The sequence below is a fragment of the Quercus lobata genome, chromosome 9, assembly GCF_001633185.2.
Source record: "Quercus lobata isolate SW786 chromosome 9, ValleyOak3.0 Primary Assembly, whole genome shotgun sequence".
In the NCBI taxonomy this organism is placed as follows: Eukaryota; Viridiplantae; Streptophyta; class Magnoliopsida; order Fagales; family Fagaceae; genus Quercus; species Quercus lobata.
In genome coordinates this window covers 33,651,124-33,781,675 of record NC_044912.1, presented here as the reverse complement: position 1 = coordinate 33,781,675, position 130,552 = coordinate 33,651,124, and the positions used below count along the sequence as shown (strand labels likewise).

General features: G+C 36.6%; 4 protein-coding genes and 2 pseudogenes across 4 annotated transcripts; 3 read left to right on the top strand and 3 right to left on the bottom strand.

Moving 5' to 3' along the window:
• Positions 1 to 9,983: 9,983 nt before the first annotated feature.
• On the top strand, positions 9,984 to 24,475 carry LOC115961629 (beta-galactosidase 16-like). Its single transcript, XM_031080573.1, has 19 exons — positions 9,984 to 10,127; positions 12,928 to 13,023; positions 13,109 to 13,221; positions 13,428 to 13,494; positions 13,767 to 13,859; positions 13,939 to 14,082; positions 14,287 to 14,381; positions 15,027 to 15,132; positions 15,364 to 15,448; positions 15,532 to 15,650; positions 15,750 to 15,914; positions 16,128 to 16,309; positions 16,502 to 16,593; positions 17,494 to 17,603; positions 21,577 to 21,681; positions 21,874 to 21,981; positions 22,084 to 22,229; positions 23,009 to 23,363; positions 24,260 to 24,475. The coding sequence occupies exons 1-19, from the start codon at positions 9,984 to 9,986 to the stop codon at positions 24,368 to 24,370; spliced, it is 2,436 nt and encodes an 811-aa protein (XP_030936433.1). The 3' UTR covers positions 24,371 to 24,475.
• Positions 24,476 to 27,765: 3,290 nt separating this feature from the next.
• LOC115962144 lies at positions 27,766 to 37,985 on the top strand (annotated as a pseudogene).
• Positions 37,986 to 39,168: 1,183 nt separating this feature from the next.
• LOC115962292 (N-glycosylase/DNA lyase OGG1) lies at positions 39,169 to 42,248 on the bottom strand. Its single transcript, XM_031081198.1, has 4 exons — positions 41,433 to 42,248; positions 40,593 to 40,803; positions 39,748 to 39,976; positions 39,169 to 39,622 (listed from the first exon to the last, which is right to left on the bottom strand). Exons 1-3 carry the CDS (start codon positions 42,122 to 42,124, stop codon positions 39,758 to 39,760), a joined length of 1,122 nt encoding a protein of 373 aa, XP_030937058.1. The 5' UTR covers positions 42,125 to 42,248; the 3' UTR covers positions 39,169 to 39,622; positions 39,748 to 39,757.
• Positions 42,249 to 45,953: 3,705 nt separating this feature from the next.
• LOC115959609 (SWI/SNF complex subunit SWI3C) lies at positions 45,954 to 61,706 on the top strand. Its single transcript, XM_031078054.1, has 9 exons — positions 45,954 to 46,323; positions 46,425 to 46,958; positions 47,619 to 48,154; positions 53,367 to 53,724; positions 53,815 to 53,888; positions 55,901 to 56,040; positions 56,448 to 56,521; positions 56,632 to 56,813; positions 60,796 to 61,706. The coding sequence occupies exons 1-9, from the start codon at positions 46,296 to 46,298 to the stop codon at positions 61,255 to 61,257; spliced, it is 2,388 nt and encodes a 795-aa protein (XP_030933914.1). The 5' UTR covers positions 45,954 to 46,295; the 3' UTR covers positions 61,258 to 61,706.
• Positions 61,707 to 62,883: 1,177 nt separating this feature from the next.
• Positions 62,884 to 78,109, bottom strand: LOC115962281 (metal transporter Nramp5-like). Its single transcript, XM_031081188.1, has 13 exons — positions 77,969 to 78,109; positions 77,752 to 77,830; positions 77,625 to 77,665; positions 76,285 to 76,363; positions 76,051 to 76,155; positions 75,724 to 75,833; positions 66,365 to 66,546; positions 66,178 to 66,247; positions 64,267 to 64,440; positions 63,989 to 64,093; positions 63,737 to 63,868; positions 63,562 to 63,657; positions 62,884 to 63,225 (listed from the first exon to the last, which is right to left on the bottom strand). Exons 1-13 carry the CDS (start codon positions 78,107 to 78,109, stop codon positions 62,884 to 62,886), a joined length of 1,656 nt encoding a protein of 551 aa, XP_030937048.1.
• Positions 78,110 to 86,170: 8,061 nt separating this feature from the next.
• Positions 86,171 to 89,839, bottom strand: LOC115961628 (annotated as a pseudogene).
• Positions 89,840 to 130,552: the final 40,713 nt, after the last annotated feature.

The window sequence follows — 130,552 nt, the reverse complement described above, 5'->3', positions numbered from 1 at the left end:
TGTTAATTTGATAAGCAGATGGAAAAGAATTGTGACTAAAGTGTTACATTCAATAGAGTACTTTCTATAAACCTCTCCAACAAGACGAAAACTAAGTCACGTGTGAAATGCACCTTAAAAATTGATTAAATTTCCATAAACTTGATTCAATTTTTGAATTTTCTCATGGCAAATTCTTTCATTCCTACTTGATTTCCTATAACCCAAAGTTCTTTGACTTACACTTACTCCATATTGAAAAAAATAAAAAAGAAGTCAAATGCTAAGAAACATTCAACATGTAAACCTTGCCTACCCTCTTTTCAGCCATTGAAATTTGTGAAATCAGCAGAATGGGATATCATGTGTGGCTGTGATAAAAATATACTTCGCTACTTAAATATTTATCTAAATAAATTACAACTAAAAGTACTAGAATTGGAAGTCAGTAAGAGTTGGAGGTATTAGAGGTGGAAGTCACCCGACTCATCCTCATCCTCACAACAGCGTATGGGTGCAGGCACAGGCCCACAACCACCTCTACGACCTCCAGCACCTCCACGCCCTACCGACCCACCACCTCGGCCACCACGGCCTATGGCCTGTGTGCCCGCCTCACTCTGTTCACGCGCGTTCTCCAATGCCAATCGGCTCAACTCTCCGACAACATCCAACGTATGTAGCAAGTGGTTGTAAATTTGGGAACCTAGTTCGCATTGCAATATTACTGTAACATTGGACTCAACCTATGAAATAAAGGAGTCACGTTAAAACTTTTTTGGTTACTTTAGTGTTGTGCAAAACTATGCCTAAAGATTTAAGTCTAAATTGGTCATGATTGGTAATTCATGACCGATTTGGAAACAGATTATACATGATGAACTTATTCATATACACCGATGCTATTGAAATGGCAATTGAAATGGCACACTAGCACATATTGGTTGTGAAAAATGCATATCTAGTGGCAATAAATGAAATGTTCTCTAGAATGAATGTCAAAATATTGATTCAATGGCTCCACAAGACTTAATTTTCAGAATGCATGTAGCAACACACATATATTGTCAATCCAAAAAAGAAGCATCGAATTGTTGCCTTACCAGGATGTCCCAATACGCCTACTCTCACGTAATGTACCGCCTGGTCATCCTTCAGTACGACTCCATGTAAGCAACAAGGTACGTCATCTCCCCATCCAATGTTGGTGTGCCGGCAAGATGTTCCCCTCTATGGGCCCATCGGTCAATGTAGACAGCATATTCTTGCACCCAATCCCTTTCTAGTTTACCCTGGAGGGAGATTCTATAAAGATCAACCAACTTATCCACAAGATCTGGTGGCATTTGCTTCATCCCTAACTGATGAAAGACACGTTCGGGATGATGATCCTCTACTATCCAAAAATAGATCAACGGCACAATGTCCCCCCATATATGTCGGCCAGCAGTGCAATATGGGGGCAGTGAGTCTAGGACATCCCTATACGGCTCCCAAACAACCTGGATAAATGGTCAACAAACAAACAAATCAAATATGTTATTAACTATACACATGCAGTAGTTGACAACCCTACCAAGTGAAAAACAAAACTAGAGAGAATTATATCTTCATGACATGAAGAGGTAGATGACCTGGTGTGCCCGTATACTTGACAGTGACGCACGATACACAGCTAGCACATGTGTGGCATGCTATGTCGTGCTCTTCGGCCCCTTCCATCTAGTAAACATACAATTTCGAACAATGGTATCGAGTTAATATCAAACAACAATGCTGCCATAAGAGTAAAATGCTTAGCAAAATACATTTCACTTATATATATGTTATTTTGCTCAATAGGGGCAAAACCTTAGAATCAACTACAGCCAATGCTATCCATGTTCCTTCACCAGTTAGAAGGAAAGGAAGGTACCAAGCTAGTAAACCACCATTGACATGGCAAGACAAGATCTTCAATGCAAGTGAACATGAAGATCCAAGTGGTCCAAATCCCATTTCCAATAGGTAAGTAATTGAGCAAAACAAAGAAAAAGAAGAAGAGGTAAAAAAAAAAAAGTCGCTTCATCCATCTTTGTGGTTTGTAATTTTTCTTTTCCATTTTATATACAATTAACTAGGGCTACTACAATAGTGAATGGCTTTGGTGTCTCTAGTTGCTAAAGAGCTATTTAGATTTTTAAAAATGAGGCCATTTATTATATGAGAGTAATCGGACTTCCTAAATATGTTCCACATTTATTATTGACCTTTGTACTTCTGGATGTTCTATAAAATGTGAGTATTCAATGGTTAACCAAAATGTGCCCCTAGATTTATTTGTGATTTAATTACTATAGAAAATATGAGTTTGGATCTTTGTGTTAAGTGGCCATTCAACAATTGACTTTGTTGATTTGTGGTGCCCCTTAAGCACATGTCCTGCTTCCGAGGTAGTGGTCTTTGTAGTTTTTTAATCAAATATTTACTTATCAAAAAAAGAAAAGAAAGAATCTGGTTGTATGATATAGATTGCTTATTGTGTCTGTTGACATTATAACATTTTCTTTTGGCAGTGATGGAAATCTGTAGAATGACCAGTACCTAACGTAAAGTTAGTTTGTGAGATTTACTAAAAATAGGTTCCCTTGTTATTTTGCTTGAATTGATGGCAAATCTCACTTTTGTTTAATATATTAAGCAAGTTAGGAAGATGAGCACAGATATACCATTTATCCTTGATGCACTACAGACTACTAGTACTGTTCAAGTGCAGGTAGATTTTCTTCACTATTTGGTATTGTTGCTCTTAATCATTCTGTTTCTTACTGCATTTATGCTGGAAGTTTTGGAGCCATAAAATTTTCTAAATTGGGGTAGAGTTTAAATTTAAGAATGAGGTTTCTAATTCACATTTTAATGGACTCTTTTTTACTCTTTTTAAATTTAAGTGAGTTTTTTGTTGGTCATAGAGTATGATCTCCTTGACTGTCACGAGATCTTCTTGATTTGTCTGAAGCTGACTCAAAAGAATATTTTTGTAAAGGCCAAATATTCCTAAAATTTGTTTGCTAAATTTGCAATTGAAGTTTAATCTCCTAGATGGTAGATCTATGCTAACCTTCCTATGATTGGAAACTTGGACTATCTTGTTCAAATTTATGATTTAGGCTAATTTTATTTGTCTAATGATGTTTGAGGATTGCATGGGAAAGGACTCTAAAGAAAATGCTGAATTTCCATCACATGCTGGAAGTTTGATGGAGCACTTACCACCAAATAGAGAAACTCCAGTCATACCACTTATTAGTGACACAAAACGTGACGACATGAGTGCTATTGTTAATGGTGGAGCACAAGCATTAGGCTGTGGAAGGGTTAAGTTCTCAGATCGTGGCACCAGTTATAGTCCACTAAGCGGAGACCACTCACAAAGAGAGAAGCATACAGAATTTTTTGTCGATGGGACTGAAGGCAAGGAAATGTCATCAGATATGGCTGGTGACTTGTCAAATGATTTTGCAAACACATTTATGATTGATGAAGAGATAGAGCTCGAACAGAAGACAATAAAGAATAATGATTTTTTTTTTCCTGCTAGAAGGTACTATATGCATTTGCTTTTGTATATGCATGATCTTTATTTTGCATTTCATAGTATACAATGATCTTTTTTCAAAGTTAGAATTATCTGCAGTGTGACTTTGTTCTGTCCATAAATTTTCTTTGGGTAGTTTGGGGTTTGTAATTTTACGCCTTCATGTGAGTTCTTTTGATACTTGTTAAATTTATTTGAAAGGAAAAAAAAAAAAAAAAACACTTCTGATAGAATTTATGTTGAGGTTACTTTATTGAATATTTGATGCAGCAAATCTTTGCTGGGTGCTGTAAAACTGCAAATGGGGAAGCACTTGTATCAATTACTAGACAAGAGTTCATTCTTATTCCTATTCCTCATTCATTTTTGTTACAGCACCAAAAGAAGAAAAGACAAAAATCTTTTTTTATTAGTATAATGGGAAAAGATAAGAAGAAAATAAATAAATGGCTGTTATTTTCAAGCAAAAGCCCAAAGAAAACGTCAAAAATCAAAAAGTCAGGAACATAGCTTGAATTTTATGCGTGTGTTTTGATACACAATTCTCTTGAGTGTCCCTTTTGTTTGACTCAAGGTTTAGGTAAATATTGCCCCATGATGCGCCAATTATGTTACTAGGCTACAAGCTAGGACTCTACTCAGCGTGATATCTTGACAAAATGAGCCAAAATAACAGATTTACTAATGTAAGCAATATTTTTCCAGAATTATAATATATTTTTCACAAAATAAAGAAAATTATATGTCAATCAAAACCTATCATGTGCTAAACAAGATTAGTGCCAACATGGATTTATTATTAAAGTCAACTATAGACACATGCACAATGAATGACAAATGGCATGATAATTGTATCAAAGTAATCAAATAACATACCTCTTGGCGAGGGGACCTGCCTCCACCGGCGGTTGTGGCGACCTCGTAACAGGACATATAAGTGGGAACTTCGAATATGCCCATAGCTGCACCAACATCAGTGCTCCTCCACTCTGCTTTGCCTTTATCTCTAATGCCTTGCATAGGTGCCTGTACAGCCAGGCTAATGCTCCACTGCCCCAACTATACCTCTTCGCATTGCTAATTGGGTTCAGGAACTATAGAGGCATCACCGACACTCGGCCTGCCGACTTGTCCATAAACAGAATTGACCCCAACCACACCAATATGTGATAGCGCGCACGTTGCTACACTACCTTGTTAGTAGCATTCGCAGGTAGGGGACCTCTAAACTATTCCTTCAGCCAGTTGACTCTTATCCTCGCCCCAACAAGGATAGACATGTTCTCATAGGGATGCGGTACCGGGTCTGGAGGACGATGACCCAGTAACTCACTGCACAACGCAAGCCAATCCAGCTTGACACCCCCAGTCATCGGCAACCCATCAACAGGAACCCCTAGCATCACCTCAATGTCTTGTAAGATGATACCCATCTCTCCGTGTGGTAAGTGGAACGTGTGTGGCTCCGGATGTTAACGCTCAACCAGTGCTGTGATCAATGCGTGATCAAGTTCCATGTTTAGAGCCTTAAATAACCCTTCCAAACCGCCTCAGCTATGTAATAGGCAATCCGTGGGTCTAGCCCATGTCGGAGTAACTCGCAAGATCGGCATTTGCAGTTTAGCATGCCTGGCACTACCTGCACACGAAAGAGCGTTGTCTTAGGATAGTGCACACGAAATATCTATAAGAATGCTACATAATAATAATATGCAAGAAATAGTAGGCTAATAGTTAGTTATGAACATTTTGCAATATGTTAGTTACGATGTTAACTGGTTATTCACTCAGCTCAATAGCAGATAAGATCAACTCAAGATCAATGACATTGTTTAAAATTAGCATTATGTTTCGGAAAATAATGGCAGCGGGTTCATTTTAATTGATTACTATAACTTTTAAATGAGATCTACTAATAGTGAATATACCTTTTCATTAGCCACTACTGATGTTTAATATATTTTTTAGCATTAGTAGTTTCGCGATCGTTTTCTCTTTGGATTAAATAAAATTCTGCCTAAACCAAATAATCAAAGAACCCTACAGAAAGAAAAAGAAATGACTTCGACACGTTCGAAGTTCAGTACAACTACGTACCTGACCAGCGGCAGGCGTCTCTCACAGCGCTGTGGATCGATGAGCCAACTATTGCGTCGACTGTGTACCAACCACGGGTCCAGGATCCATATTTGGCAGTTGCTGCATATCTGACACTCATGCAATCTAGTTAATAAACCATTGATCGCAGGCAAACATTAACAATACATCCAGGACTTGCAATTATAAACATTCATAATTTCCAATACACCCAGGACTTACAAAAAACATAGAACTTGCATATTAATTATGAAAGTATCATAACAACTAACATGCAACTTTAGATAGAAAACATGCATGAGGTTCAAATCTGGCAGAACAGAATTACCATCAGAACCAATCACCATGAAATTTGGAGGGGAAACTTACTATAGAAATTATGTTTTTAAACTATCAAAACCATTACATATATGAAGAAGATAGACATACTTAAGATTCAGGTAAAAGATAACAACAATTCAGGTTGAATTCCCGCAGATCAACACCAGGACTAAACTAAAACCAATAAAGTCCACTACAGTGAATGTTTAACTCAGGACTTTATCAGAGCCAGATTATAATCATACAACCCAAACCCATATGCTTTATAAACATATAAAAAGGTCATAAAATAGGTTGTACACTTGTACAGAGTCAAGGAAAGGTGATTGGTAGGCAATGCAATGAAAGTTTAGCTCATACTTACACCCCCCCCCCCCTCTTTTGAGTCTCAACTAACTCAAAAGTGAGTACATATGTAGCTATAGCTTTTAAACTCAAAGTTTGAATCCCATATGGTTGTGTGCATTGTACTTACCTTTACAAAATAGGTTTACATTTAAAAAAAGAAAAAGCACTAGAGTTTAAACCTAAAAATATTCTATCTTGTCATTTGTATACATCTATATCCTATCTTGTTAGCTCTCAAGCTTGAGTATCATTTTAAGAGTATAAACACGTATACTTTTTTAATGCAGGTATTCATTATCATTTGAACAAATTTATTTTGATGAGTTGGTTAGGCAACAAAAAATTAATGTTGTTTAAGGCTTATAGTCATCTCTTGACCAAAGAGGGGTGAAATAGATGGTCCTATGCTAAGAAAAAGATGAGTATAGAATATATGGCATAGAAACTGCACTGTATATGTACTCTCCATACAACTATCATTTAAGACGTTTTCTTCCTCTTTTTAAACTTGTGATGATTGAAGCATTCTCATTGATGCAATGAAAAGAAACTTATATATAATTGATGTAGCAAAAAAGTATTAACTATCTATCTGATAAATGCAACAATAGGCATTAAGAGGAAAGATGCAACAACAAAATAATGGAGAATAGAAAAAGAAAGGTTGAAACTTCAAAGGATGAGTTTAAGGGTTCAAGACTAAAGAAGTCTGAATTTCTTTGATATTATGTGGCAAAAACTTTATACTAAGGCTCTTAAGAGACTAGTTTGCAATAGCCCATTAGGAAACTTACACTGTCAACCCTTCATCACACAAAGCCTTCTAATCTTTGCCATTGATGCACATTCAAGGTCATATTTAAATTACAAACATAAGAAATACATCAAGAATATATAGCCATATTAGAAGTTTTCACTATGTTTAAAATAAAATTCTAGCTTGCATGCATGAAAACGTGCAAGAACTTTCACACAAAGCAACGGGTCATTACTTTTTTGAAGCAATTTAAAGAGATTTTGCAGAAACAATTCAGTGTTGTTCCCAGTACCTTGTTCTAATAATCATCCTTTCCTTTTATTTTTAGTTTAGAATATTTACTAAAGCTTCATCTAACCACTCACTTGTCAAATTGATGTATCCACAAGATCATTCTCAACTATTGGATTGCCCCACTAGTCAAAGAAGATTACTTTTTGTGATGTTCGTGCTACTGAAAGGTTCTATAGCTTTCTCTTTGCAAGCCATTTTTTCTTAGTACCAATGGCTTGATTGATTAAGATGAGAAACTCACTGCTGTACTTAGAAATACTAAAAAGGTTGTATCTAGTGCATAAAACTTCCTACTTCTGTAAGGTCTATGACAGGTGGTTGGTAGATAGTCTTACCCTTAATTTTGAAGAGGCAACCACAAAAATCCAAAAGCCTACAGCAACTCAATATTTTACATAGTATACAAGATCATCAAACCAAACTAAACTTTTTTGCATTAAAATTCAGTCTTTCCAGATTCATAATAAGAAACTTGGATGGAGTGTGGAGTACATACTATCTAAAATGTAATCCCATTATCAATAGCATCCACAAAGTCGGGTCATGAAAGTGAAGTCTCTAGCTACCTTTCAAGATGAATATTATTTTTTAAATTATAAAATTCAGGCTAGCTATACCTTTTGTTAGAGAAATCAAGAAATCTAATTGAGACACAGTTCACTCCTGCCATAAGATGTGTCTATAGCTTTATTGAGTCTCTAGTTAGTTTATTATAAGTATGTGGAAAAATTATATTTTAAAGCTCCTACTTTAAGAGAACAAATTAGACCCACAATCCATATTAAAGCCCAAATACAATATAGTTCCAAGGTAAAGATTAGATTTTTTTTTTGTTTTTTTTTTTAACTTTCTGTTGAAATAAACTATATGAATTAAAAAGCAATTTTCCCTAATACATGCCAATTGTATTTTACATGAATTTGTGCCCTAGTTATGCATCAAAACCCAGTTCAAAACCAAACCCAACAAAGCTCAAATAGCAACAATAATAATGAATAGAGAAAAATCTAACAGAGAAAAACTAAAGAAGCCACACTCAAATCAGAGTACATGCACAAGCCACACTTAACTCAGATTAAATGCAAAGGGAAAAAAAATTGAATTCAGCATTTACAAATTACCTTAATACGTTTCTAATCCTTTAACTCTGAAGATGGATTGGGTTGACCTTCGGCTATGGTGAGGGTTATGGTGAGAGTTTTGGGTGTGGGTTTACATTGCGCTTTGGCCTACAGGTAGAAATAAGAGAACTTCAAGATGCGAACTTGGCTTTGTCTACTCTAAACGGATTGAGGGTGGCTACTGATCAGACTAAGGGAAGGAGACAAACTGTTTTGGAGACGTTACATTCAAAATTGCAATTTACTCTGCATATAACTCGGTTTCTACATTGCCGAGTTCCAAACACTTAGAGTACGTTTGATACACTGAATGTAGATTACATTAGGAATAGTAATCTTTATTACTGGGAATAGAAAACATTGTAATGAAATAACTATTACTATTCATAAGTTTGGTTGTTACATATGGAAAGCTTGTAAAATATGATGTATAAGGAAACTTTATATTTTTGGAAATATATTAATTTTAAAACCTATTATATACACTAAGGAATAGCTATTACATCCATTTTAAAGAGGAATAGCTATTCTTCAATTTAAATAATAGTCATTCCAATGTAATAACTAATCCATGTAATAAAGATGCAACCAAATGACCGACTTGCTATTACACTTGAATAACTATTTCATTACAAGAGCTATTACAACATACCAAACGTACCCTTACGCGGGAATATTTTATTGCCCAAAAGCCACGTTGGATTACTAGTGTGGCAAGAATCTGCTCAGAATTCGGCTTCATAATAATGGAGTTATTTAAGTAACTCAATTATTGAGTGGCCGAGTATCAAAACAGAGGCACGCCCCTATATAGTTTGCAAACAGGGGCATAATGCCAAATATTTTGCCCAGTAGGGGCAAAAGGCTAGAATCTCCGTAATATTGTTAGATAAGTATTACAAGATGATAAGATTGCGTTGAGAGTCTTGTGGTCCAACTATTACACCGTCTACACTTACTGAGATTTCTAATAAAGACCCAAAACCAATGGTGACTTAGTCTGATGATAAAAAATAATTTAAAAAAAAAAAACTGATATTATAGGTTGAAATTATCTTTAAAAAAAATAATAATAAAGAGAGATATTTATTGAATTTATTACCATAAAAAAATTGGAGGATACTCGTTGAGAAAGAGGGATTCATTGCTGAAATCTGTGCCTGACTCCATATATATGCGGTGAAATCTCTACTTCCCATATATATATATTTACACCTTATGGCATATATAGAGAAACAAATATGGAGAGTTATTAGACACGTAAATTTTGTCTTTGTTAAGTAAGTTTAAGTTTCTTTCCATGTTTGCTCACGGAGTCTCTACATACAAATTTGGATATGGGAGAGAGAGAGAGAGTCATTGGTGTAGGAGATACTATGTTGAGTCTATGAATGAGAGCATAACAAGATTGTTATTATTAAGAGCTGCATTGCATAGATAGTATTGTTGTTGGTGAAGAAAGAAAAGAGTTTGGTGGGAAGGGATGGACATGGCGTGGTTGTGCTGTTTATTTGCTTTGCTATCAATGGCACATGGAGGCAACGTAACCTATGATGGAAGATCTTTGATCATCAATGGCGAACACAAGATCCTTTTCTCTGGAGAAATCCACTATCCTCGTAGCACTCCTCAGGTATTTTATTGTTTCTTTCATTATTATTCTCATCAAATTAAAGCACAACAAATATTTGAAATCTAGATATTATTAACACATGGAAGAGATATTTTTAACTCTGAAAACTTGAAAAATGTTTCTCATGTTTTCAATTTACTCTCCCTTTTTTTTGGCTATATATTCTCAACAGATATGATAGCAATAATGGCATAGATGACGGACTTGAGAAACCCTATTGAAGTATTCTTTTTTTTTTTTTTTTTTGGGTGTGTGTGTGTGAGAAAATATACTTACGTAGAAATTGTTCCTTTGAGAAACATTTCTTCTACTCCTGTTTGTTTTGTTTCAGTAAACATTGCCAATTTTCCTCTTACTCCACATGTAAAGAAAATATGCCTAATGGGTTAACTTTTGCTTTAATTTCTTTAGCAGTCACATCTGGTTTGCTAAAAAAATTATCATTTAGCACACCAAAAAGCAACTTTATTTATTTTAGCATACTGCTTAACATTACACCATATATCTCATAGTTTATTATTTTATCACTTTATTTAAATATTCTTTTTTTTATTATTATTATAGAGAAACAATTGAATAAAAAAAAAAAGGTATTTAGCTTGTTGCTAAGTTAAAAAATTTGAAGTATAACCAATCTATGACTTTTATTTAGTCAATCTTCAGTGAGTGTTTGTGTCATGGAACTAAGTAACTAATCAACACCAGAATTACATTTAAAAAAAAAAAAAAAAAACCACCATAGGTTAAGTTGTGAAGGTGACATGAGACTTAGGGTTATTTATTATTATTATTTTTTGTATTTTTTTTTTTTTTTATCAATTTGAGTTGAGGCCACTAGGCTGATCTGTATATTACATTTCTTTTTCTTTTTCTTTTTTTTTTAATTTTAGTTTGGGGCCTTTGCTCTCCATTTGGAGAGCCCAAAATTAACAACAAATTTTTTTGAATTTTCCTTCATAGAACAGGATATAAGATTTGAATTGGGATCCCACATAGATCTCACTTCAGTAAAGATCCTAGTGGGATCCATGATGTTTTAGGAATATAAAATCTTAGAATGGGATACTAATAACCATGAATACAACCATACAAGCTAGAATTAAGGGGTAAAATTTTTTCATTTTCATTGGCAAAATTTGCAAAATATTATTTTTTTTAATAATAATTATTTAAATTGGTTCATTTTTTAAAATATTCGAAAATCTTGTTTCTTTTTTAAAATTTGATTTTAAATGTTCAAAATTGTGTTTTCAAAACGTAATCTATACTATTATTTAAGGGGTTTCCCCAGTTTGGATTTCTCATTTTTTAGTTCAAAAATGCCCCAACATCCCTATGTTTAAGTAGAGACAAAACTAAAAGATAATTCAGTAAAAATGCAACTCTAACTCCCACTAAAATATTGCCTAAAAAATAGGACTACTCTCCTATTAATTTTCAAATTGTTTTATTCACTTATAAATTAGATTTTCAAAATAAAAATTATATGTATATAAAATAAAAAAACACAGTTTTTTTTTTCTACAAAATAGGATCACTAAAAAAAAAGCCTCATCGCAGGCATGAAGCTTGTGTGATGAGGCTAGTTTCTTTTAAAATTTAGCCAAGTTAATAGTGAGTGTATAAAGAAATTTAGCCATGTTAACGAGAAATTATACTGTGCTCATAGTAGACTATGTTACTTGTCCACTATTCCACTAAAAGACTCTTATTTGTTTAAAATTGTTGAATTAATGATTAGTTTTTATTTATAATATTTTTCTAACTCAGCAATTTTAAACAATTGTGAGTCTTTTAGTGGAATAGTGAACAAATGACGTGGTCTACCATGAGGATATTATAACTTCTCCATGTTAACAGTGATTGTATTTTGAAATAAGATTTTAGGTGCTAGAAAAATTATAAGATCCACATGGTAGACAAGTGATGTGATCCACCATTTCACTAAAAAACTTACACCTGTTTAAAATTGTTAGTTAGATATATTTTTTTTAAATAGAAATTAATTACTGACTCAACAATTTTAAACAGTGGAAGTTTTTTAGTGGAATGGTGGACAAGTGACGTGGTCCACCAGAGGACTCTATAATTTCTCCTCAAATGGGTGGCCTTATTTCTTTGGATAAACACTGTGATTTGATGATTATCACAAATGCACATATGAAAGTTGGGCCTCAACTAACTCTTTTCTTTTTATTCTCTCTTTTAATTATATAAATATTTTTTATTGGGTAAGGGAATTTGAACATGTTTCTATTTCAAAATTTATATGGTATTGACTAATTTTTATTTAGAATACTAAGTAATTTTAACATACACACACGGAAAGATGGGAGAAAGTTTTTAAAGAAATTTACAGTGATGTATATCCAAAAAATGGTATTAACTATTAATTAAACTATAAGGCTTTTGAGGCTAGTATCACTTTTCATTTTAAAAAAACCTTTTGCTAATGTATTTTAAAAAATAAAATTAAAAGAGAAAGCACTTTAGAGCTTAAATGAGTGATTGAAAACCATCAAGTTGCTTGTTTAATCAACATTCTAAAATAAATAAATAAAGGATTTTACTAATGTGTGCCCTAAGGACACACAATAGTAAACCAATTTTAGAAAAAGTTTATCGGAAATTGAAAATTTTTTGACAATTTTTTCAATTTTCAATAAAACTTTTTTAAAAATAGATTTGTTAATGTGTGCCCCATAAATAAAATTATTTTCATATTTCTTAATTTTAATATATTCATCTTGATATGAGCATGGTGAAATGATTGGTCATGTTATTTACTTTACTTTTGTAGACGTGGCCATCTTTAATAGCTAAGGCCAAAGCAGGAGGACTAGACGTCATCCAGACCCTTGTGTTTTGGAACCTTCACGAGCCCCAGTTTGATCAGGTCTCTCTCTCTCATTCTCTCTCTCTTCCACATACATATCTCTAATCTCTCTCATGGTAATGCTGATATGTTTTTTTTTTTTCAGTTTGATTTCAGTGGAAGACGTGACATAGTAAGGTTCATTAAGGAAGTCCAAGCACAAGGCTTATATGTGTCCCTTAGGATTGGACCTTTCATTCAGGGTGAATGGGCTTATGGGTAAAAAAATCTCTCATTAATGCTTTTGCCAAAAATATGTTAGGAAAATAACTATTAATTACTTTCACATATATTCATCAATGATTTTTTTTATTTTTTATTATGTACCAATTACAACAGATCACATTAACTGTTATAAAATTGTTTGTATCTCTATACTTATTGTTGTTGCGCTTAGGGCATATTGTTTTACTTTGGTGATGCAGGGGTCTACCAATTTGGCTGCGTGATGTACCTGATATTGTTTTTCGATCTGACAATAAACCATTCAAGGTATGAATTGCTCTAATTGTACCATACATTGCCTACTTTTTCGTGATTAACAATTTGAAATACAAGCCCCATAGACCTTAGTCTACTGACAGCATAAAAAACTTCAAGGAAAAACATATCTTGGGTCTACATGATTTAGACTAAACAATAAGCGTTCATTCCATTAATGGCAAAATAACGTGAACATGTTACATGCTTGATGTTATTAGACAAAAGCTAATTAAGCACTGCTAGTGCTATTAGTAACACCATTCTCATTTTGTTAATGGCAGTATCACATGTGGAGGTTTACAACCAAGATAGTAAGGATGATGAAATCAGAAAAGTTATTTGCTTCACAAGGAGGGCCAATTATTCTATCACAGGTTTACTTAAAAACCAAAGTTGCATACCATACCTGCTATCTTTAAAAATTTTATGACTAAAAAGTTGTTTGTGGTGTAGATTGAAAACGAGTATCAATTAGTAGAAGCAGGTTTTGGTGAGAAAGGTCCACCTTATGTTAAGTGGGCTGCAGCTATGGCTGTGGGGCTTCAAACTGGTGTGCCTTGGGTGATGTGTAAGCAAAGTGATGCTCCTGATCCTGTGGTGAGTCACATTCTCCTAGAATTAAGGACATGACCTTGTGTTTGACTGTATTTTGAGACAACTAAGAAGGAAATCCTAAAATCTGGTTTATGTTAAATTTTTATAGAACTCATTTGGCAACATTTTCTTTGTTCTTTTATCCAAATTATTATAATATGAAGAGCTTTTAGCTTCAGTTTTATTATAAGATCATGCAACTTGCAGATCAATGCGTGCAATGGGAGAAGATGTGGACAAACATTTGTAGGGCCCAACTCGCCAAATAAGCCAGCAATATGGACAGAGAATTGGACAAGTTTGTATGTTTATATCCAATGCTTAATATGTTCTTTCTAAAATATTAAGTAAACCCTCCACATGTTGCAGCTGAATTAATGGCTTGCCCAAAAACAATGCTCCTCATCTCTTTTGCCATCCACAGTAACCTTCTTCCTTAGTTATTCATGAGCAAAATTTTCAAATTAATTCTTTTTATGTGGACAGTACTTTTATTTTTCTATGTGGCAGTTTGCTAGTAAAGTTGATTTCTATATTGTCATAGGGTGATGTTCAAACATTGCGAGTCCATTCAAGCCTCTCAGCACACACACACCAACATACATAATTGCATGCATAAAGAAACATAGGAATCAACAAAGAAAGGGAAAAATAAAAAGAAACAGAAACCATAGAGTCTGCAATCATATTTAGAGTTGTACTATGCAAAATATAGTCATTGGCATTTCTGACATTTGCTCTAAATGGCCTCTTGACATATGGTAGCCTAGTAGCTATATAAAGTTCAATACGAAAATATAGCACCAAGATCATTTACTATTTAGAAAATTTTCTGAACATATACATCTATATATTTTGGCACACAATTATATGTTTTATTATGTCATTTTGCAAAATAAATTATTAATAAAGAGCAACGTATCTAATGCCTTTGGTTTGTTTTGAAGTTATCAAGTGTACGGTGGAGAGCCAGACATGAGATCAGCAGAAGACATAACGTATCAGGCTGCATTGTTCGTTGCAAAGAAAGGAAGTTATGTCAATTACTATATGGTATGAAAATCTCTCTTGATTATCTTATCTACATCATATAATAAGAGCTCTTAATATGTGAGTGTGGAATTATATACAATTTAAAAGCATAAAAGCTCAAGTTATTTGCCATCAATAGCTCATTGTATTTAAACTTGTAACGTTTATGTTATTTAGTACGGTCATCATAGACTGAAATGTATTTTAATCCAATATCATAATGTCTCTTCTAACATTATGGTTCTATTCTAGTATCATGGAGGAACCAATTTTGGAAGAACAGCCTCTAAATATGTATTGACAAGTTATTATGATCAAGCCCCTCTCGATGAGTATGGTATATTTATACATACTTTTATTATGTCACATAATTGCATATTTTCAAAGTGAAATTTTAACATGTTTAGTTGACAATTTCAGGTTTGATTAGGCAACCAAAATGGGGTCATCTTAAGGAATTACATGCTGCTATAAAGCTGTGCTTAAAGCCTCTACTTACTGGAGTACATAGTACTTTCCATTTGGGTCAACTACAAGAAGTGAGAACATTATCAATGAATTCCTAAGTATTTCATTCTTATTTTATGAATTTCTTTTGAGTAACATAAATGGGAATCTGTAATGTATGTTTGCTGCAGGCCTATGTCTTTAAAGGAAATTCAGAAGAATGTGCTGCCTTTCTTGTAAACAATGACAATGAAAGAAATGCTACTGTGCACTATGAGAATTCAACATATGAATTGCCTCCAGAGTCAGTTAGCATCCTACCGGACTGCAAGATTGTAGCCTTCAACACTGCAAAGGTTCATTTAAAATCAAGATTACTTGTTGTCTATGTAGATCAAAATATACAGTTTTATAATACCATTTCTATGTGAGATTATAGCATTTCAATTTATTGAATCTTTTTTTAGTGAAGCATTTTCTTTACCCCTCTGCATTTGCATTCTGCAAATGGTATGGTCAATATAGACTATAGATATTCTTCATTACTTGTGTACTTGCTACTTGGACAGGTAGGGACAGAATATACGACAAGATCAATGAAAGCAGACCAAAATCTTGACTCACCTGATAAATGGGAAGAATATAAGGAATCCATCCCCAACTTTGACAAGACTTCATGGAGAGCAAACACGTTACTAGAGCAGATGAGTGCAACAAAAGATAAATCTGATTATCTTTGGTACACTTTCAGGTAACTAATAGCTGAAGTAGTTGGTTCTACTTCAACTACATTTGCATCCACTGTTTCTTTTTGTTTTGTTTTGGTTTTTTGTTTTTTTTTTTTTTTTTTTTTTTTTTTTGTCTTTTGTTCTTTTTTTGTTTTTTTTTTTTTTTTTTACGTGATAAGTTCATCTACTAAATTTTTTGCTCTGTGAATATGTAGGTTTCAGCATGAATCCCTTGACACTGGATTTGTACTTAAAGTGAATTCCCTTGCACATGTTTTGCATGCATTTGTGAATGGAAAATTTATAGGTGAGCTTTTAAATTTCCTTCAAGTCTTTTCTAATGGGAAAATCATATCCTAAATATGTGATGTTTACTACCGATGATGACATTAACTATACATGCATCTGCCAAAATATTTGGCTGAAAGGCATTTGAGTCTTGGCACACAAATAAGTAAATTTTATATTCATTTTGAGATTTGGAAGAGAAACATTTAGGAAAAATTCTCTGCGGGTCAATATTTCAAACACACATAGAAAGTAATACATGCTTCTCATCACTTCAGTTCTTGCTACATGGTTCTTTTTCCTCCCTTGTGCATTTTAACTTGTATGAACACAAATACACGCAGAAAAATTCTTTTGTAATTGACTTTAACCACGTTCAAGGTTGCATAGTATGCAGAATAGTTTCAAAAGCTTAAATAATAAGGACCATGTCCCTGCTATGTTTTGTACACATGCCAAACATTCAATCTGTTTGTCTGAATACAAATACAAGTTAGGTATACAATGGTAGATTGGTGAACTGGTATTAACAAGACCATGTCAATGCTTAATTCTGAAATTAACAGAGAATGAGAAAAAAAATTATTGCATCATACCATTTTTTTTTTCTTGATTGGTTTATCAGGTTCAAAATATATCCCTACATAACAATCCTATAATTGACTTGTAAGAAGCTTGGACTTGTTTTATAACTCAATTTTCCATTATTATTATCAAGAAGCTTGGACTTGTTTGACATTCAGAAGCTTGGACCTGTCTGAATGTCAAACTTTGATACCAAAACTCATTATTAGTGCAGTTGTGAACGTGGCCATTTTTCCAGCAATAATAATGAGACTCTAATTTTCATTCCAATCTCTCCTCTTTCTGTATTTGGTTTACTCTTCAACTATGCTGACTTCACTCTGTTGTTCTTTAGGATCTGCACACGGAAGTCATTCCAGTTTATTTTTTGCCCTGGAGAAAAATGTTTCTTTGATTAATGGGACAAACCATGTCTCTTTACTTAGTGTCATGGCTGGATTACCGGTATGTTTCAACCTTAATTCTCTCATTTTTCCTAAGATTTTTTGATGCATTAATGCAAAGGAAGCAAGTTATTTATCAAAAAATAAAAAAAGGAAGCACGTTCATGCCATAATGATTTGTGTCACCTACACTGCTTTCCAATTCCCATAAAGTGGCCTTCAGAATAGATATATATTGAAGAGCACCATGCTTTGGCTCATTAGAGTATTTGCATCGGTCCATGCAAAATGGCCTTAAAAATTCATAAGTCCAAGTAAAGTTATGCATTTTAGCTATTATAATTGTGTAAATTTACATGGCTATTGTAGCATTGTATATGCATTTTTTATTCATTTTTTGAGTTTCTTGAGAATGAAGGAATTTACATGGCTACTGTAGTTGTGTATATGCTTTTTTTATTATTATTATTATTATTATTATTATTATTATTATTATTTTGTGTTTCTAAAGAATGAAGGAAGATGGTGGTTGTAATGTGCGAAGAGAGAAACAATTAAAAAAATTAATAAAATTAATTTTTTAATAAAGTAGATAATCTCATTTTTGAAAAATAGAGAAGTAGGTTATGCTAAAAAAGATAGGAATTTTTGCACAAACTAATGCAAATGCTTTTACTTAAATCTTTGATCTTAGGAAGCCAAAGTTGGCATGTCCTTGTGTTTGACACATCATCAACTTGAGCTTGACTTGACATGGCAAAACTGCAAAAGTGCAGTCAAGACTAATTTAAATTATTTGTAGGGTAAATTACATTTTTTGTCTAATAAATTTTGGGCATGTGAAATTTTGGAATTTTGGTCCCTTAATTTTATGGGTTCTATTTTAGTCATTTGAATTTCAAAAAGTGTAACAATTTAGTCTTGTTGTCAAGTTCTCATCCAATTTAACTGATGTGCCTAATAGTTAAAGTGTAGTGGATGTGCCTAATTGTTACACCTTCAAAATTCGAAGGACTAAAATATAGCACTTAAAAATTGAGGGATCAAAATCGCACAAACCCAAAACTTGAGGGATTTGTAACTAGCAATTCGGTAGTACAAATGTACAATACACCGACTAACAAACAAACCATATATAGAATAGATAATGTATTTGAATAACATAATTGAAATTGAAAAATAAAACTTATAGTATAAAGTTTTAAAAAAATATCTTTAAGTTATATGATAAAAGCATATTGTTTAAGATTGAGTTTTTATGAAAAACAAGAATTATAATAATAATTATTAAAATAATCTAGCATAATTTTTTTTTGGATGACCATCTAGCATAAATATTGAAACACCATTTAAATTCCTTGAAAATTTAATTTGGTAATTAAATTTAATGAAATTATTTAAATTTATTTAAACTTTTATTATAAAATAATTAGAAAAAAGAATGAAAATATATTTCATTTTTGGTTTTATCAGTTTCACCTTTTAAAATTGGAATGAAAATATATGTGATAATATCTTTTTATTAGTATCAGTAATGAGTTATGACCGATTTTAAAACTTCCCAATTCCCATTCCTCTCGTTTGCTTTATTTGGCAATTCGTTTAGTATAGGAGTATGCATAGCATTGGTTGACTATTATCATTGCATATATTATAGAAACTTTCACACTATCAATCAATGCTTTATTGAGGCATTGTTGTGAAACGTTTCTCATGCCTGAATCTTATGCTTTATTGGTAGCCATGCTTTTCTACAGTTAATGTAATACATGTTTGAAATTTAAAACGTGGAATTAAATGAGAAGACTCTGCTATGTAAGTGGCTAGGTGATGAATTTTAGGGGTGACTCACTAGTATGTATTCCGACAACCAATTCTTACACTCCCTTTCTTCTCAACTATTTCGTTAAACATATATCCATATAATCTTAATTTTATACGAACACTATTATTTTTATGCACTTAACAAAAAAAAAAAAAAAACTGTTTAAGAGCTTTTTATTTAACAAGTGGTGTAGACTTGTTAGAATATACAACCAGGTGGCTAAGCTTGTTGTATCTTGAGAACGGCACGCAAAATTCATTAGTTTACTACACTGGAGAACTCTGTAAATGGCGTGTATCTTCTTAAGAGAGCGACTTGGTCCACGCAAACCATGCCTCAATTCCGTCACCTCAAACTCATGGAATTGACGGTTTTTTATTTTTCTTGTTAAGAGATATCTCATAACAAGAAAAATAAAATACAGTCAATTCCATAAGTTTGAGGTGGCAGAGTTGAGTGCAGATCAAGTTGTTATCTTGAGACGATAAACGCTGTTTACGGTTTTTTCTAATGTAGTAGACTAACAATTCTGCATTTCACCTCCAGGGTACAAGGCCAACCACCTAACTATATGTGCTAACAAACACCTAATTATATCCTAACAAGTTTACACCACTTGTAGTAAAAGAAGATCTTAAACGATATTTTCTTGAAGTCAGAATAAAGTGTATAAAAATAATAGTGTTTGTATGGAAATTAAGATTAAATGTATATTTTTTTTAACAAAATAGTTGAGAAGGAAGTGAGTGTAAGAACTGGTTGTCGGAGTATACACACTATTTTGTCACCCTTAAAATTCATCACCTGACCACTTACATATAAGGTTCAGGTGGAGTCTTCTCATTAATTCCATGTACATGTATTACATTAACTGTAGAAAAGCATGGCTGTCATAATTAATATTGAAGTATTTGAACAATTTTTTACGGTATGATTCAGCCATGAGAAACGTTTCACATCAATAAAGCATTGATTGATGGTTTGGAAGTTTCTATATCTGATGATAATGTATATTCCTATATTAAACAAATTGTCAAATGAGAGGAATGAAAAGTTTTAAAATGGGTCATAGCTATGCTAATAAAAGAGATGGGTTTAAGTTACACTTGGTGTAACTCTTTAGAAGACAGTTACACCTTTTATCTATCTTATCTATCTGCTGCAGTGCACACTGACAGCGAGCCTTGACTCATTATTACAAATATTTTTATTAGAATCTCATTAATTACCCTCATTTATTACATTCTAAACCTATTTCTAAACCCAAAAACGTTTGACGTCTAACGTTTCATTTATTAGAATCTCATTAATTACTCTCTCTCTCTCTCTCTCTCTAAACCCAAAGAGAGAGAGATTCAAACGTTAAACGTTTTTGGGTTTAGAGATAGATTTAGAATATAATAAATGAGGGTAATTAATAAGATCCTAATAAGAATATTTGTAATAATGAGAGTTTTTTTTAACCAGTTTAAAAAAGGTGTAATTCTAAAGAGTTACACCAAGTGTAACTTGAACTCATCTCCTAATAAAAATATATGTTATTAAATATATTTGCATTCCAATTTTAAACGATGAAACCTATAAAGCCATAAACCAAAATAAAGCTAATTTTATAATTTCGTTTGATAGAATTTTAATTTCATTAGTACTCTTCTTTGTATTTTTCACATGGCACCATAGATAAAAATAGTACTCTTCTTTGTTCAATTTATGGTTTTATATAGTAGTTAAAAGCAATGTGCCAGCCACTTACAGGTCAAATGGTATTCTCAAATGTTTCTAATGAAAACGTTCATGGTTTGAATCTTCCATCTTTAGGCACAATGTATCAAAAAAAAAAAACAAAGTAAGATCCCCTCCATTATTTTGGAAAACTGAATTATTATTTACAAACGAGAAAAAAAAAAAAAAAAAAAAAAAAAAAACGAAATGTAGTCGTTACTTCTCAATGAGAGTTTAGCTTCTCCCAAAATTGGATTTTCATGAATCTCTCAAGAACACTCAAAGAAGCAGCTCATTAACAATATGTTTATCAAGAAAAAGGAGAATGAGGAGAATTAAGTTTTCGTTAGATTCCATTTTTTCAAAAAATTGCATCCAGTCATGCCTTTATTGTTTCATCCCCATCAGTATACATTCTGTAACATTTATCTTATATATATGCTTTTGAGTTCAAAAATTATATTTACTTTTTATTTGTGGCATGAAGGGCTCAGGATCATTTCTTGAGAGAAGAGTTACTGGGTTACGTAGAGTAAGGATACTAAACAAAAATGATGTCGAAGATTTCACAAACTATACATGGGGATACCAGGTTCATTTCTTATATCTATATTTGTATTTTCAATCTGTAATGCTTTAATAATTATCCACAAATTATATTTTCATATTATTCTTTCATATCAAGTGCTCACTCAAAGATTGTCATAACCCATTTTTCATCTACAAAGTTTATAACTAATGAGATTATGATCTCGAAATAATTCCATGCAATAATTTCATGAAGGTTGGGCTGTTAGGAGAGAAATTAAATATTTACACAGAACAAGGGTCAAGTAATATTCAATGGAGAAGGTTTGGAAACTCTAATCATCAAAGACTCACATGGTACAAGGTATAAATTCTACTAATGCTGTGTCATGCTAATTATTCTTGCCTGAACTATTTCTGTATACTTAATCTGCACTAACCTTATCGTCATGGATTGTCTTTATAGACTCAATTTGATGCACCCAAAGGAAATGACCCTGTTGCATTAAACCTTGGTTCTATGGGAAAAGGGGAAGCTTGGGTTAATGGACAAAGTATTGGGCGATATTGGGTCTCATTTCTTACCCCAGAAGGGAGTCCTTCACAAACATGGTATGCCTAAGAACTTATGTTTGGTACTTTTGTTTGAATACTTCAAATAATAATACAAGCGATTAATTCAGTAACAATACACATACAACATTGTCACTGAGCAATAAAATGCAATTTTTCGTTTGTATTTAATAGTAAAAAGGAAGCCATTAGTTCTATGCTAAAATATAAAAAAATATGGTCTTCCACCTTTACTAATCTTATTTCAAACCCATTCTTATACAGTAAAATATTTCTCATACTTTCAAAATCATTTAAAAATGTCCTTATACTGTCATCTTCTGGATGAAAAATATTGGGATGGTAAATAGAATTCTTGTCACATTAGAGGCTGGATCATCAAAGTGACCCCAGTTTCATGAATTTCATTTACTCTATATGTAAACATTTTTCATCAATTAGATGATGGTAAGGATTTTTTAAAATATTTTTAAATAGGGTCAAATTTATGCACAGTATCTTAGGTATATTACATTAGGTTTTTCAATTAAATTCAAATATATAGTTATATTGAAATTAATTGTAATAGAAAAAGAAAACATTATTTGTATTTCATTGGTTAATACAATCATGTATTTGAATTCAATTGAAAACCCTAATATATTGCACTTAGGGTACGTACTGCACTTAAGTTTTGCGCTTTAAAAAATAAGAACGATTTTGAAATAAAGGTCATATGCTGAGTGCCAAATATGAAATTTGACAAAAAGGAAAACAAAAAACTAATCTCCCCGTGTAAGTGTTTGAAACACTTATAAATGATATGGTTGATCTTGTAGGTACAATGTACCTCGATCCTTCCTCAACCCTAAAGGAAACCTATTAGTTCTATTGGAAGAAGAAAATGGGAATCCTCTTGGTATTTCTGTGGACACAGTTTCAATAACAAGAGTATGTGGGAGAGTGACTAGTTCATATCCACCCCCAGTGATTTCATGGGTGGGTCAAAACCAAACTAGATCCAAGCATAAAAAGAAACATGGCAGAAGACCTAAAGTACAGCTTCGTTGTCCTCAAAGAAGGAAGATTTCCAAGATCTTATTTGCAAGTTTTGGGACCCCTTTTGGTGGTGATTGTGAAAACTATGGGTTTGGAAGATGTCATTCTTCTAATTCCAGAACCGTCGTAGAAAAGGTTAGCTTCTTCTTTTTCGACTTTTATTTTCATATAGTTATAGATTCATGCAGTAATGTTCAATTTGGTTGCCAAGAATTTATAGAGATACTGTCTGTCTATCATTGTGCTATCTTTTAAAAGTTAAAAGCCAATTTCCTAACGAACTAAATGTAACTAACAGCTGAGCTTGATTTATTTATAAACATTAAAATTGTAGCTTCTATGATTTATAATTTGCAAGTTGGAAGAAAAATTTGTCAATTTTATGTTGCTTCATGTTTTGTAAAAATTAAAATTGAAGTGTAGTAAACAAATTAATTTAGGAAATTTGTAAGAATAGAAAGTTTAGCTTCAAACTGATTTGGAGCTATCTTCTCCAACCAAATATATGGAAATTTACAAGACTATCTATATGTATTATTTAAACAAGTTATACAATTCATAGAGAAAATTATGTGATCGTATAACTATAGATTAGTTGCCTCTTCAATCGCCATATAATGGATGGGAGGAAGATTACTTCAAACCAGCTTGGCGCTATACTTTACCCCTTCGTAAAGTTAGATGCCTAACATGCTTTAATAAATGTGAATATATAGGCTTTGATGAGTGAGTGTGTAGCTAACCAATTAAAAAAATTCAAGTTTTTAATTTAAGGTTGTAATGAGTTAAATACTCAACAAATCTCGCGAGCAACCTCAAAATCAGGAAATTGCCAAATTATAGTTTGAACATAAAAATTGAGCTTTTCAACTCAAGTTTTGAATGTTTTTATAATCAAGTTAATGGAGCCAACTGCCATGTCTGTGCACCTTGAACTCATTTACAATCCTATATACAAAGTATGTCGCACTTCTTTTTGTTTCATCCTGGCTCCTACTGACTTGAAAATTCCTTTCTAATGTGATTTGTAGGCCTGTATTGGAAGGAGGACATGTTCCATCCCCTTATCAAGTAAATATTTTGGTGGTGACCCATGTCCAGGCATCCCAAAGGCACTCTTGGTTGATGCGATATGTGAATGAAAATGAACCATTTTGTACCATTTGTTTTTAGGGATCCATGAACAATCCAATTTTCCACAGGAAATGCCATTTTTCAGATTCGTGCATATAAATTTGTAATAACAAAGCTTGCAGACTTTAACATATATATAGTTTTTTTTTTTTTTTTTTCATTATTTTTTCTATATCTTTTCATTATTTTTAATATATAATAATATATGGGGGGGGGGGGTAGGGCCCAAAAAGGGATATTACCCAAATTGGTTCGGACCGAGGAAACAATTTAGCCCAACTACTCATTATCACAAGCCCAGCACAATAAGAGTAATCCAAATAGAGAAACCGAGGAAGTCAACCCGCCTGAGGAACCCGAGGAATGTACACTCATCGGGAGACTGTAGACAAACTACCAAGGGCATGTGATTGAAGATCAAGGAAGGAAGAAGAGACGAGCAAGCAACGCAAGGAGGAAGCTTCCAAATAAAGCACACATCACCTTCACATTTAATGTACTGTACCAACTTAGCCAACCATATTAATAGTAAAATGACCCTTGAACAGTGTCCTCATACCCTGCATCCTACTCTACCACCACTAGCAAAGTAGCGATGGGACAAGTATCTATAAAAGGATCAACAACCCTCCAAGTGGAAGGCAAGAATGCGATCCCAGCAGCTATATATGGTAGGAAAGATCCTCCTAGAAGGGGACCGGAAAAACTAAGAGAAAAGGGAGAGAAAGGATTACGAAATTGTGTAACCCAAGAGCCTTGTTATCATAAGAACATTTGCTCCACGGACAGGCCTGAGGAGAAAGCTTGAATCATATACCTTGTTCTTTCTACTAATCTCCTCTTAACTATTGTCTCATATATTGCTTTTCCTTTAAATCCACCAATTAAGACTACTAAGACACCAAATGTTGACCTACCTCTACAAATAAATTGCATTGGGCTTGAACTTCAACCCATATCTATTCTTATTGGGCTTGGTCTCTTCCATCGTCCCTTACAATATATAAAACCAAAGTCATCTAACTTTTGGTCGACCTTATATATTATTCAAATATGTGTGTGTGTGTGTGTGTGTGTGTGTGTGTGTGTGTGTGTGTGTGTGTGGGGGGGGGGGGGGGGGGGTAAATTGCAAATTACACCCCTAAAGTTTAGTAGTGTTTAGATTTTACATTTTGAAGTTTCAAAACTTGGATTTTATCCCCTGAAGTTTGGGGTGTTTGGATTTTATATCACAACGTTTCAAAATTTGGATTTTATCTCCTAAATTTTGAGGGTGTATAGATTTTACTTCTTAAAGTTTGGATGTGTTTGGATTTTACACCCTAAAATTTCAAAACTTGGTGGGTATAAAATCCAAACTTCCCAAAACTTTAGGGGGTAAAATCAAAATTCCAAAATGTCATGATATAAAATCCAAACACCCCCAAACTTTAGAAGTTAAAATCTAAATTTTAAAACTTTATGGTGTAAAATCTTGAAGTTTCAGAATTTGGTGGGTGTAAAATCCAAACCTCCCAAAACTTTAAAGGGTAAAATCAAAGTTCCGAAATTTCATGATATAAAATCCAAACTCCCCCAAACTTTAGGGGGTAAAATCTAAATTCCCGAAACTTTATGGTGTAAAATTCAAACACTTCCAAATTTTAGGGGTGTAATTTGCAATTTACTCATATATATAATTAAAGTTAAATCTATTTGATATTTAAATTCTCCATAGAATCTTGGAACATCATAGTAAATGCCTAGCTAATGATAGAATATATAGTTTAGGACTTAGCTTTGGTCCAATGCATTGAACCCAATCAGACACTATTAAACTATAGGGTCCAGTACTATTAGACACTAGATCTAAGCTTGACCCTATAGTTTATATACTAAAACAATCATAATAAATATCAATTAAGTCATAATTATTAATAAATATTTATTAATAATTATCACAATTAGCAAATTTCATATTTAGTCAAAAAAATAAAAGAGAATATTATGTTATAATCTTTCGTGGCATTGTACAAGTTACTGACTAGTTGAATATAGTACTTGTTATGAACTTTTATACAGGAAATTCTTGTTATGAACTTTTGAAAATTTCTGGCTAACGCTTCACTAGATCCGTGTCATTGACGAGCAGCTGTCTCTCTTGATCAACCTGAATCAACCATAAATGACCTTTGTTATATGCACATATCAATAATTTGATGAAAAAATAAATGATATATATATCTCGTTAAATTCACATATCGACATAAATCTAGTCTTTTAAATCACAGCTGCCCCTCTTAATCAAGCGTAATTGAGTTTTGTCATATGCACATATCAATTACAAGAAGGAAAAGAATAACATAATTGAGTTTTTCGTTATATTGACACATATCAACATAAATCATAGTGATATGAACTTATGCAGTTATGAACCACATGCACAGCTACCAGCCTACAATTAATGTCTTTTTTTCCTTTCAAAATTTAATATGCACACATCTACATAAATCATATTGATTAGGTTTAGACTAGAGCTTTATCCAAATATACTAATTGCCAAAACAAAATTGTTATCAGCTTAATGAGCATGTCATTGTGGCAAAGAAAATATCAATATTCTTATAATTCAACTCATACTTCTTGAAGTTTCCAACAAAAAATATTTAGGGTTCAAATTTCTTTGTTCCATTGTAACATTTTTTAAATTTTGTTGAAAAAACCCATTGTAGCATTTTGAATTAAAAAAAAAATGTGACAAAGAGAATAAATTTAATAATGATGTCAAGCGTCAACCCTCCATTTTACACCATCCAATAACATCTAATCACATCATTAATTTTCTTAAAAAAAAAAACACTCACCGCTTTTAATAGCTCATTATTTATTCACTCACATACAAACACTTCCCTAAAACTTTATATTTACTGTAAAAATACAAAACAATGAATTAAATAATTTAAAAAAAAATGAGAGAGAGAGAGAGAGAGAGAGAACCTGTAGAACCACCACTATTTCGAAGAAAGGATTTGAGCAGGGTAATGCTCCCCTATTTGTGTCGGACATTCTTTGTCTTCGACTCTCCAACCTACTCTCTCTGTGGAAAGTCAACTCTTTTGTTTTAGTTTTCTAACAATAAATACACTTTTGTCTCAAATTGTGGGTCCTCCATTTAATTTTAAGATGTCCCATAAAATGTAGTTTTTTTTCAAAGTTAATAAATAAATTTTCCTTATATTTTATTTAAAAAGTCAATATCATTTTTTTCGCTAAGTTTAAATTAATGAGAATAATTTTAGAAATTTATACCTTTCTAATAAACCCAAAGCATTTTAAATGTTGTTTCCTTAAATATTTGAATTTTCTAAACAAGACCAACAATACCTAATAAATGAAATTCTATAGAAAGACCCTTCACTTTTTTTTTTCATTGTTTCTTTCGGTAGGAGACCCTTCAGATTTTGCTCCTTAAAACAAACAGGTTTCTTTGCCATCTTATAATCACCTACTTCTATTCCAACTCCACGCAGAAATAAATTTCATATGAGAAACCTAAGTCCATACAAAGGCTATGAAGTTCATCGATCCGTTACTATACCAAACTATATAGCTTAGCTCAGTTTCTTTCTTATCTCTATAACCTGTAAAAGCTTTACGTAGTAGTAGTATTGAGATAATTAAAAAAATCTTCCATTCAAATCCCTTTAGCCGCTAGAATACCAAATTCTAGCACAAAGACATACTCAAATTTATATGGCAGCGTGAGAAGAGAGAGAAAGTTATTGAAACAAATAAAGAGCTGCGAGACTGGGAATTGAGAAAGCAATATGAAGATATTGTGGACACTGTTGTATTGGTTCTTACTGTTTTTGAATGCTTTTGGCTTGGCTTGTGGAAGAAACGTAACATATGATGGAAGATCCTTAATCATCAATGGCCAGCACAAGATGCTTTTCTCTGGCTCAATTCACTATCCTCGTAGCACTCCTGAGGTATTTTATTCTTTCTGGGTGTGGGTTTTTTTTTTTTTTTTTTCCTATTTAAATTCAAAAATATATATAATATATGTGATCAAAAGGCTATTGGGTATCCATAGTCAAATTCAAAATTTTGAAACTTAAATTTGGTTGTTGTACATTTTTTATTTGCAATCAAACATGCCCATTCTTTGTTTTTCATCTTTCTATTATTTTCCATTTGAGAACATTGCAAAAAAAACAGAGCCGACTCAACAAGATTCGAGGCCTAAGGCAATGATTTTAGTGAAACAGTTTTGTGCATTTACTATTTTTATTTCACTTATTTATTAAGTATTATTTTTGTTTATAGAATGGAAAGAATCTTTTGGGTAAATGATGATTTTTTTTTTCTAATCATGAGATAGAGAGCAAATATATACGAATTTCTTAATTATTAGCTAGAAAAGCACTTTTTCAAAAGAAAAAGTAAATAAGTTCGAAATACTATATTTTATTTTAAGTTGTTATATATACATAACAAGATTATGGGGCCTTTTTTATTTGGGCCCTAGGCAATTCCCTAAATTGTGTGGAAGTTAATTAATTAAGCTGGAAAAAAATATATATAAATATGAAGGAAGAACAAACATAAATACAAAAGTTTTGATTCATGTGATGGGATTGGAATGGGAATAGAGAAAAATGAAATCATCCAATTCTTTTCATCTCTTTTTATTTTATTTATTTTGAGAATCCAGTTCTTATTATCCTAGTTAGGTAAGACATTTGTTTGTGGAGAAATTCAAGGGCTTAACACGATCTTCATGAGTATTTTTTTTTTTTTAGAAAATCTTCATGAGTATTTTGTTGTAAAAGGAAATAGTAAATATTCCCTTAATTCATATAAACCAAAATCGGCATGGCAAATAGGCAATGCGTGTAGAGGTTTTCAACTTTTCCTTCTCGGGTGTCTTATCATTTTCATAAATTTAAGGAAAAAGACCAATATCGTGTACATCACGGAAAAAAAAAAAAAAACATGCACTTGGGTCCTTGTTTTTGTTGTAGACCTGTAATACCTTATGTTTTTTGTGTTTATTAGCATAATAGTACTATTTATTCCTCTTACTTTACGCAAAACAAAATCTACTTACGAACTCAACCCACGTTTTAGAGTAGCTTTTCTCCATGAATATGACTTAGCTAGCTATTTATCTTTTAACTTGTTTTTGGTTGGATTTTTCTGTGGGGGGTGTTGGAAACTTGGAATATTCTTTCAAAAGTGATAGGATATATAATACCCCCCTTATCTCAATCGAATTACCCGACATATAAAATTTTATTTTGTATTAGAAGATATATAATACTCCTTCACATAGGGTCGACTTGAACCCCTATGTATATATCCCCATCATACAAAATTCTACCTCTTAAGATAGTGGGCTTACTGCGGCCCATAAATTCTTAAATTACAGGGTCAGTCCGGCTAAATCCATAATTTTTTTTTTTCCATTCTTTTTTTTAATAGAGATAATTTTTATTTAATAAACAAAAGAATGAGGGTATTTGGGGAGCTCATCACCATCTCCCTCTTGAATAGAAAGTATCCAATGAGAAAATTAAGAGATGGTAGCCCCAAGACATACAAGAGTACTGATTTATGTCTAAGATTAATCTTCAAATATATATATATATACACAAACACTTGTCCCTTTGTTCATTAGACATACATTAGATTACCTTATTAAAAAAATTTGGCCAAAATAAAGGTTAATATCTTTATAGCTAGTATTCATCCAGACCAACAAAGGTTAATAATGTGAAGCTCATAATAAGGAAGGGCCTTGATGTTTGGTAAGAGGAGTCTCTTGATTCTATATTGTCCATTGTACATTGTACATGTTGATGTTCAAGTTTCAAAATTATTAATAAACCTTCTGTTTTATTACTAAAAAAACAAAGTAACAGTGTCTTTTAATCTTTGTGTTGATGTAGATGTGGCCATCTTTGATTGCGAAAGCCAAAGAAGGAGGATTAGATGTGATTCAAACCTATGTGTTTTGGAACCTTCACGAGCCCCAACTTGGGCAGGTGAAACCCTAGTTTCTCTCTTTATCTTTTATATTCACTAATGGTGGTAGTAATGTGTCTTTTATAGTATGATTAATGGTTGTGGTTTGACTATATTATTGTATAATTCACTTGACATCTAGCTTGATTTACTTAGTGTGCTAAAACTAACACAAACCCTTCTACAAAGCGAACACTCTAAGTAGTGATATAAAACTAGGTAATTTTAAGTGTGTGTATGTATATATTCAAGAAATTATGATTGATGATTTTTTCTTCTTCTTTTTTCAATAATAAATTTTTATTTCATATTCACAAAATGAAATGAATGATTTAGATTCATAGAATAAACCAAGATAAAATATAAAAAATAACATTGAATTGAATTGCATTGCATTAAAAAAGAACTTAAAAAAAAAAAAAATTAAGTTACCAGAGTTGCATTTTAGGAGTGTAATTATGATTGATAAAAAAAAAAAAAAAAAAAAATTGTTTCCTTTTCTCAGTAATAAAATTTTCATTTTAGATTCATAAAATGAAATAGTAAATAGTCTAGATTCATAAAATGAATTAAAAAAAAAAAAAAAAAAAAAAACATTGAATTGCCTTTGAAACTATTTTAAAACTATCTGTTTAGAGTTCCATTTTAGCCTAGGAGAGACTAAACTAGAGGAACTCTATTGTAAATATTAAGTTATATAAAGTTGACTATTGAAAAATATAATATCATAAAAAAATAAAGATTATTATTGAAAATACATTCAAATGACTGTTTTTAAACTAGTTTTTGTTATCAATTTCAATATTTCTTATAAAACTAAACGGTTAATGGTGGTGATAATATGTCTTTTTAATTAATATGATTTATGGTGGTGGTTGCAATATGCCTTTTGCAGTATGATTTCAGTGGAAGACGTGATTTAGTAAAATTCATAAAGGAAATTCATGCCCGCGGTTTATATGCATGCCTTAGGATTGGACCCTTCATTGAGAGCGAATGGTCTTATGGGTAAAGCCACTTCTTTTTTCTTCTTTCTTTTGATACCTCTCCTTATTATACTATATATAAATATTTACTTCTCAAATCTAGAAAGCTTTATAATGTAAATTATTTTATAAAATTAGTGCATTAAATTTAATTTGCAACTAAGCATGTTTTGGAGTTGGGCTCAGGGGTCTGCCATTGTGGTTACATGACATTCCAGGCATTGTCTACCGTTCTGATAATGAACCATTCAAGGTAATGACTTTTAATTTCCCAAATTCAATACAAGTTGTTGTGATTTTCAACAAGAATATTTCTCATTCTCATATTGATCATTGATGGTAGTTTCACTTATAAACCATATAATACTAATATATTTGATGAAGTATAACAAATGGTTGGATAAGTGGATATGAATGAAACAAATTCTAACATTTTTGTCGATGGCAGCTTCATATGGAAAGGTTTACAAAGAAAATAGTAGACATGATGAAGTCAGAGAAATTGTATGCTTCACAAGGAGGGCCAATCATATTATCACAGGTTAAGTCTTTTTTTTTTTTTTTTTTTTTTTTAATTATAAAAGAATATTGAAATTTGACAATTTGTTACCTCACTTACCTGTTTTACTTATTTATTTATTTACAAAGGGTGTATACGATACATGTAGATTGAGAATGAGTACAAGAATGTAGAAGCAGATTTTCATGAAAAGGGGCCACCTTATGTCCGTTGGGCTGCAAAGATGGCTGTGGGGCTTCAAACTGGTGTACCTTGGATAATGTGTAAGCAAGATGATGCTCCTGACCCAGTGGTTAGTTTCATTCTTTTACTGCAGTGGTCATATACGAGACACACAATGTCATGTCACCTGAAATCATGTTTATAATATATGTTTACGAGAGAGTGTGTTAGAAGATTTAACGTGTATGATATATAGTTAAACTTAGAGCAAACATTATAATATTTTTCGAGGAAAATAACTGAATAACATCGTGTTGTCTTTTTTAGTTTGGAAATTTGTTTAGCTGTTCCTAAACGAAAAAGAGAACTCTTATCTATAATTTTTAACAAATTAAATCTTATAATTCACAGATAAACACTTGCAATGGAATGCGATGTGGACAAACATTTGCAGGACCCAATTCACCAAATAAACCATCATTGTGGACAGAGAATTGGACGAGCTTGTATGTTATCCATTGTTTTCCTTTCTGTATGAGCTTTTTTCAAATAGATGTTTGAGCCAATAGAACCTTATTTGCTTTTATGTAGATTAAAAGCATATATGCAATACTTTGTTGGCCAAACTAATACATTGTATTTTCTTTGAAGTTATCAAACGTATGGTGAAGAACCATACTTGAGATCAGCGGAAGATATTGCATTTCATGTTGCGTTGTTTATTGCAAAAAAAGGAGGAAGTTATGTGAATTATTATATGGTATGATAATATCTTTTTTGACATTAAAAACAGTAGTTAGCAGATTCTTTTGTTTTAAGTACTTTTTGTTTCTTTTTTCTTTTTTCTTTTTTATTATACTATACTCATAAAAAAAATTCAATTCCAACAATACTTTCCCCGAAAATATGGTTTCATTATAGTATCATGGAGGCACCAATTTTGGAAGAACAGCATCTGAATATGTAATCACAAGTTATTATGATGAAGCTCCTCTTGATGAGTATGGTATGTTCTCTGCAATTTTTGCTTTTATACATATTTCATATGCATGAATTAATAATCGCCTTTGACAAAAAAATAATACTAATGATACTTGGTGACTTCAGGTTTAATTAGACAACCTAAGTGGGGTCATCTTAAGGAATTGCATGCTGCAATAAAGTTATGCTCAAAGCCTTTACTTTCAGGAAGATTAACAAATTTATCTTTGGGTGGAAAACAAGAAGTAAGAACATATAATATAACCTCCTGGATATTCTTTCCTAGTGTTTATCTGTTTCACCTAACATTATTTGTTCCTTAGATTTTTTTTTTTTTTTTTTTTGAACAGTCCTTTTTTTTTTAACTATACAGGCTTACATCTTCAAAGGAAACTCAGGAGAATGTGCAGCATTTTTGGTGAACCTTGACAACAAAAGAGATGTCAAAGTTCTCTTTCAAAATGTTTCATACGAATTGCCTCGAAAATCAATCAGCATCCTACCAGATTGCAAGACCCCAGTCTTCAACACTGCAAAGGTAAGTAAGACTCAAATGCACAAGAAGTTTTTTGAGTCTCTCATAAATTGCACTTTTTCATATCAATCAATTTAACTAAGTATCTTTTCATATTAGCATTTCCATTTGTTTGAATTCATTCATATGTCGAAGTTTCATATTTTGGAGCTGAAATGCTTGTTCACGTACAACAACAATAAAATTTTCAATATTTTAGAAAGTAGTTTCATATTTTAACTTGCTTTATTGAACAGATAAGCACGCAATATAATACAAGATCAGTGACCTCGAGGAGAACGTTTGATTCAATTGAAAAATGGGAAGAGCACAAAGAAGTTATCCCCAGTATTCACAAGACTTCATTAAGAGCAAACTCATTCTTAGAGCAGATGAGTACAACGAAGGGTACATCTGATTATCTTTGGTACACTTTCAGGTAAAGCTAATTAACTAGTCTTAAAAGTTCATGTGACTAAACCTTATAACTCTAAAATGCTTGCTATTTATTGTGTAAATTCAGATTTCCAAATCCCGACCAAACCGCTCAATCTGTGCTGAATGTGCATTCCAATGGACACGTTCTGCAAGCATTTATAAATGGAGATTTTGTAGGCAAGTTTTATGATTCCTTGATTTCTTCTTAGATGGTTGGTGTAATACAAATATGAATAGGCAAATTCTACATTTATAGTCTCCATATTTAGTATGCATCTTCCACATGGAAATGTATATATTTTATGACCTCTTTTTCACGATGCTGGGGATGAGAAGCCTGACGTTTTCTTCTCATCAGATTACCTAAACCTGCTGAGTAATGCACTAATGCTAGTTACAATCTTTTTTCACAATAATTTTCACAATTTGTTTAAGTGGTGTAAAGTTGTGATCCGAGTAATATCACTTTTATATGAGTCCCCTACTACCACCATTTTTAATATGCACCAATCACAACATATCATATCCGTTGTTGTGTAAATTTGTATACCCCAACTCATTGATAAGTAATAGAGTATTATGATAATGTCATATTTGCTCCCTATTTCGTTAAAATCTATGGCAGGCTTATTATTATTTTTGGTAAAATCTATTACAAGCTACTCCCTCCTTATCAAGAGTTAAAAGTTGCTCCACCACAAGCAGTGGATAATGGAATAAAACATAACCAACATCCCTACCAAGCTTAGACATTGCATTAGCACATCGGTTAGCTTCTTGGAAAATGTTCCCAAGCTTAGACTGAATTATTAAATTATCTCTCCTTTTTCTCTTGAATCCTTTTCATTACATGCTATAATAAAGGACCTTTTTGGGGTGCCCTGTTTCTTTTTTTTTTACGCACATACATATTCCCATCCTGCCTAGTTTTTACCAGAACCTTTTTATTGATGCCTTTCAATAACTATTTTGCGTTACCCTGTTATTATTTAGGATCCGCACATGGAAGTCACCAGAACAAAAGTTTATCTCTGGAGAAAAATGTTACATTAAGAACTGGACCAAACTACATCTCCCTACTCAGTGCAATGGTTGGATTACCGGTAATTTTCAATCTCATGTCTCTTGTTCTTTTGTATTGGTTTTTAAGCATTATGAATTAAGGCAAACCAATCAGTGACCTAATGGCACTAGATTGAATTTTAATGAGTTCATTTGATGACATCTCCTAACAACTAAGTAACATAGATGAATAAAACTCTATTTCACTTTGATTAAGGACAGATTATATTCTTCATTTCGGTAAAAATTTTGGACAATACTTAGTGCACTAAGTTCTTTAATTAAATTCAAAGATATAGTTGTATTAACCAATAAAGCTCAAACAACGTTATTTTTTCTAAGAACAATCAAGTTCAATGTAGTTATACGTTTGAATTTAATTGGGAAACATAATATTTTTTTACTCTAATAAGCACATGATTAGAGGAAAAACTTGCAAATATTAGTGAAACATGCAGTAGTGATTCTTTTAATTAACAAAACAAATCTGACATAACTAACGGAGTAGCTTCTAGTTGTTTAATGTTTCCTCTATTTGTACAATTTTTTTTCGGATTATATGCTATACAAAATAAAGAAATATAAATGCTTTTGTCTTCATGAAACTGCCATTCAAATTGGTTTGTTTGTGAAGGATGCTGGAGCCCATCTGGAGAGAAGAGCTGCAGGATTAACTAGAGTAAGAGTTCATGGCAAGGATTTCACCAACCAACGATGGGGATATCAGGTGATTTCCTTTTAGCTACAAAATGCTTTTTTTTTTTTTTTTTCTTTTTTATGGAGAATTTGGAAGTGGCAGGAAAAAATTCAACAATCTCCACATCATTGATTGAGCATATTCATAATTCGTAACTGTCCACTGTTTTTTTATCATCAATTTCAGTATAAAGATTTGCCTTTCTGGGTGGTTGACTCACATTCAAAACTCATGATTTTTCAGCACTTGTTAAGCATTGTATTTTAACTTCAATGATATCTAATATATCATATCATGTGTAACTATTCTACATCTCTGAAGGTTGGGTTGTTAGGAGAGAGACGACAAATTTATACAGATCATGGGTCAAGTAAAATTCAATGGAGTAGGTATGGTAGCTCTAGGCATCAACGACTTACATGGTATAAGGTAGGACTACTGCTTGCTCGTTTTGTTTTTGCCAACAATTCCTGGTTCAATCTGTGCAAAAAGATGTATAGTATTTATTTTAACAAGGAACATATACTTCATGTCATACATTCGATCAAGTACTAATCTAGTTTTCATGGTTGATTGGAAGACTATATTCGATGAACCTCCTGGAAATGATCCTGTCGCATTGAACCTGGGTTCTATGGGAAAAGGAGAGGCTTGGGTCAATGGCCAGAGCATAGGTCGATATTGGGTATCATTCCTCACTTCACAAGGAAGTCCTTCACAAACAAGGTATTCTATACAAATATTTGTTTTTGGTTTTAATTTTGTGTCCATACTTGACACATACTATGATCTCTCTAGGCAATAATCATTTCATCTATTGCATGGAATTCCAAAAAAAATTAACTGACTTCCAACTTATTCCCAGAAAATTGCATCACAACTTGTTTAGTGCTATTGCATGACCAGTTTCCTGCTCTTCTCAACAAGTTCTAGGGCAATTGTTTGGATGTTATTAAACGTTTTACTTATATTGAACTTTTTACTTTTTAGGTACAATGTACCTAGATCCTTCCTCAAGCCTAGAGAAAACCTATTAGTTCTACTAGAAGAAGAAATTGGCTACCCTTTGGGAATTTCCCTGGACACAATTTCAAGAACAAAAGTATGTGGGCTTGTGTCTGAATCCCATTTGCCCCCAGTTTGTTCATGGACAAGGCATGACCAAAGTGAAGAAATCTGTCAAATAAACTCTGGCAGAGGGCCTCAAGTTCAGCTCCAGTGTCCTCCAAATACTACCGTATCCAAGATCTCATTTGCAAGCTTTGGAACACCTTTTGGGGATTGTGAGAGTCAAATTCTTGGAACCTGTCACTCCTCTAATTCCAGAGCCACTGTAGAAAAGGTGAGCTTGTAATTTTATTTTCAATACAATTTAATTAATACTGGTTTTAATTCTAAGTAGAGGGGGAAAGCATAGGATTAGGAGGTAATCTTATAAATAGGCAGGGTAATAATATCAGTGTACGGTTCCTCTATTATAATTTTTCCACCATTCCCATGCAAAGCAGAGTTATTTTATTACCATATGGACCAACAAGCTTGGTGAGTATATGGAGTAAACTCCATCCAATTGTTAAGAAGATAGGTGACAACTAAAATAAAATAAGATTTAAATCTGAAAGTTTTTTCTCTCCATATTCTTTACATCCAGAAAAAGCATCAGTTCCAGTATGATTAGGATATGTTCCAGCGGATAATTATTCCTAGCTCAAATGTCTTTTTTACAAAGTTTGAAACCAAAGCAAAAAGCATCAGTTCCAGTATGATTAGGATATGTTCCAGGGGATAATTATTCCTAGCTCAAATGTCTTTTTTACAAAGTTTGAAACCAAAGCAATTAATGAAGATTAAAACACTGCAAGGTTAATTTAAGTAGTGAATTTTTTTTCCACTGATGAATCCAGCTCATAAATGAATCAGTGACTTGTACTTCTTTCTTATTATTGACATATAATTTTCTTATTAATTTTTTTCAGGAATGTCTAGGGAAGAGCAAATGTTCCATCATTGTAGCAAGTCATACATTTGGTGATGATCCATGTCCAGGCATCCCTAAATCTCTACTGGTTGACGCACAATGTAAATGACCATGACGATTTTGTTCCATCTTTTCCATGGGGACAAAGGATCCACATATATATATTATTCCTATTTTTACCTGTATATGATGTGTAACTAGGTAACCTAGCGTATTCATAATTGAATTATTATTTATATGATTAGAAGGGAATAAAATTGACTAATTTTTCAATTACTAGTTGGATTCCATTTCCAAGTGTCAACCTCTCTTAGGGTGTGTTTGGATACCGCTTATTGCTAAAAATTGAAAACTGAAACCACTGTAGCAAAATAATTTTTAAATGTGTGAATAGTGCCGTGGGATCTAGTTTTAAAGAAAAAGTTGCAGAATGAATTACTTGTGGGTCCCGTGCACCGACACAAAAAGGCCAAACGCCAGCCGTGGAAAACGCAGACGCTATCCAAACCAGTCCTTACTGGAAACAGTTAGATATAATTTGACATCATAGCTATAATACATACGGAAGTTATCAAATTATACCGCAGAAGCTCAGTTGATACAAATGCATCAGGAGTTAATTCTGTATATAAATCAGACCCCACTGAACTTATAGATTTCATTTCAGTAAAAAACCTATTTGTCAGTTTAATGAATATGAAGTTTTCCACTTGTTTCATTTGAAGCTTAATGATCCCAAAAATAGAAATATGACTACGAAGCAAGCAACATAACGTTTTCACAAAATCGTTTCTAAAAAAAAAAAAAAAAAATCATAAAATTAAAGCAAGTAGCAATTCTAACAAAGACAAGGAATCAGGGAAGACCAATGGAAATGGGCACATCCATTGATGTAAACCAATTAAAAGACATAAATGACATATAACAGTAAAAAAACTGCTCAGTCAGTACCTGACTCTAGACTACTATGATTATCATTAAATCACACCATTTGTTGTGCATACAAAGATAAAGAATGGCTGATCGCCTAACTTACAAGAGTCAAAGTGGTAACTGATGGGAATTAGAAATCTTGCTGCAATACAAAAACACTGAGGTTAAGGTTACATGTGCCCATAAAACCTGCCATCAACCGCCATATCACATAACATTATTTAATGCACCAAAATCAAGATAAGGAAAGAAATTTAGATAGTAGAGGACTAAAAATGAAAGTTGGAAAAAATTCTCTTTTGACCCATAAACGTACCCCTTCTAACATATAATTGACAAATTAACATGCAAATAAGGCATGTAGAGGTCATATAATTCAACATTAATGTATTGATTCTATGAAAAAATATGATACATGTGTGTGTACTTAAAAATAACAGGTTATTACAGTATAAATAAAAACAAACGAACAAAGAAAAAGTAGAGGAAGTATTCTTAAGTCTTAACATGAAGGATTCACAGCTTGTCATGGGGAATATATGAAGTACCATAAAGGAGAATTTTCATAACTAACTTACAACGTCAACTAAAGTTAAACCTCAAATATAATAAAATTTCAAATAATCTCCCACAGCCAATAAATATTCATTAATGAAAAAGTCTACTGCTCTCAGTTAAACTTTACACTGAAAGTTATCAATGAAAGTGAGCTACACAGCTCAGTAAGTGATTAACAACACAATGGAAATGAGTCAAGCTACGCACAAATACTTTGAATTTGTATCATATATAAGAAGAAGATGTGACATGATTTGGAGGAGCAACCTGAAAAGGGCATGCAGTTTTGATGTCATCCTCCATCAAATTGTGAAATGCTACCATGATTCAAATCCCACTGCCTTTACCAAAGAATTGTTACTTCCAATGACCCCCTTGCATCTTGATCATGAGATCAATAATAGCTTTTACAAATCACGCTCCTGAAAGAAAGAGAGGAGGGAGGGATTTAAGTTATTGCCATCAAGGAAGCAAGAAAGCTTTGACAATTATCAATTATAGCTTCGATTGTTTGCCCAAAAGAAAAAAAGTACATAGTTTCAATTACCTCTGCACATTTAGCCATTCTTAGTCTTTGTAGATTTCTTTTCTTTGGTACTCCAAAAATGTGCTGGTAGGAGGGCCTTTTGAGAAGGTAATTCAGCAATGAAAAGCAGAGTTTGAGCCCAACCAGCATATTTGCCATATTTGCTCACAAATGCCTCTGACACACGGCTGCAGAGTTTAGGTGTCAGTCGGACACCTGCAAGCTCTGGTAATAGGTCCCTTGTAGCAATCTTCCCAAAGAAGAAAAAATATTTGCAGATCAGAACTTCATGAACAGGAAATCACAAAAGATAACTTGGAAAGATGCAGTCTAGTTATTCAAACTAAAGCTAATGCAAGCTTCTGTGCGATACCCATCCCCCCACCCCCAGCCCCTTTTTCTTTGAGGGGATGGGGGGAGGAGGGGTTGTCTTGTGGTCTCATACATTTCAATTGCTTGATATTTTCTTTTGTCCAATACCATTACAGAAAATGCATTTATAAAACTTGTACCCATATATTAGAAGAGAAAGTAATAAACTAAACATTAACAAGATCAGTGACACAGCATTCCATGATTGCAAATGGCTAAACCCACAACTTAACATAATAACTAAGATATTTTTTTATTTTATTTTATAACAATCTGACATTTTTGAGCTTCCATATTATATATATATATATATATATATATATATAATATGTTTCAGAAAGTTGGGCCAGCAAGATACTTAGAAAGTAGGAACTTTAATTCCAAAAGATAAAAAGAAGTTGTTGATTTCATTTCTATCAAAATCATTATCTTGGTTATAACACAATATAGCCACATTCCAGGTATTGGTGAAACATAAAACACAGGAAGCATACCTGCCACACGTGTGTGTCAACAGGAATGGCATGGTGTTGATCAAGAGAGAAGAGAGCAATGCATGCTGCCACCTTAGGACCAACTCCAGGTAGAGTAGAGAGAGCATCAATAACCTCTTGAAGATCCATATTACGAAGAGAAGCAAGCCATTCTTCACCTCCACCAGGTTTTGATTGCAAAGCACTTACAGTGCCAGTAATGTATTTGGCCCTGCACATCCAAATCATGAGTGAAATAAAATGTCAAGATTGTTCTTAGCAGAAAAAGCAAACATTATAAGGCCAAAAAGGTTATGCATCAGATCATTGACTTAATAAACTAATTCAGAAATGAGCAGGCATGTATACCAATCCATATGTATATGTAAACGAATATCGTAAAATGGTATCGCTGTAATAAGTCGACTAACGTTCATAGTTATGAAGCATAAGATACATGTCCAGTCCTCAAGGGTAGTGTCAATTTACACCTATCCATTAAAATTTTCTTCTGCCTCTCTATTCTTCTGAAAACACATACTCCACCAGAGTAAGATAACTTGCCAAATTCAGGAATTGAATGTAACAAGTAAATACATCAAGCACCATTTTAATTTTACCAAGTCATCACATTTCACAACCATGCCATCATTGCCATGATCAAATTCTATATTTGTAAGTTCCACATCATTGACATACACAATCAATTGCTTACAAAAGAATTTTAAGCCAAAATGCACTAAAGAGTTATGTCGGCCACACCACATGTATTCTTTTCCGTGTATCTGAAGTCAAGTACTTTTTTTGTTTTTTTTTACTAACTAAAAAAGAGGATTCAATTGATGAATAACAGCGACCAACCTGTAACCAAAACCGGCCTGTCTAAGCTGATCCTCGGAAACTGAAGCCAACTGGTCCAAACTCGGGAACTGGTGAAACTGTAAACCTTCCAGAGTCCCCAAAAAAGTCCCCAAAGACGAAACAAAGTCCACCATTTTAGTAATTCTCTTAATGTTATTATTGGAAGAACACAAGAACTGAATCAAACACTCAAGTGGGTCTTGCCTGAGCACACGTGCACCACCCAAGTGGCACGCCAGCTCAGCAAACCTGGGGTCCGAGGCCGAGAAAACCTCCCAGATTTCACTGAGAGAAATACCCACGTTGAGAAAATCAAGCAGGGCTGACCTGGCACTGGTCTCTGAAGTTGTAGTGTGGTGCAGGCAGTAAGAAACGTCGCCGTTTTGGAGGTGGGTTAGAGAGACAAGGTGGGAGTCAACGACGCCAGTGTACTGAAGAGGACCGGTTTGTTTCCAGCGGAAGGTTTGGCCGGTTGGGAAAGTGAGGGGGAGAGAGAGCTCTGATTGGGTCAGATTGAGAGGGACCCATTTGGATTTGAGTTTTTTGGTGGGGTTGTGGTGGGTTTGTGAGCGGGGTTTGGTGGTGAAGAGTGGCGGTGTTGGTGGTGGGATTGGGATTGGGATTGGGGTGGGTTTGGGTCTGTGTCTTTTCATGATTGGGAGGGAAGTCAATCTGAACGACAATGAGAGCATGCAAATGCAATTGGTGGCGTATTTCTATTTTTCTTTAGGTCTGTATCTGCAGCCCCCTCCAGTCTAGTTAACGTATAACTCGACCCGTCCGGCCCCGGTTTGCGGTTTTCCTCCACCCCAAAATGGTTCGGGGCGGGAATGGGTTTTCTCAATTACTAAGAAAATTGGATGATGGGATCAATATGAAAACATAATGAAATACCAAAGGTAACCCAAAAAAAACAAATCAAACATAAATGATCATAATAAAAACAACCTCAAATGTACGCTTTAAGTTCCGTTTGTTTTGAAGTAAAATATTTTATAAATAATAAATTTTACATTTAAAACATTTTTAGTAAAAGAGTTTTGATTATGGAATTGAGTCGTTAGTTGGTGGTCATTGGAATTGCTCTTCATCATGGTTGGAGACTTTAGATAACAACCGATACAAAATGGGATGTGTATAAATCATGAGGTGAAGTACATATCAATTCTCTCTCTCTCTCTCTCTCTCTCTCTCTCTCTCTCTCTCTCTCTCTCTCTCTGCAAAGCTTCCATAGTCGAGCTCCTCCAAACCCCAAACGTTGCCACTTGCCATCGCCACCAAAGGTGGTGGGCTCCTTTCATCTCACCCTTTTTCAAGCTCACTGCCACCAAAGGTTCTCAAGATCTTATATGGGTTTTTTGGTCATGGGGTTTTCAATTTGGGTTTGCTTTCTTTTGGGTGATTTGGTTGGTTTTTTGTCGATTTTATGGTTTAATGTTATATTTGTGGGTTGTTGGTGGTTTAATACTAAGATTTTTGGGTGGTGGTTGGTAGGTTGTAATTGGTCATGGTGGTGGCTATCTTTTTTACCCTGTTTTATGATCTGTTTTGAGATGGTTGGTAGTGGTTTGTGCTTGCATTTGGGGGTGCCTAGTGGTGGCTGGTGGTGGCTTGCATTTTCAAGTACCCATGTCGTACCAAACACTTGAAAATGTTTTACAGTAAAAAATTTTACATGTAAAATTTTATACTTAAAAATGTTTTACAAGCAAACATAGCGTTAATTTCAACAATATCGCTACATCAACCAATAAATCACATGATTGAATAGTCCTTGACAAATATAATACCGTCTTATTATATTAATCCATACAATAATTTGTTTAATTTCAATTAAGAAACCTACGTAGAGCATCTAGGTTTTTTTTTTTTTTTTTTTTTTTTTTTTTGGAATAAGGCTTTATTTTTTTTTCTTTGTAAAATGTTTTTCAAAAAAAGTTTTCAATATTTTTGGGTATTTGTTTCTTTATAAAATTTTGGTCAGTCTTGAAATATTTTATTTTGATTAAAACACAAACACTTACACAAAAACTTGTAAAAAAAAATTTACAAATTTTTGAAACAATGTGATATGCCCCCTCCCCCCACTATTCTCTATTTTTCATAGAAGGAAGCATTGGTTGTTGGCTAGGGTCACAATTGAAATGAAGGCAAGGAGTGATTGTTAGCATTTTGTCGATCCATCGCCTTAAGGAGCTATATAGTAATGATACCTTTGTAGATAAGGATTCTTTTTTTTTTTGGGTGAACTTCAAAAGTAATTTGAGTTTGGGTTTGAGAAATTATGCTTAATTGATAGTTGTGTTTTTGGATTACTTGATTTTGTTTTTTTGTAAAGTTGTAATTTACAACTGTGTTTTATGTTGGTTTTATTCCATGACAAAAAGTGTTGTAATTGCTTTTATTTTGTTCCTTGTATTTTGTGGGATTTTATTGTATTGGGTTTAGTATTAAGTTGGTGAAGAATCGAGCATGAAATGAAGATTAGTGCATTTCGCGACTAGCTCGCGAGAAATTCGAGAGAAGGGTTCTCGCGAAAAGGACATGTGAGAAGCACATGACTAGAAGCTAAAGAGTTGTGACAGGCTATCAATTTCACGAGTATTTCGTGGGTAAGGCCTTTCCGCGAGATACCCGCGAGACTCTCTGCCTGGAGGTTTTTTAAGTGTAACTTTCTTACCCTTCACCTATACTATATATACCCTCATTACCCACAAATGTAAAAGAGGTCATTCAGAGAGAAAAACCCTAGATAGGTTTTTTACAACACACACACCCATCTTTTGGAGAGAGAGAGAGAGTTATTCATCCTTAGTTAGAAATCATTTTAGTCTCTTCTTCTTCCCTCTCCCATTGTCATACCTTGAGAGGAGATTTGTACCCAAATACAACCTACACATTTTCAGAGTGTAGAGAGTGTTTTGGAGCTTAGGAAGTTTTGGTAATTTGCCAAAAGAAACTGGTGAGACTTGGCGGATGCAATCGAGCATATTCTAGGATCCGGACAGCTAGACAAGACACTGTTCCAAGAAACCTTGTTGGAGTAGGAGTTTTGAGGGCTTATGTACATTGGGTAGATTAGGCTTGGAAGGTCTCTTGATATTCGTGTATCCCAACTTATTGTCTAGTGGATCGATTTACCGCTTGGAGGGTGGCGGAGAGGTTTTTCGCCGAATTTTTCAATTTCCTCTTCGATAACACATCGCCATGTTATCTTGTGTTTGCATCTCTCTTCCTTTACTCTTATACTTTATTTTTATTGTTTGTTGTTCATGTTTATGCACTAGAGTGGTATCGGTTGTTTGCGCTTCATTTACTCTTGTTTCTGCACTTAGATAAGTTAGAGTAAAAGTAATCTAGCCGTAATTTTTAATTGGGGGTCTAAATAAGCTCTTGTGTTTTCACACAAATCCAAGCTTTCATTTTTAAGTTTTGTTGTGTTTCTAAATGATTTATGGCTATTGAGGAATTTGAGTTTGGGCTTCTCCTTGTGTTTTTGTATAAGAAGGATTTTTCTTATTCTTTTATTTTACATAGCGCTAAACACTGAAATATTTTCGGAGCATTTCCAGAAGCGTAAACAAACATTGAAAAGAAAATGTTTTCCTTGCAAAAGTTTTAAGCTGAATTTTTTTTTTTTTTTTTTTTTTTTTAATGCCGAAAAATATTTTACATTGAAACATACAAAGTCTTAAGTTTTGACATTTTTAATAAGCAAAAACATACTAAAAAAGGAAGCAAAAACATAGATAATTTGATGATTTGGTCATATTAATTAGGATAGAATACTAAAACCACCGTTGACTTTGGAGGTTTGGGCTAACACCTAGGACTTTCAAGTCTTTTAAAAAATATCCAATTTGCTATCTAAGCACAAACCACACTTACATCATTTGAAAGTTTCATACTTGTCCAAGTCCTTTACTTTTTGCAATAACTTTTTTTTTTTTTTTTGATGAGAAGACAGTAACCTTTATCAAAACGAAGATAACAATATTACAACATGAGTCATAGTAGACTCAACCATATAAGGAGTTTTCTTTATCAAAGTTACATAACCAACAACATGCTTAGCATATTGTGTCAATAAATGAGCAGGGCGATTATCCTATCGAAGAACATGTGGTACCCTTGTCCTCCAGAAGTCTTGCAGTTTCAATCTAATCCCCTCAATTAGATCGTTTATTGTTAATAGTGGTTCACTACATCCAGTTACTGCATCACAAACAATAGCTTTTCTTGATGTAGAGGTAACCAATTGTACATAAATACCAATGTCACAAGTATTACCAAATTAAAAAAAAAAAACAATTGAAATTGTAATTTGAACAATTTGTGTAACAAGTATTACTAAATACATTTCTCAAAAAAAAAAAAAAAAATATTACCAGATACAAAATTAGAGATGGAGAAACATATGTAAGTTTGTGATTAGGGAACAAATTTGAATTTATTGTTTTTGAAAAATTCGGTAGTTTTTGTATTTCACACCGTAATAATAAAGCCACGCGCAACGACCACGCGACACAGTACACACACATTTTCCCCCAAAATCAAATCACATACCAATAGGAAGTGAGAGAGACTTGGTCCTCTCCTCGCACGTTCGATTCCCACTCCATTCCATTACCATAATCAAAACCCAATTACCCCAAATACCAAAATTTGTGCTCTCACCAGTCACCACCAGAGCAAAGAAAGAGAGCCAAGCCAAGCAAAGCAGCTCATAGCATCACTCTCTCACACACACACACACGCATACAGCACTCTCTCGCTTTCCATCCCTACTTTCTCTCATACCGTTAGTCCCAAAATCAAACACCTTAACCCAAAAATCCCTCTCTTTCTCAAATCCCTTCTACAATGCCAGCTTCCCCTTCCTTCCCTTCAGGTCCTCTAACCTAAACTCTCTCTCTTTCTCATCACTTATTTATACTTTTGAATTTCACTTTTGACTCTATTTTATTTTTTATTTTTTGGTGTTTTCCTCAGAGACCCGCACCAAATGGAAGAAGCGAAAGAGAGAGCCCCAAATCTACCGGAGGCAGATGCACGACGAAGAAGACGAAGACGAAGAAGACAACCACCACGACGACCTAGACCCCCAAAACGACTCCGAGGACCCTCAATCCGACGCCGTTCCGCTCGATCCCAACGGCCTTAACGAGAGCGAGGTTTTGTCCGACGCCGGCGCCCGAATCTCCGACTTCCCTCCGGTCGTCAGGCACGCCGTCAATCGCCCTCACTCCTCCGTGCTGGCTATTGCGGCCTTAGAGCGTGCCAATGAGAGTGGAGACAGCAAGGGCCAGAATTCGATGGTTTTGGAGAATGTTTCGTATGGTCAGCTCCAGGCGCTTTCCGCCGTGCCTGCCGATTGTCCCGTGTTCGATCAGGACAGGATGGATGGCGCTGCCGCCGCCGCCGCAGCCGCCGCTGCCTATGTGATCACGCCGCCGCAGATTATGGAAGGCCGCGGGGTTGTCAAGCGGTATGGGAGTAGGGTTCATGTGGTGCCAATGCATTCAGGTACATAACATAAACATAGAGCTATATGATGAATGCATCTACTGGTTGCTTAGTTTTCAAGAAAATTGAGCAACATTGATTACTCTTTTAGCCCTAGAAAATGCACTCGAATGCAAATTTGCTAGTGTTTTACATAGTAAGTAACAAGCACTTGGACTATCTGTTGAGCTGGATAAGAAACATTGTGAGTGTTTTGTAAGATTCTACTTCTGATATTTTTGGAAATGATTGCTTTATCAATTTAAGCCCGTTCAGAGTGGAAGTTTATTTTGCTGTTGCTTTTATCCATTCCATTTATGGTTGCCTTGGTTGAGAGGAGTGGCTATAGTCTAACTGCTTTCATTTTATAATGAAATCTTGACACAAGACCAGTTGTCATATAGTCCATAAATGCACCATCATTTGGAAGACCAACAAAGTATAGTCTTGTTTGCACTTCTTTACCTCTTTTGTCCTCCTCCTTCTTCTTTAAATGAGTTATTTTAAAAAGCCCTTTTTTGGGGTGGTGGGTGTTTCAATGAATCGATCTAGTTTTTACTTGTACTCGTGTCAATATATGTATATAAATTTATAGATGTTGGAACACTTTTATGCATATTTGTAACTGTTTACTTATGTAGTAATCTTGATTTGTTCTTGTTGGGATTCTCTTACGTGCAGATTGGTTTTCACCGGCTACAGTGCATCGACTGGAGAGGCAAGTGGTGCCACATTTCTTCTCTGGGAAATCACCAGACCACACACCAGAGAAATACATGGAATGCAGGAACTACATTGTCGCCAAATACATGGAAAATCCAGAGAAGAGGCTCGTGGTCTCTGATTGCCAAGGACTGGTAGCTGGTGTTGATAACGAAGATTTAAATCGAATTGTTCGGTTTCTTGATCATTGGGGAATTATCAATTATTGTGCTGTGGCACCAAGTCGTGAGCCTTGGAATGGTGGGTCCTACTTAAGGGAGGATCCAAATGGTGAGATCCATGTGCCGTCAGCTGCTTTAAAGTCCATTGATAGTTTAATCAAATTTGACAAGCCCAAATGTCGGCTCAAAGCAGCTGATGTTTATTCGTCATTGTCATCTCATGATGCTGATGCCTCTAATCTGGACAACAGAATCCGTGAGCGTCTGTCTGAAAATCATTGCAATTATTGTTCTCGGTCTCTTCCCACTGTGTACTATCAGTCACAAAAGGAGGTAGATTACATTACATTTGATCTTTTTATTTTTTTATTTTCTCTATTGTTTCATCATTATTGAGTTTTTTCCATCCATGCACTTTGTTATCTCAATTGTATGTCTACTTAGAAGAATGGCAGGAAGTGCATTAAGTTTCTTGAATTGCAACATGTGACCTTACATTTTACCACCATACATAAACTTAAAAAAAAAAATCACGCTTCTGTCTAATATTATGCAACATAAATTCTACAATTAGTTTATTTTTTGCAAAGGACCTCTTTCTGGTCGAGATTTATATAAAAATATGGTCTGTGGCATGTGGCTTGTTAGCTTAATGCCACATCTAATCTTGGGGATTTATCTAGATATTGTTGAATGGTTGTTAGAATGTTAAAACTTTAGTTTTTGGGAACTCTCTTTATTGGAAAATCTTCTTGCTCTGCAGCCTCAATTCATTGATTTGATAGCCATTCCCTCTTAGAACCTCATCCCCATCATGGGGAATACTTATTAACTTGCAATTAGTAGGTGTTTAAAACACAACAGGTCTATTATAGAGGGAATTACACACTAACTATGGCGTGGATACCAAATTGGACCTATTAATGCTAGGTGATTTTATTGGACCTGATTGATCGTGATTGATGTTAGTTGATGCTATTAGAGGGATTTGATTTGGTTTTTATTTCCATATCTTATGTAGTCTCATTTTGAGATTATTTTCTTTCCATGTTGGATGTAATTTGGAGAGCCTATTAAAAGTCCTTTGGACTGACTATTGTAGATAGTGATCATGGATGAATGAAATTTTAGTTGGAAGTTTTCTCCCAGTGATTGGTACTGATTCCAAGAAAGTCTATATGTTAATTAATGGGTTCCTGTCATTCTCCCATGGTTGGTACTAATTCCAAGCAACCCTAGTTGCTAATTCTTAGGTTTATTCCTTCTTTTCTATTCTAATTATTTTTTTCCAATTTTGCAAACAGTAAGTGTTGATTCATAGGTTTTATCCATTTTTTACAATCACAAGTCTTGTTTTTGAGTTCATTGTCTTGTATCAGTTTTGGTGTCAAAGCAAACCTAGAGCCAATTAACAATAACCAGTCCCTAAATAACAAAGCCAAAACCTCCTCAAATTGTCACCCTTCAATCAACCAACACCCAAAACAACTACCCAAATCACACAGAATCCCCACCTCGCCATCATCCATTTTCATCCCACCAGATCCACCCAATCGAACTACCGTGAGCCCAACTGTGAATGTCCCATCAGATTCTAGCCTTCTACCTAAACCCATCACCTTCTCTAGTTGCCCAAAACCCCATGTAACTGCCACAACTGTGAAACCAACCACCCAACATTAAACTACACCATTGTAAGTCACTCCCACTGTTGTCAACATCAAAACTTTTGGCCCACCATCTAGATAGTTGGTGTGAGCACCAAAATAGGTTGTCTGTGTGCTAGTAATGGATGTAGAGTTAGAAGATTTATGGATCTAGGGTTTAGAATGAGAAGAAGAAAAGAGAGAGGAGAAAGGGAGAAAATAAGAGTGGCAATTCCCCCCTCCCCAATTGTTTGAACTATTGAATTATGTGAAAATAAAAAAGGGCCTACATGCCTCAATGCTCAAATAACTCAAAATTTTTATTAATCAACTCAATCTTCCTTTGAGTACATTGAGCACAATAATATATGAGGACTCTTTCTTGTACTAGTATTATTAGATTTTTCTAGTAGTCTAAAAACCTGATAGATACTAACTTGGAATTATATATAAAAAAAAAAAAGACAAGATATCTTGAGTCTCCCATAAAATTTTAGACTCAACTAAATTACCAAAATACCCTTAATTCTCAACAATTGTAAAAATTATAGTTTTGCCTCTTAATTCTCGTTATATTCTATATGAAATTGGTGATGGGTCAAGTGTGAAGTTTTGGCAAGACTGGTGATGGGTCAAGTGTGAAGTTTTGGCAAGACTGGTCGTGTGGGGAGATACCTCTTGCATTTAGTTATCCCGAATTATTTAGAATGTGCTGAGATAAGGAGGCAAGTATGGTTGAGTATATGAAGTTCACTAACGGGGTCCTTTATTGGGATGTAAGTTTTTTTAGGACTACCCATGATTGGGAATTGGAGGCTTTGTTGGACTTCATGGCTACCATTTATGGCTCTTCTGTAAGGGGGATTGGGGAGGATAAAATATGCTGGAAACTAGATAGAAATAAGGGGTTTATGGTTAGTGCTTATTACCATATTTTAGTTGGCTGTGATCTTCTCTTCCCTTGGAAGAGCATATGGAAGCAAAAGATCTCCTCAGGTGGCTTTCTTTATATGGACGGCTGCTTGGGGGGATTGTTTGATGATTGATAATTTAAGAAAAAGAAGGGTTTGGGTTATGGATTGGTATTATATGTGCAAGTGTAATTGAGAGTCGGTTGATCATCTTTTCCTTCATTGTCCGGTTGCTATGGAACTTGGTCTATGGTTTTGGGTCCATTTGGAGTAAGTTGGGTTATGCCAAAGTCTATTGTGGGGCTCCTAGCTTGCTGGCAAGGTCGGTTTGGTCATCATCGAAATGGACATATTTGGCTAACTGTTCCCCATTTGGTGTCTTTGGAGGGAAAGAAATAGCAGGTGTTTCGAAGATAATGAGAGATCTTTGCCAGACCTCAAGTTATTTTTCTTTAGAACCTTATTGGATTGGTTGTTAGCTTTGCGAAACCAATCATTTTCTTCTCTTCTTGATTTATGTAATTTTTGTATTTGATTTGTTGACCCTTGTACACTTCTTGTGTACTACTAGGGTGTCCCTTTTTTGATATCAATAAATCTTATTACTTACAAAAAATACAAAAGTGACCATTACTTATTGAATAAAAACCCAATTAAATAACTGATCTAGACCTTTAAAACCATACGGCTTTACTTCAATTGGGCTTCACATGTGGACTCCATAAAATAGGTCTTGATTCTTGAATAGGCAAATTTGTGAAGTAGTAACAAATTAATCTTCCATGGCTGCGTCTGATTGATTGTGATTGATGCTATTAGAGGGATTTGATTTTATTGGAGTTTTGTTTCCATAGCTTATGTATCTCATTATAAAAAGTTTATTTTCTTTCCATGTTGGTTGTACTTGAGACGGCCTATTAAATGCCCCCCTAGAGACACTTGCTATTGTAGACAATTGATAATGGATTAATAAACTTTTGGTTGCAAGTTTTCTTCCAATGCTTGGTGCTTATTCACAAGTTCCTATCATTCCATGCTTGGTGCTTATTCTTAAGTTTATTTTTATTATTATTTTTTTTTCTGTTCTTTTTTTATTCTCAACCCCCTTTGAGAATTCTCTGCTGCATCAAACTACTTTTTATCAAAAGTTAGATATTTAATATTATATTAGTTTCTTTCATCCCTGAAAAAAAATTATATGCACTGAATGTTGATGTGATGTATTTTATGATAGTTTTTCTAATGCAATTAGTTGGCAATCATGTTCCTTGTTAGGGCTCGCTACTGAGCACTAGTTCAAATGGTACTTCCTCCATTGATAATATTGGGTTCAAGATCATTGGGTGCATATATAACTTACCAATAAAAAAAGGGCTTCTTGTTAGGACTCATACTTAGTTTTTTGGTAGCTTGGGCAATTCCATTGTCTTTGTTAAGCGTAAGTTGATTATTGCTGCAGAAACTGCACAAGAGAAATACTAGGGTCCACTTGGTATTTCTTATTACTGGCTGATGGAACCTTCTCTTAATGTAATTTTTTGTCATGGTTGTAAAATAAATAAGAAAGTCTTTACAGAATAAAGGCACCGTAGGGAATGGTAATTTGAAACTAATGCAACTCTATCAGAAAGGAAAAACAGGGTTTGAATTACTTTCTGGGTGTGTTTTGACATTTGAGTACAATTACTATTTTAGTTCTCCCAATTATTATTCACACTATATCAAGCAGTAAAAGATAATAGTGAGATTGGATTTTAATACGTTAAAGCTTCTTCACAATCAAATATTATTCCAAGAGTTAAACGTGCGCAAGTAATTTGTATTTCAGTACGATCAAGACTTCGAAGCTCTTTATTGTCAATTCCATCAACAATTCTCTTAGTTATTTGTATTTGTTATAAGGCCCTAGCTTGATCTGTTTTTGTGGACTTAAGGAGACATTTGTTGATGGCCCGAGGTTGATGTCAATCTAACTGATAAGTTGGACTTAAATTGCCTTGATATGTTGCCCTTCAGTCTAAGGGATTCTCTATAAACTAACTTTAATTGCTTTGTGTGAAACATCAAGGCAGTAAAATGTAGAGACTAAGTAAGGCAGTAAAATGTAGAGACTAAGTACTGAACATGACATGTTTGTATTCCATAATTTTTGTAGAATAATATATGGAAATTTTACAAATAATTTATACCAAATGTGGTATTGCCATTTTACATTTATTGACAGAATATGCACCCAATTAAAGTGTTATGCGCATATTCACATAAATACTCCATCTTTGTTGCATTTTATTAAGATGCCAGCTGAATCGCTGTTTAGTTTTTCGTGGTATCACCAGTCTTCAATTCTAGTCTTTTTTAGGCAAAAGCTCTGTCTTCACCTTTTAACCTTTAGAATATATAACAACTAACTTATGCTTGCTCCTAGAGAGAGTGGTTTGACATTTTAGTTCCTAATCCTTTAAGGGGGTTAGGTAATGCACAAACCAAAAGGAATCAGTTGGAAGACATCTTTTATATGTGCAATTGGTAAATAGTAAGGAATATGATCAGTTGCCTAAAAATGTACGGAAGAAAAAAGAAACTGGATAATACGCTGCTGTATGCCTAATCAAGATGTAAAAGGGTGTAACTTGGAACCAGCCTATTGGAGGGGAGAGATAGGAAGTATCTTGCTTCCCATCATACTCATGAGGCCAGTCAGGTGTGCCTAAACCTGAAGGCATGAGGTTTAAGAAATTGGTACAATCTTTTGAATAAATAACTACATACTTAATAAACTGGTAAAAGGATGCTGATTTTGAACAAACCTTAGGTTGGCATATGCTAAACAATACAACTGCTTAGGGTGGAGAAGCTTAGCCCATGTATAATCCCCCTACTCTGAAGAATTCTGGTTACTTTTAAATCTTGATTTTAATCATTATTTTCAGTTAAACCAGTTATTAGTTTGATTCTACTGCAATGGCTAATTAGCATCTCATGTGACAGATTGATACACTACTATGCTCTGATTGCTTCCATGAGGGGAGGTTTGTTACTGGCCATTCTAGCATAGATTTTATAAGGATGGATTCTACTAATGATTATGGTGATCCAGATGGGGAAAGTTGGACTGATCAGGAAACTTTACTACTACTTGAGGCAATGGAAATCTACAATGAGAATTGGAATGAAATTGCCGACCATGTTGGTACCAAGTCTAAAGCACAATGCATTCTTCACTTTCTCCGTCTACCCATGGAGAATGGCCTACTGGAAAATATTGAAGTTCCAGGCATATCATCCAACTCGTCAAATGGAGATGACCGTGGAAGATCAAATTCAAATTATAATGGGGATTCAGCAGGTGATATAATTTATTTAGAGTGTTGACCCTTTAAGTAATGATGATTTATCTGTAACAGTTTATGTCTACATTTTATTTATTTATTTATAGGATCCTGCCATGAAGATGCTGATCCTGAAAGCAGACTCCCTTTTGCAAATTCTGGGAATCCAGTTATGGCCCTGGTAGGTGACTATTAGTCCATGCTTTCATAGTATTTAGAGTAACAGTACACACATGAAAGTTATGTAAATTTGATGCTGGAGTTCTGTGATCCATTTCTTGCTAATATTGTTAGCAGAAAATTGTGTGGTTTGTTATTGACCACTTTTCCCAAAATACCAAGGAAATTGAATGGTTTAACTTTATTGTGTGGGCATTGCCTAGTCCAGTTATTGGCTCTGTGAAGTGGAAGATCTATTATCTTTCATAAACGTGATTACAATGTATTATATTTCATTATTTGTTGTTCTTTTTGTGTTCATGGTGCAGCAAGTCCAACTAATTGAAACAGATAAAGTGCTCCAAATAGAATGTTTAATCAATATGATGACAGTGTTCCCAGCAAAAAATAAAATAAAATATGACGATAGAGTTGGGGAGTATTGAAAAAGAAGAAGAAGAGTATATTAGATGCTTATATACACAGACTAGTGGATATGTAAACAAAATAAATTATCTCATCAGATATGTGACTCTTATTTGTTTCACATTGTAACTTTACTGTGTGGGTGGATCTGTGAGCAAATGTTGTGCAATTATTTCAAGGTTCTGAGATTTTCTTTTTTTGTTAGTGATTCCTTTTCTGGAACAGTTCCTGTGTGAAAATTCGTGTTGTGCTTGTTTAATGCAAACAATTCAAAAACCATTTGTAAATGTAAAACAGTACCAAAAAGTTAGTAAGCTTAATAAATCTGGAAGCATGTTATAATTGTCAATGTGCATGCAATGAAGTTAAATTGTTTAATAACATTGATGGAGAATACTTGTAGTATCATGTGTTTTAACAAAAGATTTGGAACTTAAAACACACAATCAACTTTCTTCACCTCTTCCTGACATTTAAAAGGTTCTCTTGGTCTCTCCATGGACATGGTCATATGCCGCCCTAGTTTTCAACTTGTGAGTAACTCTTGAGATTTCACCTTCCACTTTGAGTTAAACACGTGTTTGCAATATTTGCAATAAAAGCCACATCAAATATCATTCGATTCTCATCTGAAGAAAATGATCAAGCCTCATATGTCCACCATTTCTTGTTGGCCATAGAAACCCTATTATTAATTTATATCTATTGAAGATCATATTTATGTCTATATTATTGGATTTATCTGAATCCATGTTTTTTTTTTGGCCTTCTTTTGTCCTTTAGCTTCTTCCATTGAGTTGATATAACTCTTCTTTAGAGGATTGGTCAATGTTATTTATTTCATATGGTTCTCAACAAAAGCATTGTATTATTGAGAGACCACTGTATCCATTGATATTTTCAACACCTTATGCAATGATGTTAACATTTTCCCTTCAAATGGTTAAATCTATCATCTTGAATATCTACTTTGCATTCTTATAATTAAGGATTTACCACATATTTTCCCATTCACTTCTAAGAGAATTTTCATGAAATCCTCCCTTACTACCCCGAACACCTATGGTAAAAGGTAGATGTAATTTTAGCTGATTATTGAACCTTGTAGCCTTGATAAGTTTCACCTTCTTGAAAAGTTCCCCCCCGCGGCGCGCGGGCAACCAAAAAAAAAAAAAAAAAACCCTGGATTTTACATTGCATCTTTTGCATTAAGAACTGTATTGGTATTCTATTCATCCTCTTCTACATACAAATCTTCAAGTCTCATGTTTCTCCTACTATTCTGAAAGAAGTTCATGTTTTATCTATCCTTTTTAGCTAGAAAGCCCTTGGAGTTTGTCTTATTCTTTTCCAACTCATCAAAACCCCATAATTCCTTTCTTTCTTCTCCTCCTCCCCCCCCCCCCCCCCCCCCCCCCCCCAACAACCAATAAGAATCTCAATGCTAGAAAGATGTAAGAACAGGCATTAAAACATGAAAAAGTATATAGTTGAGGCAGTGAATGGGGTGCTTCACTAGATATCCTGAATATAAGCCTTCTTGTTTCATAGAATTTTAAGAAGAGAGAAAATGTTGGAATTTCATGACAAAAATGAACTCTTTTCTAGGTTGCCTTTTTGGCCTCTGCTGTTGGACCAAGAATTGCCGCAGCCTGTGCCCATGCTTCTTTGGCAGCATTGTCTGATGAGAATGGCTTATCTGCTTCTGGAAGCATTATACAGATAGAAGGATCTGGACATGGTAATAGGTTAGTGTATTTCCTTCTTAAAATTTTACAACAGAACATTGATAGTTTCCTTTAATTTTGCCATTCCATTGTATCAAACTATGTTTCTTGTCTTTGGATTTATGCTCATGGGGTTATCAGAGGATATAAGTTTGCAGTCTTTTGTCCTAGTTTTAGGAGCTGTTGAGTAGCATTTCCACTTCCTATTTTTATCCTTGAAAAATGGACTTTTCCCATGTGCCATTTTGTATGCACCTTATGGCTTCTACTTTATTGGCGAAGTTTTGTAAGTATGGAGGAAATTTTTATTGTTATGGCTTACAAGAAACCCTCTTTTAAAGCTTGTTCGTTGAAATTATTGCATATCCATCAATGTTAGGTTATGTGTTCTGTACACAGAATAAAAAATTTCTTTTTCACCTGTGAAGGATGAACTCAGAGAGTGTACATGGCAGAGAAGGTGTTCGTCATGGAGAAATTGCAAATTCAATCCATCAAAAAGGTAAGCCATAGTTTGCTTTCCTGTCATCCCTCCCCCCCCACAACCTCCACACACACACAAAATTTATCAGCTAAAGTTTGTACTAAAATTTCATGTGGAAAAAACTTCAGAAGAGAATTCAGGAGTACATGGTTCATGGGGTCAAAATGAGGCAAAGATTCCATTATCTGCAGAAAAAGTTAAAGCTGCTGCTAAAGCTGGCCTTGCTGCTGCAGCAACAAAGGCAAAGCTGTTTGCAGATCATGAAGAACGGGAAATTCAGCGGCTATCTGCTAATATCATAAATCATCAGGTTTAATACTGATAGATATAATAGGTTTATTAAATTTTATATTTGTCTTTTCTCTTTCACTGTGTTTGACTATTTCCCCCTTATATTCCTCTTTTTCTCTTTTCTTTTTTTAATAGGTAATAATAATTTTATTGAAACGAGACTACTTCGTGAAAAAAGACACGAAGCAGCCTAAAGAATTATGATTGAAAAATATCTACAAATAAATTGACTCTATGAAGGATTGAACAGAATTACTCTCTGTGAGATCAATCATAAAGATAACTAATGCAGCATGTTTGCAATTGAGTTGACATGCACTCCACATCCTCAAAAGTATGTCGATTTCCTTCCCTCCAAATAGTCCACATCAAACATAAAGGAATAAGATTTCAGATATTAGGTCCCTTACTCTGCCACCCACATAATAAATCAAGAATTTTCTTCTGTAATACCCACTGAATCCCAAACCTCCTGAATGTAAAACTCAACAGCTCAAAAGCTACACTACAATGAATCAAAAGGTGGTCCACAGTCTCCCCACTACAATGGTACATACAACACCAACTCACCATAGAATAACCTCTCTTGATAAGGTTCTCACAAGTAAGAATTTTCACCAAAGCTGCTGTCCACCCAAAAAAGGAAACTCTCCAAGGAGCCTTGACCCTCCATATGGCTTTGCGAGGGAAAGACAGGGATTGAGCTCTGTATGTCTCATAAAAAGATCGCACGGTTAGTTGGTTTTGTAATATAACCCCTCTTATATTCCTCGTCTTCTGTTTAATAAATGCTACTGCAGTGATTAATTGTTAGCTGTTAGTTGTTAGTAGATGGAGTTGGAACTCTTGAGGAAAACTTGAGGCCAGGCCCAGGGGGCAAGGCTTTTATCTGTATTTGACTTGTGTTGGGGGCTTGACATCGGACATAGGGGAACAAAGTCAAATCAGATTTAGAATTCCTGTCAGACCTGTCAGTGCTTGGATAGCTTGGATTTTGAGGAATTAGGGTTAGGGTTTGGTGGGAAAAAGACCGAAAAATAGTAAGTAATAATATAGGGGTTTTAATGGTAAAAGGAATACTTGGATTTGGGGATGAAATAAAAGGGAAAAAACTAAGATTTGGGTTGCTGTCTCCGTTTTATAAACAGTAACCCCTGAACAGTGTTTTCTTTTTGGGATATTTGGGGTTAATTGATGGATGGGTGGTTTACGGTTTTAAAGTTTTGGATTTCGGGTTTAAAAGATGATAAATCAATTGTGTTTGCAAGGTTTTAACTTTTAAGTTGTTGGGAATTTTAAGTATGAAATTTAAGGTGGGGGATGGTTCTTCTACTAAATTTTGGCATGATCCATGGAGCGAGGGACTTCCTTGGGAAAATAACTTCACAGAGCTATACGATATTTCCAGTAATAAGGAAGCTTCAGTGGCTGAGTTGCTGTCTTTTGAAGGGGAAAACTACAATTGAAATATTAGTTTTATACCAGTTCAAGATTGGGAGTTAGAATTGGTTGTCTCCTTAATGGACCTTTTATTTATCTTGGCTCTTTGAGAAGGAATGGCATGGATAAAATTTGTTGGAAACTATCTCCTCGGGGCATGTTTGATGTTCGCTCTTACTATAAGGCTTTACAACCTCTAAATTCGTTCTCTTCCGTGGAAGCCTCTATGGAAACCAAATGAGCTGACAAAGGTTAGTTTCTAAGGACAATGGTGTGGGGAAAATTTTTGACTATTGATAATTTACGGAGGTAGAAAGTGGTTACAGTGGATTGGTGTTGTACATGTAAGAAAAACGGGGAGACTACTGATCACCTATTCCTACATTACCCAGTAGCCCAAGAGTTGTGGAATATGGTGTGATAACTATCTGGGGTCTATTGGGTCATGCCACGTGGTGTTGTGGATCTCTTAGCAAGTTGGTTAGGCAAGTTGAACAGACACAGAAAGTGCTTTGGAGTATGATCCTGAGTTGAAATTGATTCCTGAGTTGAAACTTCTCTTGTTACTGACCTTGCTTGACTGGACAAATGCTTCTGGTGTTTTTACATTTAACTCTCTGCCTGATATGCTTGGTTTTTGTACTTTCTATGTCATTTGATTTGTTTTTTTTTTATTTTTTATTTTTTGTTTTTTTGTTTTTTTTTTGCCTCTTAGCACACTGCCTGTGTGCTTTGCTTTTCTCTGTATTTTCCTTTAGCATTTTTCAATGAAGTTTATTAATTATCAAAAAAAAAAGTACGGAAAAGTATAACGATAAACTTCTAAGCATCACACCTCAGAGAAGGTTATCTCAAACAAACCTCAAACAAAACTTCATAGTTTCTGAAAATTTAGAAACTTATTCTTCATCTCTTCTATTGAATAGAAAGCTTTACATCCATATAAATAGATAAATTATACCTAACCTTAATAGGACTCCACTTTGATAACTAAACCCAAACTATATAAGTGTATAACTAAACTAAGAAATAAAACCCAGCAAAGCCGCAAAATAAGACTAGGGATGGTAAATTGGGGTGAGGGGGATGGGTTATATTAGGAGTGCCCCTGTTCCCTCTTTGGAGTGGGCAAAATATGCACAGGATGGCAGCAGGGTAGGGCAGGTTGGAGGTATTTTTCTATCCCTAATGAGGTGACTTCAACAATTATTTTTTGGATAAATATTAAATAATGAGGTGCCTCCAACATTAATGAGGTAAAAATTAAAGATTAAGGGGATGGGCGGTCATATGAGTGCTAACAGAGGGAGAAAACGAGTGTTTGAGAGATGTGATAAAATATTTATAAAAATAAATAAATTATAAATAGCATATGTATACAAAATATTAAATTATTCATAAATAGTATACACACACAGATACATTCGGGGCAGGGTGGGGTGAGCAAAACCCATCCTTGCCCTATAACCCCTGCAGGGCAGGGAGGGAAGTGTGGGGTAAAGCAGGGTAAGGCAAGGGAAGTTTTGCCATCCCTAAATTAGACCCAAAGGACCCAAGTCTAAAAATCAGAAAATTAAAAAATTGCTACTGAAAATTTTAAAATAATATTGGTTTCTCTGCCTATATCAGGGCTTGAACTTATCTCAGTTTGGTCTATGTTCCTTACCTTTCTTTCACTTTTGAGGGTTATAAATTTTCTTCTGTATTCCCCCCTTGGATGATTTCTTTAATTCAACTATTGTGCATTGTTTTTAACTTTATCTGGTTTTGATGGGTCGGAAAGAACCTTGGACGTGGAACCCAACAAGGGGCATGCCTTTTAATTTATCATCTAGCTGGGCCCTGATTTCCATCCTCAATTCATTAATTTGTAGTTTGGTAGAGGATTTGGCCGACACCAAGTAATTGGACTAGGCTATGTTGATTTGTATCCATAGAGCATTTGAATGCCACTTGACTATTATGAGTTGTGTCTTTTGTAGGATGCCAAATAAGTCCATTGTGCTTCTAATCCCATTATGTATTCTTTATGTTTTCCTAACTTGGTTAAATGGAAACAGTACTATTATTTGTGGGCATAGCCATCAGTGATGACTCCTTGTTGAATCTTGAACTTCTATATATGTTGCTCTGCAAGACGTGATAGGTTTACACGTTTCTTCAGAAAATCATGTTCACCCTCTTAATGAAACTCTCTTTTATATCACTTTGTTGGTGAAACTGCTGATTTGGACACACCTATGAGCTTACTGATTTTCATTAACTGTATAATGTGCTACAATCAGGCCCTAGAAAAGCTGGATTTTTTCTTTTGAGAATTAAAAGGCCTATCAGGAGATGACAATCATGACATTGCCATTAATAAATCACCTTTTTGGTTGTATTGTCTCTTCACTGCCTGTTATAGTTTCCCCTAATATTTTCTTATTTACAAAATGTTGTCTGTCTTTAAGCAGTTACTTTAATTGAATTGGAAAATTTCTTTATGAATTATGATCCCCTCATTGAAAGAAAACTAAAATTCCCAAAACCATTTCTGTGCTATGAAATTTACTTGACAGTTGAAAAGATTGGAGCTGAAGCTGAAGCAATTTGCTGAAGTGGAAACGTTTTTGATGAAAGAATGCGAACAAGTTGAGAGGACAAGACAGAGGATTGCTGCTGAGAGGGCCCGCATGATATCAGCTCGATTTGGATCTGCTGGGGCCACTTCACCAATGATTCTACCAGGTGTTGGTCCTTCCATGGTTAACAATAATACCAGCAACAATAGGCAACAAATTATATCAGCTTCACCTTCACAGCCGAGCATTCCGGGATATAATAACAATCAACCAGTCCATCCCCACATGCCATTTATGCCGCGGCAGCAAATGTTTGGAATGGGGCCAAGGTTGCCCATGTCAGCAATACAGCAGTCACCTACTTCAAATGTCATGTTCAACTCTTCAGGGAATGTACAGCCTACTCTCAATCAACCAATGCTTCGACCTGTATCTGGTACTAGCTCTAGTTTAGGTTAGAAAAGAGAACATTATATGAGTTCTCAATTTTATGATTCAATTCCTTTTGGTGATTCATTTCTGCATTGGAAACGAAAAGGGCAGAAAAAGGTTAAATGGATCAGCCAGGAAATCTGCCTCACATTTGTCTATTTTTGATTTAAACAGAAATTAGATGGGGCAGATATTGTAGGTCTTGTAATTGTATACTGTCAAAAATAGGAATTAGTTTCTCCCAAAGCAAATTATACTATGAAATTAGTGTTCGGAATAGATTTGGTTGGCTCATCCTTGAATTTAAAAAGTATATTCTTTCATGTTGTTTTGTTTAGAACGCACGTTATGAGAGGAAAGATGTATATGTCTCTTGCATAAAATGTAGAACGGTTATCATAACTAACAACCGAATGCAATGTGTTGCACACGGTCTGTGCCCCATGGTGCACGCAACACTGAGTGGGGTGGTTTTCCTTTTTTGCATTACTAACGACGTTGGTTTGGTTGTTTTAGAGGTTAATTTTAAACCGGACATGATTTTTTATATTTATTGGTTGGACACATAAATTTAGTTGGTAAATTGTGTTGGAGTTATATTTCCTTTGCACTCTTGAACTATTAAGTTAATTTTGTTCTTGAAGTTGCAAAATAGTTTAAAACTTTAGTGTCAACTCTGTCCTTCCTTTTTAGAAACTAATTTTCTTGAAATTGTTTTATGAATCAAGTTATTTGATGTATGGCTAATTTTTATATTTACGAATACGAAATCATGCAGTTTAGAAGAGGCATGATTTGTTTGATTTAGCAATTAATTTAGGCACAAATAGGGACAAAAGTAACTTTGAATCATTTATAAAATTTTAGGATTAAATTGACATCATTGATTGTTGTTCATTCATGATGAAGGTTTGAAATAATAATTTAACCTTATTTACATTATTTTGGTTCATATATTTTGGGGTTATATATAGTCAATTTGGTTTCTATATATATATATTTTTCAGTAGTCAATTTGGTCTATGTTATTTTTATCTTGCAGTTAGTTAATTTAGTTTGGTGATTTGATTGTGCCTTAAATGGATTTGCATGTAATTTGGATTAATGAATTAATTTGGCATTTGGGTAATTGATTAGTTGATTTAAGGTCAATCTTTAACTCTACAACTAGACTTTATAATTTATAGAGACACTCTCTGGTCTCTTCTATTCTAAGAGAGAGAAATGTACTGAATGGACCGTAGTGACCAAAGTGGACCGAAACGAACTGAAGTGGATTGAATGGATTGAAATGGATTGCAGTGGACCGAATGGGCCTAAATGCAATGGTGATGTGGCTTAATAGGAGCATAGAAACAATAAATCTTATGCTTTAGTTTTTAGATATTTATAGATATAAATGAGACTAAATAACTATTATGAAAATTTTAATGTCGTTACAATAATTATCATATTAATGACAAACTTAGAAGTTTAACATAAATTTACGAAGGTGCAGTGGAAACTACGATAGGCAGTTCAACTACACTTACATAAGAAGAAAGCCTTAGATGAAGTTGAAGAAAGTTCATGTCTCATTTAACTTGGGAGCTCCCTCCCACTAATGAAACACCTTGGCACTTGTTGCATTTGAATTTGATGTAGAAAAACCCCTTACTCTGGTAGTGGGATATCAACCAAGTCCTCACTGTAAGGAATGTGATCAGCCTCGACCACCTCATAAGAATTGCTAAGCCCTTGTTCCATGTTGTTTTGGGCCATTGGTTGGTCAAGCGTTATGGGCTCAGTAAATGTTACAACAGTGTCTTTTCGAAAGGTAAGATACAAGATTGCTAAGACGTAAACGAGTATTAGGGGAAACACTATGATCCCAACAAACACATTTGCAATCTTGGGTAATTTGTTGTGAATTAGCCAACCCACAAAGGCTGTAATCAGGAAGTACATGTTAAAGCCAGTCAATGCCACGCCTAGGGTCCACGCGATAACCATAATCTGCAAGCATAATTGTCTGATGCTTAGTTAATAAAAGAAAATATTAGTTTTTTCAATTAAATTTAATCACATGATTGCATCAATCAATAAACTATATAATTGAATTTAATTTTTGCCAAAAGAAAAGAATACTGTTTATGCTATATTAAGTAATGTAGTCATACGATCGAATTTAATTGATTAATTTAAGATATAATATCTAATGCTGTAGACTTATACGTATGAATTGCATTTTTAGGCTTTATAAAACCAGTCTATCGCCCTAGTCAATTGAATTCAAGGCTAACTGTACCAGCTGACCTCATTTAAAAGAACAGAAGTACAAAAACAACTTACATAGATTGAATTCTTGTGTGGTCCCATCTTGGGGTTACTGTAACTGAATTTAAGGAGAGGGATTAGAGCAAATGGAACCTCAAATGCAAGTACCATCTGCAAAACCCATTAAATTTTTATCCTATGTTTGAATCTAGGTATCAACATTAAAAGACATAGTTCACAAGTTACAGACCGTTGAGATGATGATAAGTTTGGCTGCACCTTTAGATCCTCCAATAATGGAAACAATAAGACTAGGTGCAATGGCAATGCACCTTGTCATCAGGTTTCTAATCCATGGTCTCATCTTAAGGTCCAAGAAACCCTAAAAACCATCGTTATATTAATTAAAATTCAATCCCAATTAATCAGGGTAGTATCACATTATATATGTATAATTGTGCATATATATATATATATATATATATACTTATATTTTCAAGACCTGCATGATGAATTGCCCTGAATAAGTGCTTGTGATGCTAGAGCTTTGCCCTGAGGCTAGTAATGCAATGCCATATATGGTTGAGCTTGACCGACCCAACACATTCTACACACATAAAACAATTTAAAAAAGCTTTTGTTAGACTTTGTGCTTATACATTTACTTGGATTCATTTTGATAAACTATTATTTACCCAAAAGCTTCAATTGAAAAAAATGATAAATTTTATCATCTATTTATTATTTTAATATAAAATAACTTCATCTATAAATTTGAACCTTTAGAAGGAAAGGGGCCGAGTCAAGGTTAAGATTATTGCATTGATTTGCAATATCATCTGACATATTGTTGGCTGAACAAATGGTACCCGATACAGAGATGATTGCAATATTGATTAAAAATGCGACAACCAGTGCGATTCCACTCTCTATCAAGTAAAATTGACATGCATCCTGCAGTATTACAAAATAAGGCAGACACAAGCATTTGACAAATTAGCAAAAAGCAACTGTTTTAGAATAAAGACATTATTTGACTCTTCTGCAATTAAATAAATTATAGTTTTATAAACTATGTTTATATGGTTTATGAGTACTATTTATTTATTTATTTTTTTAAATTTTCTCCAACCACAATAAATACGGTATCCAAATTTATGTAATTATTAAAGCACAATCTTATAATTTTTTTTTTGTCTTTTTCTTAAGAGTGATAATTGGGGTAAAACCAAGATTTCAATCCAAGGGGGACAAAATTAAAAGAAAAAATAATCTAAAAAATTAATCAATATTAACAACAAAATAAATAAACAATATTAAACTAATGTAATTATCATACAAAATTTAGTATAAATGTAAAAGTACAAGTACAAGTATATATTATATATCATTAAAATAAAGAAACAAAAATAATCAATTAATAGTTTCTAACAATCAAACTAGGAGATTAGTCTAAATATATAAAATTTAAAATCTAATTTGATTCCTTAAAATAAATTTAGAAAATAAATAAATCTAAAAGTGTTCATATATAGTATAGCAATATACGTGCAAAATAAAACATACATCAATTTGTTGTTATAGCAAACAAACAGAATTTGAAACTTTGAAAAAGCTAAGAGATGGAAGAGAAAAAGGATAATGGTGGCTTAAGGTTTTACTAACCTACAAAGATATTATGTAATTTTAAAAAATATGATTTTGTGTAAAATATGGGACTTTCTAATTAAAATGCTTTGAGTCCCCCCCACCAAAACAGAAAAAAGATAAGTAAAAGTTGTTGTGAATGAGAGAATAATGAAAGGTGGGATCCAACAAAAAAAAATTTCACAACAATTTCACAACATTCTCAAATTAGACTATCATTTCATAAATGGCTATTAAAAAAAATTAAATTACATATTATAGTGGGTACATATTATAATCGGCCCATGTGTGAAATTATAAATTAATTTGAAAATATAATGAAACTGTTTTGAATTTTTGTTTATAATATATGTATATATATATAAAACTTTTTTTTTCCAACATTTGTCACCATGAAAGCAAAATGAGATACGTTTTTTTTTAACTTTTTTTTTCATGTGAGGGAGCGTATTATTCTTTTTTTTTTTTACTAGAGTAATGTTATATTTACAACATTTTCACAACAAATTTTTGGTGAAAAACTGTTATTGGTTGTAATTTAGACTCATCATTGACATTATTTTTTAATTCACCAATATTAGTTTGTCACATAAAATTTATTGTGAAAAGATTTCGACACTGCATTTCTTTTTTTTACCATGTGTCAGTTTCTTTTTCTATTTTTTTGAGTTAATATGGTGTAGTTTTTGGTTTTACATGAGGTGTTGTTTTGGTTTTTTTCGTAGTTAGGCAAAACTTCCTCGTAATAATACAAGCACAACTATACAAACTGCTATGTCAACTTTTAAACACTCTTATAAAAATCTTCTCTTCTCTTTCTCTGTGTGTTAAAAATACTTAGTATTCTAAAAAAAAAAAAAAAACTTTTAAACACTCAATGAAAAAAAATTTAATAAACTTATTTATTTTATTGTTAATGTGGCATCGATCACATTTATTATCACATAAGTTTGTAAACTTTTTGGCAGTGAAAGTGCAAGTAGCTTTAACATTTTCATTAAGTCTTAATGGCTGGGAATATGCATGAAAGCACTAGTTTCTTACATTGATGGCATTGACAGAACGTGGTACTCTTCTGGATAGGACAAGAGCCGAGTGGAGAAAGAGATTGTGCCTATTGATGAGAAAGAAATGGAATGAATAATATTAACACACAAACAATTAGAAAGAAGAAAAGAAATAGTTATGAAATAATGAGCAAGGATATTTAATGAAGCAGTAAATCATGTACGGCATGATAACGGAACCCAAAAGGGCTATGGCATTTCCAATGGCTCCTTGGCCACTGAGCTTGGGTACAAACAATCCCTTTATCACAGCAGCAGCTGGAGGCTTTACGTAATTCATTTCCCCAAAGAAACATGCAGCCATTGCCAATATTAGCACTGATATCAGCATCTCCAGCTTTCTAACCTGCCCACTCACAAATTTTTTTTAATATTAAAACTAATACTTTACGTAATTCATTTCCCCAAAGAAACATGCAGCCATTGCCAATATTAGCACTGATATCAGCATCTCCAGCTTCCTAACCTGCCCACTCACAAAATTTTTTTAACATTAAAACTAATACTTTACGTAATTCATTTGCCCAAAGAAACATGCAGCCATTGCCAATATTAGCACTGATATCAGCATCCCAGCTTCCTAACCTGCCCACTCACAAAATTTTTTCAACATTAAAACTAATAGTCATGCTACAATTTTACAATATGGAGCTTACAAACTACTATGTCGCTGATTTCAAAAAAAAAAAAAAAAAAAAAAAATCAAATATTCATTTAATAGGGGTTGAATTTGACGAATCAGATTCATTATTACATTAGTCTGTAAATTTTATGTAATTAAATTTGTAATACCTTTAACATTTTCTTAAAATCAATGTAGATATTGGAAAATGAAAAGGGAAACGAAATTCAACTTTTTGAACTCTAAGAAATTAACTCAAGTTGAGACCATGCATTTTTTTGAAATAAAAATCCACTATCGAACTTTTACACTGTGTTTGGTTGGGGTGAAAATAGGGATGATGGAAAATAGAGGGAGGAAAATAGGGTGGAAAATGATGTTTTCCACTGTTTGGTTGGGGAAGGAAAATGGGGAGGAAGGAAAACCTGGGAGAAAGTTTTCTCTCCCGAGCCCACATTTTTGATCCTCCATAATTGGGAGGAAAAGGCTGGAGAGAAAACTAAACGCACAACACTTTTACACAAATGCCCTCTCTTTCCCAACGATCACAGCAAGTCAGCAAAGAAGAAGAAGACAATTTTCCAACCACCAACTCAGCACAACCCAATTATCACCACCACAACCCAAACCCACCGAAAAACCCATTCCAAATTCAAACCAAAATCAATAGAAACTAAGAGAGCGTTTGGATTCGGCTGATAAGTCTGCGTTTGCGTTTTGTTTTTTTTTTTTTTTTTTTTTTTTTTTTTTTTTTTTTTTTTTTCACGCGTTTTTAGCTTTTTGAGTGCTGCGGTTACTGTTCATGTACTGTTCAATGAACAGTAACCGCAAATTTTGACTTTTTCAATTTGTTTCAGCCAATCACAGCACATCGTGTACTGTTCACGGACCCACAAATTTCACTTTTCAGCAACTTTTTCATTAAAAATGGATCCCACGATACTATTCACACATTTAAAAATTATTTTGCTACAGTGTTTTTCAGTTTTTAGTTTCAGTTTTCAGTTTTCAGCTGTATCCAAACGGACCCTAAATCCAATGGAAAACCCATAAGAAAAATCCAACAAAAACTTGGATTGACATGCTGCCGGATCTACCTTGCTGCTACTGCCACTGCATCTGCCTTGCTACCATCGCCAGATCAACCCAAATGGACTTAGATTGACATGGGTATGTGTTGAAGTGAAGATTTTTGGTTTGTTTATGGAGTTTTCTAATGAAGAAATGGGCGAAAGAAGAAAACTTGACTGGTGAAGAAAGATGAGAGAAAGAAGAAAAAGAAAGAAAATTCACCGAGAGAGAGAGAGAGAGAGAGAGAGAGAGAGAGAGAGAGAGAGAGAGAGAGAGAGAGAGAGAGAGAGAGAATATATATATAAAATGATCATTTAAAGAAAATAGTGTGTATAATAGATAAATTGATGTGAGTATTTTGGATAAGTGAATGTGTAAAATAGAAAATGTAGGTTTTAGATGTGCAAATTTACATTATAATAATAAAAATAATAATAAAAATTTATATATATGATGTGGTAAATTTTATATTATTTAATAGAGTACAAATAAATCTATTTTTTACCTATTATGTAACAAGGGTATAATAGTCAATTTATATAAATTATATTTTCCATCATTCTCTTTTTCTCTCCAACCAAATAAAAAAGTTTTTCACCCTCTCACTTTTCCACCCCCAACAAAACACACAAGAGGGAAAACAAAATATTTTCCAACCTCTCACTTTTCCATCCTCCCACAAATTTTCATCCTTTCACTTTTCTACTCCTTCAGACAAACAGAACCTTAGTTATCACTTTATATTTCACATATTACAGTATACCACTTGTTTTGACTTTTTATTTTTTGGAATTTGGTTAGAACGTAGAAACTATACAAATAATACACACACCTATAAGTGCTGAAGTGCATGAAAAGGTACCATCTGGACCAATGGATCCAGTGGTTACTTGTTTGACTTTGACAACAAGAATCGGTGGAGCAGCAAATTAAAAAGACACAGGGCATTATCCACACAATAAAATAAAAAAAAATAAAAAAAATACACTACTTACCTAGTACTTTTTTTTTTTTGAGAGATAACCAGTACCTAATTAAACGATGATGCAATCCACACAACGAGAAGGAAAAAATTTTTTTTAAAAAAAAAGAATAAAGTCAAACATAATTGTCTTTGCAAATAAACAGTAAAATACATACATATATTATTAATTATTAATTCATAACTTGGTGAATGAGGGTGTTTGAATTTCGTTGGAGTCAATTAACGTTAAGTCTTTTGACTTGTATTTGATAGCCATAGAGTGTTTAAACCTTAAAATTATTAAACTCTTTCACTAGGATTACAATATACAATAAATATAAAGTATGATTGTGAAGTGTGAATGCATGGATTCTAAAGCTAGCGGCTGAGTCAATAGATCGACTATATATGTTATATGAATCCGATTATTTTTATTTTTATTTTTTTGGACAGAAGTGATAGAATTATATTAATATATGAAAAGTACAAAAGGAAGAGACACACAGAGGAGTTTACAACAAACTTGACCTCACCTCCCACTAACTCAAGAAAACTCCTTACACAACAACCAGAAAAGTAATATATAAAAAACACCCCTACATGCAAAACGTACGTAAGTGTCTTGGCTAGCCGTTGGCACCCCTCTACTAACTCAGACGCTTGCATGTATATATCAGACAGCCAACACAGTGGCTAGCCACCTATGGGGGACAAGGCATAAAAAATACAAAAAATATAAAGCCTATAAACTTAGGACAGGCATGCCAGAGGCGCTTGTCAAGCAGGGAGTGTAGCCATCAGTCGTTGATACTCGTCAAGGAGAGACGACGCTCTTCGGAAAATCAACGTGGGAGGAGTTTGAACCTGCTCAAAGTGGAATTTGTTTCGAGCAGTCCATAGGGACCAGGCAGTCATGGCCCAAACCTCCATTTCCTTCTTCGGGAGTCTGTCCAACATCTGGCGAGCTAGGAGGTAGAAACACGGAGCTTCGGAGCTACTCTTATGGATTTTGCCGCGGACTAGGGCCCAAGTATTACGGGCAAAGGGGCATTCCCAGAGAATGTGGCCAGTAGTCTCATCATGTTGTCCAGAGAGAGTACACATCGGAGTAGGTTGGCTTGAGTAGGGAGGATGTCAGAGCATGCACGCTATATGAAGTTGTGAACTTTCGGGGGAGTATTTAAAGCCCACGCTCTGTTCCACAATCGCTTATCGTGGCTAGCTAGAGAGTGTTCCCCCGCCCCGGGTCGATGAAGTCGGAGAGCAACCTGGTATGCCGTTTTGACTGAGAAGGTCCTGCTCTTGGTCTCCATCCACATAAGCTTGTCCCGAGACCTGGATTGGCCGAGTTGAATGCGTAAAATATCCTCTCTAGTGGAGGTGTGGAAGAGAGTCTGGATGAGAGAATGATCCCACTGCCTAGTTACAGGATTGAAGAGGGCACTGACTTTCAGTGTGCGATCCGCACCAGGTTTAAAACTAGGTGGTTTAGGTAACCATTTGTGGCTGTCTATACCAACAGTTTCACCATCCCCTATTTTTCATGCTCCACCCTCCGTAATAATATCTCTAGCCTGAAGAAGACTACGCCAAACAAAAGATGGATTGCTACCCACGTTAGCGTCCATAAACGAGAGTGGGGAAATATCGCGCCTTATAAACATGGTAAAATAGAGAATGTGTTCCATGGATCAATCACCAAGCTTGTTTAGCTAACATAGCTAAGTTGAACGCATGGATATCTCAGAACCCCAACCCTCGTTTATTTTTTGGTGAGCACAGTTTATCCCAACTAATCCAATGGATTTTTTTTTCTCATTCCTCGCCTGTCCCCACTAATATTTTGCCAAGACTGAGTTTATTCCATCGCACACTGTCCTGGGGATCTTAAATAGACTCATGGAGTAGGTCGGAATGGCTTGGGCCACTATTTTAATCAACATCTCCCTTCCTGCTTTCAAGATGTGCTTCTCCTTCCAACCCAACACCCTATTGGCTATACGCTCTTGAATCTCCTTAAACGTACCGACTTTAGACTTTCCACCCACCATTGGTAGTCCTAGGTATCTTTCACAATCATGCATGACTTGAGTGCCCAATAAGGACCGAATTTCCTCCTTCAGCTTAGGGCTGGTATTTCGGCTAAAAAACAGGGCAGTTTTTTGTCGATTGATAGCTTGGCTAGAAGCCGCTTCATATTGCACCAAAATGGATAGAAGGTTCTGACATTTCCTAGTTCGAGCTTCACAGAAAAGCAGGGTGTCATCAACAAAACAAAAATGGGATATACGGACCCCTCCACAACATGAAAGAAGACCTTGTAGCTGTTGAGTTTCTGTGGCTTTCTGCAGCATAGATGAAAGGCCCTCAGCACAAAAGGAAAAGATATGGGGAAAGAGAGTCACCTTGACGGATACCACGGGGATGGAGTGATGAAACCTGTAGGTTCTCCATTGATGAGGATGGAGTAAGAGGCTGTGCATACGGTCTCCATTGCCAAGTCAACCCATTTCTTCGATAAGCCCAATCTAAGCAAGATCTTTTTAAGGAACTCCCATTCCACTCTGTCATAAGCTTTACTAATATTGAGCTTCACTGCCATACGGCCAACCTCTTTTTAAGGAACTCCCATTCCACTATGTTATAAGATTTACTAATATCGAGCTTCATTGCCATATGGCCAACCTTGTCACGCTGTCTATTTCGCATACGATGCAACATCTCAAATGCCATAATGGTGTTATCTATGATGAGCCTACCAGGGACAAAAGCACTCTGGGAGTCAGAGATGACATTCGGGAGGACCATTTTGAGACAGTTGGCAAGCACTTTAGAGGCAATTCTGGAGACTACGTTGCTTAAGCTAATGGGGCGAAAGTCCATGGTGCGATGAGGATTGTTCTTTTTTGGAATCAACACGATATGAATAAAGTTCATCTTTCTAAGACATCTCCCTAAGTGTAGGATTGATAAAACAGCAGCGGTAACATCAAGCCCAACAATATGCTAGTATTTTTTTAAAAAAAGGGCGACATACCATCCAGCCCCGGCATCTTAGAAGGGTGCATCTGAAACAGTGCTTGGCGGACTTCATCTTCGGTGTATGGCTGTGTTAAGGTTTCATTCATCCCCTCGGTAACAACCCGGTTGACTGAGTTGAGGATGTTGTCCATGTGTATTGGGTTGGAAGTAGTAAAAAGCTCTCGATAGTAATCCTCCGCAATAGCCTCAATTCTATTACCTTCAGTCTGCCATGCATCGTAGTCATCAAGCAGACCCTCAATATGATTTGTGTGGGGTCTGTGGCTTGCTCTTTGGTGAAAGTACTTTGTGTTCTTGTCACTGGAGGGGAGCCATATAGAGCGTGATCTCTGTTTCCAGAAAACTTCCTCATGGTGTAACAACTCGTTAATGTCCTTTTTCACTACAATGATTTTGTCCAGGTTGGCAGCATAGCCACCCTTAGTGCGCTTTGCCAACTCATGTTGTTTTTGGTCCAATCTTGTACAAGTATTCCTAAACGTTGCCCGACTCTAGTTGATAAGATCAAAATGGTAGTGTTTTATTTTTTCAAAGAGGCAGAACATCGGACTCCTCATATGATAGCCCTGTGTCCAAGATGTTTGAATTCGCTCCTCACACTTGGCATGGGCCACCCACTTTTCCTTGAATCTCTGAGTCTTCTTCTGTCGAGCTGGTTGTGGGCCCAGAGTCCCAAGACTTAGCGGAATGGGGTCATGATCAGAGTAGGATACATCGAGATGAGACACCTTTGCCCTAGGAAAAATGCTAGACCATTCATTGTTTGCAAACACCCAATCCAGACGCTCCTCTACAAAGTCATTCCCCCCGTCAGCCATTTCTCCACGTGAAAATCTTGCCTTGGTATCCTAGGTCAACCAAGCCACAATGGGGCAGTGTACTTTGGAAGGCCTGCATCATGCTTAAGGGTTTTGAAAGCCCCCCGTTCTTTTCAGTAGAGGACAAGATTTCATTGAAATCCCTAACGCACACCCAAGGCAGAGAAGCCTGGTTGTTCAGATGCCGCATGAGATACCATGTTTCACATTTTATCTGATCCTTCGGGTGGCCATACACTCCCGTCAATTGCCACTGAACCTGCATTGAAGTAGTAATGACAACATCAATATGGTTAGGAGAGATAGTATATGTAGTCAGTGGAACCTCATTCTTCCACAAGAGTGCAATCCCACCACTTCGTCTCATGCTTGGGATTGCAGTCATGGAGTCAAACTGCAGCTCCTGCTAGATAGGTTTCATTTCACTTACACTTAACTTTGTTTCCTTGAGAAACAAAATCTTGGGTCATTTTTTCCTCACCAGGTCGGCAAGGACTTGAACTGCACGGCGATTCTCAAGCCCCAGGAAATTCCAGCTTATGGCAATCATTGTGCTCGGCGGGGCTGGATCACAACCTCCACCGTTACTGCAGTTGGAGAACCAAAGTCCTCAGTAGTTTTAGATTGCTTTTGTCTGTCATCCGCACCTATGGCACTCTCCTCAGAACGAGCATGGAGGCTTCTCTTCGCTCCTACACCTGTTATGGCCATCTCCTCCTCCATCACGGTCCCAGGTTGGTGTCGTACAATTTTTTTCCGAGTTGGTTGCTTTTGACGTGCCGCAACGAGGCCATCCATACCATGCATGTCTGTTGATGCTTCGGTAATGGGTAGTGGGTCAATGTGGTGTTCAGACATGTGACATGTAGTGGGAGGTTTCATACATAACTATGGAATGGTAGGGATAGGCTCTGGGATCATGGACATAGACTTGGTAGGAACCTTGTCAGTTTTGGTTAAAATATTCTCCATAAAATCTTGCTTTTTTGTCAAGTTCACCTTTCCAAGTGGGTACACAGGTTCCAAAGTCAGCGATGGGACCCGTGATGTATTAGCTACGGCTGAGCCCCGAGATTGTGTTGATTGCCTAGTTGGCACTGGTTCACTTGCTAAGTCATCTCGTCGGTGTAGTGGATTGGTCATCTTGGCATCAGCGGGGTCCCCATGACGTCTTGCACCGGCCTTCATCCACTCACCATATGGGTTGGGTTGTTGTTCTGGGCTGGGGTCATGCATGGTGCAGTTTTTCTCCTCATGGCCCAAGTGTCCACATGTATAACAAAGGCCCACCAATCTTTCATGAGATATAAGGGTAAACCCCAGACTTGGACCCATGGTGGGACATGCGTGAAAACCATGTTGTGCGCCGCTATACCGATTTTCCATCTCCGCATCACCAGAAGGTGATTATCGAAACTCCAAGGGCTGCTGTCCTGCACCCACTGGAGTTGGCTTTCAAGCTTAAAACGGAATAAGTATAGTCCCTCACCAACATCAACAATCCGGAGATCGTTACCGAGTTTCCATGCGGAGCGTAGCAGGTTCTTCGCCGCCCTATGGTTGACGTCTCTCGTCGTAAGAAAGCGACCAACAAGGCTGAGAGAACAGTCGTCCAGTGTCTGTGTTCTGCGGCTGGGATTCAGAGCAATCGTCTTGCCCTCTATCTCAGTGAGTGAGATACTTTGAAGTCTCTCGATGACCTCGGAATCCATGGGGGAAAAGCGTTACAGGGGTATACAAAGAGGTAGTGGGGGTAGTGTGAAGGGGAGTGTGGGGTAGTGGGTAGAAGGTGAGTAACGTACCCTTGTCCGTTAGCTTCTGTCTTGAAGACTTGCCAGGGAGAGATACGGCTGAAGAAAACTGTGACACACCCCAGGGGCCTGTGTATTTTAGTGTTTTTTTAGCCAAAAAGTTGGACCCACCACCGATTAACTTCGGTCAAGGCTGTCCGGGTCCACCCCTGTAGCGGTTTATGAGCGAGGTTGAAGACGAGCTGAGTGGGGAGCGGGATGGGTTTGTTGGGGTTGGATAGAAATAAGGGTGGTGAGGTCCACTGCCAACGACCAGCGCCTCAGTGGAAAGAAAAGAACTCGCCCTTGGCGAGAGGAAAAGCTCCTACGAGAGCGAGGAGAATAATTTTTTTATTTGTTGAATCCGATTACTTACTAGTTACAAACTATGTGATAAAATGTATCTAACTATCTATCACACAACTCACGTAGTTTTTTTTTTTTTGGCTGGCGTAAGTAGATAGTTGAGCATAAATATATTATACAAATTTCTTAAAAATTTAAATGGCCAAAAAACGTAACTGGTAGATAGTTGGTCATAAGAATATTATACTCAATTAAAAAAATAATAATAATGACGGCAAGACATAAACGCACGTTGATAATTGATAATTGGAACAAAAATATTACACAAAGTAATGTGAACATATAGTAGAGTATAAAAATTAAACACCGTAGTATGGATTATTCGTGATGATTCAGTGATAATTGGTGGATTCTCTAGAAACAACTGCCAGTTTCTTAGATGAGTTGTGTGCATTGCGTGATGGACTTCTCATGTGCCAAAACCTCCATTTAATAGCTGTAGAGATAGACTTTGATGTAAAGCTATTGTTGATTTGATAGCTAATTCTAATTACTCTAATATCTTCCTTTATTGTGGATGACTGCATAATTTTGGTTTTCCAGCTTCCCCAAGTTTGTATTAGCCATTGCTTTCATGCAGCTAATAAATAGGTGTGCTGATGAGTTAGCTAGGTATATGGGTGCCAATCAACTTGTTAGGTGTTTTTGATTCATACTTAAATTAAATGGTTAGTTCTTTTTCAATGTTATCATGAACCTTTTGTTGTTCTCTAGTTAATTTCTTTTAATGCATTTCCTTTTCAACCAAAAAATAAAAAATAAACACCCAAATTTCTTTAATAATTAATTGAGCGGAAAAGATTCTTAAATTATGCCACCAGAAACTTTAAATAATTAATGAATAAATTACCCCATATCTCTGCAAGCCAAGAAGTAAGAGAGTGCTTAAACCGGTGATGAGAACTCCAGTCCAAACTGGGATGTGGAATAATATATTTAGTGCAAAGGCTGTCCCAACCACTGTCATGAATAGGAAAATTAAAAAAGTTTATTGATAACATGATCTATATTGTCTTGTTGCTTGTTTATTTGATGTGTAATTTTTCCCTTAATTTGAATGTTAACAAGGAGACATGGATGAAAATTCAAGAATGATAAGGCTAGTAAACGCATGAGTGTTAAGATATCTTCTTCCTTTTTTTTTTTTTTTTTTCCAAAGTAAATTTTATTCTTTTACCTTCGGGTATATCAGCGGATATGACAGCAAATTCGGCAAGCAACCATAGGAAATACTTCACATATTTTGGGTACTCTAACTTACATAATTCTGAAAGGTGTTTGCCTGTAGAGATATGCAAACAAATACTTAGCTTGATTAGTTACTAGTAGAAAAAAAATTGCGGCAGAAATGATATTAACTTTTATCAATTGGCTATATTTTGGTCTAGAATTGGTTTGCTGTGCATCTTACCAGTGCTTACACCAAGATTTGCAGCTAGCGATTGAATTATGAGTGTAAAGGTAAACCCAATAAGGTAAACCCATAGTTGCTGAAAATAGAAAATAGCACTACCATGATTAACATTTCTTTTGTAAGGGTCTGTTTGGATACAGCTTATTTTGCAGAAAACTGAAAATTGAAAACAAAAAACATTGTAGCAAAATAATTTTTAAATGTGTGAATAGTGTCATGGGATCCATTTTTAATGAAAAAGTTGTTAAAAAGTGAAGTTTGTGGGTTCCATGAATAGTGCATGGGACCCATAGGTGTGCACTAAAGAAAAGTAAAAAATCACAACTTAAAAAAAAAAAAATAAAGGTGAAAACACAAACATAGGAAGCGCAAAACACGCTTCCCAAATGCATCCTAAACTAATTTCAAATTATTTTGGCCCTTTATACTTTAGTACATATTTTGTGCTTAAAGTTTTGTGTTGTTTTCATTTTAGTAATTTATGTTTCAAAATTTTCATTTTGAATGAAAATTTTGAAACTTAGAGGGCAATATGAAAATTGAATTAAAATGAAGAGTCGAATGAAAATTTAAAACAAAAATGACCAAATTGAAAACAGTCTCAAACTTTAAAGGCCAAAAATATACTTTAATAAAGTATGAACCTAAATAAGTTACTGTACTTTAAATTTGTGCCATGAGTCATTCTTCTTTGATAAAAAATGAAATACTTTTCTTTTAAATGTTTCATCCTAACAAAATTTTGTATTTATGTCAAAATATTAATTCATTGTCATATATTAATGGAGGGGTGGGGGGGGGGGGGAATGTACTTAAAAGTAATGCTAGAGATACAAACTATTTTACAAATTATTAATATGGTGAGTAGTTATTGACAAATGAAAAAGTAATGTTAATAGTGAGCACTAGGCCTAGACGATGAAATGAAGGTCAGTAAGAGGTTGGCCATAACATCAATTTTTAAAAATGTTGTAAAATAGTTTGTGTCTATAGTATTATTCATATACTTAAATTCATTTATAAATCATTCATCTAAAAAATGAATTTATATAAGAAATAGTTCATTTGAAATATGACATTATTGCAAAAGTTTAGTTGCTTTAACAACAATTGAAACTAAAAGTAACAAATGGAAAAAAGAAAATTTCATGTTTGAATGCACCAAAAAATACATTATTATTTGAAATTATATTAATCTTAACAATCTATATCTCCTCTCTTTTTAACAAGAAGTAATAAAATTAAAACTTCAAAAACAAGTAAAAATAATTTCTTAGAAAGTATTTGAAAGTAATTAAACCTATAAAAAGTTCCATTTTTTTTCCTATTTGATTTACCTCAAATGTGTAATTTGCTCCAGTTTGCAGATCAGTTTCCACTGCGACATGGTAAAAATGATATTACTTCGTAAAATACACACATTCACACAAACGCATAGTGAGAGAGAGAGAGAGAGAGACTCACAGCTGCCTGGGTCAATGTAAGCCATGGAGATAAGAAATCCAGGGCCTACAAATGATAGGAACTTTTTCCACCTAGGTTTCTGGAACATCATATATATTATACGCAAATCTTGATTCTAACAAGATAATTTATCCAAACATATAGAACTAAGCAATTTAAAGATAGAAAATATGCAGCTAATTAAGAAAGAAATAAAAGAGGGTCAAATGAGAGAGACCTGAGAGTCCTCATGATCATGTTTGTCAGAACTATTAGGGCTTTCCTCCAGATTAATGGCTGCTACACGGTGGCTATCTCCACCCCATGTTAATGATGGTACTACATCAGTTACTTGTTGCTGTTGCTGTTGGATTCTCATTTTTTTTTCTGTCTGTTTCTCTCTTTCGACTTTGATTTAACTACTACAAGTGAGAGTCTCCAATGGAGCTCCTTTAATTATAGTGCATGTGCATGCAAGCATCATCTTTGGCAATTCTGGACGGCGTAGCAGTCACTCTCTAAACTAACTCCAACTTGTCACCATCCTCATCGCCAAAGATGAACATGCGCATGCATGTCACTTTCTTCATTTTTTTATTTTTTTGGGTAGAGAAATAATTATAAATTTGTCACATCCTTCTGTGTAGGACTATTCTACTATCTAAGAATAAACAAAACAAAAAGATATTTATCTAAGAATGATTTTTTCACTCCTTGCCTAGATTTTTATTTTTACTTTTATAAAGTGCACGTTTGAGCTCATGAAAGTCTATAGAGTACAGACACAGAAAAGTTGACTAAAAATTTGAATCTTATTGATGTGAAAGATTGTTAGTAGTATGTAAAAAATAAAAAAATGATATGAATGGTGGATTGAAATGAGAATTAATTAAATACTACTACAAGCTTGTCATATAGTAACAAAAACTGATTGGTGTCTTGGTTCAATGATAAAGAGCTATCATCAGGAATAAACGTCATAGGTTGAAACTTTCTAAAAAAAAATAGTAACATCCCATATTATAACACGTTGTCAATTTTTTTAAATATGTATCTTTGAGTTATTCTCGTTTTTGAAATAGTTAAGAATATTATGAAATATATATAAATGCAGGTTAACCGATTTTCCGTAAACCCGCCCCAAGCACATTTTCTATTATAAGGTACCATCCCGCTTACTATTACCGTCATCTGCAAATATAATGACTTAAACAATATATATATGTGAAAGCTCTATATAAACTATCAATACTAGCTAGGAATCGTTGGCTCTATAGACAGAAACGAAGATATAGAATAATTTTGCTAATAGCTATGCATTGCACGCGAGTTAACTAAAAAAAATAGTTTAAAATATAAGATACTATAATCAATATAGTTCAAAGTGCTCACATAAAAATATATCAGGTGATGGAAGAACAACTTGTAGATTGTAGTAGTCCTCACTATGAGCCACATGGAAAGCCGATGAATAACATAAAATTTTTATCAAACAAAAAATTAACTTGCAGTTTTTTTTTTTTTTTTTTTTTTTTTTTTTTTTTACATTTGCTCAATTTTTGATCGCAAGGTTTTTGATGTTGATGTTGCGGAAGCACAATACTGTATTTGATTAATGGCGGATCCAGAAATTTATATTTGGAGGGACCAAACAAAAAATAATCTTTTTTTTTTTTTTTTTTTTTTTTTTTTTTTTTGGTACAGGGATGGAGTTAGGATTTGGAGTTAGGTGGAGCGGGTTTGTTGTTGGCTATGTGTGGCGGTTTTGACCTCTGGCTCTACTACTACTTAGCCACTTGAGGGATTATTTTTTGGTGTGTGTGACTTTGATGTATATATCAATTATATTCATAGTAGGCATAATAGTCTCAAATGGTAATGTAAATACAATTCAGTATATATGTTAAATATTTTATAACTTAATATGTGTTAAAAAAACGTATTTATTAAAATTAAACAATCACTACAAAAAAAGGGGCTATCATAGCATTTTCAAAACCGCTGGGATAGCCCAAGAAAGCGCTGAGATAGGGTCAAAATTTCTATCCCGACTTTTTTTTTTCCTGGTGCTTCAAATCGTTGTGTAGTGACAGTCGGAATAGGGTCACCGGACTTGTATCAGCGCTTTTCAAAAGCGCTGGGAAAGGCATATGCCTTATACCAGCACTTTTGAAAGCGCTGGCATAGACATCACTTATTCCAGCGTTCTCAAAAGCGCTAGTATAGGTTTTGAATTAATATAATTTAAAAGACCTATGCCAGCACTTTTGAAAACGCTGGCATAGGCAGCACTTATTCCAGCGTTCTCAAAAGCGCTGATATAGATCTTGAATGAATATAATTTAAAAGGCCTATGCTAGTGCTTTCAAAAGCACTGGTATAGGTCTTTTTTTTTTTAAAATTTTTTTAGCACCTGTAATGTACCTAAAATACATATTTTCGAATACCTATTTTATAGCAACTGTAATGAATCGCAATTTATATTTTCCAATAGCAAATACAATACCACATTAAACCAAGAAACTAAATATATTTAATTACACCATATCAATAATTACATCCCAAATGTCAAGAATTTTATACACAAAATAATACATCCCAAGTGTCTAGAATGTTATAAACAAAATAATACATTCTAAACAACTATGTACAATGTCTTGCACAAAAGAATACATTCTAATTGTCTAGAATGTTATAATAAAATTTCCAACTATGATGTGTGTATATATATATATATATATATCAAAGTTTGAAACTTTATTATAAAAATCAAAATGTCATAGTAACTACTCCAAAATAGGTGCCCAAAGTATCGCCTACTACGTATCATCAAATAATAAGCGCTGAGCACCAGGACACTGGATATCCACTACAGAATCACCATGACCATGACCATGACCATCCTACGAATTTAGAAACACACAATGGATTAGTGTACTAAACACCAGAGTTAGTAGCTGAATGACACAATATCACTAGTATTACTACCAAGTGCCACATGAGCAATTAAAACACACTCAAAATGACTGATTTTAGTTAAGCATATCAATTGGGTATTAGTCTCAATAAATTTCTCAAAAAGTGATTAGTGAGCAATTTATGCAAAAGATTCAATAAGTGATTACTTACAAATAAGTACGAAACAACCATCAATACAAAGAAAAAGAAAATGTTTTCCAAGCTCCCAGTCACAAAACCACAATATAGTTAATAACTAAAATAAGTTATAATGAGGATTTAATAAACAACATAAAAAAATATTTACAAAAAAAAAACTTATGGGGTGACTTTAAATTCAAGATAACTTCTAAAAACCCATAAATTTACCTTATTGTATTAATAAGCCTGAGTCTAAACTCTAAACAAGCTTAATTTCATTTTTGGAATGAATGAGTTTACCTCACTTTGCTGCTTGCAATAATTCAGGGACAAATAATTTTCTTTTTCCTCTATTTGAGGTGGTTGTAATAATCAAGTGCTGTAAGACCGCCTGAATGATCAGTTGATTACTTGGCTGTTAAACCTTTTTATTTTTATTTTTTATTTTTTACTTATAAACATGGGTGTATAAGATTCTTTGAGGTAGTCTTTTAATACCATACTCACATTAGGGTAATTACAAGAAAGTTTTGTTTTGGGATGATTTAAAGTGTCGGTTAAAAGACTTAAACTCAGGACATTAGATCATATGAACTTGAAAATCACTAGATTAACTCAATGGGTAACTTAGCTGTTCCTACATGCTAAACATAGATATTTTCTCTTTAAAAGTTCTTGTCAAATTCTAGGCCACTACTTGGGCATATTGTCCTCTCTTTGATCACTCATTTACTTAGAACCTTGGTATATTCTTGTGCCTCATTACAGCACTTGATTCTCATCTTCAATCACACTACTAATTAGTCCAGAAAATCATAACACATCAAGCAAAATAGACTTAACTTGACATGACACCCTCCTACTAATAAATAAATAAACACTAATACAATCTAAATTAGACAGTAAAAGAAGTAATTATAAATCACAAACAAAAAGAATCTTTATTACTATTATTTTTTGGTAAAATAACTAAAAAAAATCTTTATTTGGATAGAGTAGATGACCAACAATATTTAGCAAACAGAAAAAGTTCTCCAAAGACATGGCCACCCAATTAACCCATTTCATAGCAAAATTCATTAGATCAAAACTCACCAATCACCTACACACACAGACACACACAAAAAAGCATCATATACTATCCAATAACCCATTAACTTCATAAATTATCCATAAACCATTTAAATATGCTTTCAATTATTTTTTTAAATTATTCAATTCAAGGTTTTTAATATAAATATGCACTTTAATTATGCAAACTCCCTTTATATTTTTTTAGGCATCTCGTTTTTACATCAGTTGCATAGTTATTTACCATATTTGATTAAATTAATTTTGGACTTATATATGATTTAATTTTTTTTTTTTAGAAAAACCTAATCTTACACAATATGCATTCATTATATAACTTAAAGTAAAAGGTAACTTTATTTATTAAAAAAATAGAGTAAAATATAACTTGGTGCAACCACGACTTTTAAGCCCAACTTTTATTACATAGTATATGATTTAATTTTAATTAAAATATTTTTTTCATTAATTTACACATGATTCTTGATTAAGCTGTGCATCGCATGGGCAGAATACTAATAACAAATATAGATAGATTAATTTAGAAAATCTAATATAGTGTATCAAATACTTTGTTAGAAAATAATCACACCATTTTAAGAAAGGGTTATTGTGACTAACATTTATAAATATCATCTATTATTTTTATTTTTCACTAGACAAAAAAAAAAAAAAATCATCTAATTTTTCCGCACATCATGTGGGTCTGGGATTAGCTAAAATAAAATATAGTAGATGAAACAATATTGGAAGACGTATCAAAGAGTATCACATTACATGCTTTTATGAGCAAATGCCAAAGTAGTTCACATCAGCAAGGTCTTTGATTTTGTTCTGATGTGAGGTTAGGCATGAATTCTTGAGTGAAAAATCCAAATATTGAAGTTTTATGTCTCCTAGTAAAAAGTTCAAATAAAATAAAAGAAATAAGCAAGAATTATAGGGCACATAGATAATAAAACAACTAATGAAAGACGTATCACAATCATTTTTGTTGTAAACTATAAGAATTACACTTTTTCACCATTAATTATATCTCATTTTATACTTATCCCCTAAACTACAATAATACACAATTTAACTCTCTAAACTAAAACTCATGTAACACGTGTCTCATTATCAGTTAAATATAATGGAATGTAGCATTAAAAGACCAATTTACCCTTCACTCTAAAACACAAACAATAGAGGGTAAATTGGTCTTTTAATGCTAAATTTTGTTAAACTTAATTTCAAAACAAAAGGCAGGGGATTAAGTAGTAGATAGTTATAGCTTTTTTTTGGGAGGGGGGGGGGGGGGGGTCATAGTTCAAGGGGTAAAATGTAAAATTTAGGAGTCAATCATGCGTTTCAAATTTTCAATACAATAGTTACCTACTTCAAATGTCATGTTCAACTCTTTAGGGAATGCACAACCTACTCTCAATCATCCAATGCTTTGACTTGTATATGGTTCTAGCTCTAGGTCAGGTTTCTTAAAAAAAAAAATTAAAAAGAAAAAAAGGAGAGAGAGAGAGAGAGAGAGAGAGAGAGAGAACATTATACAAGTTCTAACCACACATTACATTATTTACAAAATATCTCACTTTTTATAATAATTGAATGTAAAATGCATTATATTATCTAAAAAAAATGTATAAAATTTAAAACACTTTCAAATAACAAATTCTAACCACACATTACATTATTTACAAAATATCTTGCTTTATATAATAATTGAATGTAAAATGAATTATATTTCCTGAAAAAAATTTATAAAATTTAAAACACTTTCAAATAACAAATATATATAGATTAATTTAGAAAATCTAATATATTGTATCAAAAACTTTGTTAGAAAATAATCACGTCATTTAAAAAAAGGATTGAGACTAACACTTATATATATCATCTATTATTTTCATTTTTCACTAAAAAAAAAACAAATTAAATCATCTAATTTTTTCGCACATCACGTGAGTTTGCGATTAGTTAAAATAAAATATAGTAGATGAAACAATATTGGAGGATGTAACAAAGAGTATCACATTACATGCTTTTATGAGCAAATGCCAAAGTAGTTCACATGAGCAAGCTCTTTGATTTTGTTTTGATGTGAGGTTAGGCATGAATTCTTGAGTGAAAAATCCAAATATTGAAGTTTTATGTCTCCTAGTAAAAAGTTCAAATAAAATTCTAAAATAAAAGAAATAAGCAAGAATTACAAGGCACACAGATAATAAATCATCTTACGAAGACATATCACAATCATTTTTGTTGTAAACTATAAGAATTACACTTTTTCACCGTTAATTATATTTCATTTTACACTTATCCTCTAAATTACAAGAATGCACGATTTCACTCTCTAAACTAAAACTCATGTAACACGTGTCTCATTATTAGTTAAATCTAACGGAATGTAGCATTAAAAGACCAATCTACCCTTCCCTCTAAACAATAGACAATATAAGGTAAATTGGTCTTTTAATGCTAAATTTTGTTAAACTTAATTTCAAAACAAAAGGCAGGGGATTAAGTAGTAAATGCTTATAATTCCTTTTTTTTTTTTTTTTTTTTTCTTTTGGGAGGGGGGTGTGGGGAGCTATAGTTCAAGGGGTAAAATGTAAAATTTAGGAGTCAATCGTGCATTTCAAATTTTCTATACAGCAGTTATCTACTTTCAAATGTCATGTTCAACTCTTCAGGGAATGCAATGCGGAGCTCTTTGCTATAACGATATGGACAATCTGGTTTAGGCGCAATGCAATCCGACTAACTCCTACAAGCTTTCCAATTGATCAAGTTCAGCAGCGAGCTATTGATTCCCTACTAGAGTTTTGAGTTGCCCAGCCAAGGAAACAACCAACTCCACCTTGACCACTGTCCAAATAATCCTACAAGATGGTTCACCCTCTCTTGCTCCATTTGGTCTTCTAATCAGAGATGCCAAAGAAGCACCAACTTTTTTACTTGTATCAGTTATTTGCATGTTGGTAGAAATGGCAATTCTGTTGCTGACAACCTAACTAGATATGCACTTCATATCACTGGTTTTTTTGTTTGGATGGAGGATGTTCCATTCCAAACCCTTGCAGTGTATCACGCTGACATTCCTATTTCTTAATAATATTCATGTACTCTTTCTCAAAAAAAAAAAAAAATCTCTTTAGGGAATGCACAACCTACTCTCAATCATCCAATGCTTTAACTTGTATATGATTCTAGCTCTAGGTCAGGTTTAAAAAAAATAATTAACAATGAGAGAGAGAGAGAGAGAGAGAGAGAGAGAACATTATACAAGTTCTTAATTTTATGATTCAATTACTTTTGGTGATCCATTTATGTGCTAGAAGCGAAAAGGGCGAAAAAGGGTTAAATGGATCAGTCAAGAAAGCTTAAATTTGAAATAGGAATTATTTTTTCCCAAAGCAAATTACTATCAAATTAGTGTTTGAAATAGATCTGGTTGATTAGGTACTTGTCCAACTACTTGGTAAATTTGTCACAACTATTGGAGTTTTTTGGGTAACAGCCCCATCTCTTGGAAGTTCAAGAAGTAAACTAGTGTCTCTCACTCCTTTGCTTAAGCCGAATATTATGTCATGACCTCCACATGTGAACTCATTTTGCTTCAATAGCTTCTCAGGGACCTTGGCATCAACCATAATGGCCATATGAGACTTTATTGTGACAACAAAGTAGTACTCCATATTCTTGTTAGTCTCATTATCATTTGCTAGCAAAATGAACATATTGAACTGGATTGCCATCCTATTTATGAAAAGATTGAAGCTAGATTAATATGAACTTCTCATATTGCTGGCTTCTGCACTAAGCCTCTTGGCAAAGATCAATTTTGTCATCTTGATTACAAGTTTGACATTCATGCTTTAACTTGAGGAAAGGGTTGGGAGACAGAATATTCGGATCAGTATTGGGATTTCACCAACTAACAAACCAAATATTTCCTTTTTTAATTTTGTTGACTGACTTATTGAAATCAAACCTCTAAAATTTCTCCCATTTTCTCTCCTCATTCTCCTATATCACAAGGAGACTTAAGTTTATCAATGATTTATCATGAGACTAAATAGCTATTATGAAAAGTCGAATTTCTTTAAAGGCAAACTAAAAGGTTCAACATAAACTTACAATTGAATAATGGAAACTACAATAGGTGGTTCGAAATTACATACAATTTCCATAGAAGGAAAGCCTTAGATGAACTTGAAGAAAGTTCAAGTCACATTTAACTTGGAGCTCCCTACCACTAACAATATACCTTGGCTTGGCTGTTGTTGCATTTGATCTAGAAAAAAACCCTTCACTCTGGTAGTGGGATATCAGCCAAATCTTCTCTGTAAGGAATGTGATCCAACTCGTCCACCACACAAGAATTACCTAGCTCGTGTTCCATGTTGTTTTGGGCTACTGGGTGGTCATGCTTTACAGGCTCAACAAATGTTACAATAGTGTCCTTTCAGAAGGTAAGATAGATGACTGCTAAGATATAGATGAGCATTAAGGGAAATACTAGGAGCCCAACGTACACATTTGCAACCTTTGGTAAATTGTTGTGAAGTAGCCAACCGACAAAGCCTGTGCTCAGGTAGTAGATGTTGATGCCAACGATTCCCTTCCCTAGGATCCACGAGATCACAATAACCTACAGGCATAATTGTTCGATGCTTAAATAATAGAAAGACGTTTGCCTTACTCTTTCTTTCTTTCTTCTTTTGTGTGTAAGAGAAACAAAAATGTAGTTGTTTTCTTTAATGCTTTGCTTGCTTTGGCCATCTAATTTCTTTCTTTTAAACTTAGATATGGTTACCTAGATGTTTTAAATTATGTTTTTCAATTAAATTCAATCATGTCACTGTATTGATTAATAAACCATCTAGTTAAATTTAATTGTCATTAATTTTGTTTATACTATATTGAGCAATGTAGTCATATAATTGAATTTAATTGACGAATCTAAAATATACGTATTAATTGCACTTATGAGCTTTATAAATTCAACCTATCACCCTAGTCAAGACCCACTATAACGATTGTACCTCAATTAGTCATCTAAAAGCAAAAGTAGAAAGGGACTGGCTTATGTCCAGTGGCTAGTTGCCACTGGACACGTTAGGATATGGACACGTGTCCGCATCACAATGTGTCCGCATCACAACGTGTCCAGTGGCACTGGCTACTGGACACAAGCTCCACCCAAAGTAGAAAAAAGAAACAAAAGTAAGTAAACAACGTACATATATTGAATTCTTGTGTGGTCCCATCTTGTCCCATCTTGGTGGCACTGCTACTGAATTTTAGGAGGTGGATTAGAGCAAATGGAAGCTCAAATGAAAGTATCATTTGCAAAGCAAAAACCCATTAAATTTTTATCCTATGTTTGAATATAGGTATCGATGTTAAAAAAAAAAAAAAAAAACAAACAAACAAACAGAGATCACAAGTTACAAACCGATGCGATGATGATAAGTCGGGCTGTACCTTTAGATCCTCCAATAATGGAAACAATAAGACTAGGTGTAATGGCAATACACCTTGTCATCAGGCTTCTAATCCATTTTTTCATATTAAGATCCAAGAAACCCTATAAAAGCCACACCATCCTTAAATTAATTAAAATTTAATCCCAATTAATTAGGGTAGCTCACATGATATAAACATATATGTTTGTGTGTGCATGTTGTATGTTTAATTTTCAAGACCTGCATGATGAATTGCCTTGCATAAGTGCCTATGATGGTGGAGCTTTGCCTTGAGGCTAGTAATGCAATGGCATAAATGGTTGAGCTTGACCAACCCAATACATTCTACACACATAAATCAATAAAATTATAAAAAAATAAAAAATTATGTTAGACCTTTGCATAAACATTCTAATTGCATTCAAATTGATAGACTACTATTTGTCCCAAAAGTTTAAATTAAAAAAAAATGGTTGAATTTAATTATTTAACCATTATTCTAATGTAAAATAATTTAATATATATAAATTTGAACCTTGAGAAGGAAAGAGGCTGAGTTGAGGTTAAGATCATTGCATTGATTTGCAGTCTCATTGAGATGTTATTGGCTGAGCAAACGGTGCCCGATACAGAGACAATTGCAACATTGATTAGAAATGCAACAAACAATGCGAATCCGCTCTCTATTAGGAAATATCGACATGCATCTTGTGATATAGCACGACAAGGCAGAACACAATCATTTTGACACATTAGCAAAAAGCAATTATTTTGGAAAATAAAGAAAGCATTTATCTGTCCTTTACAATTTAATAAATTAAACTAGTTTTACCATCTATGATTATGATAATTACTGGAGTTTGGAGCTCATTTGTATATAATTTTTTTTTTGATTAAATTACAGATTGCATCTTCTAATTTGTCTAAAATTCAATTCAATCTTGTAACTTCTGAAATATTCATACTAGTAAAAAAATTTATAGTTTGATTCAATGTAGTCTTTCCATCTAATTTCGTTAGACAGTGCTGTTAGGTGTCTTAAAAACGATGTCGATTGGTTTTGAAATTTAAAAAAAAAAAATTCCAAAATTACATTGTTTTGGGACATGTAACTGGCTACCAGCCTAACGTAAGGACTACATTGAAAACGAATGGATGTTATTGGAGTAAATTGAATAAATCAAAAGTTATATACTAAATTGAATTTTAAATAAAATTAAAAGGGGCAATTTGTAAGCACCAGGTTCTTACATTGATACCATGGACAGAATTTGGTATTTTCCTGGATAGCACAAGAGCCGAGTGGAGAAAGAGATTGTGCCTATTGATCAAAAGAAATGGAATAAATAATAAGGTATAAGTGTATAACACAAATTAATTATTAGAAGGAAGAAAATAAATAGTTATTATGAAATAATGAAATGATATATATTTAATGAAGTAGTAAATAACGTACGGCATGACCCAAAAGTGCCATGGCACCCCCGGTGGCTCCTTGGCCACTAAGCTTGGGTATAAACATTCCCTTTAGCACAGCAACTGCTGGAGGCTTTACATAACCCATTTCTCCAAAGAAACATGTAGCCATTACGAAGACCAGTATTGTTATCAGCAATTCCAGCTTCCTAACCTACCCCACCAGCAATGTTTTAACAAGAATTAAAACTATAGTGGAAAACGGGAAGCAATATGAAATTCAACGTTTTGAACTCCAAGGAGTAGCATGCATAACGCTTGAGACCTAGGCCTAAAGCTCCCAATTTTGTAATGGTTTTATTCTTTTAAGATAAATTATCAAGGAAGTTAATACCGTACCGGAAGTTGTATCTGTTTGGCCACCGGTACGATATATTTTAGATACCGGTCAATACCGGTGTACCGTTTCGGGTTTACTGCTATTTTATATATTATATATATATACACACACAAAAAAGAAGAAGAGGGAAAACGGTTAATGATATTGTCAATACAACAAGAATCATGTCTACCAAACTAACATTTAGAGCCACATTGCCATTCCAGATATTGAGTACGTGTAGAAAAGAAAGAAAAAAACCCAACACTTTTTTTATTCTATTTTTCTCTTCTCTTGTCCCACATTTATTTTATTCTTTCATTTATTTTTTTCTAATGTTGCACGCCTGAAGCTAGTTGCCTGCCAACCTATCATTCCTATTTCTAAGTTCCAACACATCATAGCTTCACATGCTATCTCTTTACAACCACACATTACCTCTTCCTCTTTCAAATTTATTTTGTCTTCACTCTTCACTTTTTATTTCATTTCTTCCCCATTAGTTACAGATCTCTCTCTCTCTCTCTCTCTCTCTCTCTCTCTCTCAGTATCACACGATTCACATTAGTCTAACTCTTTTAGCATTAGTCCAGTCTATTTTTTTCTTCACTTCAAACTGATTTCCAGTGCATGAATCACTGATGCCTCTCCTCATCACCAATCGGTATTTCGTCGTCATCGGTGTGATAAAGAGGAGGCAAAGAGGGACAGAAGTTTAGTGTGGTGTGAGAAAAGGTACCGGTCTGGTATCCACTAACTGGTCGAAATAGCCAGATTTCGTCGGTATGGCTGGTATTTTTTTCGGTATGAAACAAGGGAGGTATCTGTATTGGTGCATTGGTCGGTACGGTATATACCGGTCGTACCGGCTGGCACGGTATAAAATTGACTTCCTTGTAAATTATCCCAATATCAAATAGGCCTTGATTTTTAGTGTTTCAATTTATATTTCACCAAATATATATGTAATTTGTTTGAATTTTTTTAGGTGGAGCATAAAATAAAGTGAAATACAAAAGAAATTTTTTATCTACCTCTCCTACAAAGTTATAGTAGGTATCTCATGCAGAATTCACTCGCTTACAGTGTGAAAATTCCACATATCTCAATGACTCATGTTGTGTAAGAGATTATACATCTACTGGAAGTCAGGGTGATCTAAGCATCTATTTGTGTCTCATAATTATAAAAATTCGGTTTCAACTTTCAAGTGAAGTTGCCAAAAACAAAGAAAAAAAAATGCTAAGATTTATATTCTAACGCGTGTCACAAAATAAGAAATCGTTTTCAACAGATCGATTAGTGTACTAATTTACTTGTTTGACTTACACAGCAAGATTCACGGAGCAGCAAATTCTAAAGACACAGGGCATTATCCACGCAATAAAAATTAAAAAAACAAACAAAATACTTAAAAGTCTAAAACAATGATGCAATCCTCCACACAAAGTGGGGAAAAAAATAAAGTAAAAACTAAAGTCAAACAAACAGTTAAAATGCATACATTATTAGTAATTAATTCACAACTTGGTAGATAAATATGCTTCATTCGAGTCAAATAACGTGAAAATTCTTTTGACTAGTAGTACTTGATGGCAACAGAGGGTGTAGTATCATTAGGATTAAAAAACAATATCACTGTGAAGGGATTCAAAATTTTAGAGGGGCATTATGCATCAATGATTAAATGTTACGGGATAAGAATTGGGTATAGTGTTTTTGTGCAGTAAACTAGTCACACGTGACAAATGTTCGATATAGATTCAGATCCCAATAAATTCAATGCACGAAAAAACTAGATCAAGTCATTTTCCTGTTAAAAGAGGGTTCCAAAAGCTAGAGATAGAGTCAATAGTCCTCCCCTCCCCCCCAATTGTATCGGTGTATAAACAAACTGTACTACTTGCAAACTATGTAATAAAACCTAACTATATGTCACACAACGTGCGTAGTTCTTTCTTTTTTTTCTTCTTCTTTTTGTTGTTGTTGTTGTTGTTGCTGCTGCTGCTGAATACCGTAAGTGGATGGTTGAGAATAAAAATATTATACACATTTCTTAAAAAATTAAAGGGCCATAAAAACGTACGTATATAGTTAATAGTTGGCCATAAAAATATTAGACTCAATTAAAAATAAAATAATAATTAACGGCTAGCCAAAAATGTACGTAGATAATTGATGGTTGGCATAAAAATTGTAAGGGATATATTTTTATGTAATTGGCATATCATTTGACAAAATGTACTTTACTTGTATTTAAGTAAATCTAAGTATGTTCAAGATGATCATTACAAGTAGTTACATTAAAGACATGAAGATTACTAAAGAAAAGTGCAATTTGCAGGCCTTGATACCTCCTTGACAGAAGCTCGATCTGTCGAGATTCATTAAAACTCGACACATGTCTCAATCTATCGAGCTTACAGGATTCAGACTATAGCCAACAACGTTTTTATTCTAAAAAACTATTTGTTTATGGGTGTTGAGGTCCAAAAAAATCACAGCACCCAAGCCCAAAGAAATAACATAAGGGGCCATAGAAAATGAAAATGGGTGGTAAGCCCAAACGGCTTGAAGCCCAAAAACCATAAAGAAAGACAAGCCCTAAAGCCTATAAGAAAAGAAAGAAGAAAAAGAAAAGAGGCCCAGATCAGAAGATTGGAGAAGAACTAGCGTAAAAAATCTGAGTCGGGATCGTTGAGGCGTATAGCACAGCCAAGACAGGATTAAGACAGTTCAAAGGAAAAGCCAAAAGAACACAAGAAATAGAGGGTAGATACGTCCTTCTTAGGTACCAGAGATCTAGCAAGAAAAAGAAGAAAGTCTAGAGTGACCTCTCACAACGCAAATGAACGGTACCTCGGGGAACAAGAATAAAGAACTATAAAAAGGGAAGTAGCAGCAAAAAACTTTCGAACCAACAGAGTGGGTTCCGCCCACTTGGGAAAAAAGATAAAGAGGAAGGACGGCCAAAAGCTGAACCATAAGGAACGTGACATTAGAAACAAGTGCACTCTAAAATGGATAGTCAGCCATGGGCTTTTGAAGAAACAACACCAAAAGGAAGAAAAAAAATGAGAAACAGGGAAAGCTCAACCTTCTGGGCGATGGGCACAAAACGGGCTCTGGTACCTAGGGGGCAAAACAAGAGAATCAATAGTTCCCCGGGACTCTAGAATAACACTATAAAAAGGGGGGAAGGCAGCTGGCAAAGGAGAGGAATAAGTGTGAATAAAGCAATAGAAAATTACAATAGAATCATTGAGAAAGTTCTATGGAGAAGAACTCAAAGAAATTAGTAAACTATCTCCAGGTATCCCAGAAACAGCCACTATAGCACATACTTGGATTAAAAAAGATTCAAACTTTGCAAGTCTTGGAGGCTTGAATAGCCATCTAAGTCTGTAATTTTTGAGTTTACTTGAACCTTGTATCACGTCTTAGTGAGCACATTGTAATCATAATAAAGAAAATTTAATAAAGTATTTCTTATTAATTTGAGGATCCCTAACCATTGCTTTGTATTCCTTTTGCTGTTTTATTTGTCGTTCAATACAAATATCCTTGTTTGCTAGTTTATGTGTATTGTAGAAAGCATGCCCTGTGCACCACTTGGTTCTTAAATAACCCTTTAGCTGCGGTGAATCAAAGCCTAGTCCACCAAACTATAATTATTTGGCCCGGGATCCTTGGGCCTGTGTGCTAAAAAAAAAAGCACTCTTACATTTTGGCGACTCCGCTGGGGACTGGGTAAAGAAGAGGGAAGAAGCAATCCCTTCGCAGAGCATGCCTTCAAGACAAAGGAACAGTAAAGGTACTAATATGCCACTTGCGGCCTTTGAGCCCGTGGGAGAAAACGAAGTAGCTTCCAGACAGAGGGGCGAGGTACCCCTGATGGAGCAGGAGGTCGTGTCAGAACAAAGGCACGCAAGGCAAGAGCCAGACCCCATGGCTCGAATGACAGTGATGTTGAAGGATTTGGAGCAAGAAGTTCGCCTTCTCAAAGAAGGTAGGACACAGGAAATCAAAGACAATGTTCCCCCTGTGGGTAACCAAGACATAACTCAACTAGAAGGAGGGTCAGCAGTGGGAGGGAGAACCAACTCCCAGCACCTAACACTAGCAGACGTCAGTGCCCTCCTGGAGCAAGAAAGGGAAAAACTTTTGGGGATCCCCAAGCAATTCTCTTGAGATCCCCCATTTCCACCAGAACTCCTTGGCAAGCCATACCCCAAAGGGTATGAACCCCCAAAGTTCCATCCTTTTGACGGAAGAAATGGAAGCACTGTGGAACACGTGAGTAGGTTCATTCACACTATGGGTCCCTACGCAGGAGACAAAGAACTATGTCTAAGAGAATTTGCTAATCCTTAGTGGATAGAGCATATACTTCGTACACCATGCTGAGACCTGAGTCCATTAAAACCTGTGATGAAATGATGGAGAGATTCTGTGCTAAGTATTACCCCGATGAGGACAAGATCACTTTCCAAAGCCTTCAGATGGTAAGGCAAAGGCCTGGGGAGGATCCCGTCTAGTTCATTAAAAGGTTTGAAGATGTGTCCCTAGATTGTTATGGGGACCACGAAGAAAAAGAACTCGTAGAAAAAGGTTTATGCATTGTATAGTTTGCTGACCTGTTACAGAGAACTAGAAGGACAGCATAAACTATGAGGACAAAAAGGATGCCAGTATCCCAAGCCATGATAGCATCAGTGGGAGAGAAAAGGAAGAGGCCTGATGGGAAGGCGTTTGAGGAACCACCGATGATCTCATGTACCATAGAGGAGTTAAACCATGTCCTGGACAAATGGATCGGAGATGGAGTTGTTTGGCCATTTACTGTGCCCAAGCTACCAACTGAGGAAGAAAGGAAGAACCCTTTGTTTTGCAGGATCCATAATTATGTCAAGCATTCCACCAAGGATTACTGGACCCTCCGTAGACTCTTCCACAAAAAGCTAAGAGAAGGAATCCTGGAGCTCACTCAAAAGGAGCCAGAAGTGCAAAGGAACCCCTTGCCTAACCACAAAGGGAAAGGGGTGGTAGCTGTAGTAATCCATGGGAACCCGGCAGAAGTAGAAGAATCTGAAGGATCCTTCCACCCAAGCACAGTCAGGACTCTCCAGAAGAATCCCAGGTTCAGGTCACTATTCAACCAATTGGGATTTGGACCAGAAGCAAGAAGGGTGGTCACAGAGTCTCTCATGAGTATAGAGGCAGATTCGGGAATGGAATGTTTCACAGCAGAATCACATGCTACTTGAGCTTTCTTGGAGACAACTAATGCAATAACTTTCATTGATAAGGACATGGAAGTTGAGCATCCAGACCACCGTAGACCCTTTTATCTAATGGCTACCATAAATGGTGTCCAAATCAGAAAAGCATTGGTGGACACAATGGCATCACTCAACCTCATAGCTTTAAGTACCTTGGAAGACATGGGCCTGGTTGACAGGAGGATCCTGGGGGCTCTTGTGGAGATAATAGGATTTGGGGGGTCGGTGGAATCAATTGAAGGGTATGTGCAGCTAGCCTTAAGAGTAGGACCAATAGTGGCCCTGACAAGGTTTCATGTAATTAATGCAGAGGTGTCTTACCATGTATTGTTGGGACGCCTGTGGCTCCATAAACACCGCCTTATTCCATCCACGTACCATTAATGTATTAAAGGAAGATTGAATAGGAGGCCAGTGAGGATCCCTGCCAACCGTAACCCTTTCAGCCAAGGAGAAGTGAACTTCACAGAAACAATGTTTTACGACGAGCTGGAACCAGATGACGAGAGCCCTACGCCAGGTACTCCAGGAGCACCTATCCTGGAAGAAGAAGAAGAAGGAGGAAGGGGCACCCATGACCTGTGAAACCTTCTGGAAAGAAAAAGGCAAAAGAGGGAGCTCAGCTCTTCAGGATCCCGAGAATGTGTGGTGGTGCGAGAACCCGGGGGAAGGTTGATCTATCACTTATAAAGGTGCGTGGGACCTGAATGCATCACGCAGAAAGGTCCTGGACCACCAGATTGCATGATGGCCCAAGAAGAATCCCAGAGGAACCAGTTAAGGAAGCCTAGATTCAGCCTGAGGAAGAATTAAGGGAAATAAATTTGGGAGTCGAGCTGGGATCCCAGAAGCCTGTCTTTATTAGCAGTCAGCTGATGGCACAAGAAAGAGAGCAATTGGTGACCTTACTCTAGAAGTACAGAGACGTGTTCGCATGGACCTATGATGAAACGCTTGGTCTAGACCCAGGATTGGTGGTACATTCTCTTAACGTGGACCCAGGAATCAGACCAGTAGTTCAGCCGGCTAGGGTCTTTCACACCGAGGTAGAAGCTCAGATAATTCAAGAAGTTAAGAAGCTGCTAACAGCTGGTTTTATCAAACCCATCCAGCACCCTAAGTGGCTTTTTTAACATAGTACCTGTGAAAAAGAAAAATAGTCAGATCCGTTGCTGTGTGGACTTTCGCAATCTGAACAAGGCATGCCCAAAAGATGAGTTCCCTTTGCCCAATATCGTCCTTTTTGTAGATTCAGCTGCAGGATGCTCTATGTTCTCGTTTATGGATGGGTACAGTGGGTACAACCAAATTTGCATGGCTGCCAAGGATGCAAAGAAAATGGCATTCAAAACTCCAATCGGGAATTTTTATTACACTATAATGCCCTTTGGCCTCAAAAATGCAGGGGCCACATACCAACAAACTATGACAGCTATCTTTCATGACATGATGCATGAGGAGATGGAAGATTATGTAGATGATATTGTGGTCACTAGGACAGGACACTTTCAGGTACTTGAGCAAGTTTTCGAAAGATGCAGGAAATACAAACTACGCATGAACCCCATGAAATGTGCCTTCGGGGTGTTTGCTGGAATGTTTCTTGGGTTTCTGGTACATCACAGAGGCATAAGTGTAGATCTAGCCAAAGCCACAATGAAAAGACTGACAATGGTGAGGGAGCTCAAAAGCTTCCTAGGGAGGGTCTCCTATATTAGGAAATTTGTGCTTGGGCTAGTTTCAGTTACGACAGGTTTATCCAAACTGTTGAAAAAGGGAACTGAGTTCACCTGGGGAACGGAACAACAGGAGGCCTTCCAAAGGATTCAGCAGATCATGAATCACTTGCGCACTCTCCAAGCACCAATGCGTGGGCGACCCCTATTGCTGTACTTAGCATCAAACTCCCAGGCAATAGGAGCCTTGCTAGCACAGGAAGATGATGATGGGAACGAGCAACCTATTTACTACGTAAGCAGGACACTCAAAGACGCCGAGACCAGGTACCCCAGAATAGAGAAAGCTTGCCTAGTGATTATTTATGCGTCCTAGAGGTTGAAAAGGTATTTCTCAGCTCATCAGATCCTTTTGGTGACTAAGTCTCATCCCATAAAGACACTCCTACACCAGCCCCTTCTCACGGGAAGGATAGCACAATGGCTGGTCCTGCTCTCTCAATATGACATAGGTCTCAAGATCCCTAAGGCTGTCAAAAGACAAGCCATAGCAGATCTGCTAGCTCAGTTCCCTCCCAGGAAAGGAGGAAAGCTCACTGAGTGAGGAGATCCCAGGTGAGGTAGCAGTGGCAGAGATCCTAGGAAAGAAATGGACAATGAGATTCGATGGGTTAGCTACAATAACTTCAAATAGGGTAGGAGTCGTACTGAGCTGTGAGAATGGGGATACCATACCCTTGTCTTTCAAGCTTGGGTTCTCCTGTTCTAATAATGCAGCTGAATATGAGGCATACTTGACCGGGTTAACTATAGCATTTAGTATAGGAGTAAAGCATATGAGAGTATTGGGAGACTCCAATCTTGTAGTTTCCCAGGTGAAAGGTGACTTTGCGCTAAGAGAACAAAGTTTAGCAACTTGGGCGCAAAGGCTGGAGCAGGAATTCCAGACCTTTAGCATAGAGTACACTTAAAGGAGTGAGAACAGGTTTGCTAATGCGCTCGCCACCTTGGGATCCCAAATACCATTCAAAGGAAGGGACACGCTGGTAAGGATAGGAAAGCAGAAACATTCTATCATAAGGATCCTCTAAAAGATGTACCCCGGAGAGTCCAAGCAGTGGGATTGGAAGAGCAAAGTCAAAGAAAAAATGAAAGAGGCAGGACCCGGAGGGAGTATCAAAGAGTTGAGGGATTACATTCTGATAGAAGGGGAATTGTACAGGAGGCTACCTGGAGGAATCCTATCCAGGTGTATCAACGAGAAGGAAGGAAAATTGAGGTTAGAAGAATTACATACCCAAGCCTATGGTATTGTCGAAAAGATCAGCCTATATAGAAGAATGCAACGCATGGGATACTATTGGCCGAATATGAACAAAGAGGCAGCAAATATACAGGAAAAATGTCAAGAGTGTCAGCTTGCGATAGACAAGAAGAAAGCTACTCTATATTTGTTACAGAAGATTGGAGAATTTCCTTCATAGAATACTTGGCTCAAGGGATACTACCAACTGACAGGACGCTAGCCCACTAGCTCAAGAAACTTGCAGACAAGTATGTCTTGCAAAACGGGATCCTATTCAAAAGGGGATACAGTGGGGATCCCCTAAGATGCCTGGGGCCAAGGGAGGCTAGAGAAGTAGTTAGGGAAATCCATTCCGGTGATTGTGGGAGTCACCTGGGAAAAAGAAGGCTCTATAAACAGTTACTACTGTTGGGATACTACTGGCCAACGATGAAAAGAGACTCCGAGGAACTAGTCAAAACCTGCCACGCCTGTCAAGTCCTTGGAGATGTGATCCATACTCACCCAAATGTGTTGCAGGATATGACAACACCATGGCCTTTTCACACTTGGGGGCTCGATCTCATAGGGCCTATAAACCCCCCATCCAATGGTTACATATGGATCTTAGTGGCCACAGAGTACTTTACAAAATGGGTAGAGGCCATCCCTTTGAAAAAAGCCACTGGAGCAGCCGTAGCAAATTTCATTCGAGAACATATCATTACAAGGTTCGGGATCCCTAGGAGATTGATCAGTGACAACGGGACTCCGTTCATAAACAAAGACATGAAGGGGTTGACTGAGGCATATTACAACAAGTATGAAAGGTCTACCCCATACTACCCACAAGGAAACGGCCAGGCTGAGGCCACTAATAGGGTGATGCTGAAGATCCTTAAAAAGATAAAGCATGAGTATGGAGGGAAATGGAGTGACCATTTGGCAGATGTACTTTGGGCATGCAAGAGCTCTGTAAAAACAGCCACGGGATTTTCGCCATTTTCCCTAGTCTATGGAACAAAAGCTATCAGCCCTGTGAAATTAGTTGTTCCTACACCAGGAGTAGTACTTGAAGAAAGCCAAAAGGAAACCAAGAACACAAACAATGAAAGGAGATTGGCAGATCTGGAAGGGGTAGAGGAAGAAAGGGAACTAGCCAAGAAGAGAAGCCAGAGGTACTACTAAAGAATGACTAAAGCATATGCACAAGCAGTACGCCCAAGAACTTTTACTGAAGGGCAGCTGGTATTGAGGATGGCAGAACACGTAAGGAGGAACCTTCCAGGGCCCTCCAAATTCGCCCCAAAATGGGAAGGACCCTACATCATTAGACCAGCTCATGAAAGTGGGTATTACTACCTTACAAAGGAAGATGGGACAGTCCTGACAGAACCCATAAATGGGAAGTGGCTGAAATAGTACTATGTATAAGAAAGAAGGGGTATCAGCACGCCAGGATCCTTTTGCCAACTCCCCAACTCACTAAGTGTTTTTATCATTTCTTTGCTTTTGTTATGAATTCTTGTCTAAGTGATTTTGTTCAGGAACCCATGATAGAAAGACACTATGTGATCCTTACTATCTTTGATGACTTTTCCTACGTTCCTTAAATGATAATCGTATTTTAATTCAATGAAGTTTTCTTTTTCCTTTAGCCTTTAAGTCCTAAATATTGCAAAGTCCAAGTTTGGATAGAATTAAGGAAGGATATCTGGGCCAAGACAAAAAAAAAAAAAGAAAAAAAAGAAAAAAAAAGAAGCCTTTTGACACATGACCCAAGATCCACCTCACAGATAGTTTCAAATGCATGGTCTAAGATCACAAGCAAAAGTAAGTGCCCAAGATACCTAGCCCAGCACTTGACAAAAAGGGGACCTGTCAAGTTCATGAACTGAGACTATATATATATATATAAAGAGGGGATACCCAATGTACCCAGTTTAGTACTTGCACAACAAAACAACCACCAGGGTACCTGATCTAGGACCTACAATAAAACTTGTAGGAACCATGGCCTAAGACTTTGTAAAAAAAAGAAGAGGGTAAAGAAAAGCAATGTATCAAAGGGAAACAAACAAATCCACATGCTATTAAGAAAAATTAGAAGCAGTCTTGAAACACAAACACTTAGAAACAGTTTTGAAACACAAACACTTAGGAGCAGTCTCGAAACACAAATACAGATCTATGTAAAAAAAAAAGGAGTAGTGTTCAAGTAGAAGAAAAAATAGAAACTTATACAACCCCAAATTGTTTATACACATCTAAAACAGCTGGAAAAAGGGGGAGAAGGGAAAAGCTAGGAAATAAGGCCAGCTAACAAGGAACCATCTGGGGAAATAGTAGGCACAGCTGAAGAAGAAAGAACTCTTTGCCTTTTAACCTTCAAATCTTGCAAGACCTTGTGAGCATGAGCCAGAGCTTCCTCAGCAGCAACAATCCCAACATCTATACTCTTGGAAGCCTGCCTCTGAAATAGCACGTGGGCCAGTAGACGCAAATGTTCCAGCAAGAAGGATAGGTTGAACCTGGCCTCTAAAAGGTCTTGCACCGCTTCCCTCCACTCCAAAAGCTTCTCTTCAGATAAGGAGTCTACAGAAGAATCTCTCAAAGAAATCAGCATAGCACACAGTAGCTCCATCAGGATGTTGCCCAGAAAAACACTTCCCCTAAAACCACTGGTAAAGTCTCCATGACTCTTGAACAAACCTTTTAGCAACGGCAGACCCTCCACAGGCACGGAGAAATGCAAGAAGCTGCCATAAGAAGACCCAAAGGAATGGAAATGGCTAGCAGGAAGGCTGTTGAACTCCAGAAGATCAAAACAAGCCAAGAAGACGGAAAGCCTTGAATCAAGATCTAAAGCAGCCACTCCCGGAACGTCCACTATCACTGCATCTTCGCCTGCAGGAGCTGGAAAACCTTCAGCCTTTTGGGTTGTTTGAAGATCAGTAACCTGAATGGATCCCACAACCCCCTCAGGAACCGCAAACTCAAAATTCCTAACACCTGTATCAACACTCACAAAAAAAGGGAGAAACAGACTTAATTCAAAAAAAGAGGCAGAAAAAAAAAAAAAAAAGAAGGAAAAAGGGGAAACTAGTATCGGCCTCCTGGGGCGGAACTTCCTCCTCTTGCTCCTCTGGCTTCTTGGAAGACTCTGAGAAAGGACACATAGCAAGTTGAAGAAAGGGTGAGGAAACCTTAGCAAAACGGCTAAAAGAAGGTAGGGACGCAAGGGGCTTTGCCATAGAAGAAAAAGACAAGGGAAAGGCATAAAAAGAAAGAAAGAAAAGGAAACACAATAAGAATGATCTACACCCACCTTCAGAATCCTCTAATTCCAAAGAAGAGGCAACGCTAGGAACAGACTTCACACTAGCTTAACCTAAAAAGGAAAAGGAAAGAAGGAACTCAAAAGGGGAAGGAGAGAAAAATGGGACAAAAGAGGAATAGAGTTAAACACTATTATAAAGGAAAATAAGGCTCACCCGTTTGTTTGGACAGAGAAGCGCTTCCCAAATTTTCTTTATTTAACACCGTTTGAGGGAACACAGTTCTGATGGGACTAGGAGTCTGCTCAAGCTGAGGACTTTGGGACGCAGGAAGTTGGGAAGCCTCGGGATCCTGGGTAGCTTGAACACCCTGCATTGGATGCCCAGCCTCTTCAGCCATGCCATCACTAGGGGGCTCCTCTTCCATATCAAGAAACGCAACAGAAAGGGCTGCAACCGTTTCTTCCTCCAGAGCCCTACCAGCCATGGGAGGAGACACTTCCACCTAAAAAAAACAGACAAACAATAATAAGTGTAGGTAACAAGGTGTCACAAACACACAGTACCAGAGAAGGGAATAAAAGCAAACAGAGAGGCATGAATAAGGAAAGACCATACCACATCATCACCAGATGACTGACTTCTACCTTTGTTGGAGTCCGATTTGCGTTTGGATTGCAAAAGAAACAACCACTCATTAGCTAGAAGGGGGAAGTGGCTGCAACAACAATGACAAATATAAAAGATAGAAGAAGGAAAGAGGTCTTGCCCTTCTCTTTCTCTCTACAGATTCTTTGATGGTCTTTTGTTTACTACGAGTACGCCCAGAGATTCCTAAGGGGGACTGAGATACAAAATCAGAGGATCCCAAAGGACCATGGACTAAAGAAGTCACAGGAACTTGGTAAAAAGAAGACTCAACCTTAGTCTTCTTTCGGATCCTTGTAGCCAAAGCTTGCCTAACTTCCTTTTCCTCAGGAGTCACCAATTGCTTTTGGGATTTCCCAATCTTTCTCTTTTTTGCCTCGAGACCAGCCTTTGTGCCTTCTACACTTTCTTCAACTTCAGCTTCTTTCAATTTTTCCTGCTTAATCCTTTTTTCCTTGCCTTTACCTGCGGGAGTGGCAGCACCTATTGCCTCTATTGTACCCCTCTTAATGGGTACCCTGAAAGAAGTACCAATGATAAGGTCACAGGCCGACCAAGTTTCTGAAAAATCCTGTGCATAAGTCACCCAGCCTCCTCTGGAAGCATGCCATTCCACAAACCCTGTCTTACTACTCACAGCAGTAGAAACAATTCTCATAGTAGGTAGGGATAGGCATTTATTGGATGTTGGAGCAGAAGAAATACTAGGATTGGGGGCTTCTCTAATCATGCCAGAACCAACATAGTCAACAATAGATTTTTGTACTCTCCTCCAATAGCCAGCATAACCATTGGAGGCAAAAACTCCTCTCTGGGAATTAGGCACTATAAACTGAGGGCTCCTCCACGACTAGTAGGAGAAGGCCTGGAGTCTCAAAAAAGGATCCAAAGAAGGAAGAGACGGTACTATGTCTTTAAACACCAGGGGAATATCCTGATCAAAACTGAATTGCCAAAGTATCCAGTGTACCGAGTAATGAGTGTACTTGGGGCCGCTTGAAGAAGGCACAGGAAGCCAAGAGGGACTAATACAAGCTAGGTAGGCTAAACTACCTTCATCACCACGACGCAAATCAAAAGTGTTTCCTGTAGATGTAAGAAAAGAAGACAGCACAGAATCACAAGCAAAGCCAGGACCAAACTCCTAGGGAGACCTCCAGTGTAAATGTCTTGCTTGATCAAACAACTCAATCAGGTTGAGACTACCACCTTTCAGACTAATCTAGCGGAAGATGATAGGAAAAGTATCAGTTGAATTACCACAAAGACCTTTAATTATATCGGGGGATCCCTGGAATTTGTCTTTCACAAACTTCAAATTCCTACACTTAGCTAAAGTGGCTAAAGAACGATCCCACATAAATATTTGAAGGATGGCACAATGAAGAGATGAAGTGATTACATAACAAGAGTCGCCTTTGGCTTCATCTCCGTGAAGCTGATCCAGTTGGAATAGACATAGCCCAAGAACAAGGGGGCGAAAGGATACTGAGCGCCCTAGGCCAACTTAATTGCCAACGAGAAGAAAGTAGACTTAACCCCGTACCTGGGGAACTCACTAAACAGGAACTTACTAAGCCAGAACGCCAGGAAACCAGCTCACCTGACTTCCTTATCTTTCTCACGCGAAAGGGTCATAACCCATCTCCCCATCCTGGCCGGCTTACCACTAGGAGAAGTAGTGCGACCACCAAAATGGCTAAATAACTTGTTTTCTACCTCGAGATCCTCTTCAGAAAGACTAATATCAAAAGGATTCTCATCCCCAAACACCGGAAGAAGGAAGCTGTTGACCACATCCTTTAGGATGATCGCCAACTCACCAACAGAAAAGAAAAAAGTATGAGAGAAGGGCACCAATGGCGTATCAGATGCCTAAGACCCTTAGCGTCTCTAAAAACCTCAAGATTCCTGGAAATCACCACTGCTTTCAGGATCCCAACATGCTCCAAGTGACCCATGAACTCCTCATCAGATAGTTCCCTATCCACCCAGATGGGCCAACCTGGGATTTTCCCAGGAACGAAATCAAAGATGATAGGCACCGCCTCTCGAAGTCCCTGCCTGATTAGAAGATCAAAAATTTCTCTAGGGTCTGGAACCTGAGCGGAACCAGCGAAACCCGCTTGACCAGAGAATACCAAAGCCTCGGGTGTATTGTCCATGCATATGCTTTAGACATTCTTTGCTGGTACCTCAGACTTCTCCTTCTGGCCACCTCTCTTTTTTCATCTAATCCTTCTAGATCCACTAATCTCCTCTGATTGTTTGTATCCTTGGTGTCCTCCTGGTTTTCTTCAAGTACTACTCTTGGTGTAGGGACAACCAATTCTACGGGACTGATGGCTTCTCTCCCATAGACTAGGGAGAATGGTGAGAATCATGTGGCTGTTTTCATAGAGCTCCTGCATGCCCAGAGAACATCTGTCAGGTGATTGCTCTATTTTCCCTCGTACTCATGTTTCATCTTTTTAAGGATCTTTAGCACCACCCTATTAATGGCTTCAGCCTGGCCATTTCCTTGCGGGTAGTATGGTGTAGATCTTCTATGCTTGATGCGATATACCTCGGTCAGATTTTTCATATCCTTGTTTATGAATGGGTCCCATTGTCACTGATCAGTTTCCTGGGGATCTCGAACCTTGTAATGATGTACTCCCGAATGAAATTTGCCACAGCTGCTCTAGTGGCATTTTTCAAAGGGATAGCTTCTACCCATTTTGTAAAATACTCAGTGGCCGCTAGGATCCAGATGTAATCATTGGAAGGGGGGTTTATTGGCCCTATGAGATCAAACCCCCAAGTGTGAAAAGGTCATGCTGTCGTCATATGCTGTAGTACATTTGGGTGAGTGTGAATTGCATCTCCAAGGATTTGACAGGCATGGCATGTCTTGACCAGTTCCTCGGAGTCCTTCTTCATTATCGGCCAATAGTACCCCAGTAGTAGTAGCTGCTTGTAGAGTCTTCTTTTCCCTGGGTGACTCCCACAGTCACCAGAATGGACTTCCCTGACTACTTCTTTAGCTTCCCTTGGCCCTAGGCATCTTAAGGGATCCTCGTCGTACCCTTTTTTGAACAGGATCCTGTTTTGTAAGAAATACCTCACCACAATTTTCATGAATTGGCGGGCTAATGTCTTATCAGTTGGTAGGATCCTTTGAGCCAAGTACTCCATGAATGGAGTTCTCCAATCTTCTGTAACAAATACAGCATAGCTTTATTCCTTGTCTATTGAGAGTAGACATTTTTGGCACTCTTGTATAGCTGCTGCTTCTTTTTTCACACTTGGCCAGTAGTACCCCATGCGCTGCATCCTCTTGTATAGGCTGATCTTTTCCACAACCCCATAGGCTTGGCTATGTAGTTCTTCTAATCTCAGCTTTCCTTTCTTCTCACTGATACATCTAGATAGGATTCCCCCAAGCAGCCTCTTGTATAGCTCCCCTTCTATTAGAATGTAGTCTTTCAGCTCCTTGATACTTCCTCCATATCCTGCCTCTTTCATTTTTTCTTTGACCCCACTCCTCCAATCTACAGCTCTAATTTTTTAGGGAACATCCTCTTGAGGATCCTTATTATGGAATGTTCCTGTCTACCTACCCTTATCAGAGTGTCTTTTCCTTTGAATGGTACTTGAGATCCCAGGGTGGCCAGTGCATCAGCAAACCTGTTCTCACTCCTCTAGGTATAATCTATGCTGAAAGTCTAGAATTCCTGCTCCAACCTTTGCGCCCAAGTCCTGTAGGTTGCCAAACTCTGCTCTCTCAGTGCAAAATCACCTTTCACTTGGGAGACCACAAGATTAGAGTCTCCCAAGAATCTCATATGCTTTACTCCTATGCTGAGTGCCATGGTTAACCCAGTCAGGTTTGCCTCGTACTCAGTTACATTATTTGAACAGGAAAACCCAAGCTTGAAAGACAAAGGTATGGTGTTCCCATCTTCACAACTTAGCATAGGTCCCACTCCATTTGAAGTCGTGGTTACCGATCCATCAAATCTTATTGTCCACTTCTTTCCCTGACTTCTGCCACTGCCACCTCCCCTAGGATCTCTTCACTAAATGAGCACTTTTCCTTTCCTGGGAACTGGGCTAGCAGATTTGCTATGGCTTGGCTTTTGACGGCCTTAGGGGTCCTGAGGCCTATATTGTATTGAGAGAGCAGGACCAGCCATTGTGCTATCCTCCCTGTTAAGAGAGGCTGATGCAGGAGTGCTTTTATAGGGTGTAACTTGGTCACCGGAAGGATCTGGTGAGAGGAGAAATATCACTTCAGCCTTTGCGACGCATAGATGACTACTAGGCAGGCTCTTTCTATCCTGGGGTACATAGTCTCGACATCCTTAAGTGTCTTGCTCACGTAGTAAATGGGTTATTCATTCCCATCGCCATTTTCCTGTGCCAGCAGGGCTTCTATTGCCTGGGTGTTTGATGCTAAGTATAGCAACAGGGGTCGCCCTTGTACTGGTGCTTGGAGGGTAGGAAGATGATTCATGATCTTTTGGATCCTCTGGAAGGCTTCCTGCTGCTCGGCTCCCCAGGTGAATTCAGCCCCCTTTTTCAACAGTTTGGATGTTACTGAAGCCAATCCTGGCACAAACCTCCTGATGTAGGAGACTCGCCCCAAGAAGCTTTTGAGCTCTTTTACTGTTGTAGGCCTTTTCATTGTTGCAATGGCCGTGGCTTTTACTGGATCCACACTTATGCCTTTGTGATGTACTAGAAACCTAAGAAATTTTCCAGCAGATACCCCAAAGGCACACTTCATGGGGTTCATGCGTAGTTTGTACTTCCTGCACCTTTCAAAAACTTGCTTAAGTATCTGAAGGTGTCCCGTTCTAGTTTTTAATTTCACCACAATATCATCCACAAAGTCTTCCATCTCCTTATGCATCATGTCATGGAAGATACTTGTCATGGTACGCTGGTACGTGGCCCTTGCATTTTTAAGACCAAAGGGCATCACAGTGTAATAAAAATTCCCAATTGGAGTCCTGAATGCCGTCATCTTCGTATATTTGGCAGCCATGCGAATTTGGTTGTACCCACTATACCCATCCATGAATGAAAATATAGAGCTTCTTGCAGCCGAGTCCACAAGGAGGTCGATGTTAGGCAAAGGGAATTCATCTTTTGGACATGCCTTGTTCAGGTTATGAAAGTCCACATAGCAATGGATTTGGCCATTCTTTTTCTTCACGGGTACTATGTTGGAAAGCCACTTGGGGTGCTGGATGGGCTTGATAAAACTAGCTGCTAGTAGGTTCTTGACTTCTTGAGTTATCTGAGCTTCTACATCAGTGTGAAAGACCCTGGCTGGTTAGACTACTAGCTTGAATCTCGGGTCCACGTTGAGAGAATGGACCACCAGTCCTAGGTCCAAACCAGGCATCTCATCATAGGTCCATGCGAACACATCCATGTATTTCTAGAGTAAGGTTACTAATTGCACCTATTCTTGTGCTGCGAGTTGACTACTAATGAAAATAGGGTTCTGGGATCCTAGCTTGGCTCCCAAGTTTATTTCTCTTAGTTCTTCCTCAGGCTAAATCTGGGCCTCCTTAACTGGTTCCCCTGGGATCTCTTCTTCGGCCATCATATAATCTGGTGGTCCGGGACCCTCTTGCATGATGCATTCAGGTCTCGTGCGCCTTCACAAACGACAAATCAGCCTCCCTTCGGGTTCTCGCACTACAATACACTCTCAGGATCCTGAGGAGCTAGGGTCCCGCTTTTGCCTTTTCCTTTCCAAGAGGTTTCTTAGGTCACGGGTACCCCCTCCCTCTTCTTCTTCCAGGATAGGTGCTCCTGGGGTCCCGGACGCGGGAGTCTCATCATCTGGTTCCAACTCATCATAAAACATTGTTTCCACAAAGTTCACCTCTCCCTAGCTGAAAGGGCTATGGTTGGCAGGGATTCTTACGGGCCTCCCATTCAACCTTCCTTTAACACATTGATGGTACGTGGATGGAATAAGGCAGTGCTTATAGAGCCATAGGCGTCCCAACAGTACATGGTAGGAAACCTTTAAATTGATCACATGAAATCTTGCCAGGGCCACTATTGGTCCTACTCTTAGGGCCAGCCGCACATATCCTTCAGTTGATTCTACTGATCCTCCAAATCCTGTTATCTCCATGGGAGCCCCCAGGATCCTCCTGCTAGTTAGACCCACGACTTCCAAGGTACTCAGGGCTATGAGGTTGAGTGATGCCCCTGTGTCTACTAATGCTCTTCTAATTTGGACACCATTTATTGTGGCCATTAGATAAAGGGGTCTACAGTGGTCAAGATGCTTAACCTCCATGTCTTCATCTGTGAAGATTGTTGCATTGGTTGTCTCCAAGTAAGCTCGACTAGCATGAGATTCTGTTGTGAAACATTCCATTCCTGATTCTGCTGCTATACTCATGAGGGACTCTGTGGCCACCCTTCTTACTTCTGGTTTAAATCCCAGCTGGTTGAATAGCGACCTGAACTTGGGATTTTTCTGGAGAGTTCTGACTGTACTTGGGTGGAAGGATCCTTTAGATTTTTCTGCTTCTGCTGGGTTCCCATGGATCACTACAGCCACCACCCCTTCCCTTTGTGGTTAGGCAGGGGGGTCCTTTGCACTTCTAGCTCCTTTTGAGTGAGCTCCAGGGTTCCTTCTCTTAGCTTTGTGTGAAAGAGCCCACGGAGGGTCCAACAGTCCTTGGTGGAGTGCTTGACATAATTATGAATCCTGCAAAACAAGGGGTTCTTCCTTTCTTCCTCAGTCGGTGGTCTGGACAAGCTAAAAGGCCTAACAATTCCATCCCCAATCCATTTGTCTAGGACAAGGTTCAATTCCTCTACGGTACATGGGATTACTGGTGGTTCTTTGAACACTTTCCCATCGGGTCTCTTCCTTTTTTCTCCCCACGATGCTGTCATGGCCTGGGGTACTGGCACCCTCTTTGTTCTCATAGTTTGTGCTATCCTTCTAGTTCTTTGTAATAGGTCAGCAAACTGAGTGATGCATAAAATTTCGAGGTTGAGCCTGTAATCAAAGAGCATGTTTGAAATGCAGGTCTCCAAGAGTTCCGTTTCTTCATGGTCTCCATAAAAGTCTAGAGAAATATCTTCAAATCTTTTGATGAATTAGACAAGATCTTCTCTAGGCCTTTGTCTTACCAGCTGAAGGCTTTGGAAGTGACCTTGTCCTCATCGGGGTAATATTTTGTACAGAACCTCTCCATCATTTTGTTCCAAGTCTTAATGGACCCAGGTCTCAGCGTGGTATACCAAGTATATGCTCTGTCCACTAGGGACTTAGCAAACTCCCTTAGGCACAGTTCTCTGTCTCTTGTGTAGGGGCCCATAGTGTGAATAAATCTCCTCACGTGTTCCACAGCACTTCCATTTCTTCCATCAAAAGGATGGAACTTCGGAGGTTCATATCCTTTGGGATATGGCTTGCCAAGGAGTTCTGGTGGGATTGGGGAGTCCTGGGAAAATTGCTTGGGGATCCTTGAGAGCTTTTCCTTTTCTTGTTCCAAAAGAGCATTAACATCAGCCAATGTCAGGTACTGGGGGTTACCACCCCCTCCTACTGCTGACCCACCCTCCAGTTGGGCCCTGTCTTGGTTGACCACAAGAGGGACATTGTCCCTGATTTCCTGTGTCCTGCCTTCTTTGAGAGGGCGAATTTCTTGCTGCAAATCCTTCAACATTTCTGCCATTCGAGCCATAGGGTCTGGCTCTTGTCTTGCACGTCTTTGGCTTGATACAACTTCCTGTTCTACCAAAGGCACCTCATTCCTCTACCTAGAGGCCACTTCATTTTCTCCCACGAGCTCGGAGGCCGTAGGTGGCACATTGGTTCCTTTGCTGTTCCTTTGCCTTGGAGCCATGCTCAATGAAGGGACTACTTCTTCCCTCTCCTTTACCCAGTCCCTAGTGGAGTCGCCAAAATTTGAGGGTCCTTTTTTCGACAAAGTCCAGGCCCAAATTGAAGCAAGGACCCTGTGCCCGGTTGTTACGGTTTGAAGGGACTTGGCTGTTTACAAACCAAGTGATGCACAAAACAGTGGTCCTACAAGAAATACATGCTAGCAAGTAAGAATATATCGAAATAGCAAGCAAAAGCAAAAAAAGAAAGCAGCAAATGTAATAGCAGAGGACACGAATAAATGTTAGAGATCCTCAGGTCAATATTAAATATTTTGTTGTCTTTTCTTAATTGCAAATTACAAAATGCTCACTAAGACATGTTACAAGGTCCAAATAAGCTCAAAAATTGCAGACTTAGATGACTATTCAAGCCTCTAAGACTTGCAAAGTCTGAATCCCTTTGAATCCAAGTATGTTCTATAGTGGCTGTTTGGGATACTGGGAAATGTCTCTCTCTCATTTTCTACTTTTCTCAGTTCTGACTGAGTTTTCTTCTCTGATTCTATTATCCTCTCCTCCTCTTCGCTATTGGTTGACTTCCCCTTTTTATAGTGTCATTCCAAGGGTTCGGGGTCCTATTGATTCCCTTCACTGGCTCCCCTGGGTACCAGAGCCCGTTATGTGCCTATCACCCAGAAGACTGATTCTTTCCCTATTCCTCATAATTTTCTCCTTTTGGTGCTGTTTCTTTGAAAGCCCATGGCTGACTTTCCATTCCAGGGCGTACTTAGGGAGTAGTTCTTGATTTCTCGTCTTTCAAAGCTTCTCATCCTTTGAGACTTAGCTTTTGGTCGTTCTCTCTTTGTCATTTTTCCCAAGTGGGTAAAATCCATTCCTACTGGGTTGAAAGTTTTCCCTGCTGCCTCCCTTTATAGCTCCTCATTCTGGGTTCCCTGGGGTACCGTCCATTTGGTCATGAATGGCTATCCTAAGCTTTCAGCTTTCTTGTTTCATTATTGGTCACTTGAGAAGGACATAGCTGCCCTTCGTTTCTTGTGCCTTTTTGGTACTCCCCTTGAGCTGTCTTAATCCTGTCTCATGCGTCTCGGGGATCCCGAACCTTTGACAACCTCTGGGATCCCACCTTAGTTCTTCCCATTGGGCTCTCTCCAATTCTCTGGTCTAAGCATGCTGGGCCTTCTCTCTTTCTTCCCTTTATTTTATGAGTGCTAAGGCCTGTCTAATTCCCTTGTGGTAAGCTCAATCTCTTTTTCATATTTACTTTTCTTTTCATGGCCCATTGTGAAATTTCTTTGGGCCTTGGTGTTTGTGATTTTTTTTGGGACCTCAACACAAGTTATAGAGGCTTGAAGAGCCATCTAAGTCTGTGATTTTTAAACTTATTTGGACCTTGTGATATGTCCTAGTGAGCATGATGTATTACGCAATTGAGAAATTAATGAAATATTACACAGTATCTTAAGGACCCCTAATATTTACTTTGTGTCTTTCTCTATCGCATTGCTCCTTTATTGATTCTTGTTGTTCAATGCATATTTTTCTTGTTTGCTAGTATGTATGTGTTGTAGGATTCCTGTTCTGTGAACCTTCTAGTTCGTAATCAGCGCATTTAGCTGCAGTAAACCAAGCCCAGTCCCTTAATAACAACAACTAAAAGGCCCGAGGTCCTTGTTCCTACTTGGGCCTGGGCATCGTCCAAAATGGACCCTCACATTTTGGCGACTTCATTAGGGATTGGGTAAAGGAGAGGGAAGAAGCAGTCCCTTCACAGAGCATGGCTCCAAGACCAAGAAACAGTAAAGGTACCAATGCACCACCTGCGGCCTCTGAACTATAGGAGAAAATGAAGTGACCTTTAGATAGAGGAATGAGGTGCCTTTGGTGGAGCAGGAGGTCGTATTAGGATAGAAGTACCCCTGTGGCTCGAATGGCAGAAGTGCTGAAAGATTTGCAGCAAGAGATTTGCCTCCTCAATGAGGCCAGGACCCAAGAAATCAGGGATAACATACCCCTTATGGTTAACCAGGACTGAGCCCAATCAGAGGGAGGGTCAGCAGTCGGAGGGGGAGCCAACCCCCAGTATCTCATGCTAACATCGTCAATGCCCTTTTGGAACAAGAAAAGGAAAAGCTCTTGGGATCCCCAAGAAATTTCTTGGGATCCCCCATTCCTACCAGAACTCGTTGGCAAGCCTTAGCCTAAGGGATATGAACCCCCAAAGTTCCATCCTTTTAATGGAAGAAATAGAAGTGCGGTAGAGCATGTGGTAGGTTTGTCCACACCATGGGCCCCTAGGTAGGGGACAAGGAGTTATGTCTAAGAGAGTTTGCTACATCCCTAGTGTACAGAGCATATACATGGTACACCACCCTGAGGCCTGGGTCCATTAAAACCTAGGATGAGATGATGGAGAGGTTTTCCATAAAGTACTATCCAAGTGAAGACAATGTCACCTTCCAAAGCCTTCAAATAGTAAGATAGAGGCCCGGAGAGGATCCTGTCCAATTCATCAAAAGATTCGAAGATGTTTCCCTGGACTGTTATAGAGACCATGAAGAAAAGGAGCTCGTGGATACTTGCATATCCAACATGCTCTTTGATTACAGGCTTAATCTTGAAATTATATGCATAACCCAGTTTGTTGACCTACTCCAAAGAACAAAGAGGGTGCCAGTACCCTAGGCCATGACAGCGTCAGTTAGAGAAAAAAGGAAGAGGCTTGAAGGAAAAGTGGCCGAGGAACCACCTGTGATCCCATGCACTGTAGAAGAATTGAATCATGTTTTGGATAAATGGATTGGAGATGGAATTGTCAGGCCATTCACTATATCCAGACTACCTACTGAAGAAGAAAGGAAGAACCCTTTATTTTACAGGATTCATAACTATGTCAAGCACTCTACTAAGGACTGCTGGACCCTCCGTAGGCTCTTTCACAAGAAGCTTAGGGAGGGAACCTTGGAGCTCACTTAGAAGGAACCCGAAGTGCAAAGGAACCCTTTACCTAACCATAAGGGAAAAGGAGTGGTGACTGTAGTGATCTATGGGAACCCGGCAGAAGCAAAAGAATTTAAAGGATCCTTCCATCCAAACACAGTCAGGACCCTTCAGAAGCACCCCAAATTTAGAACACTATTTAATCAGTTAGGATTTGGGCTAGAAGCAAGAAGGATGGCCACAGAATCTCTCATAAGTATAGCAGCAGATTTAGGAGTAGAATGTTTCACGGTAGAGTCCCATGCTAGCCGAGCTTACTTGGAGACAACCAATGCAGTAACCTTCACTGATGAGGACATGGAGGTTGAGCATCCAGACCATCGCAGACCCCTTTATCTAATGGCCACCATAAACGGTGTCCAAATTAGAAGAGCATTGGTAGACATTGGAGCATCACTCAACCTTATAGCCTTAAGTACCTTGGAAACCATGAGCATGACTAGCAGGAGGATCCTGGGGGCCCACATGGAGATAACAGGATTTAAGGATCAGCATAATTGACTAAAGGATATGTGCAGCTGGCCTTGAGGGTGGGCCCAATAGTAGCCCTGACTAGATTTCACGTGATTAACTCAAAAGTGTCTTACCATGCTCTTATTCCTTCCACGTACAATCAATGTGTTAAAGGGAGATTGAATGGGAGGCTCGTAAGGATCCTTGCCAACCATAACCCCTTCAGCCAAAGAAAAGTGAACTTTGTGGAAACAATGTTTTATGATGAGTTGGAACTAGATGATGAAAGCCCCATGACGGGGACCCTAGGGGCACCTATCTTGGAGGAAGAAGGAGGAGGGGATACCCGTGACCTGAGGAACCTCCTGGAAAAAAAGAGGCAAAAGAGGGAGCCCAGCTCCTTAGCATCTCGGGAATGTGTGGTAGTACGGGAGCCCGGAGGAAGGTTAATTTATCATTTATGAAGGTGTGTGGGGCTTGAATGCATTTTACAGGAGGGTCCCAGACTGCCAGATTGTGTGATGGCTCAAGAAGAAATCCTAGAAGACTCGGTCAAGGAAGCATAATTCTAGCCTGAGGAGGAGTTGGAAGAGATAAACTTGGGGGTTGGTTTGGGATCCCAAAGGCCTATCTTCATTAGCAGTCAGTTGGCGGCATAAGAAAAGGAGCAATTATTGGCATTACTCATGAAATATGTGGATGTGTTCGCATGGACATATGATGAGATGCCTGGTCTGGATGCAGGATTGGTGGTCCATTCCTTCAATATGGACCCAGGAGTCAAGCCAGTAGTTTAGCCAGCTAGGGTTTTTCACACTTATGTAGAAGTTCAAATAACTCAGGAAGTCAAGAAACTGCTAGCAGCTTGGTTCATCAAGCCAATCCAACATCCCAAATGGCTTTCCAACATAGTACCTGTGAAGAAAAAGAATGGCCAAATTTGGTGTTGTGTGGACTTTTGCAATCTAAACAAGACATGTCCAAAAGATGAGTTTCTCCTGCCTAATATTGACCTCTTTGTAGATTTTGTTGCAGGAAACTCTATGTTTTCATTTATGGATGGATATAGTGGGTATAACCAAATCTGCATGGCTACCAGAGATGCAGAGAAGACAGCATTCAGGACCCTAATTGGAAACTTTTACTACACTGTGATGCCATTTGGCCTTAAAAATGTAGGGGCCACGTACTAGCGAACCATGACAGCTATCTTCCATTATATGTCACATAGGGAAATGAAGGACTATGTGGATGATTTCGTGGTAAAGTCAAAGACCAAGGCAAGACACTTCTAGATACTTGAACAGGTTTTCGAAAGGTGCAAATTGTACAAACTATGCATGAACCCCATGAAGTGTGCCTTCGGAGTATCTACTGGAAAATTTCTTGTGTTCCTAGTACATCACAAAGGCATAAGTGTAGATCCAGCCAAAGCCACAACCATCTCAACAATGAAAAGGCCTACAATGGTTAGAGAGCTCAAAAGTTTCCTAGAGAGGGTCTCCTATATTAGGAGGTTTGTGCTGGGTTTAGCTTCGGTCACAAATGGTTTATCCAAACTATTGAAAAATGAGGTTGAGTTCATCTGGGGAACTGAACAGCAGGAAGCCTTTTAGAGGATCTAGCAAATTATGAATCATCTTCCTACCCTACAGGCACTAATACGTGGGCGGCCCCTATTGCTATATTTGGCATCAAGCTCCCAGGCTATAGGAGCCTTGCTGGCACAGGAAGACAATGATGGGAATGAGTAGCCCATTTATTAAGTGAGCAGGACATTTAAGGATATAGAGACCAAGTACCCTAGGATAGAAAGGGTGTGCCTTGTAGTTATCTACGCATCCCAAAGGCTAAAATGATACTTCTCAACCCATTAGATCCTTTTGGTAACCAAGTCACATCCCATCAAGGCACTCCTACATCAGCCTCTCATAATGGGAAGGATAGCATAGTGGTTGGCTTTGCTCTCTTAATATGACATCGGCCTTAGGACCCCTAAGGCTGTTAAAAGCCAAGCCATAGCAGATCTGCTAGCCCGGTTCCCAGGAAAAGAAGAATGTTCACTAAGTAAGGGGATCCCTAGGGAAGTGGTAGTAGCAGAGCTCCCTGGAAAGAAGTGGACAATGAGGTTTGATAGGTCAGCAATGACAACTTCAAATGGGTTGGGAATTGTGCTAAGTTGCGAAGATGGGGATACTATGCCATTATCTTTCAAGCTTGGATTTTCTTGTTCAAATAATGCTGCTGAGTACGAGGCATACTTGATTGGGTTGGCCATAGCACTTAGCATGGGAATAAAACATATGATGGTGTTAGGAGACTCCAATCTTGTAATATCTCAGGTAAAGGTTGACTTCAGACTAAGAGAGTAGAGTTTGGCAACCTACAAAACTTAGGCGCAAAAGCTGGAGCAGGAATTCCAGACCTTCAGTGTGGAGTATGTCCAAAGGAGTGAGAACAGGTTCGCTGAAGCACTAACCACCCTGGGATCCCAGGTACCATTCAAAGGAAGAGGAACTCTGATAAGAGTAAGTAAGTAGGAACATTTCATCATAGGAATCTTCAAAAAGATGTTCCCTAAGGAACCAGAGAAGCAAAATTGGAGAAATGAAGTAGAAGGAAAGATGGAAAAGTTAGGACATGGAGGGAGTATCAAGGAGCAAAAGGATTACACTTTGATAGAAGGAGAGCTGTACAGGAGGCTGCCTTGAGGGATCCTATATATCCAGATGTATCAACGAGAAAGAAGGAAAGCTAAGATTGGAAGAATTACACAACTAGATCTATGGGATTGTAGAAAAAATCAGCCTATACAGAAGGATGTAGCGCATGGGATACTACTGGCCAAATATGAGCAAGGAGGTTGCAACTGTACAAGAGGAATGTCAAAAGTGTCGACTTTCAATAGACAAGGAAGAAAGCTATGCTGTATTTGTTACGGAAGACTGGAGGACCCTATTCATGGAATACTTGGCTTAAGGGACCTTACCAACTGATAGGACAATGCCCACCAGCTCAAAAAACTCGCAGTCAGATACTTCTTGCAGAACGAGATCCTGTTCAAAAAGGGGTATAACGGGGATCCCCTAAGATGCCTGGGACCTAGGGAAGCCAGAGAAGTAGTCAAGGAAGTCCATTCCAATGACGGTGGAAGTCACCTGGGGAAGAGAAGACTCTACAAGCAGTTGTTGCAGTTCGGGTACTATTGGCCAACAATGAAAATGGACTCCAAGAAGTTGGTTAAGACATGTCATTCATGCCAAGTGCTTGGAGATGCAATTCATACCCATCCAATTGTGTTGCAAGATATGACAAAATCCTCCAACGGTCATATATGGATCCTGGTAGCCACCGAGTATTTTACAAAATGGATAGAGGCCATCCCTTTGAAAAAGGCCACTGGAGCAACCGTGGAAAACTTCATTCAAGAGCACAATATTACAAGGTTTGGGATCCCCAAGAGATTGATCAGTGACAATAGGACCCCGTTCATAAACAAAGACATGAAAAACCTGACCAAGGCATATTACATCAAGCATGGAAGGTCTACATCATACTATCCACAAGGAAATGGTCAGGTTAAGGCTACTAACAGAGTGATACTGAAGATCCTCGAAAAATAAAACATGAGTATGGGGGAAAATGGAGTGACCACTTGACAGATGTACTCTGGGCATGCAGGAGCTCTTTGAAAACATCCACAGGATTTTCACCATTTTCCTTAGTTTATGGGACAGAAGCCATCATCCCCATGGAGTTGGTCATCCCTACGCTAAGAGTGGTGCTTGAAGAAAGCCAAGAAGGAATGGATGATACAAATAGTGAAAGAAGGTTGGCAAATCTGGAGGGGTTAGAAGAAGAAAGAGAAGTGGCCAAAGGAAGAAGCCAGAGGTACCAACAGAGGATGGCTAAGGCATATGCACAGATAGTACACCCAAGAACCTTTACGGAGGGGCAACTGGTGTCAGGAGTAGCAGAGCATGTAAGGAAGAATGTCTCAAGGCCCTCTAAATTTGCCCCAAAATGGGAGGGGCCCTACATCATCAGAAAAGCCCATGATAGTGGATATTACTATATCACGAAGGAAGATGGGACGGTCTTGATAGACCCTATAAATAGGAAGTGGCTGAAATAGTATTATGCATGAAAGGAAGAGATCTCAATACACTAAGACCCTTCTTTTCACCAGACCTCCAATCTGCTAAGTGTTTCATCGTTTTTTTACTTTTGTCATGAGTTTTTGTTTAAGTTCCCCTTTTGGTTTAGGAACCCGTGGTAGGAGGACATTCTATGATCCTTACTATCTTTGTCAACCCCTTTTGTGTTCCTTAATAGGGTAACTATGCTGTGTTTCAATGAAATTTCTTTTTCCCTTATTCTTTTTCTCTGAACTATAGCTAAGATGTATAATTGCAAAGTATAAATAACCTGAATGTGGGCAAGTTTAGGAGGGGTACCTGGGCCAACGCAAAAAAAAGGGGTAAGAGAACCTTAGCGTATGACCCAGGACTTACACCACAATTAGTTCAAGTACATGGCTTGGGACCACAGGCAAAAATAAGCACCTAGGATACCTAGCCCAGTACTTGTCAAAAAGGGTCTGCCTGGTTCATGACCCAGGACTTTTTTTTTTTAAAAAAAAAAGAAAAAAAAAGAAAAAGGAGGAGAACGTCCAATGTACCCAGTTCAGTACCCGCGTAATCACACAACTACCAAGGTACCTAGTCTAGGACCTACTGCAGAACTTGTAGGGACCATGGCTCAGGACTCAGTTCAGAAAAAAAAAAAAGAAAAAAAAGAAAAAAAAAGAGGAACAAAAAAAAAAAAATAAAGAGCAGAATACACATTGTGAATAGATCTGCATACTAGTAAAGCTAGAAATAGTCTTAAAGAGAAAATAGATCCACATTGCTAAAAAAAAAGGGTACTGTCCAAAAGCAAGAAGTAAAAATAAACTTATATAGCCTTAATTGTCTAAAAAAGGGGGGGGGGGGAAACTAAATACATCTAAATAAAGAAGAAGCAAGGAACTAAGATATGAGGTTGGCCAGCAAAGAGCCTCTTGAGGGAATCACAGAGACAGGTGACGAGGAAAGAAATCGCTGCTTCTTAACTTTCAAATCTTGCAGAACTTTATGAGCATGAGCCAGGGCCTCCTCAGTAGCAACAATCTCGGCATCAAGGTCCTTAGAAACCTTCTACTGGAATAGCATATGGGCTAAGGATCGCAAGTACTTCAATAGGAAAGTTAGATTGAACTTGGCTTCCACGAGATCCTGTACCACCCCTCTCCACTCCAAAAGCCTCTTCTCGGATAAGGAATCAGAAAAGGAGTCCCTTAGGGAAATCAACGTGATACATAGGAGTTCCATCAGAATATTGCCCAAAAATACACCTCTCTTAAATCCACTGGTGAAGTCCCCATGGAGTTTGAACAACTCCTTCAAGAGTGGAAGGCCTTCTACAGGCACATGAAAGTGTAGGAAGTTAACAAAGGGAGGCCCAAAGTGATGAAAATGGCTTACAGGAAGATTGTTGAACTCCAGGAGATCAAAGCGAGCTAGAAAAGCAGGAAGCCCTGAGCCAGGATCAGAGACAGTCACCCCTGGAGCCTCCCTCATTGTTATGTCTCCACTCTCAGGAATTGGAGAGCTTTCAACCCTTTGGATGGTTTGTGGGATCCCTGTTTGAGCTTCAACAGCCTGGACATCAAGAGCAGATTCCAACACTATCTCTGGAACTATGGGCTCAAGATCCTTAGCACTTGTATCAGCACCTGCAAAAGCAGACAAAACTCAAAAGGGGGAAAGAACAAAGGAAAAATATGTAAAGTAAGGAAAGTAAGAGAAAGACAATGAACCAGTATCAGCTTCCTGTGACAGAGCCTCCTCCTCTTGCCCCTTTGATTTCCTAGAGGACTCTGTGAAAGAACACATAGCACGTTGGAGAAAAGGTGAGGAAACTTTAGCAAAATTGCTAAAGGAAGGGAAGGATACTAGGGCTTCGCCATAGAAGGTAAAGGCAGGTGAGAAGTTTGGAAGAGAGGGAGGAAAGAGTTGAACCAAAAAGAAAGAGGAGGAAGGGGGAAATATAATGATAATGAGCAATTTGCACCTTCAGAACCCTCTGACTCCAAAGAAGAGGCGGCCTCAGGAATAGATTGGGCACTGGCTTGACCTAAAAAAAAAAAAAGGAAAAAAGGAAGAGAAAATAAGAACTCTCAAGAAGAAAGGATAAGAGAGAGAAAATTTAGGCATTAATAAAGAGTGGAGGAGGCTCACTTGCTTGTATGGATGAAGGCACACCCCCTAATGACTTTTTACTCAACGCAGGCTCAGTCATGGGCTCAAGTGATACAATTTTGGTAGGACTGGGAGTCTGCACAGACTTGGAATCTTGGGGAACAGAAGGCTGAGAAGCTTCGGGGTACTAAACAGCCAAGGGAGCAGAAGGCAGAGTGGGTTGGGCATCCTTCGCTGCCTGCTCGACTTCCTTGGTCACATCATCGCTAGGGGGCTCTTTTTCCACGCCTAGGGGAACAACAGATGGAGCTGCATCACTTCTTTCACCAGAGTCTCACTAGTCGTGGGAGGAGGTACCTTAACCTGCAAAAGAAAAATAAGGGTATGTGGTAGAACATCACAAGATGCACATGAACACAACACCAAAAAAGAATGAAAGCAAGCAATAAAAGGCACAAGTGGAAGGAGGCTATACCACATCATCACCGGATGACTGACTAATGCCTCTCTTGGGGTCTGACTTGCGTTTGATTGCAAAAGAGGAATGACCATTCATCAGTTAAAAGAGAAAGGGGAAAGACACAACAAGAACAATGAACTACTGCAAATAAAAGAGAGAAGAAGGAAAGAAGCCTTGCCCTTCTCTCTCTCTCTCTATAGATTCTCCAATGGTCTTTTGTCTACTACGAGTATGCCTAAAGGGTCCTAAGGGAGACTGGGGTACGAAATCAAAGGACCCTAAAGAACCTTGGGTTGAGGAACTCATAGGAACCTGAGAGAGAGAAGACTATACCTTAGTCTTCACTCGGATCTTTGGGATTAAGGGGTGGCCAACTTCCTTTCCAACTGAAGAGGGGTCCACTTTTCGGGTTCCTTAAAAATGACCAATTGTTTCTAGGCTTTTGCAGTCTTCCTTTTCTTAGTCTCAGGACCAACTTCAGTTCCCTCAGCACTTTCTTCAAGCTCGGCTCTCTTGACAACTTCTTATTTGATCTTTTTCTCTTTACCTTTGCCTATAAGAGTGGTAGCACCAATTGCCTCTACTGCCCCTCTCTTGATCGGCACACTAGAAGAGGTACCCACAATGAGGTCACATCCTGACCAAGTCTCAAGAAAATCTTGCACATAACATACCCAACCACCCTTAGAAGCATGCCATTCCATAAATCTTGTCTTGCTACTTATGATAGCAGACATAATGCTAGTAGTAGGGAGGGTTAGGCGTTTATTGGAGGTAGGGGCAGAGAGAATACTAGGAACGGAAACCCTCCCCATCTTACTAGAACCAACATAGTTCGAGAAGGACTTCTGAACTCTTCTCCAATAACCAGCAAAACTATTGGAAGCAAAGACTCCTCTCTGGGAGTTTGGCACCATAAATTGGGAACTCCTCTACGACTAGTAAGAGAAGGCCTAGAGCCTTAGGAAAGGATCCAGAGAAGGGAGATAAGGGACTATATCTTTAAACACTGGTGGGATGTCCTGATCAAAATCGAATTGACGGAGTACCCGGTGTGCCGAGTAGTGGGTGTACCTGGAACCATTTGATGAGGGCACTGGAAGCCATGAGGGAATAATGCAAGCCAAGTACGCCAAATTGCCTTCATCCCATGATGCTGTTCAAAGGTATTTCCTAGAGAGTTGAGAAAAGAGGCCAACACGAAATCACAGGCAAACCCAAGGTTGAACTCCTAGGGAGAACGCTAACTCAAGTGCCTTACTTGATTAAACAACTCAACCAAATTGAGGCTGCCACCTTTCAAGTTGGCCCAACGAAAAATGATGGGGTGGCTATCAGTGGAACTACCACACAAACCTTTAATTACATCCGGGGATTCTTGGAACTTATCTTTTACAAATTTCAAACTCCTGCACTTCACCAAAATAACAGAAGAGCGGTCCCACATGAATACTTGGAGAACGGCACAGTGAAGGAATGAAGTGATAGCATAACACTTCATCTCCATGAAGCAAGTCTAATTGAGAGTAAACATAGCCTAGGAACATAGGGGCTAATGGATATTGAGCACCTTAGGCTAGTCTAATTGTCAAAGGAAAGAAGACAGACTTAACCCCATACCCGGGGAACTCAATGAATAAAATCTTGCAGAGCCAAAACGCCGAGAACCCAGCTCGCCTAATTGCCTTGTCCTTCTCTCGGGAAAGGTTCATGACCCAGCTCGCCAAAATGGCTGAATAGTTTGTCTTCCACTTCTAGATCTTCATTGGAAAGACTGACGTCGAAAAGATTCTCTTCACTAAACACAGGGAGGAGGAAGTTATTGACCACATCCTCTAAGGTGATAGTGAGCTCACCAACGAAAAAGAAAAAGGTATGAAGAAAAGGGCACCAACGACATACCAAGTGTTTAAGGCCTTTGGCATCTCTAAAACCTTCAAGGTTCCTGGAAATTGCTACTGATTTCAGGATCCCGGCGCGCTCCAAACAACTAACAAATTCACCATCAGAAAGCTCCCTGTCCACCCAAATAGGCCAACTAGTGATCTTCCTCGGAACGAAGTCAAAGAAAATAGGAACTGCCTCTCGAGATCCCTGCCTAATCTGGAGATCTAAAATCTCCCTTGGATCTCGAACCTGGGCATAACTAGCGAACCTCGATTGGCTGAAGGAAACCTAAGAGTAAGGGGAAGGAAGGGCCTCGCTGTGAGATACCTGAGGAAAAAATAGGCTGAGGGTGTACCAGGGGTACCGTAAAGGGAAAGCTAGGCACTCTGTGACCTCCTGCATCTCACCCTGTGCAAACCCAGAGGAGCTTTCACCCTCAGAAGGACTAGGAGTGCATTCCCTCCTCTTTCATGAGGAAGAAGAAGCCATGGAATGACAAATGCATTGGGAAATAGAGAAGTCAAAAGAGTGAAGAATACAGAAGAAGAAATAGAGAAACCAAGAGATTGGAAGAGAGGTGATGAGTTTGGAAACAAAGGTCTCTGGAACGTAAAAAGAAAGTCTGAAGTGACTGCAATAATGGCGCAAAGAGCAGTTGGAGAAGAAGATGTATGGAAAGGTGCGCCAGTTGCCAAAATTAAATTTTTAAAGAGGAGAGTTATTGGCAATTATAAATGGGAGTTATGGGGAACGTGAGAAGTGGGTGGGGGAATTTTCACTCCAACATTCAACTGCCACGTTCTGTGCAAAAGGGGGGGGGGAGTTACAAAAAAGAAGAAGAAGTGCAACACGCATAGAAAACCAGGATACCTGAAGGTAGTGGGAAAGACAGGACCTTGAAGGAAGAAGAGGAGGGACCCTAAGGTTAATTAAAATAGTGAAGAAGAAATTCCTACTTAAATTAAGGCTTTGGTTTACTCACGCGTGGGCTGCAGGCAACCCACGAGCTCGGAAGGCTAAATGTTGAGGACTAAAAAAGTCACCATGTTGCAACAATGCCCAAAATGGCACAGAGAGTTGAACTCCATGAGAAAATAAAATACTTGAACCCACAATAAAGAAAATGGATGGTAGGCCCAACTCCATTAAAGGATTTAAGGAAGAACCCAGACCCACGAATAAATAGGCCTTAGAATTCATGAAACAAAGGGAAGAAGAAAAAAATCCCAGCCCGCCAAGGTCAGAAAATCACTAGGTAGTCTAGTGGTAAGAACTGGACTGGGATGCCCAGGGAAAACCAAGGGTTTGGGATCCTCGGGACGTGCAATAAAGCCAGGATGAGATCAAGACAGCTTAAAATGAGTGTCAAGAAACACAAGGAACGAGAATAGATACGTCCCTATCAGCCACCGAATGATGCATAAAAGAACTAGAAAGCTTGGAAAACAACAATTCATGAGCAAGGGGCTGGTACCTCGGGGAACCCAGAATGAAGAACCATGAAGGGAAGCAGCTAGGAAGACTTTCAACCTGGCAGGAAGGAATCAACTCACTTTCAAAGGGTTGTAGTTTATACTAGGCCTTGATCAAACAGTATATTTATAAAGACTAAAATAAAAAATAACTTTCAAGTGTAAAGCAAATGAGAAATAAAACCTGATTTATATAAAAAGTATTGTTGTAGTTTCACCGAACAATAACAAGTTTTTAGCAATCTCAACCTGCATAAATAAATACTTATTCATTATATTACCAATAACTAATATATATATATATATATATATACATATAAACACAAGATTAAAAAAAAAAAATTAAGCACAACCATAACAAAAGTACAACTGTACAAGGCTAGCCAAGAAGATGCCAAGATGGCCACACAAGGCTTATTAGTAAGACCCACCCACAAAAAACACAAAACAAATCCTATTACACCTATAACCAAAAAAAAAAAAAAAATGAAGGCCCAAACATCTAGCCAGCCATAACTCAATATAAACAGGCCCAATCTTATTATCTTAACAAATAAAATGTAGAGAAAGCCAAGACTTTATACCTGATACCTCAAAAGTCAAAACCTGCAGAATCAAAATGCATCTGCAGTGAAGAAAAAAAAAAAAAAAGTCGGCAGTTCACTCCTTAGTCTCAGTTCAGAGTTTTAAGATCAAAATCATTAGATGTGATCGGATGATTTAAACTGCAGGAAGCTTGAGCAGTTGAGCTAGCAGCCAGCAATAGCGAAGAGAATCAGAGAAAGAATGAGAGAGGCGGAGAGTAAGAGCTGAGAGAAATAAGCATAGCAAGAATGAGAAAGAGAAATGGTAAAAATTTTAGGGATTTAAGGTTTTTTATTTGTTTTGATTTGTGATTGTTTTGTGGTTAATCTCTTAGACCGGATTTGTATTTTATCTTGTTGAATTTTGGTTTGTCTAGAGGATAATGATGTTATTTTTGGAACAGTTGATTTTGTTTAGAACCAATGTTTAATCGAATATACTAAAATTTTTGTTTTTGGTCAAAAGGATGTGCCAGATATTTTTAATTCATCTGAAACTAATTTTTTTCCCCTATTACCCATTCTTTTCTAAAATTTTGGGGCCCCCTTCCACTTGGGGGCCTTAGGCAATTGCCTAATTGCCCTAGTGGAAGGGCCGGCCCTACCTGTATCATCCATTTGATCAAGACAAATGAACACGTAGATTAGCCCCTTTTTTTTCGTAACATGACTTGCTTTTGCTCGTGTCTATTTATAAATTGTCTCAATGTAACTTGGTTGAGATCGGGTGGGCTTCTCATCACAATTTCTGCTCATTGAATTTCAAAACAAGGGTGTGAAAGAAAACCCATGAAAAATAGGATCTCCAAAGTTTGACCTTAAATTTTATTTTATTTTTTGTCAAGTGGTAAAAACATTGCATGTTTATATATTACAATTTGCATGCTATTGGCGGTGGTGGTTAGTAGTGATGACAATGATAGCATGAATAATGAACGGTGGTAGCTTGAAGATCAGATGGATGGTAATAGTGGCAATAGTGGTAGCAACATCTGTGTTAGTAGTGTAAAATAAATAGTAATGATATTAAAATAATGATATTAGTTGAATTTGCACAGTGAAAAATCCCTCTTATCAAACCAACAAACGGAAAAAAAATTATCATAATTTTCTAATTATAATTTTCATATACCCACTATTATTCAGTTACACACGACAAATAGGTATAAAAATTTTCACTATCTCAAGAGAGCTTTATACTAAGACAATGGTTTCATGTACCAAATTTCTCAATTAACTTTGACCTTGTATTCCAATTACATTTGGACCCAGGTTTTGAATTTTGTTTAGGAGGCCATCCCAGATTGACTACTGGAACATAATATTTTAGTGTTGGTACAACATTTCGAGATTACACACTAGATATATATATATATATATATATATATTACTTATTCCTATTATAAGCTAGATGATTTATATTAATTGATCTAATTTAATGTTTTTAAATAATTCTTTGTAAAGAGTGATGAGATTAGTTAATTAAAAAATTAGGTTAAAATGCAAATTGCACCCTCTAATTTTAACTAAAATTCATTTAAGTTCTCTAAGTCTACTTTCATTCAATTGAGTCCTCTAAATTTTAAATTTATTCAAGTCAGTCTTTTTGTCTAATTTCGTTAAAAAAATTGTCATTAAAAAATATTTTTTTCACATGAAAAAATTCTATAAAATTAATAAAAATATATTATAGATTTTTTATGTGAATTTTTTTTTCAAACAATTTTTTTTTTCAATTAGTTAATTTAGGGTTGTCTAACAGGTCCAGGACCTGACCAAACCGACCGACCTAAAGCCCATGATCGGTCGGGTTCGAGTCCTTCTCTAAGAAAACCTAAATATTCGGTTCGGGTAGCAAGTTAAGGGTTTAAAAACCTGTATAACCCAACTCGACCGAAAGTTTTAGAGTAAAAAAAAAAAATATATATATATATATATCTCGGTTCTTTTGAGGTGAGCACGTGAGACAGAGGATGACAAGACTAAAGCACTATCAAATTGAGAACTACAAGCATCTAGAGTCTTACACGCAAAAGCAAAAATCAAATCAGCAAAGCAAAAATCAAATCACTAGAAGTTTAGAACGGCTAAATTTGAAATGGAAATTAGTCTTCCATAGTTCCACACGCAAGCCTTAGTCTTCAATCCCATTTTAGACATTGTTCTCAGTATCTCACTCTCTCATAAATCAAAATCTCACTCTCAATCTCAGTCTCCGTTCTTTCTACTCTTAATCTCAAGTCTCTCTAGTCTTAAGTCTCAACCCTTCACTCCATACCCTACACAATCCACACTCCTTTCCAAACCCTAGCTGTTGCCACTGCCACCTCATCACTGCACTCACAACTTCGCCTTACTTTCAAGCATGGGTTAAGCCTTCTCATGCTCACGGATCAGCTTCTTAGTCTTAAGACTCTGAAGAATATTTTCTTCCTTTTTCATCTAGCTTTTTCTCTATTTTGAGATATGGTTTTTCATCTTGGATGTGGATCAGCCAAGGTGAGTGTGGGTATGGTGGGTGTGGATTGGGCAAGGTGGGTGTGGGTTTGCTAAAATGGGGATTAGGTTATGTGGGTAAATGGGTAGCTTGGATGTGGATCGGAGCTCATGGAGGAGGGTAGCTTGATTGTTAGGACTTATGTGAATCATGTTAGGACCATATGTCATTATAAAATTGGCTAATCCTTTGACAAAACACACTTTTCTTATAATTAGGTAGATCTAGGATGTGTTTGATACTTCAAGGAACAAGGTTTCAAGTTCAAGTGTTAAAGCCATGCAAGTTTGTCCAAGAATCAAGTGAAGAAGTGTTGGATTTTAAAACTTGACAGCTAGTATCTATCGAGGTTTAAAAGGCTGTTTAAGCCCGATACTTGACAGCTGCTCGATAGATAGGGTATCTATTGAGATGTAAGAAAATCAGATTTTCAGTTCTGATTTTCATCCAATTCGTGTATAGATGTTTAGGCTTTCTTTTCTCATAACCCTAAACATATATAAGGATTGTTTTAAGGGCCGTCACAGTTGATGCATCTCAATGCAAAAGTTTTTCACAAGCATATTGTGAATTGGAGACATATGCTGTAGTTCATCTTTCTCTTCAAGAAGTTGCTGCGTTTTTATGCCGTAGGGTTTTGTAACCAAGGAGTTTTGTGATCTTCATTGTGTTAATGAATTTGTAAGGTTGAATTTTATCAACCATTTTGTTGGCTTTATTTTGTGCCAAATTTGCTTGTATTTTAGCAATTAGTAACCTTGTATTTAGGTGGGAATCATGTAAGGGTAGTGAGTGAGAGAGCGTGAAGAAATGCTCTAGAGTGTGCAAGGATGCAGAGACTCACGGCTAGGACTCGCAGCTGACTCGCGATTGGCAAGTTGCCAAAGCTGGCACACGTGCGAAGCATGCAGGGGAGCCGAAGAGTCATGCCAGCTGTTGCACTGCAGGACAAAAGTCCCAGGCTAGCCAGGCCGTTAGCTTGCAACTTGAACTCGCGACTTAGTCTAGTCACGAGGCTAAGTCGCTAGACCACCCTGTTTGGGAAAAACTGACTCTTCGCATTCCTTTCTCACCCCACTATATATAGACCCTTATTCCCACGAAATGTAGAGAGCTTCTAGAGAGAATTTTAAGAGAGAAATCCTAGAGAAAAAACACAAGATTGATTCATCCCCAATTTTCACATAGAGACTCTTCAAATTCCTCTATTCTCTTCCTCTCCATTGTTACATCCTTGAGAGGTACATTACCAAAACCTTTTCGCATTATACCCATATCTGTGAGAAGGCCATTTGGTTCTTTGGGAAGCAGTTAAGAAGGGACCAATTTCATATTGGTTGATGTTGTGGTCAAGTAGCAGAATCCGGTAAGCTAAAGAAGAAATAGGTTCGGTGTAACCTAGTTGGAGTAGGAGCTTGGAGGGCTTAGGTACATTGGGTAGATTAGGCTTGGAGGGTCTTTTGCTATTCATGTATCCCAACTACATTCTTTAGTGGATTATTTACTACTTTGAGGGCGGCGGAGAGGTTTTACGCCAAGGGCTTTGGTTTCCTCTTCTATAACACATCGTGTGTTGTCCTTGTATTTGCATCTCTCTTTCCTTAATCTTTGCCATTTAATTTATGCTGTGGATGTGATTTTATTTGGTTTAGATTGTTTATCAATTCTGTATTAAGCTTATGTTCATATTCCACACATTAATTGTTTGATATTAAACTTGAATTGGTAATTTGTAAATTGGGGATCTAAACGTTCATAGTGTTTTATACACTAATTGAACTTTCAGAACTGAAGAACTTTGAAGCCAACATCTGAACGGTGCAAAACTGCAAGTGCACAGTATCGTAGTTTTATAGTAAAGTGATGAGAAGAGTATCGTCCTCAGGGATTGGTAACTTACTTTTGACAAATACCAAAATTATGCTAATCTCGATTTTATCTAAAGAAGTCACTAAGGTTTTTTGTACTTGGAATTCAAAATAAAATCAATTTAAATAAAAGATACGCAGAGAAAAAGAAAGATGTTACTTGAAAATCAACTTAATGAGAAAGAAACTTCTAGGAAATCGATTTCACCTAATCCCTCATTATGCTTTACTCATCTAGCTAATTGAATTTAATTCTCTCTGTTTGTTAGCAATCTCCAAATTCATCTAAAAGCCTCTTTCGATAGTCAATTGGAAACAATTTTGTTCATTATTTTACACAAGAGTATGCAATTTAATAAAGCAAGAAAGCATTAAGACTAATGATTTTAATACTGCATAGGTTCATACAAGTCTTTCGATCTCTATATTTACCTATACTGAAATATTCAAGATCTATTCTATAATCCCCTCTTTCGACAGCAAATCACAAGATTAAAATTATCTAATTAATGGCCAGTTAATTAGAAGCAATAAGCTTAGAATAAATTAGACATACATGAAGAGAATTTGTTCAAATTAACATAGAAAAGCAAGCATAGTTCGAAACTAGATTACATCGTTTTCCTAGAATAAAGAAAGTTTAGTTCATGCTAAAAATTAAATCCAACACAAATGAGTTCACCATAATTTTTTCTGAGAAGATTGGAAAGAAAATAAATGCTGAAAAATTCTTTGTTCCAGCCCTCTCTTTCTTTCAGCTTCAGCGCCACACCTTCTTGTTTTTCTGTTTCAGCCCTCTTTGTTTCTTTTCTGTTTCAGCCCTCTTTCTTTCTTTTCTGTTTCTCTGTTTCAACGCCACTTTTTTCTTTTTCCTATTTCAGCCTCTTTTTCTTTTATTTCTCTAGATGTGTTGCCCTATTTTTTCAGCCCAAAACGTTTTTGACTCAGCCCAAAATACTTTTTCAGTTCAGCCCAAAAATATTATATTTAGCCCAAAACGTTTTTTTTCTTCAGCCCAAAAATCTCTCCCTGTTTGTGGTTCAGCGCCTCTTTCTTTTTGTTTCTTTTCTTCCTGCCCTTTCTTTTCTGCCTTTAGCCACTACGTATTGCCCTTTTTCAGCCCAAGTGTTCAGCTCAAAACCTTTTTCAGCTGCTTCATGTCTCTTTATTTGAGTAAATCTTCATTTTCTTCAAATCTGAAATAAAATTTAAATAACAATAATGAAGTCTAAGATCAACAATAAATAAATAAAATTAGACTAAAGTTTAAAGTTGAGAAGTGATAAATTACACTCAATTATGCAAGTCATCAACATCCTTCTCAAGTTGGTGTGTAAGCCGCGTATTGGGATCTGTGCATCGAATTGGTTAGTCACGTACTGGAAGCCTTGCATTGAAAGGAGAGATTGTCACTACAGAACAAATTCAATTGGGTATTGGTGAAAGGGTTCAACTATAGGTTGGTATAAGCTATTGGGATTCCTTTACTTGTAACCGCTTGTTGTGATAATAGTGAATTCTCAAGAGTGGTGACTTTAAAATCACCCGGTGGGGTTTTGCCATGTAGGTTTTCCCCATTCGTAAACAAATCACTGTGTCAATTTATTTTCCACTGCATTTTGACTTAGTTGGTGATTTGTTTGTGCTATCACGCTTTTTGCATGTTAATTGAATTAATTAATTAACTTGGCTAATTAATTGGTTAATTTATCACAAGGGTCAATATATTCTTGGCTTATCAAGTAGTATCAGAGCAGGCACACTCTGATTAGGTTTTAATCTTTGCTGTGTGATCCATTGACCCCTATTTGTCATGGATAGGGGACAGTCTCTTATTATACCTCCTTTATTTGATAGCACTAACTATGCATACTAGAAACTACGCATGAGAGCTTTCTTACAGTCATTAGAAGAAAAGGTGTGGCAAGCTGTGGAGATAGGCTAGACCAAGCTGAAGGAAACGTCGGCTGATTAGGATGATGCTAAGATCAAGGCGGCAAATTTCAATAGTAGGGCATTGAATGCGTTATTCAATGCGGTCAAGAAAGAAGAGTTCAAGAAGATATCCTATACTGAAACTACTAAGTAAGCATGGACCATCCTCTAGACAACCTATGAAGGAACTAAGGCTATCAAGGATTCAAAACTTCAGAGGCCTACTACAAGCTTTGAAGAGATTAAGATGGAGGAGGATGAGTCAGTCGATGAGTTCTATGCTAAGCTCAAGGACATAGTGAACTCAACCTTTAATCTTAGGGAAACCATTCTCGAACCCAAGATTGTTAGAAAGGTGCACAAATCTCTACCTGAGAGATTTCATGCAAAGATCACCACGATTGAGGAATCAAAGGATATTGATAAAATTCCTTTGACAGAGCTGGTTGGCAATTTGCAGACCTATGAGTTAGGTTTGACAAGGATATGGAAATCTAGTAAGGGAAAGAGCATGGCATTGAAAGCCAAGAGCAGTGACACTAATGAGTCTTTAGACGATGAAGATTCTAAGATGAAATCCTATATCTCCAGGAAATTCAAAAAATTTATGAAGAATGCCAATGCTAAAGGATTTGATAAAGACCGCAAGCAGTTTGGTTCGTCTCAGTTCAAGAACCAAGACAAAGGAAAGAAGGATGCTAGGGATGGTGATCAGTACACTTTTCCCTTAGGACCAAAATGCTTTGGGTGTCAAGGCTTCAGTCACATGAAACAGGAATGCCCTATGTATCTCAAAACCATTGGGAAGAGCAAGGCATTTGCTGCTACTTTGAGTGACATCGAGCCTGAAGATGATTCTGACAATGAGGATGATGGAATCCTAAATGCCTTCACTACCACTATAAATCCTACTGAGGGGATTTTTGAAGATGTGGATGAAGAAGAGGACT

Excerpts from the sequence above, each read along its gene's own strand:
- LOC115961629 (XM_031080573.1), top strand. The coding sequence starts at position 9,984 with ATGGCGTGGTTGTGCTGTTTATTTGCTTTGCTATCAATGGCACATGGA. Across the intron at positions 16,310-16,501 it reads TATCTTTGGTACACTTTCAG|GTTTCAGCATGAATCCCTTG; the intron begins GTAACTAATAGC and ends GTGAATATGTAG. Across the intron at positions 16,594-17,493 it reads TGTGAATGGAAAATTTATAG|GATCTGCACACGGAAGTCAT; the intron begins GTGAGCTTTTAA and ends GTTGTTCTTTAG.
- LOC115962292 (XM_031081198.1), bottom strand. The coding sequence starts at position 42,124 with ATGCTCTCATTGTCGTTCAGATTGACTTCCCTCCCAATCATGAAAAGA. Across the intron at positions 40,804-41,432 it reads CAGGCCGGTTTTGGTTACAG|GGCCAAATACATTACTGGCA; the intron begins GTTGGTCGCTGT and ends TTGGATGTGCAG. Across the intron at positions 39,977-40,592 it reads TTGACACACACGTGTGGCAG|ATTGCTACAAGGGACCTATT; the intron begins GTATGCTTCCTG and ends TTCTTTGGGAAG.
- LOC115959609 (XM_031078054.1), top strand. The coding sequence starts at position 46,296 with ATGCCAGCTTCCCCTTCCTTCCCTTCAG. Across the intron at positions 46,324-46,424 it reads TTCCCCTTCCTTCCCTTCAG|AGACCCGCACCAAATGGAAG; the intron begins GTCCTCTAACCT and ends TGTTTTCCTCAG. Across the intron at positions 56,814-60,795 it reads CTAATATCATAAATCATCAG|TTGAAAAGATTGGAGCTGAA; the intron begins GTTTAATACTGA and ends TTTACTTGACAG.
- LOC115962281 (XM_031081188.1), bottom strand. The coding sequence starts at position 78,109 with ATGAGAATCCAACAGCAACAGCAACAAGTAACTGATGTAGTACCATCA. Across the intron at positions 75,834-76,050 it reads ATCCGCTGATATACCCGAAG|TGGTTGGGACAGCCTTTGCA; the intron begins GTAAAAGAATAA and ends TATTCATGACAG. Across the intron at positions 63,658-63,736 it reads AACTTATCATCATCTCAACG|ATGGTACTTGCATTTGAGGT; the intron begins GTCTGTAACTTG and ends TGGGTTTTGCAG.